General features: G+C 36.5%; 1 protein-coding gene and 1 long non-coding RNA gene across 7 annotated transcripts; both read right to left on the reverse strand.

The window, feature by feature from the left end:
• Positions 1–7,566: 7,566 nt before the first annotated feature.
• TRAPPC8 (trafficking protein particle complex subunit 8) lies at positions 7,567–90,475 on the reverse strand. 6 transcript variants are annotated; one of them, XM_008538885.2, is made up of 30 exons: positions 89,715–90,387; positions 83,402–83,596; positions 73,843–73,932; positions 72,364–72,538; positions 70,150–70,303; positions 67,404–67,497; positions 66,501–66,757; positions 66,043–66,158; positions 65,193–65,343; positions 60,888–60,988; positions 57,781–57,886; positions 51,452–51,472; positions 50,432–50,563; positions 46,394–46,618; positions 45,333–45,441; positions 43,073–43,267; positions 42,520–42,650; positions 40,262–40,336; positions 39,644–39,770; positions 37,450–37,604; positions 31,390–31,832; positions 29,615–29,762; positions 28,332–28,428; positions 25,873–25,941; positions 25,724–25,782; positions 23,653–23,826; positions 20,420–20,521; positions 16,665–16,810; positions 9,543–9,632; positions 7,567–8,614 (listed from the first exon to the last, which is right to left on the reverse strand). In XM_008538885.2, the coding sequence occupies exons 1-30, from the start codon at positions 89,869–89,871 to the stop codon at positions 8,380–8,382; spliced, it is 4,329 nt and encodes a 1,442-aa protein (XP_008537107.2). In that variant the 5' UTR covers positions 89,872–90,387; the 3' UTR covers positions 7,567–8,379. The 6 variants fall into 6 exon arrangements, with proteins under 6 accessions (XP_008537107.2, XP_070485940.1, XP_008537106.2 ...); XM_070629839.1 differs by having other exon boundaries at positions 51,452–51,469; positions 66,501–66,760; positions 89,715–90,382; XM_008538884.2 differs by having other exon boundaries at positions 66,501–66,760; positions 89,715–90,382.
• Positions 90,476–106,393: 15,918 nt separating this feature from the next.
• LOC139084530 (uncharacterized) lies at positions 106,394–114,367 on the reverse strand. Its single transcript, XR_011541976.1, has 3 exons — positions 114,151–114,367; positions 112,106–112,242; positions 106,394–107,234 (listed from the first exon to the last, which is right to left on the reverse strand). It is a non-coding gene; the product is annotated as an uncharacterized lncRNA (long non-coding RNA).
• Positions 114,368–137,824: the final 23,457 nt, after the last annotated feature.

Genomic DNA, 137,824 nt, shown 5'->3' on the forward strand with positions numbered 1-137,824 from the left:
GTTTTAGTTTATAATACCATAACTTCTGCTGTAAAGTTTAAAAGATTATTTATGACTTTTTATAAATAATCCCAGATTTTTATTTATTTATTTATTTTTTGGTGAGGAAGATTGGCCCTGAGTTAACACCTGTGCTAATCTTCCTCTATCTTGTATGTGAGATGCTACCACAGCATGGCTTGATGAGTGATGTGTAGGTCTGCCCCTGGGATCTGAACCCATGAACCCTGGGCCACTGAAGTGGATCAAGCGAATTTAACCACTAGGTCACCAGCCCAGCACCTAAACTCTCTCAGATTTTGACTTTTGGATAATTATGAGATACTTTAGAAAGCTGCCCCAAGGACTGAATCAAGTTGGTAAGTTTTCCTGTTCTCCACAAGAGCCTGAAGGCTTTCTGGTTTCAGTCGTCTTGCCCTATAATGTCGTATCCCACTAGGAGAGCTTCGCAGGTACATTGAAACTCCAACGTGTGGCTCACCAACACATCTTAACCAGTACATAGTGTACACCAACTCTGTCCCAAGCGCTTTAAAACCCATTATCTCACTTAAATAGACCATAAAAGAATCTTGTGTTATAAGGAAACAAAGAGGTTAAAGAGGTTTGCCCACAGCCAACAAGTGAGAATGGAGGAATTCTAACCCATATCTTTTATCAAAAGTTTTATTAACAATTTTCCATTTTAGCCTCCATTTTAGATTGCACCATGACAAATTAAAAGAATTCTCAATCAATAAAACTTTACAGTGTCTTAAAATATTAAAAGTTTGAAGAAAGCCGCTCCATCTTGATTCTCTGTATGAGGTAAAGCCAGCAAGTTTTAATTATGAAGTATTTCCTGGCTTAATCCTGTGAATACTTTAGATTGGTAAATTATCATTAACTTGCCTGATTCTAATCCTCTGTAGCAGAAGGAAAAAACGTTGAATGCTAACCCCAACTCCATTAACTGCTCCCTCCTAAAATGCTAATTTCAACATTTTTAAGGCAAATGGTAAGGATGGCCATGATGCAAAATTGCAGTCCTTGTGCCCTCTAGTGGATACAGTTGGTTTCAGGACTCCTTCGCTAGGTTTTAGTGTTTAAACCTCCTTAGAAAGGAAGGAGGCACGCCTTCACCCCATGCTCTGTGCTCTCTCCTTTCTCTTCCTTTAGTCCAGGTTCCCAAGACATGCTGACAATGTCACACAGTGTTAAAGCTAGTAAAACTTTTGCAGAAACAGGTGTTTATTTACAAAAATAGCCACACCACTGTTCGTTCACGTATTGCGTTTGGCAGCTTTTGTGCTACAACGGAAGAGTTGAGCAGTTAGAGTAGAGACTGTATGACCCGCAAGGCCTAAAAGGCTTACAATCTACTACTATACAGAGAAAGGTTGCCCATCTCTAGCCTCTGAGAAAATCACTAGTTCTGAAAAATGCTTTGGCTAAGACGGGCTGGTCCCTGTCAAATATGTTTGGGAAACTCCCCATGAATGCACATGAGCAATAAAGAAAACTCTTTAGTTTTGTTTAATTCTGCATTTCCCTAGTTTGTATAGTCAGGGAACTCTTTTTTCATCTAATACCTATTAACACCCTATTCAATGTTAAGACATTTTGGGAAATACTATTTTATAATATTGTCCTTAAAAGACAAGTCTTATTACAGTTCTTATCAATCTCAGAGGAAATACTCTGTCTTGGAACACCTGTACTCATCTACTCACATTGTGATCAAATGTTATACTGAGTATAATTTACTTTAAAATATTTCATCAAGGATAGTGTGATACATATGTAAGTTAAGTTAGTTTTAACCACATAGGAGTAGTTAGAAACATTTGAGCTACCTAATCCAGGGGTGGTTATCTAGCCTTTGAAAAACTGGTCAGTGCATAATCCAGAAGTGGCTACCAAAAGCCTTTCAAATACCAGCTGTCTCAATTAGCACTAGTTAGCTCATTAATCAACATAAAGGAGATATAAGTGGCGTTCAAGACATGTGTATTGGCTAGAAATATGGCACAAGCTCCTCCACACTTGCAAGAAGAGGGTTTAAGGATCGTATTAGGCCAGTAGCCTATACCCGTTGGAGTGGCATTATTGGCCAAGAGCTAAAATTCACTCCTGGCTCCAGCCACTAAATTACCGGAGGATTCTGTCACATGATTGCAATCCGAAGGTTAACTGAATCTTGCCACCCATCATTACACTTGCATTGAGTGAACATTTCTGCCAAAATGGCAGGGAACTAGGACGCCCTTAAGCATCTAAGAATAAGCCATCTGATTGCTTTGTCAACGTGCCGTATTTGTATGTGCAGAACTCATTTTGACATGCCAATAGGCGGACAGCCTGAGAGGGAAGAGAGCTGGGGCTAACATGAATACACATCCCCATGTGCCTGGAACATGCTCAGTTTATGCCTGTTGTCCCACTGTAATTGTTAATAGTGCCCCCTTTCGCTCTCAAAATGTCTCATTTTGGATGAAAACTTAAGTGGTCCTCCTATCTATAGCTCTGATCCACCTATACCCAGTAGAGACTACACTACTTGCCCAAAAGAACTTACTAGTAACCTAATACCCGGACACCTCCAAAGTTGGTAAGAGTTAATAGTTATTTATGATCAATGGCTGAGAAATAATAAAATTGACAGGCAAATTGGGATGAATGTCAACCCCAGCCTTATTGTTTACTTTAACTAATTGAGCAAATGAGCTATTGTAAACTCAATTTTTATTTCAATATCCTTAAGTAGAAAATTAATCTTTGAACAGTTGGCCACATCTTAGGGGCATATGTTTAAAACATTGGCCTAGCCACCTAGAACTTTTAAAGAAGAATATTTCCATGATGTGGAACTTGAAACAAACTTTATAAAAATGTGCAGCTGGATACAAGTGCTTCTCAGCTGGGGCAGTGTTTCCCAAAGTGTGGCGTGCAGGTCCCCTCTTGTTAAAACTCCAAGATTTAAAAACAATAAACAAAAACAAGAGTCCATACTCAAACCAGACCAACAAAGTTGGTCTAGGAGGTAGACCAAATTGCTGGGAGGCAGACTCTGGAATTACATTTTTAGTAGCTGCCCCAATGATTATGCTCACACATTTTGAGAACCACTGCCCTACGGAGTCCTAAAGGCAGGGAGATTCCATAAGACACCTCAGCTCTTGCCTAACTGCGATGTGGATGTCAGAACACTAACGTTTTCATGGTCTATGCTCATGCCCAGGGGTGTGCTGATCCATGTTTATCAAATTACTCCCCAGGAAAAAAAGTTTGTAAACTGATCTAAAGTCTATGTTGCACACAATTTACAAATAATAATAAAATATGCAGTACTCTTTATCGTAAATTCCACGTAGCCCATTGATTCTCACAGAGCGCCTTTGTTGTTTTGTCAAGTTCTTGTACAACCAACGTATGTTGCAATTAACAAATGAGAGGAATTCCAGTATGAATGTTGGCTGATATTTTCGTTTATGTTAAGGAGGAAGAGGAGCGTGAGAAGACACATGCCAGATAGATCTTCACTGCTCATTGATGACGTGAACAACTTCTTTGCTGAGCTGCATAACAGTTTTCGGATATTAGAGGAATATTTCCTGAACTATGTGTGCTACTCATAATGTAGCAGCACAGGCACGCCACACTTGTAAATTTAAGCTGAATTATTAACATTTTTCTCCATGACTTTCTTAGGTCTAGAGTAAAGAGCAAAAATCAGCAAATCTAGCCCTTATGTGTAGCATTTGCTGATTCCCCTGGGGCAAATATTCCCACTCTGGCCAATTTCAAGCTACCAGAGCAAGATTTCATTGAATGCAGAGCTAGGAAGAGATGAGCAGAAGCACACCGTTATGGTCAACCCTCGGTATCCACAGGGGATTGGTTCCAGGAACCCCTGTAGATACCAAAATCCATAGATGCTCAAGTGCCTTATCCAAAATGGTGTAGTACAATGAATACAGTCAGCCCTCCCTATCTGTAGCTCAGAATCCAGACTGAACCAACTCCAGATGGAAAGGCCTACAATGGTTGTGTCTGTAATGTACATGTACAGACTTTTCTTGTCATTATTCCCCAAACGATGCAGTATAACAACTATCTACATAGCTTTCATAGTGCATTAGGTATCATAAGTAATCTAGAGATGATTTAAAGTATATGGGAGGATGTGCATAGGTTATACGCAGACTATAGACATTTTATATAAGGGACTTAAGCATCCTCAGATTTTGGTATCCACAGGGGTCCTGGAATCAACCCCCGGTGGATACTGAGGGATGACTGTATAGTATTTTCACCATACAAATACAATAGTCATAAAATAACCTCAGAAATATAGGTAATAGTAAAATAATTAGGAAGTGATGAATTTTGAGTATTTATTATCTTTATTTTTAATATAATTATTCATTCAGATGTAGGTTTATAAAATTTAATTTTTCATTAGTGGCTGTGTTTAACAATTGGTTCACAGAAATACTGAAAATTTAATAATCGGCTCTGGGCAGTGCTGCAAACATGCTCCAGGACACCACTGACTACAGCCTCTCTCACTCTATTTTCTCTTCCTAAACTTTTTTGCAAATCCATGGACCTAACTTCCAAGAAAGAAATGTGTCCCTAGATGTGACCTTCCTCTCCACCTTGCCCCATACACATCAAAATCCAGTGCAGAGGGAAGAAGCCCAGGGACTCAAGTAAAATCCAGAAGCCCAGAGCACCTTCCAGCAGCCCCGCACGAAAAGTTGCTGTGTGTCAAGGTTTTCTTTAGAATCTTTTTGAACCTGGAGAGTCTTCTGATCTCTTCTCACTGTTGTGCAGATCCCTAGAAGGATGCTGGGACTCAGACTGGAAGAAACAGTGGCAGCTGCCAATGGCACAGGGGCTGGGGCCCCACCTCGTCCAGCCTTGGCTGAGCGTGGGTCCCAAAGACCCTCCTGTCCATGGGACAGCCTGTCCTCTCCCTTGGAAACACTCTCCTGCCCTTCCTCCAGCGGCATCAGGGCTTTGCGTCGACATTTCAGAGTTCCCTCTCGCAACCAAACGCCCCTTCATTAAAAGTTATTTTGAAACCAGACTTTCTAACCAACAGATTTCAGATTTCTTCAAAAGATTTCAGATTTTTTAATATACTGCATCCTAGTGGAATGTTTATTGAATTAAGACATACCATTCAAATGCAAAAAAGAACTCATTTTTGCTATTCACAGAAACATCCAGTTCTCAGATGTGTCCTTTCCTGCCACCAAGTACAGTAATTAATTCAAGTAGGTAAGGAATTGCAGAGAACTGTTGGAGTTAGTAAAGCTGACTTCCATCACAGCTTAAAAATCAAGAGAGAAACGGGGAGGGGGGCACCATGACATGCAAACTTCTCCTGAGGTAATAAACTATAGTCCACCAATCCTGGGAACAAGCAATGGAATATCATCAAACTGGGTTGACCCTAGGCAAAATGGTGGAATGGGTCAAGTTTTTGTTTAGCATCTTGTCACTTACTCCTTCAGACCCCGTCCCCATGCCTGCTCCTCCCACCAGCACTCCTCACCTCCCTTCCAGGCACTGTTCTGGTATCCCGTTCCATTTAAAGCCTTGCTCTTACAAGCCACCTGCCAAACCTCACATTTTAAAGATCAATTAGGGTATGCTCTTAGGGTACCTACAGGCATTTGCATTTTAATGGAGTCTTCTGGAAGTCAGGCCTAAGGGCATGAATCTTTACTGGAAGAACTTCAGTTGAGATTGAAAATTGTTTGGGCTGCAAAAGACTCAAAATACTCAATACCCTTCTAAGTAGCCAATTTCTGAGGGAATTCCTGTTAGGAGGCATTTCCTCAGCTGTGTGATGAGTGGACCCTGTTCCTTGCAACTGCTTCAGGCCCCAGTGCAAAGCCTCAAGTGCCTGGCCCGTCATCAGACCTCTGACCTACCATATCTCTTGTTGAGTACTTTTATAGTTAGGGTAGCCTTTCTCTTTGTTCAGTGATTTCAGCTCACTGTTAGCCCTCTGTTCTCTTATCACCTTTCCACATGCCTTTCTGGATTCCTGTCTTCCCATCTCCACTCTCTTACAAAGGCTCGCAGTAGATGCTTGAGATAGCTTGTTGGAATTTAGTGCTAAACTTGCCATTTACAGATAATTTGAAGTTAGTCGTATTCTCTGTCTTGTTACGCTAAAAATATGAGTTAGGTGTGGTTTCACTTGCTCTTCTTGTTGATTCATATACTTATTCGGAAAATGAACGGAAAGGTTTAGATTTAGGAAGACACCATTGTCCCAAGGGCCACCTGGAAGTGAACTCTCTGGTTTTATTTGTCTGAAATATCTTTGTTTCATCTCCATTCTTGAAATGCATTCTTCTGAGTTTAGAATTCTGGCTTAGCAGTTAGTTTCTTTCAATCCTTTGAAGATACCTTCTGCTTCCATTATTTTTGTTGAGAAGTCTGCTATCAGTTAAATTATTGCTACTATTCCAGTAAGTTTTGTTTTCAAGATTGTTTCCTCCTCGGGACGGGCCCTGTAGCGTAGTGCTTAGGTTTGACATGCTCCACTTTGGCAGCCCAGGTTTGCACATTCGGATCCCACATGCAGACCTACGCCACTCACTGGCCATGCCATGGAGGCGACCCACATACAACATGGAGGAAGACTGGCACAGATGTTAGCTCAGGGCAAATCTTCCTCAGAAAAAAAAATTGCTTCCTCTTTCATCTTTATTTTCTGGAAGTTTCACTATGATGAATCTGGATATCCATTTCTTTTTATTTATGTTGTTTGGGATTTACTGAACTACTTGAATCTGTAACTTGATGTCCATCCTAGAAAATTCTCAGATTCTCTTCAAATACTGCTTCTGTCCTATTATCTCTCTCCTCTTTCTAGGACTCCAAATAATCATACTTTCTCACGGAATCCAGTAGGTCTCTTACAGTTTTGCCTATTTCCCACCCTTTTTCTCCCCTTGCTTCAGTTTAGATTATTTCTCCTGACCGACACTTCTTGTCTTAAAGTCTGTCAAAGGTGAGGCTCTGCCTCTTAGCTGCTTCTTCCTAAGTGGAGAAGTCTCCCAAGGCAAAGTAGCTCCAAATGATGGCCTCCTCTCCCTGGACTCTCTTCTCCTGGATTTTGGCCAACTAAAATTGACTATACTGGTAACACTTTGTTTTTAGTAAGATATTTTTCTATTTTGTTGAGACCTTTTGCTTTTCTTCAGCAGGAAGACTAAATTATCTAGTCTGCCAAAACCAGCATCAGAGTCTGCTATGTGGTTATTAACAACAGGTTCAATGAACATTTATCTTCCTTTCTTCCAGGATATAAAAGGAGTATCCAAATTTGTAACTGGGCATCAGACATGACACATTTAAAGATAAAACTCATTTGCTCATGTATAACAAGGCCACCAAGGACTGTAGGACAAAGACTGTACTTCACTTTGGGAAAGAAAGATGATAAAGCTTTCACAGGAAATTAATCTGGTACTTGCTATAATAATATGATTAGCATTCACTTTAAATTAAGAATATATTAAGTCCTCAAAATTAAAAAAACAGCATCCAATAAAGCTATACAGTGAATAGCATGTCTTTATTCTATTTACAGTACATTTGTTATAAATATAATACATTTTTGAAAAGCTTATTTTTAATTAACTTGAGTAGATTTATATTTTAAACAGATCAACTCAATTGTTAAAGTTACATAATAAAGAATATGATAATTTAAATGACAAAAATCTCATATTGTGAAATAGTGCACTCTATGCTGAGATGACTGAAGGGAAAAAAAGGTCAAACTCCTTTCAAAACTATATTCAAAGCATCAGAAAAAAATTTTTTCTTTTTACAAAGTTATATATAAGTAATAGGACATCAGATACTGAAGTATGAAGACTCTATAACCAAAGTTCAAAACTGATTTCAGAGAATTGTGTGGAGCAAGACAGAAAAGTTTGTATTTAACACTCTATAGAACTTCACAGTAAAGCTGGAATTTAGAGACTAATGGCTTAACAGGAGTATTGCCAGCAAGGCCTTTCCTTCCTCAGAATTATCTAATTTTCATATAGCATCAGTAAGCTGTAACAGCAGACTCAGACACTGGTTTTAAGGTGGGACTTAATAAGGTGCGTGGACATGTTGAAATTCTGTAGTATGACATGTAAATTATTACCAGGGTTTAAAGAAATACAAAAAAAGAACATAAGTATTCTCAGTCCAACATGCTTTGTTTGCATCATCAACAAACTGACCAGTCAAAAATATTTTGCAGTGATCCGACACCAACCTCCATAACAAGTTAGGTATTTCAAATACTGCTGTAAAACCCAATCCGCAAAATAAAACTGATTCCTGTGGATTTCAGTACAAATTTGCAAGTGGTCACACATTAGTGATGATGATCAGGGCAGGCATGGAGTTCTGCTGACTTGTTTCAAACACTCTAACTTGGTCCGATAACTTGGCAAATACTCTAGGAGTTCCAAGGTTATAAACACCTGTATGGACAAAGCATGCTTTGAGCTGCAAACTGTGAATCTCCTGGCTTTTAAGCTGCAGTTTATATTGTGTTTGTCCAAGCCATGTAAATGATCCATGGATTTCCAATGCTTCTGGACTAAGGGAGAAGAAAAATGGTAAGTTGGAGGGTTTTTTCTTTGTAATTTTTTTCCCCAAGGTCCCTTAACAACATATCCCTTTCATCTAGTAATTCTATTTCTAGAAATTATTTTATCAAGCTCACTGTTTACTACTAATAATAATAATGGCAATAACTATTATTACTACTGCTTTAATAGCTAACATTTATTAACAGTTACTATGTTCTAGGCACAATGCTATGAGTGAATTCTCTCCTTTAATGCTCACAACAGCAGTTAGTAAATGATGAAACCTGATTTCAAACCTGAGCTTTTAGCCACTTGGTTACCCATACATAAAAATAAATGTGGATACAAGAATGCTTATAATATTGAAACTGTTTATAAGATTAAGAAATGGAAAGCAACCCAGTATCTATCAGTGAGGCATTAGTTAGTTAATTTATGATACACACAATCAAACAGAATGTGTCTGGATTTCAGAGAGCTGCCCCAGATTCTGTGTGGGGTGTTATACAGTAATAATTAGTATACAGTTCATACTACTTTTCTAAAAATCCCAAAATTTCTGAATTCCAAAAAGCATTTGGCTCTTACAGTATCAGATATGGGAGTAGAGACCTGCATTTTTTTGGTAAAGTATTACTTTATAATCAGGAAAAAAACTTAAAAAAAATACTTCTATCACAAACTTTTATAAAACTTTTTGTCTCTCGTCAAAATAATTTGCTGCTTTTGGAAACTGCTTTCCATTTTGTCACTATTATAATGCTAAGACAATCCTTTGTAACTCTTAAATTTCTATAATACCAAACAAAAAATTAGGCGTGCCTGAGTAAATTTCCTCCATCCATGCTTGGTAATGATTTGCATTATTTCAAAATATTAATTGCTCTCAAATCAATCCTAAACTATGACATAATCTTGCACTAAATAAATCTTTACCTCGTTGTTTTATGCCGAAGATCAACTATTACATCAACATCAGCCTTAGAACAATTGGAAAGTAAAAGAGTGACTGGTACTAAACAAAGGCTATGGAAGAAAAACAAACAAAAGAGGTTAGCTGTGTGTTTAAAAAAAAATTGTTGAAAATAACACTTAAGAATACCTAACAGAGCACAGGCTCTTTAAAAACAATAGATTTAAGTAAGGAAAAAAAACTGAGTTCTAAAATCACTCAAGACAAATTATTTGTGTAAATAAGAAGTAAAACATATTAATACAATGCCTGAATACCAAATATCAGAATATACACACCCACAAAGCCATTTTATTTCCATTTATTATAACTAATCTTAAAAAATAACTAAAGTGTTTCCAGGTGGTTACTTTACAAAATGAAAAACAAAATAATCTCAACTAAGAAAGATCAATGGATAAAAAAATCATGACTTATTTTTAACAACAATTAACCTTGTTCTCTGTATGTTACTTGAAAATTGTTTAATTTTGAGAACTTGGCCTAGATTGACATTTGCATTTCTATCAAATTTGCATAAAAGTCATCATGTTTTAGAGAATATGAGAATTATTTCTATACAAGAAGTGATGAGGAAAGCCCTTTCAAGTAGACACATTTGTTCAGGTAACCTAGTTGCTGATATCACTTTATAAGTAATAAATTACTAAAGCACAGGAGAAACAACAGGCAATGACAGAAGAGGACATACGAACAGACTGGTGCAGATTGCAAATCAAGAACATAATAAATAACCTATAGACAAATGAAGCCTCATTACCTACTTTATTTATATTTTGCTCCATAAACACAAAGAACAAAGAGAGTAAAAAAGGAAAAATAATAACTTGATAAGCTTACACAAAATAACTTTAAAATTCTGCTCAGATAATATATTTTATGCTTTCAGAAATTTTATATACTCTTACTGAGAAATACTTTCTAAACAATACTGCAAATAACAGATTTCCCTAAACAAAAACTAAGATAATTTCAAAAACATAACCTCAGATTTTGCTGGTGTAATGCCCTTACCTCCCCCACAAACTTCTCACAAGGAAAGGAGGGCAACAAAGACTACTGAGTGAGTTTCCACTCCGAAGCACCTCATTAAGTTACATTCTGTAACCCAAGGCAAAACCTCAGGAACTTTCGCTATTCTGTTCCCACTGGATCCTCAAATGTCAAATTCTCCACGCCTTATCTAAATGCTTCTAGTAAAAGAAGAAATGTGAACACCTGAATGTTTCCTAGCCCAAACCAAACTCATTATCTTCATTCCTTCTCTTCTTCCACTCACTGTTTCAGCGAATAGCACCCCATCACCCCCAGTACACCTTAGGCACCATACTCTGTGATTTTTAATTGGGAATAGAGGCTACTGTCTCACTAGCCCCCATTCCCAATTTTCCGTTATTCTTCACAAATTCCTGTCAATTCTTTCTCCCACACATCTCTGGAACCTGGTTACTTCCCTCAATCTTCATTTTCCTTCTGCGTTCAAGTCATCAGGTTTACTCTAATAGCCTCTGAATTTGTGCCCCGATGCAATCCATTCCTTACACTGGGTGTTTCTCAGACCTGATCTGTTTCTCACATTTAAGCATGCACTAGAATCACTCGGAGGGCTGGTTTAAAAGGACTGCTGGCCCCACTCCCAAAGTTTCTGATTCAGTAGGTCTGGGGTGTGGTCCAAGACTTCACATTTCTAACAAGTTCTCAGATGACGCCAATGCTTCTGGTCTGGGACCACATTTTGAAAACCACTGCTTTATACAACAGTCTTTCTAAAATGCTAATCTGATGAGCCACAAACAGCCTAAAGACCAAACTGCTGACAACTCTTCCCCTACAACCAAAATTTGGCATTATTAAAGGCATAGGTTCTAGAGTCAGGCTGCTAGGGTTCCAACATCAGCTTAACAACTCTGTGCCTCAGTTTTCTCAACCGTAAACCAGGAACAATAATTGTACCTACCTCGGGTTTGTTGTGGTGATTAGGTAAGATCAAATATTCTAAGTGCTGAGAATGATGCCCAGCACATGTTCAAAACCTCCATAAACATTATCTAATATGACTTCTCATTTTGAAAAGCTACGACAGCTAAACCCCATCTATTTCACATGTTTGTCATCTCTGGTCACATACTCTTTCTCATATTCTCATTCCTCTACTGCTCTGTGTTCCACTGCCGTGACCAAACCTCCTACTGTCCCACTCCCCCCCCCGCCATTTCCACATTACATTAAGAACACTCTTCTAGATCCTCAGTGTCTTCTCTTTAGATTTCTACATCTTACTTTAACTGAAATTTGGCTGAGCATACAGCTTCCTCTATAGCCCTCTCAACAACAGATGCTGCTTTTCTTCCCACATCTTCCACATGTCGATCAGAATGTATCGTTAATGTAGTCCTCAGTGCCACTTCTTGATGATTTCTTCCTCCTACCTCTTCTGTAAAGACACCCGTTTTTGTCATAAACTACTCCAAAGATTTTAATCGTTTTTTCTGTCCCCATACTGACAAACTAAAACCAGTGACAATAACTCAGTATAGCAGAGATTCTTTGGGTGTGGGGAAGGGATGGGTAATTTGAATTCTCTGAGGTAAAGATGAGGGAAACATCTGTTTCACCTCCCACCCCGCATTCATCTATCACATCTGTCAAGCAGAGGCATACCAGCTAGATGAGAAACACTAGGCTTCTCTTCCATATCATCTATTGGCTTAATTTATTAAAAGCTTTAGCATGAGTTTGCTTTCTTCCTTTCAATCCCGAGCCTTGTCATCATTCTGGACAACTTCACTGTCTAGGTAGACGACTCACTCCATACCTCAAATTCTTGACCTATCACCTCCATAACCACCAGTACTACTCAAAACTCAGCCATCTAATTTCCATAACCATACCGTGAATTTTTTTTAGTCACCTAAAATAGCTGCCTCTGTAATAATACTCAGTTACTCCATTCTCTGACCACTATCTCCCATCTCTCCAGCTCTCTCATTCAATTACGCTTCTGTTCTTTAGTTTCACAAGGATGCCCAATCACCTCTATTTCAGTGATTCTCAATCTTGGTTACCGTGGTCACTGTAATTATTGTTTAGCAGTTATTCACTCCCTTACCTTCCCATTGTGAGATTATGGACTGCCTTTGTTGATTATGAAGGTGAGGCTATTTGGCTAAGAAATATTAATATCTTCAAAGCAAACAAACCCTTAAATGTGCTACTGCAATAAGGCTCACTTTTTGTATCCAGAGATCTGCCATGAGAAGAACACATTCCAAGTAGCTGCTGCCCATTTGGACTGAGCCCAAAATATATGTGGTGCAGACATGAACCCAACCAACCCACAGCCTGGAGCAGAGCTTCAGCCAGATCGTGGTTGACCTAGAGATTCAGGAGCGTGAGATTAAATGCCTTGTAAACTACTAAATTCTGGAGTGGTTTCTTATGAAGCATTATTGTGGCAACAATGACTGATACAAATACACTCTGGTCCTCACATGCACATCTGAGGACATTTAAAAAATACAGATGCTTGGGTCCTACTTCCAGAGATTCTGATTTAATTGGCCTGAGTATCAGACAGAGCAATTTTCAAATTTTCCCAGGTGATTCCGATGTGCAGCCACAGTTGGAAAAAAGTACCTCATTTTATCCTTATCTAACCTGCTTATTTTCACATACTTCCATGCACAGTTTTGATGTGGTGATGCTTTACTTTAACCCACTACTCTAACTTGAGTTTGATCAAACCTGTCCTGCTCCACATCCTTCCCTGCACTGCCTAGGTTCTATGATGCTTTTTAACCCCAAAAGAATCACATGGAGAACTCCTAAATATCCTAGCTTCTAAGTACAGCCAACGTTTTGCCTGCTAAGATTAAAAAGAAGCACCATGGAATGTAAGATATTCAGGAAGTACATGAAGCAGGACAGGTTTGATAAACAGAGACAAAGTAGACTGTGGGTTAAAATGAAACATTATGGAATCAAAACTATGTAAAGTATGCGAAGTCAAGACAGGTTCAGTAGGGATAAAACATAAATTTTTTTCTCTCAACTTCGGCTGCACATTAGAAGCACCCGGAGAACTTTAGGAACTCAGGATGTCCACCCCCTGCCAATCAAATCAAAATCTCTGGCAGAAGGACTAAAGCATCTATATTTCTTAAATTTCCCCAGGTGATCCCCCTGTGCCCCTGTGTCTTGATGCCAGTTAAAGGCACACAGAATGAGTACTGAGCAACATTAAGACCTAGGCAAAGATTTAAAAACAAAAGTATTTAAAAAATAACTTAAAGGCTAAAATTTTAAAAAATCCGAAAACAGTAAGTGTTGACAAAGGTATAGAGCACAGGGAACTCCCATATACTGCCAGTGGGATGTACAAATTGACAAAACTACTTTGGAATACACACACAAAAAAGGCAAGCACACACATACTGAGATATATATATATATATAAATAAGAATATTCACAGTAGAATTCCAAATAGTTCAAATATGAAAATAATCCAAAAGTCCATCAACAGTGGAGTAGATAACCTAATTCTGGTACGTTCAAACATACTCATATGGCAATGAAAATTAATTCTACAGCTTCATGAAATGGTTGATGATTACTAACATAATATTAAACAAAAGAAGCCGGACATAAGAATAATATACTCTGTATAATTCCACTTATATAAAAAAAGTTCAAAAAAACCTCACATGAAAATCAAAATAGAAAGATGTATACTTAGTTGGAAAAATAATAAAGAGAACCACAGAAGTGATTACCAATATTGGGGGTGGACAGGGTAGTGACTGGGAGGGAGTACACACAGAGCTTCTGAGATGCTAGCAATATTCTACTTCTTGAAGAGAGGTGATTATCTGGGTGTTAGCTTTGTGAAAAAAATCACTGTAACCATACATTTTTGTTTTTGAGCACTTTGTGTTCTATTTCACAATGAAAGGGTTTAAAAATGGTTGGCACCATTTAAGTTACCTTTTAAATATTTCTTTTATTTTCTTATTTTTTTTTAAAGATTTTATTTTTTCCTTTTTCTCCCCAAAGCCCCCCAGTACATAGTTGTATATTCTTCATTGTGGGTCCTTCTAGTTGTGGCATGTGGGACGCTGCCTCAGCGTGGCTTGATGAGCAGTACCATGTCTGCACCCAGGATTCGAACCAATGAAACACTGGGCCACCTGCAGCGGAGCACGCGAACTTAACTACTCGGCCATGGGGCCAGCCCCACCTTTTAAATATTTCTGACGCTAAGTCTCTGGGAAGGTCTTAATTTTGCCCAGCACTCTTTCTGTGTCCTTAGCCAGCTTCTTCTCACTCCTCTCAGTAGTTACTCTCAGATTTCACTTTTAAAAAATCCTCTACCTTTTATTCTCTTATCTCCTAGATGACTTTGAGGAGCTATAGGTTAGCTCCTACAGAACTCCCTAAAATGGAGGCACCCCATTTTAATGTGTAAACTTGTTAAAATTTCTCCCTACTTTCTTCTCTTCCTGTTTCAATAGTGAGGAGGCCCCTTCTTCATTTCAAAGCTAATCCTGTCACTGTTTGGTCTGTGTATCTTTCCATCTATTAAGGATTCTGTTACTCTCTACCTGAAGATTTCCTTCAAGACCATAATCATATCTACATCTTACCTAGTAAGAAAACAATAATATCAAACAGATATTCCCTGATGCCTGTTCATAGCCCAGCTTCTTGAAAGTGAGTTCTACACTAGTTCTCTCTTTTTTGGTGAGGAAGATTGGCACTGAGCTAACATCTATTTTGTATGGGGGACACTGCCACTGCATGGCTTGATGAGCGGTGTATAGGTCAGCACCCAGGATCTGAACCTGTGAATCCCAGGCCACTGAAGCAGAGCATGTGAACTTAACCACTATGCCACCGGCCCAGCCCTTAAACTAGTATCTTTACTTTCTTGCCTCCCTCTCCTCAACCTACTATGTGATGCTTCCACCCCCACTATATAGTAACATTCTTCTCAAAAATCATGAATGGCCTCTTTATTATCAGATCCAATGAATGCCTTTTTGGTCCATTTATTATTTGACCTTTCTGCAGCATTTTAAACTGTCAACTACTTCTCTCTCCTTGTACTGTTCTCACTCAACCTTTGAGATACCACTTTCTCCTCATTGTTCTCTTCTCCCTAATTCTTTGATTGCTATTTCTCAACCAGTCTTCTTCATGGACTCCTTTTGCCTTAGCTCTCTCTCAGACACCACTGTTCTGCAGGTCATTGCTCTCTTTTTGTTCTATGCCCCTACCCAGGATGCCTTCACCAAAACTTGTACCTTCAATTATCACTTACAGACTAGTTCTAAGAGACTTCTCTCCATCTTTTTTCTTTTTTTTCTTCTTCTCCCCAAAGTCCCCCAGTACATACTTGTATATTCTACTTGTAGGTCCTTCCAGTTCTACTAGGTGGGACACCACCTCAGCAAAGCTTGATGAGCGGCACTAGGTCTGTGCCTAGAATGTGAACTGGCAAAACCCTGGGCCACCGAAGCAGAGCATGCGAAATTAACCACACAGCCACGGGGCCAGCCTCTCCATCTTTTCTTATATTTGCAACCAGCAACTTTTTGAAGTGTCATCTGATTTAAGACTTCTTATTTTTAGAACCATAAGTTTATACAATCAAGCTATTTACCAAAATTATAAATATATCATTCCCCAGGAATTTTATCACTTAATAAATATTAAGTAAATGGTGCCATCTAAATTTGAACTGTGTGATGAGTCTATGTTGTAGTCATGGCTTAGGTTTAATTTCTATGTCTAAAACAAAAACAAAATGATATAATATTTTTTCCTTGTTTTTGACTTGATGATAAACTTGCTCATCACAAGGAAACTTTTGGCAACTGAGGTGGCTGAGACAACATCCAACTCTGACCACAGCAGTAACACATAGTAATTGTAGTAAAGGGTAAATTACTTAAGAGCAAATCTATAGACTCAATATTATTCTAAAGTTCTTCTTCAACATTTGAGTTAATCCCATCAGCAAAATAAATAAATACGTAAGTGTGTGTGTTTGGTAGAAAAATTTTAACAAAAATAAACCTCAAACCTTTTTTGATGAAATGGATGATTAAATGATTCTGGATAGTGAAGACTCGTTTTAATAAGATTAGAAAGCTGCTCTACTGATGGTCTTGAGGAAACTGTAGTGTTTTCTGGCCTGAAAAATTTTAATAGTTCCATTTCTGGTGGCTCCTGAGAAGAGAAAAGGAAAAATATATGACAATGAAAACCTGTCTTGTTAAAATAAAGTATAGCCTACACAAACAAAAGAAGTTAAAACCAGCAGAGATAAACTAAAGCATGAACAACAGTTTTTCTGCTCTTATTTTAAACTAACAGTTGGCATCATATGCAATACAATCTAGGATAAAGAAACTAGAATCTGGAATCATTTATTCATTCCCTATTTTTTATGTTCTGGGATTAGACTTGAATTCCAGCAACTTCACATATTAGCTCTGTGATCTTGGATAAGTTATTTAACACTTAATTTAAGACTTAATTTCCTCATTCGTAAAAGGGGTTTATATGATTCCAAAAGTTGTTGTGGTTCTCACCTAGTAAAACCGCTTAGTATATACAGACATTCAATGGTAGAGCATCTGTTTTAATAGTTGAAGAACTAAAATGGCCTTAAAGTTTCCTTTTGAAAATAGATTGCTGAGTTTTATAGATTACAGTCCTTCAACTATATTAACTGAAGGTTAACAAGTATGTAAAAGTCTTAATATAGCTTAGTGTCAGGCACACCGTAAACATTTCAATAAATATCATTATGATCTAAATAAAAACAAAGAATAATGTCCCATTTCTATTATTATCTTCTTTCAAAGTTATCTTTTCTCCATCTTCCTTCACTATCCAGGAAAATTTTGGTTTTCAATTTCCTGCTAGCCTAGCTGGATTCCAATCTATACCAGAAATTGGCAACCTACAACCCATGGACCGAATCCAGCCTGCCTCCTGTTTTTGTAAAGAAAGTTTTATTGAAACATAGCCACACCCATTTGTTTACATACTGTCTATGGCTGCTTTTGGACTCCAACAAGAGAGATGAGTAATTACGACAAAGACCTTCTGGCCAGCAAAGCCTAAAATATTCACTACCTGGCTTTTCTCAGAAAAAGTTTGTTGACCCCTGATTTTACAGCTGCGAAAGCAAAAACTAAATTTTTAGGTTTTGACTTACAAATCAGAGAAAAGTGTCTAGAGGTTTACCCTGGAGGAGGGAAGACTTATGACTGGAAGAGAACTTCTGGGGTGCTTATTATGTTCTATTTCTTCATCTGGGTCCTGGTCGTATTGGAGTGTTCTTCAATTTGTGAAATTCAATGAACTACTCACTATTCTGTATTTATGTGACAAATAATAAAAAGCTCAAAAAATGTATTATTGTTTAAAACAGTCATGCACCACATAACAATGTTTTAGTCAACGAGAGACCGCATATACAATGGTGGTCCCATAAGATTAGTATCATAGAGCTGAAGTATGTAGTAGGTTATACCATCTAGGGTTGTGTAAGTATACTCTATGATGCTTGCACAACGATGAAATCACCTATAGACGCAGTTATCAGAATGTATCCCCTTCGTTAAGCAATGCAAGACTGCATATTCTAATCATCAAAGAAAACAAGTTATTGTTTGAGACTTCTAAATTATACCAAATAAATTTCTATATACCACCTATCAAGAGGAAAACACATGAACAATGCCACAAAAAGGATACCAAAAACCTGAAGCTAATTTACTGAGAGAATATTTAGAAGAGATTCCCTCTCTCTCAGCTTGAGAGTAGCAACAAGTATTTTCACAATCAGTGCTAGACAATTTGTACAGTAGTTTCACAATAAGGATTTGACTGTATCTTATGACAGTTCTGCTACAAGAGAGGTGGAGAGAGTGTAAAGTACCATTATCCTTGTTTTATAAGTGAGTAGTAGTAAGCCAAGGTCTGTCGTTATGCAAGTAGTTTGCACTACATCATCAATTTGAAAGTCTTTGGGCTCCGAATACATTATTCACAGTATGATGAAATTGCCCTATCTCTCAAGTTCAGCTAATCATATAAAGAGAACATAAAATATTTCAAAGGTGAGTATAGAGAAATAAAAATGATATGCCATACACAGTATGTAAAAAAGGAATATAACAAGAGTAAATTTTATAGAAATCAGCTTCATTTCCTAACTGCTAATCTTGCCATTGTTTGAGATATCTCAAATGATCAAGTTTATGACATTTACAACTAAAACTTGGAATTATTGTATTAGTCAAAGGGAGAAAAACAATTTTTTTAAAATAAGAAATAGATTTGGAGTTAAATTTGATATCTTCATTAAACCTAACAAAATATTACCAGTAGTTATCATCAAAACAAAAATTGATTCAAGTTATAGAATCACCAATGGATGCTAAAACTTGTGGACCTAACTTTGATGAGAAATCAGAGATTTACATAGTCCCAAAATTCTCTCTCCAAAAATTGCTTATTATTGTAAAAGGAAAAATAGTAACTTTCCTATGGAGAAACATGGCAGACACCATCTTAATCAAATAATCCATCACTGGTAATAGGAGAAATTAACATCATGTGCCTTCTGATGTAATAGATGGATATACCATGACTTATGGAGTATTTCTGCCAAAAATGTATAACCTTAATTTAATCATGAGGAAACACAAGAAAAATCCAAAGAGGTATTATTCTACATTAAAATAACTCGTCCATACTCTTCAAAAAGGTTAATGTCATAATTGACAAATAAAGACTCAGAAACTATTACAGATTAAAGGAGACTAAAGAGACATGACAAGTAAATCCAATGGATGATCCTGGACTGTATCTTAGGAAAAAACAGTCATAAGGACATAATTCAGACCTTGATGACATTTGAATATGGACTATATATAAGAGCACTGCATCAATGTTAAACTTCCTGAATTTATAATGGTTTCTGTGATTATTTAAGAGATTGTCTTTATTCTTAGGATACTAAATGAAGTAGAGGGGCAGGATATCTGCAATTTATTTTGGTGTAACTACTTGAGAATGATTAAGAAAAAAATCAGTATGTATGTAAATAGAGAACGAATGATAAAGCAAATAAGGTAAAATGTTAATCACTGGTGAACTTGAGTGAAAGAAATAAGAGTCCTTTATACTATGCCTGCAGCTTTTCTGTAAGTTTGAAAATTACCTTAAAATAAAAGTTGTCAAAAATAATGGGGAAAAGCTTGAAAATTAAGATCTACTATTTATAAACACAATACAGGGTCACTGAATTAGTGGACTAAATATGCTTAGATTTTGCTCATATACACTATGAGAACTTCCTGGTATGATAAATAGTATTTTAGGAAAAACAAGAAAACACATGAAACAGTATACCAGCTGCTGCACAACTCCAGAGGCCATCCTTTGCAGTTTATGACATGCCCCCTAGAGCTCTGCAATCGTGTGGGCCTATCACAACAAAGAAGAAAATAAAGAGAATATGGTTCCCTTCCCCTCAAACAAATCAATTCTTTTTGTAACTATGAATTCTAGATTTAATATAGAATCTATCTTAGGAAACTCCAAGATCACAAATGCATGTTAATACTCTTTTAATGTGCTAATGAATTTCAAAATCAATTTATGTTTATTTCTAATTTTAACGTCTTCTACCACCAACCCTTAACTCAAATCCCAATATGAAAGACTGCACAAACCAGACAGCATCAAAAACGCAAAAACTAACCAAACAAAAAACCCCAGCGGTTCACAGGAAAGCCCCAAACCAAATTAAGTCATTACCTGTTTCTGGGGATATGAAAAGGCTTCTTTTCCTATAGTGCGAAGAATAACATGATGCTGACCTTCCAAAATAAGCTGCTTACTATCTTCCACCACATACGCCTAAGAAATACAAAGCACAAAAACGTTGCCCTGCTTGGAAGTAACCTCAAAAGTAACCAATGCAATATTTGATGGGAGGCATAAATGTTATGGCTAATATCTATAAATTATCAACACTCATGGCTGTGCCAACACTTCTATCTTTAATTATCCATTCAATCAATAAAGTATCTGTCAAAATCTGTTTTGCCTCAATATAACACAGTTGGCCTAGATATTTGAGAGAAACATCTTGAAATCTTTTCCAATTTTCTCTAGGGTTCTTAAGAAACTAGTGCAACAGGAAGAGTACCATAACACAAGATTTTTTCTTTACTGGACTGCCAATATATAGTCAAAGGCTTTTTCTTATATTCTTGCTTCTGAATGCCCCAGTGTTTATCACATAGTAGAGCAAAATCAGTGAGTACAATCATAAATTCTCTAAGTGGAAATGTCATGTCTTTGGAGATCTTAAAATATAAGTACCTATGGTTTTAAAACAAGACTTTTTTCTTCCTATACAGTGAACTGATTTCATCTATATCAAAAAACTTATTCCAACATATAACTCTTCTCCCTCTTGACTGCTTCTGTCCTGAAGAAAAGATAATCTGTAAATAGCTCTCATATACTACTATTGTCATATTATGCAAACACAAAGGCTTAAATTTTTTTTGACAAGCCCAATTTTTTTACTATTAGATTCAACAGACATAAAACTACTCAGTCAAAATGCTATGAAAGTTTTTAAATGTTTATTTTCAATTTCTATACTTATCATGACTACTGACAGTTTGCCATCCACAGATCACACTTGGAGTACCGCCTGCACTAGGCATAGGATAGCCCAGGACCTGCTCAGCATCCATCCATGCACCACCCAGAAACGCAGGAGGAGTTAAACTCCTGATGGGGTGACCTTGAATCAAGAGAGGACGCTAGCTGACAGATAAGGTCCTGAGACACGTCATACATCTTTTTCAATGGTCTCAAGGGATTGAGCAAAAGTCACCCATAGCCAGGCATAATTTTATAAAGCATTCTCCTACCTGCATATAGGCTTAACTTTTTAAAACGAATCTTTATTTTTGGTTAAAATTGGTTAGGAGTTGTACTATGTTCCTTTTTCAACTATTTTTTCATAAAAATATTGTCTGAGCTCTTAGTTTTCTCTGGAATCATGTTTTATTAGCATCCTATGCTTCCTGTGCATCCCACTCCACAACTTAAATGACTTTTCAAGTTTTCTTTCATTCAAGGGGTTCTTTTTGCGTTATCTAGAGCCCTCACTTAAAGAAAAGCTATCAGTCACCTTCTCAAATGAGTAAACGATAAACTTATCCCAGATATTCCCCACTACCAAACTTAATATCCCATTCTGTAATCTATTAGAACTTCTGTTTTCTAGCCAAGGAGGATCACAAGCTCGGACAGTTTTCCTCTTCTTCATGTAATCAGTAATACTAGTAGTGGGCTTTTTGATGAGGGTAATTTTTTAAAAGATATTACTTTCTCCCCCAATGAAGGTCACTGGGCTCAACAATGAGTACAGAATACAGAATACATTACTCAAAATGTTGTCTCAGAAATATTATAAATTGTTACAGGGCAGGAATCTATGGACTGAGAGCCACAAATGCCAAAGGTATATTATACATTTAATTAATGGACGGTTAGTTTACATTAAGAAGCAATGCTACTTAGCCTGAAAATAGGATCCTCTTTATTCTAAGCTTCAAGAACATCTGATTTCAAGCTAATAATGTGTAAGCGATCTTTTTAACATTAAACACCTTCTAGAATCAACAAAACTCTAAGTTTGCTTCAGCGGTTTTACTGGAACTCATGCAAACCCAACTTGGTTTCAAAAAAGTTTATTATAAAAATGCGTGGTTTAGTAAAAAGAACACTCTAGAACATCCAAATCAATTTAAAATATATGTACTGATCATCTACTATGGGCATGTCTCTATGTTAGCTCTTACATACGATAACACAAAATCAAACATTTTCACATAGTTCAGGTGAATATCCTTGGGCAAGATTCTAAATTTCACTGTAGAATCATGTTTTTAAAAAAATAAATGATAAATGCATAAACTATAAAAGGGTGTACTGTGAAAAATAAACCTCCTCTGTATTATAGTTCAGTTAACTTTAGGGAAGACTAAACAATCTCATTCTGGTCTGCCATGTGTGGATCTTATTTGCATCCGACTATAAAAAAATATTAAAATATTTTCAAATAGTCTGGAAAAGCTGAACACAGACCAACAATTAGATAATTATTAAGAATTATTGTTAGGGGCCAGCCCCATGGCCAAGTGGTTAAGTTCACGCGCTCTGCTTCAGCGGCCCACGGTTTCACCAGTTCAGATCCTGGGTGCAGACATGGCACCATTCATCAGGCCATGCTGAGGCAGCATCCCACATAGCACAACCAGAGGCACTCACAACTAGAATATACAACTATGTACTGGGGAGCTTTGGGGACAAGAAGAAAGAAAAAGAAAAAGAAGATTGGCGACAGATGTTAGCTCAGGTGCCAATCTTTAAAAAAAAGAATTATTGTTCATTTGACTGCATGGGATACTAATACTGTGGGGTTATATTAAAGAATATAATATAAATTTCTGCTAGAAGTACTTACAGAAGCATTTACAGAGAAATATTATGTCATTATTAAAAATATACTACAGCAAAAAATAAAGGAAGGTAAAAATAAAACAAAGGAGGGGGCAAATGGAATAAATGAAATATGAATAGAAACAAAATTGTGCCTGTAGGAGCCTGAGTAAAGGGTACCCAGAGGTTCATGGTGCAATTTTTCCTTTTTCAGTACTTGAAACCTCCATAATAAAGAGTTTAATGATAATACCTGCTTTCATGGAGCTTATCATATCTACAATATTCTCAGTACCACTTACAAGTAACAGTAACACAGAGGAAAGTCATCTAATTTGACTGAATTCTTTCTTTGAACAAACAAAAAAAGTCATTATAGAACTGTTTAAAAGGTTATAAAACAATTTGAGTATGGAAATTGGAAAACAAGCAGAAAAAATGTAAACAGCAGCTCACATTTGTTCTTCAGCTTAAGAATCAAGTATCTATAAGCAAGGCTTGCTGAAATAATTAATAACACATACCTTCCATAATACGACAATATTCAAATCCACCTCATTGCACTTCTGAATTAATCTCACGGCATCCTCTACTGACTGTTTTTCTGTATGCAGAGACAGCTGGGCTTGTGGTTTCTTCAATTCAGAGGATAAACTTCGATAAAAGAAGTCTGCACATGGGCTTGCTGAACTTACGATCTGTTAAAAGAAAATTACCTGTCTACATCAATGTTTTCAATTAAATATACCCTACCAAAATTTGTATTTCTATAACTTATATATACCTAAAAGGCTTATTCAATAACTGTGAATTTGGTTTCACACAGGGAGGCCACTCTAAGACTTGAACACCTAAAATATTTGGTACAAATTACCCTGAATCTTAAAGCTTAAAGTGCAAAATCATTAATCTACACTGCCATGACATTAGCTTTGACTTTCCAAGTATCCAGGGAGGATGAATGAGTATCTCTAAGAAAATGAATAAAAAATTACTTGTTGAAAAGAAAGGTTTTTTTTACTATTAAAATAACCTAAGTATTTCTCATTCAAATACTTAGAACACTAGGCAATATCCAATAAAAGACAATGCAAATGGATTTATCATCATTAACATGGCTTTTATATCTAAAAGGAGAGAACAGGAGGAAAGAATTTTAAACACTCAGAACAGTAAGATTCCCCCTTAACTAATGAAACATTGTGTTTCATAGTAAAATCTCCACATTTATGATTTCCTGCATTATAGGCTATATTATATAGATGTTAAGCTTCAAGTTAATTACCAAACATTAACAAATATACACATTTTCCCCCTGAGAAGTGAAGTTTTTCTGATAAACCACTGTCCACATAGTTTTCTCACTAATCTGTAATGCATGATAAGTTCTATTTACTCAACCAGATTCATCAAAAGGGCAAATGTCTGTTTCTGCCTTCTTCGGTGCTCCCATACAAAATTATTAACAAATACAATAAAAATTACAACCTTAATATAATTTAAGGGTCCTGATGATATTTCTAGGGATTTTAAATTTTAAAAAGATATAAACAAAACAAACAACTGAAGTCCTGAAAGCTAAATTAAACCATTTAGGAAGCACAGTGTCTCCAAAAGTCATAACTGTTTTATTATTGGGCTTTTGGCGCTCTGGGAATTTCTAAATAGCTGTTTTGTCAAACGGCCAAAAGACAGTCACAAAGAGTGGGTCTGATGAAGGCAAATGAGGAGAAATACAAAAGTATAAGGATGTTTGGAATTATCAAGAAGAGCACAAAGAAAAAAATAATACCAGTAACAGCATACAACTATATGCAACTGTACACTCTTGGTAAGTATTTTTCAAAGCAGGTCTCCAGATCACTTCTTCAATCACGTGCAGGGCTGGATGAAAACGCATATTCCCAAACTCCGCTCAAGGCTTAACAAACCAGAGCTTTAGAGGTGGGGAGGCAAAGCTTCATCTTTACAAAATTCTCTAGGTCGAAAATAGGATCTGCAGACTGATAGCCTCAAGATCACCTGGAGCTTCAGCAATTTAGAACCTCAGGTCCCACCCAGTCCTACTGATCGAGAATTTGCATTTTAACAAGCTCCCCAGGTATCTCATATGCACACTTTTTGAAAGTTTGAAAATCACTGCTTTAGGTGATTCTCAAGTATAATTAAGTTAGGAGTATCACTGCCTTAGAATACATTTAAAATCCACAAAAGAGCTTATTATTTGGGTCTCAGAACCATACAATATACCAAAATCCAGAGGATTATCATCTCCATGTTCCACTGTGACCATTTTCCTCAAGAAACAGGTCCCCTCATATAATCCTGCTTCTTTTTTAATCCCAAGGACTATACTTATTTCATGTGATACTCTCAAACGAAAGCTAACTTTAAATAACTAATTAAAATGGTATAGTCCAAATAGCATTTTTGGTTAGCTTTGGGGCATGAAGGGAAGTTGCAAAACCCAAAGAAGTTCACATGTTCATCCACCAAAGAATCTGAGGATTACTAAAGCAATAGTTTCATCAAAATAGTCAGATATTCCAGAATTGTGACTTTTAAAATAAAATGCTCTTGTGCTTATTTGCATACCTGTTCATTTCCAAAGATGATATCTGCAAAGGTATATTTTTCTGAGGACTGTGTGGCAACTAAAAAACAGGGCAAAACAAACTAATCATATCACTGGCTTGAAATATAAAATGACCATTTAAGAAAGTAAGAAAGTAAAATGGATTTACCTTCTTTTTCCTTACATCGTATTGCCTTGAAGCAAAACTTTCCCTTCTCCCTACTAGCAAGTTTGGCATCTAGGAAGAAAATTTCAAAGATCTTTCTCAGCTTATGACATGGGAAAACCTAATTCATTATTCAGAATTCCTCAAACAGGAAAATAATTCATAATTATAAATAATGTTTAATGAAAAAATCTTTGCTTTCATCTCAATGAAGCAAATCTCACTCAGCTCTTAAAGAGGATGAAATTCAATTTTCTTGAAATAGATACACACATACATATGAAATTACACATAAAGTTTGAAAGATCAGAACTTGGGAGCCAGGGAGTCCACAAGGCAGCCATTCTATCATTTCTTCATTTCCTTTCAGTATTTTTTCATATGTATGATTATATCAATACTATTACATGCACATACCTTGCTATGAGGCATTTTCCCACAATTGCAGACACTTAATAAATGCTATGATATTTTAATGACCACAAAATAATCAAGTTGTAGCTTAATGTACATTAAAGTTACACTGAATTTTTCCCTATTAAATATAATCTTGCAATAAATTTCTCTGAATATATAGACTTTCCAATATTTTGAATTAATTTCTTTGTATAAATTCCAAAAATAAGGATTCTTGTGAGGCTAAGGTAAGGGTTTAAACACTTTCGTATCTTTTGAAATATACTGTACAATTCTATCCAGAAAGAGCAAATATCATTTTGCCAGCTTCACTCCAAACTTACAAGCACTAGGCACTCTCATATTACTGGCCAGATGATAAATGACAGAAATATTCTGAAAAACAATTTGTCAAAATGTATCACAAAGGTGCACATTCTTTTGTTTGAATTTTATATAGGTATGTAAATAAATGGAAACCAGCCAGTCAGAATGTAGGAATGATTATAAACAGAAAAACCAAAGGAAACAAAATGGCAAAGGAAACAGAGAAACTTCCATATTCTAGTCTGTATGCTGGTATACTGTTTGAAATTTCAAAAGTGATCACATATTCAGGTACAGATTTTACCGGTGAATAAAAAAAGAACAAGAAAATGCAAATAGAAGAGAGATGAACTACAAAAATGGGAAGCAAGGGATTAAGATAGGTAATTTGATTTACAGTCACATAAACTAATGAAAGCACAATTTAATGCTTAAAAAGTTAATTATAAGAAAGGCACCAAATGCTGGGAAAACTGGACAGACACATGCAAAAGAATGAAACTAGACCATTATCTTTCCCCATACACAAAAACAGACTCAAAATGGACCAAAGACTTGAAAGTATGACCTGAAACCATGAAACTTCTGGAAGAGAATATAAGCAGTACACTCTTTGACATCAGACTTCTTTCAAGTACCATGTCTACTCAGACAAGGGAAACAAAAGAAAAAATAAACAAGTGGGAGTTCATCAGACTAAAGTGGTTCTGGAAGGCAAAGGAAACCAAGATCAAAATGAAAAAACAACCCACCAACTGGGAGAAAATTTGCAAATCATATACCCGATAAAGGGTTAGTCTCCAGAATACATAAAGAACTCACACAAATGAACTAGAAAAAAAAAAACAACCCAATCAAAAAGTGGGCAGAAGATATGAACACACATTTTGCCAAAGAAGATATACAGATGGCCAATAGGCACATGAAAAGATGCTCAACATCACTAATTATCAGAGAAATGCAAATCAAAACTACAATGAGATGTCACCTTACACCTGTTAGAATGGCTATAATCACCAAGACAAAAAACAACAAATGTTGGAGAGGTTGTAGAGAAAAGGGAACCCTCATCCACCACTGGTGGGAATGCAAACTGGTGCAGCCACTATGGAAAAGAGTATGGAGATTTCTCAAAAAATTAAAAATAGAAATACCATATGATCCAGCTATCCCATTACTGGGTATGTACCCAAAGAATTTGAAATCAAAAGTTCAAAGAGACTTATACATCCCTATGTTCACTGCAGCATTATTCACAATAGCCAAGACAAAGAAGCAACCCAAGTGCCCATCAACTGATGACTGGATAAAGAAGATGTGGTATATATATAATGGCTCAGCCATAAAAAAAGGACGAAATCGTCCCATTTGCAACCATACAGATGAACCTTGAAGGCATCATGTTAAGCAAAATAAGCAAGACAGAGAAAGACAAACACCATAAGATTTCACTCATGTGTGGAATATAAACAAACTTACGGACAAAGAGAACAAACTAGTGGCTACCCGAGGAAGGGGAGTGGAGGGTGAGCACAAGGGGTGAAGGGGCACACTTACACGGTGTCTCACAAATATTAATGTACAACTGAAATCTCACTATGTTATAAGCTATTATGACCACAATAAAAAAAAAAAGAAAGAAAGAAACCAATAATCTTATGATATTCTGGTACTAATCTGAAAAAAATCATGCAATGAAAATATCAGAATTTATTATCAAGAAGGAAAAAGGCACAAACCTTTGTTTTCAGAAAGATTTACAGATTTCTGTAACTTCCAGTGTTTGCTACTACTTGATACTTGTACTATGTGGAATTCCTTAACACCTGCTTCACTCTATCAAAAAGAAATAAAAGAGTCGTTCAGGATTTAGGAGCACTAACTTGGAATATTCTAATGCAAACAATATTCAGACATTGCTACCAGTCAATACTGATTAACATAAGATGAAATTTTTATTTTGAAATAAGTTAACAATATGCATCTCAGAAAGTTTAAGTTACTTAAATCTCTCTTTAAATATTCTTAAAACAGAGAAGTCAACATTATATCCAAGAATTACGTTTAACTATTATGCACTCCCAGTGGCAAATTTTAAAATACTGAAAGGCATTCAGTATTAGAATCTATCATAATGACCTATTAGTAGTATTTAATAGATCAAAAATTATTTGGTGACAATTTTTAATCAAAACTATAGTATTTTATTTCTTTTAATCTTTCTGAGATATCTCGTTCCCATTAAGGCAAAAAACAGAATTCCAATATACAAACCACACAAAGTTATTTAAATTGCATATAATTTTTTATTCTCCTGAATTAGAGCTAATTTGCAATTATTAAAATTTTCTTACTCTTACAAATATTTTTTTTGCAGAACACCAAAGTATCACTACACTGACCCTAAATATCCTAAAAAGAATTGGTTTTACAAATTTATGAAGCTAAAAGAAAAGGACATTACAGAATAAGTAACACTTCAAATAGGTATCTGAACTGAATAAACCTGAAGCTAAGATCCTACTTTAATTATGAGATCCCATTCCCTTCCTCAAGAATACTCACTTCGATATTTAAGAGCATACAAACACGAATGAGAAAACGTTTGAAATGTCTGTATAAAGGAAATGGTATTGTCAGAAACACAGAAGGGAAGGGTCATCAAGTTAATACTGAATGTGAAAGCCTAACAGAACTTCATAAATTTAATTACATCAATAGATTCTCAATGTTGAGACTGAAAGAACTTTATGAGATCCCTTTTGGGTTGAACTCATGGAGCTATGTATCATATTAATATGCACCATATTAATGCTGCTGGATCCTTTTATTTGACGAGGGACTGAGGGATAAAATTACAAAGCTAATGGAGAATTAAGATGTTTTCACAGTCTATTCTATACGAACATTCTTAAATTCCTAGTTTATGCTGTCTTGTGAAGGACAAAAAAATCCATTACTAAAAACAAAGATGACACTTCAAATATAATTAAAAACAAAATTTAGTTTTAAATCGACTTACAGTATTAGTATTTTCCACATCCACAAAGACTAGCATATTGCCTCCTCTGCCCTCTTCATCTTCAAGAGAATTACTTCTGCAGACAGTGGCTCGTACATTCAAAGATCGGCTGGTACAAATTACTGCAGTGTGTCTTAATATTCTGTGACTAAAGAAGCAAAAACACGCTAATTTAATCTGAGAACCTCTCCCTGTGTTATGACTCTCTAATTCCAAATAAAGCTTTCAAAATCAGATCATTCTCAGGACCACTTATACTCTAAAAAAACAAAGACAAACACAATAAAGTAAAATTATCTAGTTAGCCTAACTTCAGTTCAGTTCTTTCTTCTCAATTTGGACGGAAACTGTTAGTCCCCCCGACTCTGGGCACTCTCCCTGCTCATCAAATTCACCTGCATAACACACAAAAATAATCTTCAGAGTCATGTCCTGATTACACCTCTTCTCTGACAGTAGATCCAAGTTACTGAACGCCTACTAAGTAAGCACCCAACTTCCACCTGGCAATTAAGGCTCTCCACAAAAGAGCTTTACAATTCACTGTTTATTCCCCTTTACTTCTTTTATGCATGTTTTACACTGCGGCCAAACTAACTATATTCAGTTTCTATTTCTTGACTTGTAAATCTTCATTCACATATACAGTTACTCCGTGGAATACCCACTACTCTCTTGCTTATCCCCCTTGATATCCAAATTCTGAAATCTTTGCTTTCCTTGGAAGTTCATTTCACCACTACTACATTCCACAAAGCCTTCCCTGATTGCCTCGGCCAGAGTACTCTCCATCATCTTCTTAAGGAGAATTAACACTTATTGAGGACCAAAAAAGATTATAGGTCCTGTGCTTAGAAATATTAAATCATTTTGTCCTCACACTAAGTCTGACAAGATATTTTAAATATTCCATCAAATTTTAAAATGTAGCACAAGCACTCCTAATTTTATAAAAATAACAATGGCATTATCACATAAAATATTCTGTCACATAATACATAGGCTACAGATCCTTGTGTGAGTCAGTTAGGACTGATTTCTTCAGTGATCCGCATTGTAACACCACCCTAATCATCTGTTCTGCAAATACATACATTTTGGGGGGACAGGGGAGGGCACCAGGGAAAAGGAAAAGTAAAACAAAATAATTTTCTTTAAAAAGGATGATTTAGGGCTGGTCTCGTGGTGGCTAAGTTTGCATGCCCAATTCGGTGGCCCAGGGTTCATGGGTTTGGATCTCAGGTGCAGACCTACAAACTACTCATCAAGCCACACTGTGGCAGCATCCCACATACAAAACAGAGGAAGACTGGCACAGATGTTAGCTCAGCAACAATCTTCCTCAAGCTAAAAGAGAAAGATTGGCAACAGATGTTAGCTCAGGGCCATTCTTCCTCACCAAAAAGAGAAAAAAAAGGGATGACTGTAGGCAAGCTGTCTTCATAAACAAATGACACCCTGTTTTAATACATAGTACCTGTGAATTTCATTATTATGTGATGCCTTTGGCCACAGTACTTAGTTGTATCAAAGAATCATGAAGTTTATAGATAGAAGCACTAAAAAGATTAATGTAGCTTAATTTTTTCCAGTTTCGGCTACTTAGAACTTAGATTAGGGTCAACCTCAGACATAAATATCATACATCATACATAATTTGGAAGGGGGTAATTTTTTAATAAACAATGACATATGTTAATATCAAAATGTTTATTTGAATTTGTGCACATATATTAAACACAGAAGTTAAATCAAAAAAGTTTTATTACACTTACCGTATTTTAGGCTGCTTCTTAACACTTTCATAGTAAAACAAAAAATTAATTTCATGGACACCTTCTTCATCTGGTCCACGTAACCACATTGGTAGCTGAACTGAAGCTCCAGGGAGAAGCACAGTGTCAGGAAGGGGAACAGGAATCACCTCTGGCTGACTTCCTATGCCAATGCCAAAGTCTACAGAAGAAGCTGATGATATGAGTGCTGTACATACAGAGGTAGAATCTGTCACAACAGTCTTGTAAGCACTACAGTTCTCAGATGCTGAGGGACTTAGTGGTGTTAGAACAGCCGTGTTACCACCAAAAGTAAAGAACTCTGGACGTTTAGAAACAACCTTCAATCCAGTAAGAGGACATTTGCTGACATTGACAAATTCTACATATGCTTTTCGGATTTCTCCACAGAGGAGCCCTGTAGGAAAATGTATAAAGAACACCTGCATTGGAGGGAAAAAATATTATTATATTGTCTGTTAAAAATGCTGAAGTTCTAATCAATAACACTTTAAGATGCTGTATTTCTTTACTACAGGTTTGTAAGTTATTTTATTAATTCTCTCTGATATTGCCCTGAGTATGTGGCAATCAACAACTCCATTTTAAAAAAGAGGGGCAGGCCCAGTGGCATAGTGGTTAAGTTCACGTGCTCTGCTTTGGTGGGCCGGGGTTCACATGTTTGGATCCTGGGCGTGGACCTAGCACTGCTCATCAAGTCACGCTGTGGCAGCATCCCACAGAAAACAGAGGAAGACTGGCACAGATGTTAGCTCAGTGACAATCTTCCTCAAGCAAAAGAGCAGATTGGCAAGACATGTTAGCTCAGGGCCAATCTTCCTCACAAAAAAAAAAAAGAGAGAGAGAATGAGACAGAAACCAACGTTATTCTAACAGATTACAGTCAAGAATTAAAGGTAAAATGTCAATAACAAGAAGGCGGGGGCTGGTCCAGTGGAAAAGTGGTTAAGTTCGCGCACACTGCTTTGGCGGCCCGTAGTTCACTGGTTCAGATCCTGGGTGTGGACTTAATGCAGCACTCATCGAGCCATGCTCTGGCAGCATCCCACAAAGAACCAAAAGCACTTACAAGTAGAATATACAGCTATGCAATGGGGCTTTGAGAAGAAGAAGAAGAAAAAAGAAACGAAGATGGGCAACACAAGTTAGCTGAGGCCCAGTTGTCCCCACCCCCCCAAAAAAAAGCATAAAAAAAAATAAATAGAGGCTGGCCCAGCGGCATAGAGGTTAAGTTCACAGACTCTGCTTCAGCAGCCTGGGGTTCGTGGGTTTGAATTCTGGGCGTGGACCTACACACCACCCATCAAGGCATGCTGTGGCAGCGTCCCATATACAAAGTAGAGGAAGACGGCACAAATGTTAGCTCAGGGGCCATCTTCCTCAAGCAAAAAGAGGAAGATTAGTAACAGATGTTAGCTCAGGGCCAATCTTCCTCACCAAAAAATAAATACACAAGTAAATAAATAACAAGAGGGCTATCGGCAAACTTTCACAACTGTGTAGATATGGACAAGAGAAATTACAAGTAATTTAACATGGCTCTATGAATTAAATGATTATCAACCAAAAAGCTCTTATTGTCAACTTAAAAAGTAGGTCAACTATTTATTTATACATTATTAAAACGAAAAGATATACCATAGGTCTTAAAAGGTAAGAACATAGAGATCCATGATTCCATATCCATAATTTTTTTTCATATCCATAATTTTAAAACCCCCAAAACTCTAAACATCCTCAGGCTTTTAGTAACAAACACAGGAGCAAAACCTGACTTGATTAATGGAGGCTTTTTATAAGCATTCGCATTTAGTGTGATATTCATATGGTTCACTCAAGCAATATTAATGTGTTTGATTATCAGGTGCTGCAAAACCCAACAGGAGGTACATAAACATTAGATACACACACATATATCTGCACAACCAATTTCTAAAAATTGACTTCCAACACACATCTGGCCTCAGGATTTCAGATAAGGGATTGTACTATGGGACCCACTACTTTAGTACAGTGGGACCTGTACTGCAGAAATATGGGCTAACAAAATCATCCAGTAACTTACTTGCATTTAAAAGATACTCAAGTGTAAATGTCAGAAGTACACTGACAGAATCTAAGAAAGGAGGACTATAAAGGTAACAAGAATGAGGAAAAATGTTCTAATAAAGTTACAGCTGGCAATCCCAAAGGAGTTATGAAAATCCAGTGGAAATACCTGTGTCTTTTAATCTAAGTTTGAATTGGACTTCAATATGGCCATGTTCTTAAGGAATCAGATAAAATTTGGGGACATCAGAAGCTTTAAAAATGGATATGAGAAAACAAGGGATTAATGTAGAAATCTCTTGTAATGTAGAAATAGATTAAGAAGATAGGAAAAAATAAACTAGGCATAGCATTCTACTATGCCCACCTTCTTCTTATCAAGAGTAACTATTTGCTCCCAAACTTGTTTAAATAAATTAAGTATTATATAAACTACTTCCATCTATACCTGAAAGTATAGCTTTCATATGTAAATACAATCTAGACCTATATTGTACTTAGACTACTTGACAATTTTCTTTAGATTCTCACTCAGAAGAAACCAAAACTGGAAACTTAAAATGAAAATTTATGTATGTGGTTGAATGCATGAAAGACATTATGAAACTCACATGAGAAAACCCATACCAACACAAAGAACTCACAGAAAAAGCCTCTGACCTAAATCATCCCCCTAAAATAGTGAATAAATGTACATTTGTATGTTTTAAACTAAAATTAAACTCAATTGTCTAGGGTATGGATCTATTGTGTTTTTTTGTTATTCACTTCACAAGCTTTTTTATCTAATCAACCAAATACCAGTTATTATTATTATGTAGAATAAGGTGTCTTCTGCTCTGAAATACTCTCTTCAAGGAGTACTACATCTATAATAATATAATTAAAAAAAACACTAAGCTATGCAAGAAGCAAAGTTAAGTACAGAACTAAGAATATCAAAACCAAGATGAACGTAAATTGAAGGACCGTTGAGTTAAATGAAATCTAAAGTCAAATATCATCTGGTTCAACTTTCCTCATTTTGTAAGTGAAGAAACTTTCCCAGGTCAGATAATTAGAGAGCGGTCTTAGACAGAAGCCTAAAAGTAAAGCTCTATCCCTAATGACTTGTGACTTGAGAAGCACTGCACTTGAAAACCACAGGGATACTTAGCAGTCTTAATAACTGAAGAACACTTACATGATGTGGTACAATGAAACTTATAAGCTAGCAGAATCTATAAAAACTGAGTATTTTGCTGTCCTCTGATTTATCTCAACAATTTTAACCAGAGGATCAGAATCTTTCCTTTTGCAAGTAAGTTCTAGCAAATTGTTACATATTTAATTCCAAGCAAAGTGTTTATTAGGTAGTGACTTCTAAACTACAATGGTAAATAGCCTTAAAGTAACATTTGGATCTCAACTCATTTCAATTCATCTTCAGACTTAGAACTCCTAGCTATAGGAACACAATCCTAATAAAAATCCAATGCATTATTGTGGGAACTTGCGAAATTTGGACAAAAAATGGTGTAAGTATAAGAAGGGAAAAAAAATTTAAAATTATGAGAACTTGGCTTGCCAGATAAAAAAAGATGATATAAAGCAAGAGCACAGTATTGGCACAGAAAGAGATGAGGAAATATTATCAAGCAGAATAAGTGTCACCCAGAAAACAAAACAGGGGTATGGGTACTTTCAGGATATGGGTCTATTAGAAAGATGGCATAATGAGTTGCCAATATTCAATTAACAGTGACTGGGACTAGAAACAAATAAGAGTTTGATCCCTATCCCTTGACATTCAGAAGAGCACACTCCCTTGGATTTACAAAAAAAAACAAGAGACAGTAAAAAATAAAACTATGGCAGCCAGGCCCATGGCCGAGTGGTTAAGTTCGCACGCTCCGCTTCAGCGGCCCCGGGTTTCGCCGGTTCAGATCCTGGTCGCGGACATGGCACCACTCGTCAGGCCATGCTGAGGCAGTGTCCCACATAGGACAACCAGAGGCACTCACAACTAGAATATGCAACTATGTACTGGGGGGCTTTGGGGAGAAGAAGAAAGGAAAAAAACAAAAGAAGACTGGCAACAGATGTTAGCTCAGGTGCCAATCTTTAAAAAAATAAAAAATAAAACTGAAAGTTTTAACTAGGGAAGTCTCTGTAAGTAAACATAAAATGTAGAAGCAACAAAGTAAAGGACTATCAGATATGACTTCATAAACGTTAGAAACCTTAACATGGTGAAAGACACCAAGTTGAAGTTAAAATATATGCAAAATACTTATCAAGCAGAAACTAGCACTGAAGTCAGTCTATGTCTAAGTCTTTTAATTGCCCCCCACAACCCTTTAAATGCAACATAATTAAGCAAGTGTAAAACTTGGACAGAACATATGCAGCTCAGCAATACCCTCCCCTTACACACACATCACTATTTTCATGAGCATGTTACCTACCCCACCACTATAGGATTAGTACCCATCAAAAGTATCCAATGAGAAAAGGCGAAATAACACCCCATTAAAAGTGTATCAATAGGCAATCATATGGACATATGTGGAAAAAAAATCACATGGACCAAAAAAAAATATGAAGACTGGCCAATCTTATCGATCATCAGAGAAATGTTATTTTTCACCAATCTCATTTGCAAAAGTTCAAAAAAAATAAAACCATATAATATCCAGTCTGGCACAGGTGTGAGGTAAGGGGCACATTCACTCTGAAAAAGAGTGCAACTACTACAGCCTTGCTGATGGTAATTCAGTAGTATATTGCAAAACTTTAAATTTATATATCCTTTGACCCAGCAATTCCATTTCTAAAATCTATTCTAAACTAGAACATGGATAAAATACACAAGGATATTTACTGCAGAACTGTCAGTAATGATGAAAAACTAGAACCACACTCTTCAATACATAAATAATTAAAATACATTACAGTCTATCTAAATAAAGAAATACCACATATAGCTGTTAAAAAAGAATTTTTACCAAATGAAAACAAAGACCAAGTTATGTTGTTAAAGACAAAAAGCAAGTCACAGTATAAAATGTGCAGTATGATCCCATTTATAATTACTAAAACTATACATAAGTATACAATGAAAGGTCTGAAAAGAGAAGCATCAATTTGGTATCACTGGCACTTTTTGAAGGTAAATGGTTAAGCTTATGTAACTCCTCTACGAGAGAAACTTGAGGATGCAGGAGAAAGGAACTCCTTCCAGTGTTCACGCTTATACTACATGACTCTGCCATTGGTCCGCCTCTCAGGTAGACACCTGATCCAAGGCAGGCCAGATGTCTCTCCCAGAAACTTAAAATTTGTACTCAAGTGACACAAAGAGTGGAAGTTGCTAGACTAAGATCATAGCAAAAACAATGCTTTCTAAAGGCTTATAAGCATTTGCTGCTAAATTCCCTGGAGTGCCAAGTCCTTATTCTTCTTTGACACTTACTACTCTATAAAATTTTAGTTTCCATAAGATATTCCAATATCCTTCAACTAATTTTCTCTTTTTTGACTCACACTACCTAGCATCAGTTTCTATCTTTTTCAACTAAAAGACATTTAACTCATATGGCATCAAAGTAGGATGGGGCGGGAAATAAAGAAGGTGAAGGGAGTATTGCTTTTTACTCATATACTTATCTATATTGCTTAAATTTTTCACAAGCATTAATTCTCCTATCATTTTTATATCTTACCAAAAAAGAGCCACTGATTTTAAGGATAACCAAAGTATTCTTTTAGAAGTGTTCTCCTAATTTCCATTAATATTTTGAGAGTTATATTTTCTAACATGGCTGTGACTTAATGCCAATTTGCATGATTACCTTATGTTTCTCAATTAGACCTACCTAATCCTAGCTTAATAATAATTTAAAAGTGTGGTTCAGTGTAGTATCAATAACCTCAAAGTCTAAAATTAACTTAAAATATCATCTGACCTTATAAATTATTACATCCATGAAATTTTAAAAAGTGAAATACCTCCAATAGTGGCATTTCCTCAGTGATTATGGGATCTAAACGTCGATCTGGACCATATTTAATAGATGTTTTCTCTTCTTTTGTGTTGTTAAGCCGAGGACCTTGAATTTCTAAATCCTGTCTCCCTCGGACTGACATACTCAAGAAATGTTTTCCTGGAATAAAAAACAATCAGTGCCCTAAAATAATTTGGTATGTTAATTGACATCAATTTAGCTTGAATATATGCACACTATACATTTCAGATTATTTCTAAAAAATTCTAGACTATTGATTAGCATGGGTAATCAAAGAATTAAGCATATTTTATTTTCATGTTTAACCACATCTGCTGTATGCTGCTTAATTTCTCATTTTATCAGGATTTACTTACTTTACAGAAAGACTACACATCACTAAATAGGAAGTTCTTTGAAACCTATATTTAAGCATAATGACTATTAACCAAAAAGATCTATCTGAGAGAACATCTATGTTGGGACCAACGATTTGATTCAGGCTACAAGAAAAGATCTACTTTCAAAGGAAAAAAAACAAAACATTGAACAGATCAATTTTTCATTTTTACTCATATTCAAATATATATACTAATTCGAATTATTTCTGGATTATAAATAACTACATCTTCTCAATAGATTGCACAAAGAAAAATATAGTATAGGCAGCTTTTCAAAATTAAACTCATTTAAAATTCATGTGAGATTTTTCCTAAAAGCTTCCATGCAGTGCATGTAGGTGTGAAAAAAGCTAGAGTACATAACTCTCTTTTCTGCAGGACTGCTTAGAATTTAATGTGCTGAAGTTAACTGTGATACTCCCAGACCAGAAATAGAACGTAGTAGTTCCCATACTTCGTTTGACCTAGATCCCTATTAGCATTTTACATAATAAACTACAGTAAAACTTGATGAAAATTCTGTTTACAAGATGCAATTTATTTTAGTAGTTAATTCAGAGTCTCCTCCTACTAACATCATAAAATAACATATAAATTATTATATTAATACATATATGTGGTACCTTAAATGAAGCAGTTAGCTATATTTTATTGACAACCATAACTTTGTGGTCCTAAGATTAAGATCCTAAGTATGTACAAGTGGAACAGGAAAGGCGCTTCAGAAAGTTTTTAAAGCCCAGTTAACTTACTTAAAATAAGCAATAAATTAGCAAGATTATTTATAAATGAACCTTGTCTGGTACTTGTCAACCAAGAATTACAAATATTGTACTAAAATGCAGAATATCATATTTAATTTCAGTATAAATTTTTCAGTTATAATTTTTGAATTCTTATGGATTCATCCTACTTCTATTTACTTTTAAAAAAAAATTTGTATTGAATCATGCTAGATACGCAGGCAACTACAAATATTCAACTGAAGGTTAAAAGGACCAAAAAACTTTCCAAGTGTTCCCAAAAGATTTCCCAATATTAATAATCAGCTTTTGTAAATGCTAAATTCAAGTGTGTCAATGACTATTAGTTAGAAAAATAAGACATCTACTAAAATGAACAGGTGGAAGCAAGAGAGTAAACTCTCTCCTTAGCAGCTTGTCAACTTAAATAACTACATATAACAATCACAAGATAATAGTAGATCTAGAAGGGTTCCATGAACTTAAAGAAAAAAAAAGTAAGCTATGTTAAACATATATCTTGTAGTTTTACTCTTCAAAAGTTTGTAAAATGTATCAAGTAGGGTACCAAGAAGAGCAGCTTCACACTAAAATCCTACTCTCTTTACAGAATACATGACAGAATTCAAGAGGCTTAATATCCAATGATGTGAAAACACTGGTCTTTAATTTCCTCTATGTCTATAAAAAGACAATAGTCAAAAAATAGAATAGCCTAAGATGGTTTCTGTACTGGCATCAGACATAATCACTGGTTAGAATATATTTGGTTAGAATTTAATAAATTTGAATCAATAAGAGTAAAGAAAAATACACAGGGTACAACCTAAGAATTATCAAAAGAAAACACATTAGAAGGGAACAAAGTTGTTTATTTTTGAAGGAATGGCAGAATTTAAAATAATCCAAATTATTCGTCCTTCCATCTGACTAAATGCCTTTACTAAAGATATATTAAACCTATTTTAAAAATACCTCATTTTCATTCATTTTATTCTACAGAGATTTAATTAAGTATTAGTTTTCTAACTGTTTATCAGTGCTATAGCTTTACCTGTGTGACATCCAGGAAGAGCACCAATGCCATCTACTGCCATGGAGCCCTGAATAGTGCCAAGATTATAAACAACTCCCAGAATATGCAGCTCCCCTATGTGATGGGGAAAGAGCTTTAGTCTTGCCTGTGGAGACATTTAAGTCACTCTTATTATCTGCTTTCACAGTATCTTAAATAGTGCAATACCTAAACTCTGTAATGTTGCAGATACATAAACTCATGACCTAAACTTTTTAATTGTTAATTAATTTCTCTTATTGGAAAGCATTTTCTTCAAAAGAAAATCTCTAAATTCAACAATTATAGGCCTGGGTCCTTACCAATAATTTTAATAAAAATAAAACTATTCTGGTCAACCAAATATAGTATGAAATTACCACACTGACTCCAAGAAAAAAGCAAAAACTTTTCACCAGGCTTCTTAGGAAATTAACAAACCAAACACCACTGCAAAACCTACTTTTCCCATCAATTTCCTCCTGTGCAATTCCAGTTTCCTAATCTTCCCAATCTTAATTTTTAAGAAAATTAGAATATAAAACAAATTGAATAAACTGATTTTCAAATTTGTTTTCATCTTACTTTTAGAAAGGCTTAAGACAGAAAAATAATTACCACTTTCGATTCTTCACTATTAATTACGAATTCTGAAATAACTTCAGTTCCAATCTTTTCTGGTTCATCTGTTACCTGAAAAATAAATTACTTTGTAAATTACAGATTCTAATAAATAATGTATCAGATTATTAATATTCTTATATATCAATACTTATGAACAATAACAATAATTATAGTTAGTACTTACACGGCTCTTACTATATGCTAAGCAATATGCAAAGTGTTTTATTTTCACCCCTGGAGTAGAGCCATGCAGTAGTAGGCACTTGATATATTTTCATTTCATTTAGTCTTAACTCAATTGAGGAGGATAAGTGACCTACTCAAAGTTGTAGCCACCAAAAGGATAAAACCTCAGGAAATAAAGTTTAGCTGCTGACTGTCAACAATGGCCAAAACGGGCCATCTAATTTAATCTTGCACTAAGAACAAATTTCTCCATCTTTTACTCTGACCAGCCTCTTTTCCCAAATTGGCTAATTACACATAGAAACAGTAATGGTAGCCTAAGAAGGATGCATAAAAGACTGGTGGACAAAGGCAGTGGGAGAGAGCAAAAAAGGCCTTCTTTCCTCCAAATCAACGCCATCTGTAAAAGACTACAGTCTTTGGTCATCAAAGCCAAGCTAACTGGCTCACACTGGGGGTAAACTTGATCCTCTAAACACTTTTTTACTTTTACCATAAAATTAGTTATTTGACACAAGAAATAAAAATTACATTTCCCTAAATTCCAGTTCAGCATCTTAGTCCATTACCAATAGAAGCTCATGAAGAAATCCAAAGAGTTTGAGATTTTTAGAAAAAATTTCATCATACACAATGAAAATTTTCACTTAACTTTAATAAACCTCCTTTAAAATCTAATATATTGAAGAAATATACTTAAAAAACTAGCAAATCTTTAAAAACTTTTCCAAAAGTGAATGATTCATATTCTTCTAATTTGTATTCCAGGCATCCAAAAATCATTGGAAAAATTACCAAGGTTGCTAAAACTCAAGTCAGAATAGAGCCTAGGGAATCTCAATCTTTCAAATTATTCACAATGAGTATAAATAATTACAAAATGTTCTCAATGGATTTAACCAGCAAGATTTTAAATAAGGCAATCTTTAAAAAATCAAAACACTTCAAGAGAAATAGTTTAAAGTTAGTACAACAGACATCTTTCAAGTTCACAGATCAGCACAAAAATATTGGGATAGTTCCCAGTTCAAAAATAATTTTTACCACATTATTAAAGTATACAGCAAGGTAGTATAAAGAACTAAAAGTTATATAATAGATATTGGTGAATAAACTAATAACTAACTAGGCAAAAAAATGTACTTGTCTAAGATATTTGTTACAATCAGCTGGGGAACAAAAATTAGTTGTTCAAGTCATTCCTGCTTCAAAAATAATAGTCTTAGATCTTACTATAGACATGGATAAGAAAAGAAAAAAAGTACGTATGAAGAATATGAACAGACAATTCACAAAAGAAATACAAATACAAGAACTTAAACTTCACTAGAAATCAATGAGATGGAAAAGAAAATGCATTTTTTTGAACCCATCAAATGAACAAGATTTTTTTAATAAATAAGAATGCTTAATCTTGCAAAGATGAGATACTCAACCCCATATGCTGCCAGGGAAAAGCTACTAGTATACACTTTTGGGAAACCAATAAAGTATTAAAATATTTATTCCCTAGAATGTTGTAACTTCATGCCTAGGAATCTTTCCTACAGAAATAATCAGAATAAAAAACTACACACCCAAATTTTCACCACTGACTTATCATGATAGTAAACAAATAGAAACTTCCAAAACAACTACCAATGGAAAGACAGTAGAATAGCTTATAGATCATCCATATGATGTAATATTATGCAAAAATGAAATATGAAGATACTTTAATATCAAAATACACATATAAACACAGAATAAAAAAAGCAAGATACACAATTGAGAGAATCCCATATATGAGGAAAAGCATACAAATGGAAATGACTGGAAAAACATACAGAAAGTGTTAAAGTGGTTATTTCTAAATACCGAGAAGACAGTTTTACTTTTATTCCTTATGTTCTTCTGTATTCTCAATTTTTCAACAATAAGTATGTATCATACTGTTTATAATTAGGGAAAATAAGCATAAAAAGAGTAAGGATAGCTCACTGAACAGAAGAAGTTGAAATGTTATTATAGCATCTGTTAGGCTATTACCGAAACATGCTTATTACAAATACCTTTTAATAACTTACTAGTTCTTTAACTTCTTCATTATCCTTTCCACTGAAATCTTTAGGTTGAAACTTCCAGAGCAATGACAAATCAGTCAACAAAAGTGGAACCTTCAAAGGGTTTCTAAAAGCCACTTCTACTGTTATGGGTTCTATAAAAGAAAGGCCTAAATTAGTAACTTTAATAAACCCTGAACATCATCCTACACTTCAATTCCTTGAACACACCTTGCTTTCATAGCTCTGCATTTCTGCCTAGACGATCTTTTACCACCTTGTAAATGTCCATTTATTCAGGATTCAGTTTTAAAATTAACTTCTCTAGAGATTTTCCCAATTTCTCTGTAGTAAAGAATGTCATTCTCTCTTCTATATTCTAAGAGCACATTGCATATACCTGTATTAGAGCCCCCATTGCTTGGTTTTATAAATGCAGCTCATTAAATTATGAGTTCCTAATTTACTTTTGTATCCTCAGCTTTCAGTGATTTCTGGCACACAGAAATTTATCTTGAATCTGCTGTAAGTAAAACAAATAAAAGAAAAAACATGAACAAAAAGTCAAGTATTTCACCTTCTACAACTGCAAGGGGAAATCTTGAATTATCTGAATAACTGTTCAAACAGTATTGCGTGGGATGGAAATTGGATGGAATTACTCCTTTGTTAACCACGGCTACAACTTGTTCCTCAAGTTCTCGCCACTGCTGAGAGGATTCAGAGTCATATTCTTGATCAAGACTTATATGAGTAGCTGCTTGCTTTTCACCTAAAAACAGGTGTCAAAATTAAATACACATTTATTAATACCTGACCTCAAATGAAACATATTTTAAATAAAAATCTAAAGTATCCAAATATATATACATATACACTTGCTCTTGCCTATTTCCAATTATATGAGAGAAAAAGATCATCTTATTAACCCTTGTCTAACTGGAAGTTGCTTATAATATTGATGCTCTTTTCCTCCTCATTCTGAAAGAATGTATTTTCCCCAGTCTTCCACAATTTTATATGAAATACTGCAAACATATGGAAAAAGCACGGAGAATAACAAATACTTGTGTATTTAAATTTAATGTTAACTTTTGCTAAATGATCCCAAATATTTTTTTTTAAAGATTTTATTTTTTTCCTTTTTCTCCCCAAAGCCCCCCGGTACACAGTTGTATATTCTTCGTTGTGGGTCCTTCTAGTTGTGGCATGTGGGACACTGCCTCAGCATGGTTTACATGAGCAGTGCCATGTCCACACCCAGGATTCGAACCAACGAAACACTGAGCCACCTGCACCGGAGTGCACGAACTTAACCACTCGGCCACGGGGCCAGCCCCCCAAATATTTTTTATAAAATAAATGTCACAGTTGGTATCCTCTATGTAACCCTCCCCAATCCTACTGCTCTCCTTCATCTCCACTGGCACCACTTCTCCCCAGAGCTATTCCGAAGTTAAAGTATAGTGTTCTCATCCGTATTTTTTTTACTTTACCACATAGGAATGTACACATACAATGCACAGAATTAGTTTGTATGTTTGAAATTTATATAAATGAAATTATATTTGACGTATCATTCTGTAACTTTCTTCATTCAACATTATGAGTATTATCCATAGTGAAACATGCAGAACTAGTTCACTCATGTCCTATAGCAGAAATCCATTACATGAATATACAAAAATTTATCAATTCATTCCCTCCTATGGTTTCACTTTTTTTGCTATTAAAAATAATACTGCTATAAACATTCTGATATTTTTTTTTTTTTTTGACTGAGGAAGATTCACCCTGAACTAACATCTGTGTCAATCTTCCTCTTTTTTGTATGTGGGTCACCACCACAGCATGGCCACCAAGTGGTGTAGGTCTGCACCTGGGAACTGAACCTGGGCTGCAGGAGCAGAGTGCGCCAAACTTAACCACTAGGCCACAGGGCCAGCCTTAAGTATTTTTAATAAAATACTAAATTAGATCTCAAGGAGAAACACATTAAGCTCAAATATAAAAGTGCTTAGAATTACAAAGTTTACTTTAACATGCATCAAGAGCCTTAAAATAGTTATACTTTTGGCCCAGTACTGTCATTCTAAGGCTCAATCCTAAGGAAATAATCCTTTTAAAAAGTCTTACAGTAAGAACAGTAGAATATTGGCAATACTTCTCTGCTTCTGTGTACATGTGAAATTTCAGTAATAAAAAGACAACAAATTTTATCCACAAAGACGTCCATCACAACATAATTTTATATAAGCAAAAAGATGGAAAACAGTCTAACTGTATAACCAGTTAATATTAAAATACTTTATATGCACTGAATGAAATATCTTACAGCCATTAAAAATGCTTAACAGGGGGGCCAGCCCCGTAGCCGAGTGGTTAAGTTCTCACACTCCGCTTTGGTAGCCCAGGGTTTCACTGGTTCGGATCCTGGGTGCAGACATGGCACCACTCATCAAGCCATGCTGAGGCAGTGTCCCACTTGCCACAACTAGAAGGACCCACAACTAAAAATATACAACTATGTACCAGGGGGCTTTGGAGAGAACAAGGGAAAATAAAATTAAAAAAAAAAAATGTTTATCAAGATTCTGTAATAACATGAACATTCTTTATATTATGAGAGAAAAGACATTATAATTACAGCTAGTTTGTTGTTATTGTTTTTGGTCTTTAAGGTTGGAAGGAAAAACACTGAAGTAGTGGTTATCTTCAGGTGACATGGTATAAAGTTGCTTATTTTCAAATTTTCTTTAATAACCAAACATTATTTTTTAAATGGAGAAAGAAAAACAAAGTAAAAAAAATAGTCACTAGGTAACAACTTTACTAACCATCTGCTGGTCGTCTGTCGTGGCCAAAGAAAACCCGTGTTGCTGAACTGTTAATATATGGTAAAGGAAGCTGCGGTAAAGGACCATCTGGTGATAGCTGACTTACATTCTAGGAGAAACACAGAAGTAAAAGAAGAATTTTTGAGAAAACTCCATTTTTTGCCTATTTGCTTCTTCATTTTTTAATACACAAGGTATCAAAAAACGTTAAGCTAGAATATTAAGATAAAGAATTACTAAGTTTTACTTAATACATCAGAGTATAAAATTTCACAACTGGGAAGAACTTTACATCTCCTTTATTCTGGCCCAAGAGAATCTTCCTAAGCATACTCTGCTACTTAGCTCTCTTTGAATGCTAAACTTCAAACATCACTTTGGAGTGCATTTTGCTTCCTGTGACTCACTACAGCACCTGATCTGCCAAAATTCTAACACATACGATTTCAAATCAATACAGTTATAAAAGGGTACTTATTTTCTGCATGACAGATACAATAGTCACTATTCATAGGCTTTGAGGAAAAAATGACTTTTCATTTTTCCATAAAACAATGCTTTTTATTTTCTATCCTCTTGATTAATGAAATATTTTTTCCTTCCATTAATTTTTCTGGGTTACACTAGAATAATCTGTCTATTTCCCCCAGATCTGTACCTCCTTACCTTTCAAAGGGAAAAGAGAGAATGTACTTTTTCCAAAGGATGGTAAAAGGACTCTATATGTTATAAAATCAGTTATGATTCAAAAAAAACATAATGAAGAAACAGTCCAGAAAGCTTGTGGCATCTTTTCTTTTTTTAAGATTCCAAGAACAAACCACAAACCAAGTATTTATTAGAATATTAAAATTCTCTTTTAAAGAACTGTGGAAGGGCAATGCAAATCAGATCAATGACCAAAAAGCCTAGCCGGCCACATTTTATTATGACAGATAATTACATATATTCCAACAAAACCATTTTATTAGACTCCTACTAGATAGTACTCAACATGCTTTTTGCTGAAAATGCTGATTTAAATATAATTTTAGTATCTACTCCTGAAAATAAGTATTTACCTTGTAAACATAAAGATATTCTCTGAGAAAGGCCCCTTGTTGAGCAGCAGATTGTTTACTTTCATTGATTAATATATGCCTAAAAGCAGACACAGCATTGTCCAGCTGCCTAAGAGTATAGGACTGGCGCCCAATAGTGAAGTTGATGTGATCCTCTGCAAGAGACCAGCCTTTTCCTTTGTAAACTTGCATGGCTTGACAATAGCAGCGTAAAGCATGCTTTTTCTGTAAGAAAATAAAACAGTATTACAATCCACATTTCTCTTGGACTGGAAAAAATAAATATACACACACACAAGTAACTTGTACCTAGTTTTTCCTCTAGCAGAAACTAGAATGATGAGGAAAATGAAATTAACGTTTACGAAAACTCCTTTGCAAGTATTACTAAAAATCAAGAAGTCCTAAAGAAAGGCAAGCAGCTGCTTTATAATAATGACTTCTCGAAAAACCATCTGGGAGATTCCAAAGCAGTAGTATACGGAGTCATGGACTACTCAGAGGCTTGGTTGTTACTTGTAACTAAGAGCTATCTTATGAAGTCTCAATTTTGTTGTGGTCATCCCTCTTTATATCACTGCATTAGGCTGAATGGAAATACTCTGTATGTGCTAAAACCGCATATGTGAGTGTACAGTGTATGTGTGTATATATATTTATATTATGTATACACATTTTTAAACTACTATTTTGTTCGGTAGTGACAGAGTTTGGAATTCTTTTCTTTTGCCCATTCCTGCATCCTGCCACACTCATGAGTCGACTTTTGGCATTAATTACATAACACTGCCACCCCCTGAACCCAGACAACCTCCATTTCAAAAATGGGATTTGGAGGGGCCAGCCCCATGGAGTAGCAGTTAAGGTCACAACCTCCACTTTGGCAGCCTCGGGTTTGCCGGTTCAGGTCCTGGGCATGGACCTATGCATCACTCATCAAGCCATGCTGTGGCAGGTGTCCTACATTTCAAGTAAAGGAAGACGGGCAAGGATGTTAACTCAGGGTCAATCTTCTTCAGCAAAAAGAGGAGGATTGGTGGTGGATGTTAGTTCAGGGCTATTCCTCCTCACCAAAAAAAAACAAAGGGCGGAGGAATTTGGTACCAAGGACGAGGCTTCTCTTCATTAAACCTTTTGCTTCAGAGTATACTCTTGTACCCCCTTCCCTCTCCAGGCCAGATTACACACTTTGTATCATGTATAGCCAAAATTGTTCGTTTTTTTAAGAAATGTTTTCTTAATAAAGATATAATGAAAGCAAATCAAAATCATGTGCCACCTGACAGCACGCAATAAGAACAACACACAGGTTCCCTTTTGTGATAATCCTACAAAGATACCTGATTTGAATCTCATCATGAGAAAACATCAGACAAACCTAAATTGAGGGACACTTTATAAAATAAAGGTCTGTAATCCTCAAAAGTGTCCAGGTCATAAAAGTGAAAGAATCCTTCTGAACAGATTCTTCTGCTATAAAGGACATTTATGGGACAACTGTCCAAACCTCAATGGGGTCTGAGGATTGGATAGTAGTACCGTATTAGTACTAAGTTCTTTATTCTCATTGTTGTATAATGGTTATACAGGAGAAAAGTTCTTGTTTCTATGAACTAGGAAATACGTCCTAGGTATTTGGGGGTAATGGGGCACGGGGTGACAAATTAACTCTCAAATAACTCAGGTAAGCAAAAGTTTCTGAACCGTACTTGTAACTTTTCTGTAAGTGTGAGATTGTTTTGAAATAATTTTTAAGTGATGTTCCTTTAAAAAAAAAAACCCTAATCTTCATATTGCATTTAGTAAGGGAACATAGATACTGAGTTAAAAACTGAGAGATACAGAAAAACAAGTGAATGTGTCTAAGTATCGAGTTCAAGTGAATTTTTGAGCATTTCTTAGAAAAGCATCTAAAGAGATTTAAAAGGCAACAAAGATTTAAAGTTTGTCCTTTAAAGAAATAATAGAAAGACTATCCAGGATATACTGGACACAAACACATATACCTTCTCCAGCACTTCCTTAAATTTTTTTTTACTTATTTTAATCTTTTATAATGCTAGTTCTCTTTTTTAAATGCCTTTTACTTACTGATATTTTTAATGAAAAAAATTGAACTATAAAAATTTCTGGGGACTAGATAAGCAATTCAGCATGAATTCTCAATCAATGAGGACTGAGAAATGGCAGTACTATACATGTAATCTACTCTATTGTCCTCACTCATCCCTGCCAATACATGCACCTGGTTTTTAATGGAAATGTCATGAAATAAGTTGGTGCTTCTCAGAAACAACTTGGCCTCAATCAGAATTGTGTGAGCTCCAAGTGCCCTACTCTTCCAAGGAAGATAGATATTCTTGACCAGCTTCAACAGGACATGTATTTGCTTTTCTAATCTGCATTTCTAGTCATGTTTTCAGGATTCTACATACTGTCTGAGAAAGACTTCCTGAGCTCAGGGAATATAGAGAGTGTGCAAGAAATAGCAAAACCAGCTATACTGGAATCATTAACTCTATGAGATAACCACATTTAAAGGGATGATAATTAGGCCAGCTAGCAAATGTACCTCAACCTACCAGAAATGTAGCATTTTTAACTTGCTATGCATTTCCTAGAAGCAATATGCCCTATAATTTCAGAAGGTAAATACAAGCAGCTGTTTCCAGTTCCCATGACATCATCATTCTCACAAATGAAACCATTCACAAAAGTGGACAAAGCTGTGGGGAAAGGATGACATTTTTAATAAGAGACAATAGACCATTCCTAATGGGGTATATAATTTTCCTTCTAAGCAAAGGAAACCAAATGCTTAAAACATTTTGTAAATTTTTTAATAGAACACTTTTAAGCAAAGATAAAAATGGGACATGTTTCAGATGCATCTGCACTTACTATGAAGAAGGGCTGTGAAAAATGATGGCTACAGTTTTTAATTTTTTTCCCCACTTTAGAGCCTGCGAAATTCTAATTCATGGGTACATCAGTTATTATAAAAACATTTAATTTTATAAATATTTTTATAGCTTTATATTTAATATAAAGCAAGTTCACATATTTTGTAACTTGCCAGTTTCCAGAAACAGAGAGAGGAACTCAATCTTGAAATGTTAGTTTTTAAAATTATAGCATTTTTACATGAAATTGAGAGTAATTTTTGGACACTTTATTTCTTTGTACCTTTGAAATAACACATAATTTAAAACACTGGCAAGATTTGGTTAGCACAGACTTTGAGAAATTTAAATATGTTCATAAAAATTCATATTAACTGAATAAAAAAAATACTCCCCCTACTAGTAGACAAAAAGCTCCTTTAGAGATAGGACATGTTGGTTTTATGAGTGCATGCTCAGCTCCTAGCACAGCCCCTGGAATACAGAGATGACTGTTCAATCCACACTTCTGTGTGCACATAGAGTAAACCACCATCTCACTGCTGCTACCACTCTGCCTCCAGCAAAGCGCCAACTAACGTTTAAAGGGACAGCCAGGGCTGGAGAAATCTCTCTAAATTAATAAACATCTCTCAAACCAACTGATTCCAGGAACAAGAGACAGAAGACCTCTACTCATTAAATAATAAGTACATAGCATCATAAGACACTCTGAGAGACCAGAGAAGACCAGAGCTGAAAGAGCAAGAGTTCAACCACTGTCAAGAATAGTTAAAATTGCATTCAGTGTATCTGGCCTTTCATATATATGATTTGGTTTAACCGGACAAAAATTTGGGCAAAATTCCAAATTTTATAAATAAAAAAACTGAGGCTCAGAGAAGTAACCTGTCCAAAGTCAAGCTGTGGGTAAAAGATCAAGATTTGAACTCAGATTTGTCTAAATCCAAATCTCATGCCCTTACCAAAATAACACTTTATCTGGGAAGAAAATTTATTCCCATTTTTAGGATTAACTGTAAATCATAAAAAATTGACAAATGACATACATTTATAAAATAAATAAATTATAAGAAATAAAAATTAAATAATTTGTTATAACAAATTATTTTCTTTTTAAAGAAAATGCACTCACCTGCCCTGCTTTACTAAACCGATGGCCTGCCAGTATCATATGAAATGCATATTTTCTAACCATGGGACTCTTCATGTTTATAAAGCAATGTGCCGCCTGTTCCAAAAGAAGTGCACTTCGAAGATCAGAATCCTATTGAAGGTTTAAAAGAAAAGAAGGTTAGTTTCACAAAATTTAAAGTGAAAAGATAATTGGTGGAAAAACATCTACTTTCTTAAAATAATACATAATCATAGTCAAGGTTTAACTTAAGAGAATCTGAGGATAGAGATCAAGAGGCAAGCCAATCCTGATGATTCTTTCTTCCAATAAGAACAAATTTTTTTTAAATCCTTCAAAAAATTCTCTAGCATGAAATATTTACTTTTGCTTTTCATAAAGCCAAACATCTGCTTATGATACGCACCATGTAATAAATCTCTGAAGAAATGTAATCTGTTTTCAAATGGCAAAAAAGTACAAAAACTGGGAATTTAATACAGGTATACTTATTAAAGATAAACCAGAAAATAGAGCACCAAAAAAAAATAAGATTTACACCAATCTAATTGCTTCTGGAAATTGATCTGTGACATCCAATAACATATTTCCATCCATCCAAGACAAAAGGAAAGATAAAACAAACTGTGTAGAGTATGAAATAATCCAATCTACTACTTTATCCTCTATAAAGCTTTATTGTATTTAAAAAGAATTCTCAATTTTTGCTATAATTTAAGAGGGCCAAAATAACTGCTCTTCATTAACAAGTTCAGAAGGCTTCCCTTTCAAGGATTATAACCTGCTATTAGTAAATGGTAGAACTCAAATTAGTTTCCACTTCAACCAACTCTTACAACAGTGTCTACAAAAAACACATACTGCATTTACATCCTCATCCATAAGGACAACCTTTCAACTGAAAGAGCCACCATCATTTTACAAATAACTGAGAAAGTACTGAAGGTTGCTGATCAAGTATCAACAACATTTTCACCAAAACTTTCTCTAGGTTTTCAGCTATTCTCAAGCTGAACTTACCATGCCCTTCCATGTGTTCTGCTGCCATTATTTTCCCCACGGAAAGTTGAAAACAGAAAACATTGACTTTAAATGCAATAATTTCAACAAATTATAGTTACATCAAAAACCGTTCATAGACCACTGATTATTATAACTATCTCTACAGCAATCATAAAATTCTATTAGAGCGGAAAAGGATCTGACGAAACAATCTAGAAAGCATTCAGTAAATGGCAGGTATTATTACCTATTTCAACCCCCTCATGACAAAAACTAAATGATCAAATGATTTTCCTAGTAAGATCCAAAAGCTGGTTAGTGGAAAAATCAGGAACATATAATTGGCAAGTGGTTCTTAACCAAGGGTTTGTATAAGAATTACTTGGGAGAGTTAGGGAGCTTATTTTTTATTTTATAGAAAATGTTTTGTTTTTAAAAAATTACTAATATAGATTCTTTTCTTTTTCAAGAATAAATGCTTGAAGGAAAAAAGTGAACATCCGGCGCCAGCCGGGTGGCATAGTAAAGTTCACACACTCCACTTCGGCAGCGTGGGGTTCACAGGTTCGGATCCCAGGCACAGACCTACACATTACTTGTCAAGCCACACTGTGGCTGCATCCCACAAAAAATAGAGGAAGACTAGCACAGATGTTAGCTCACCAACAATCTTCCTCAGGAGGGGCCGGCCCGGTGGCGCAGCTGTTAAGTTCACATGTTCCACTTCTTGGCCGCCCGGGATTTGCCAGTTCGGATCCTGGGTGCGGACATGGCACCGCTTGGTAAAAGCCATGCTGTGGTAGGCCTCCCACATATAAAGTAGAGGAAGACGGGCACGAATGTTAGCTCAGGGCCAGGCTTCCTCAGCAAAAAAGAGGAGGACTTGCAGTAGTTAGCTCAGGGCTAATTTTCCTCAAAAAAAAAAAAAAACCAATCTTCCTCAAGCAAAAAGAGGTACACTGGCAACAGATGTTAGCTCAGGGCCAATCTTCCTCACACAAAAAAACTGAACATCTTTCTTTCTCATTCCATGTCTCATATGATTTGCAAGAAGTAACTATTGTTACAAGCTTAGTATTAGTGTGTGTCATTTCTGTCTCTCCATATTTTATATATATGTCATATTTGTGCTTATATACTAAATACATTTTTAAAAAATACACATACTTTTTCATACACAAATTGTATCATATAGAGCATTCTTTACCTTGCTTTTTTAACTTAATATCATGGACATCTTTCCAAGGCATCTACATCTCTCATTTCTTTTGAAGCTACAGTGTATTCTTAAAATAATTTATTAAGAGTCTCCAATTGATTAATTCTGCTTCATACTTTTGTGACTACAAAAAAAGTTTCAATAAACACCTTTGTAAAAACATTTTGAGTAATTATACAAAGATTTATATTAGACACATTTCTGGAAGTAGAATCACTTCTACTTCCAGAGTTAATGAAAGCTATGCATATACTTCAAATTCTAATCAATATAGCCAAACTACTACAAAAAAAGTAGTAGCAATACAAATTGTCATCAACAGGGAATGAAAGTGGATGTTTTCCACTTTACTCAGCCAAAAATCATTTTCAAGAATTTTTACCTCTTTAATGAAAAAAAAATGACATTTTGTTCCTCAACATACATTTCCTTAATAGTAAGGCTGTTAAACTTTCATACGTTTAAGGGTCTTTGTACTTTTTCTGTGAATTGCCTGTTTATATCCTTTTGTGAATGGGTTTTTGTGATTATCTGGTTTGTAAGAGCCCTTTGTACACTTAATCAATATTAGGCCTTTGTCATACATTTGCAAATAGTATTTCCCAGTTTTTGACATGAAAGAGTTTATTCTTTAGTCCTCAAGCATACCATCTTAGCCCTTATGGCTTCAAGATATTGCATCAAACTAAAAAAGGATGTTATCATTCCTAGATTTTAAAAAACCCTACATTTCTTCTAGGTTTTTTGGGGTTTGTTTTTTCATATTATAACTTAATCAAGCTATAATTATATTATCATGTAATGAATAAGATAAGGAATCCAACCCCAAACAACTAGTTAGATGTCACATATCATTCAGCAAATAACGTAACACTCCCCATGAATTTTAAAGGACATCTAATCATATGTAGTAGTTAAATTCTCATTCTATTTCACTAGTCTGTCTATTCTTATCACCGTAAACAGTTTTAATTTCTGTAGCCTTATGATACATTTCAATATCAAGAGCAGGTAATTATAATTACTTCTATTTTGGAATTTTATTTGGGCTTCTCAATAGAGTTTCAGTTTTTTTCTTTAAGTCCTATAAATTTCTTAAGTTTATTGCTAGCACACACATGCACATATATACAGTATAAAAACATATTTATTTCTTTAATTACCTATGAAACGTCATTAAACTGCAACACTTGGACAGGCATCAATCCTGGACATTCTCTCTCCCTCTCTCTCTCTTTTTTTTTTTTGGTGAGGAAGATTGGCCCTGGGCTAACATCTGTTGCCAATCCTCCTCTTTTTGCTTGAGGAAGATTGTCACTGAGGTAATATCTGTGCCAATCTTCCTATATTTTGTACGTGGGATGCCACCAGAGCATATCTTGATAAGCAGTGCAAAGGTCCACGCCCGGGATCTGAACCCGTGAACTCCACGTCACCAAAGTGGAGCACACGAACTTAACCAATATGCCACTGGGCCAGCCCCAATCCAGGACATTCTTATTAAGATAAGGAATATAGCCTGGATATCTTTGATGGTGCATAAATGATTCTAATGTACAATCCAGCTGAGAAGCAGCAGAGCAAACCCTCAGCATTCTCAAAGTTAACACTCAAGGACTGAATAATTCAGGAGAGATCTGGAAGTCCATGGCATATATTAATTTAGCTGAAGCAAAATTCGACTCTTGCATCCAGCTGTTTGAGAAAGCATCAATTTGCAGAGCTGAACACCCTACATTCATATCTCACTGCAACTTTGCTCTTCATTAGTCCCTGTCTCTTATAGTGACACCTAAAGTAGAAAAAGCATTGCTTTGAAACAAAAAAATGGCCCTGAAAAGAAGACTGACAACTCCCATCAGTGTTGATGGAAGAAAAATGAAAGAATTTCACAAAGTGATAGTTTTATCCAGAAAGCAGAGGCTTTGAATGAGTTGAAGAATAAAATTTTATTTTAGTGGTAGTTCATATCTATGATACGATAAGCCTATTATATATGCTCTGTATGGAACTAAGGAAAAAAACCTGTGATACCACTTCAACAAGAACTCTAGCCTATGAACTTTGCCCACAACCAAGATATAATTTTAACAAAAGCTGAAAAGGCAACATTAACTTAAAATATGAGGATAAAAATAGGGGGAAAAAATCATCTGAAGAAAGGGCTTCAATAAACACTCCCATAAAAACACAGTTGCACAAGCTTAACTGAATCAAAGCTCAAGGACAGCTCCAAGAGTTTTTCTTTGCATAATTGTGAAGTTAACAGGAAAGGTGCTATCAGCTGATCAATTTACCACAGAAACAGTTCCTCCCAAGCTGGAGAAACGTACAAAAACTGCTACTATTACTATCCTTGAGAAACTGATTTATTGTATTGAAATGCAGTAACAGACAAAATGGGCTACAAGACGAGAATAAATGTCCAACACAGAAACACAGACACAGGTACAGGAAAAGCATCATGTCTTAAGCACCAAAGGCAAACATACTATAATGTGGTGGGAAATGTGGCACTTTTTTTTTTTTTAAGATTTTATTTTTTCCCTTTTTCTCCCCAAAGCCCCCCAGTACATAGTTGTATATTCTTCGTTGTGGGTCCTTCTAGTTGTGGCATGTGGGACGCTGCCTCAGCATGGTTTGATGAGCAGTGCCATGTCCGCACCCAGGATTCAAACCAACGAAACACTGGGCCGCCTGAGCGGAGTGTGCGAACTTAACCACTCAGCCATGGGGCAAGCCCCCAATGTGGCATGTTTTATCGTTAAGCTAGGTTTGCTCTGTCATGTTGAGAACCCCAGGGGCTAACACAAGAATAAGATCCACTCGCTCATAAACTTGCAGTCCAAAAAATAAAGTCAAAGCACAACTCTATTTCCTCAGGCCTCACAGGTGTCTTTTGCTATGAGACAGGAAAACCTAGGAAAAACAATTCATGAATGCCAACAGTATGTAACTCAGTTCCCTATCCTCAAGATGAGTGCATTTTTCACAATATTACACAGCCTTTCTAGTTAACAAAATACATAAATATAATCATTCGTTAAAATTTAACATAGATTTATACACATTATGCCTAGTAGTCTTAGCTTTCACGTTATCTCAAAGAAATATCTGAAAGGTACAGCAGAAAAGGCCATTTCTTGGGAAATGTACCACCACTAGCCCCTGCCGTCTCACCCCAAAGCAACAAACGATAATAAGTTTCCTAGAATTTCATGATAAAATAAATCATCCAGGTTCGGGGGGAAAAAAGTGAAAACAAAGAGTTGTAATGAAAGAGAACAATGACAGAAAATAACAAGGTTACAATGCAGACAGAAGAATTTGCTCTAAAGAAATTCTATTCAAGCTCCTAAACCATAAATTCCTTTTATATTCACTGATAATCTCTAGGTGGAAAAACAGAGCAATATATTCAAACCCAAGTTAAGATTATTTATTATAATACAGAACATCAACATACTCAGGAGCCTATATTCATCTATACCAAATAGTTTATGTCTGGCAATTGCTCATACTGGTCAGTGCCGAGGCAGTATGCATTATAAAACATTTTTCAAACCATCCCTTAGCTTAGTTAACTATCTCCTACAGAAGCCTTTTTAGAATAATCAATGGTTCAGATCAAAAAACATTTATAAATCATATACCATGTGCCAAGCCTAGCATTAGGCTTGTTAAGACTTGTCACGTCTTACAGCATATAAGAGAGGGCAGGACAGAGACACTTAGGACAACCTAGGGTACTGCAGATGACTACCTGAAGGATATGACTGACACCAGGATCAGTAAATTAACTGAAGAAAGAGGAAAAAGGGCCACAGTCCAGGAAAAGAACATGAAAAACGTGAAGCAGGACAGAAGGAGGGGTTTAAAAAAAAAAAGAGAGAGATAAGTAAAAAGTTGGAGATATAAAAAGAAAACTGTTTAAGAAGTTAAAAAAAATCCCCCTACTTGTGTTACTGACCGGATAGGAAAATATGGGAGCATCTCAAGCAGTTTCTGCCTTGAGCAAATGAGCAGCTAGCTGATTACAACATAATTTAAGATCACATTCAGATCTCATAATGTAAGAAAGTTTGTTACTTGTTTTTTTCTTTCTTTCTCCCCAAAGACCCCCAGTACATGGTTGTATACTCTAATTGTAGGTCCTTCTGGCTCTATGTGGGATGCCGCCTCAGCATGGCTTGATGAGCAGTGCTGGGTCCATGCCCAGGATCTGAATGGGCAAAACCCCAGGCTGCCCAAGTGCAGCAAGCAAACTTAACTAGCAGGCCACGCAGCCAGCCCCCATGTAAGTTAGCTATTGATATGTGGATTAAAGGTGCACTGGAAACACCGAAGTAGATAAATCTAAGACAGTTGGCTATACAAACCTAAAGCTCAGGAGAAGTTAAGGCTGGAGACAATTTGAGAGTGAAAATCATGACTGTGAACAGATGACCCAAAATAATGTGTACAGTAAAAAAGTACAGTGACCAAAGCATTAAAACCTTAGGGTACAGTAACATTTAAGGGGCAAACAAAGGAGACGTTTGATTTTGTTCTTTTGTTCTTGAGCATTCATCTAAAAAAATTTGTCTTTAACCATACTTACAAAATTACTACCATTCTTTACAAGTCTGAGTCAATGCAACTTAATAATGTCTGTTGTAAACCTTCAAGGGCAACTATAAGTGAATTACTTTTTCTCCCTTTTGAAATATTCATAATACAGATTTTTTAAATGCTTAAGATGATTTTTTTAATAAGTTCAAACTAGTGAAAATAAGATTAAAACTTCCTGAGTGATTACTCTTTAAGTATCAATTTTATATAAGGAATGATGCACATGCATGTTGCTTTAAATATTGTTATGCTTAAGTCAAAACCTAATCCACAGAAGATGCACAATACATGTTTGTGGTTAATAATAATATAGGCTTAAAATCTGTAAATAAAATAAATTCAGTTTATAAAATACTGCATTTAAAATTAATTCAACAAATTACTAAAATAGCCATGTTATAAATTTCCAAAGGGAAATTCTCCTCTAATTTTATGTTTTGAACACTCAAGAAAAAAGAAATTCTTAAAAAATTATGAAACAATACTAGTTAAGGCAAATACTACACAGTTTCAGTACCTCACTGGTCAACCGTATTAGGAGAGCTGCAGCCTCTGAGTATTTGCCTTGGCTTTTTAATATTTCAGCACTAAGCAATACACATCTTTCAGCCAATACCATATTCCTAAAGAAAAAAGAGTGTAATTAGCACTACAATAATATCTTAGTACGTCATAGTAACCATGCATTCAACCAAAGTTTCCAATTCTAGTTTTCGAGTAAAAAGAAATCCATGTCCTTATTTTCCACTTAATAAAAGGTTAAATAAAAAAACTCCAAAGAATTCTCATAACTCATCAAAACTTTTATCATAATTTTGCAGTAAAAATACAAAGCAAAGTTACATTTCCTGTATGTAAAAAGCTAGAACCTAACTGGTATCTCTAAACCAGCAGCTAGTTAACAAATAAAACTTGCTTTCAACAGGAAGGGATATAAACATTTCACCCATATTTCTTTCTCCTTCCTCACTACAAACTCTGTGTTTCATACTGGCTACTTTTAGAACTATTTGGGTGTTTTCCCTCTGGTACTATCACTGAGGTGTTTCAGCCGGATATGGCATGGGGCCAGTATTGCCGGATTCATTCCTGAGCAAAATCCTCTTTGTAAAAACACACAATTAGTTGATTTTTCTTTGTAGACTACTACCATCAATAATCTAGAATTGAATTATTCATTCTTAAAAATAATAAAAATAAATGAAAACATTCTTACTGTGAAATTACAAGCTGGAATCCTTTTTGGGAAATAGCAGCCAAGTTTTTCTTTTTACCGTGTATCCTTATATCAAAAAAATACCACTTGATTTTAAAATTACAACAAAAGACTACTAACTTGAAGGCCATTCTAAACAGTGCTATTTTTAAAATACAATTTACTACTTTCAAAAATTATTGCAGTAATCTGCCATAAACTTTCTATAAGTTACGATTGTTCTTAGAGGGTTAGTATTTACGAATTTCTAAGAATGTCTGATGAACACAAAAGATTAACTCCTAGTTGCCAGAACCTACTCACATATACTCAGTTCTTAAAGTTTTCTTTAGTAAACTTTATAAACTCTCTTAAATCTTAACACTATTGTTTTACTTATTTATGTTTGATTCCTCACCTATTTCCCCATGGGTCAGTCATTAAATCACAAGGCTACCAAGCCCAGGATGTTATTAACTTGTTTATTCAAGCAACATTTAAAAAACTCATTTGTGCCAGGCAGTGAAGTGCTAAGGATCCAAGTATTTCTATGACACAATCCCTACCTAAAAGGAGAAACTGATATGAAACAGAAAATGACCAGGGTATGACTGACCTTCACTATGATCTGGGGAGAGACAGGAGGGAAGGGATAGATTCATAAAAGAAAAGAAATTTAACAAAATCTTTTAAGGATAAATAGGATCCCCTCAGTTAAAAAGTGGAGCCTGGCATTCTAAGAGGGCATTGCAAAAGTAATATTTATTTCCTGTATTTTAAGAAAATTTATTTATATTTTAGTACTTCTGAGATCAGGGAGCTTCTTAAAATTGATATGGATAAGTAATGTTTCTACTTTATCCCAAAATATCTATTAAATTGATGGTACATCTTACCAACTTAGAATGAAGATTATAAGGTAAATGCATGACAGTAAGTGTGTATTTAGAAAAAGCACATAGTCTGTTTTGGACAGGAGGACAAAGACGGATTGCCAAGGCTTATTTGGCTACCTGGGTCACTAGGTGTCATCCCTTTTCTTTTGCATCATTCTATGTGCATCTCTCCCAAAACTCTTTGAGTTTCATGAAAACAAGGAAAATCTTCTCAAAGACAGAATGCTCAAACTTCTTAAAACTCCTTTACTACTCTGGCTTCCTTGATACCCCACGCACATAGTTTTTACAGTTTTTCCAGCTTTCAAATCTCTCCTTTTCAGAATCCTTCAAGGGTTCCTCTTTCACAGGAGGCTGTTATCTCCTGCCAGAATCTCCAAATACATTCTCAAGTAGATTATATAAAGTAGAAGAGGTAGGATTTGACACTGGCTCCCCCATTTATTAGCTGCATGCCTTTGGGCAAGTTAAACTCTGAAGTTTCCATCTCCTCATCTGTAAAATGGGGATAATAATAGTATCCACCATTTCATAGGCCTATGGTAAAGATTAAGTGAGTTTGTGAAATACTTTCGCACAGTCGTAAATGCTGAGCACTCAATAAATGTTAATTATTAACATCAGTGTTGTGTTGTAAACACATTGCTACGACTGCTATTTCTACTTCAAGAATACTATGAGACAAATTGCCTGTATATCTGTCTTCCAACCCATCCATTCTACACAGAAAAGTCAGATTAATCTTTCTGAAAAGTAACTTTCATTACGTCAAGGCTCTACTCAAATATTCAGTAACTCCCCATTTACCACTACATAAATCTTAACCACAAATTAAAAATACAGTAGTGAGAGTTAGGTTCCCCACACTGATTTTTCTCAAAACACCTTTCCATATACATAAACCCTCTAACCTAGCCAGGACTCTATTCCCTTTCACCAGTAATGCTACATCCAAAATATTATTCCTGCCAAATCATCATTCCCGAAACATTTTCACAGCTATGAAATTCCAGCCACCTTTCTTTCAAGGTCTGTCCTCAAACACTCCATGACGCCTGCTTGGACCGCTTCTGGACCAGACCACAGTCTCCTCACAGGTGCTGAGTTCTAACTCCCAGGAGTTCCACCAGAACTCACTGTGTGTACAAAAGACTTCTCCTTTGCTTCCCTGGACTACGATTTAGCCCCTTGTGTTTTGCCTATTTCACAAGGAAAGTTCAAAATTACTAACTCTTGGCTTAACAGTAGTTAAGGTTAGAGATGGCCCCAAAATAAAAACCACCCTCAATATAACATATAACCTCAACCTTACCTAAAACAAATTCCTAACCACAAACCCAAACACAATAGGAAAGGAAAGGAGGACATAAAAAGACTAATTTTGTAAGATCACCTCACCTTGTCTCTGACTATATTAACTTGATTTGCGAGCTTATCTAAAGTATGAAAAACATAGAACCATTTAATCTAATAACAATATGAATGTCAAATGTACCTCTAAATGGACAGGACATAAATATTCTAGTCACCTACTTGCAGATATCCCTGTATGTCTGGATTGCTGTATCCATGTAATGTGCAGGATACGGCCTAGGTGCTCCTGGCTGAAGAAAAGCTGATACTGCTGCCATTTCCTAGAGGAAAAGACATTATTTATACGATTTCAAAAGGAGAAATATTCTTGTAGTTTAGCACTCAGAAGCCTAAAAACTGGAATGAAGTTTGCTGGGGTATTTTATATAAGCACATGTATAAAAATGCATGTATAGCCTAATGTGGACTTGAAACATACATTTACAGGCTTTTAGTTTTAAAATTCTCTAGTTAAATTCCAAAGTCCATCATTCAATATTTAAATGAGATTTTCAAGAAGACCTAGTAAACACTTTCAGTTACAGTATATAACTACCAAGTGAGCCTGGCTTAAGATTTCTGCTACCATCTCCTCCCTGTTCTTCCATATTCCTCAATGAGTAGAGAATAAAACAATGATAGGATCATACAGAGAGAGACAAAATAAAGTACATCTCTTTCCAATTTATTGGCTTCCAAATTTGAAAACAAAGGTCACAACAGCTTGCAGTATAAATATTTTCAGCTATTTACACACTCTACAGTTTATATCCTATATCATACAGAGGGCACAAAGACCATTTCTTAGATCTATATTACAGTCAATTTTCTAGGCCTTCTAATTTCATTTTAAAACCCATTCTATTGTTAATAATTCAAATAATATACAATGGTGTTAAAGGATTTAGAAATGAAGATGAAAATACAGGTTTTGGCTTCTTAGTAAAATATCCTATTATATCCATACTTGTAGTCTCACTTAGACAAAGTTTTAATAAAAATTTAACTAGAAATAGTTGAAACTTTCATAAATGGGGGTGGGGGAATTGTTAACGCCAATCCACTTTCAGGACGAATAAACATATTTCTCTGCAACATTTTTTAAAATAGAAAAAAAAAATACAGAAATAATTCTAATTATGTAAAAACTGGGATACTACCTGACAGACTAAAAGTTCCATGATAATATAAACCATATGTTTCAGAATACTTCTGCATCCTGAGTACTCAGCACAGTGTCTGCTCCAAAATTTATTGAATAAACTGAATGAAAATACATCATATTCACGTAATGAAATATTCTACAGCTCTGAAACATCATGTATTCTTAACTATTCATATTTTAAGTAATACACATAATGAATATATATAGGTTCTATATTGTACAAAAAGTATCTAATGTACATTGAATTACTGAATAATATTGTACAAAAAATACATTATATTTACTAAATGTATATACAATCAATAAAAGTGAACTAGGAAAAAATCCTGTAAGAAAAATATGCCCCAAATTCCAAGTTATTTTCCAATTTAACTCTACAAGAAATATCAATATACACATAAATTGACAATTTCTACACATACAGTAAGAACGTTCAGAATGATCACCCCAAGTGACTGCACAATCTTCGGTAATCATTAAATCATTTCTTACAGTCTACAATGGATTACTACATTTTACGAAGATTTTCATTAAGAACTGGAGTAATCTACCTAATCTTCAGTTAGTGTGCTGTTGAGTCTATTACAACTCCTAGCAACCTTGTGTACGGCAGAGAGGAATCCTTCTTAGTCTTTTTGTGCCATCCTCTCATCTTCCGGCACTCTATCAGACAATGGAAGTTCCACTGAAACCTGTCCACGATGGGTGACCCTGCTAGTATCTGAAATACTAGTGGCATAGCTTTCAGCATTATAGCAACATACACTCACCACAGTATGACAAGTGACAGACAGGTGGTGTGGTTCCCTGACTGGGAAACGAACCCCAGCTGCAGCTGCAGCAGTGAGAGCACCAAATCTTAACCGCTAGACCACCAGAGCAAATTAAACTACAAAAAAATTTGTATTTCTCCAAAAGTCCCTATTACTGGTTTTTCTATGACATATATTTTAACTTTCTAGTTATCAGAACTAAATATCTTCTATAATTTTCATCTAAAAAGGCAGACAATATAGTCTGTTCTACAACACATTTTGACCGTATTAATTAGCTAATATGTGAATGGTACATAGGAAAGTGGTATCAGTACAAATAAATCTGTATTCATTTATAAACAATTTTTCTTAGGCAAGGGCATCAAAAATAGCAGAAACAGAATTATAACCTTCAGCAGGAAAGGAAAAAGCCCTGAGCTTAGTCAGCTGTTGTACAAGCAGGAACTTTTTTCACCTGTATGTTAAGAAAATAAAAAATGAATGCCTACACTTTGGTGTGTGTAGACTCTCTCTCCAGAGAAGTGCACCTCCAGCCTTGCACAGCTCTTGGCTCAAGGCAGGTTGCACTTCCTTCCACACTCACCTCCATGGTAACTCCACTCGTTAAGAGCTCCTCCTGCCCATGCCTATCCCCAGCCAGTATTTACATACTGGCTTTATGTATTTTTTTATTCCTTGAGGTAAATACTAGTCATGCTGAGCTGCCTCACTAGACTATACAGATCATCTCCCAAGGTACAGAAACTTTTATGCTCTGGTTACAAAGATACATAGGTTTTAAGAGGACTATCCCAACTCTATTTTTCTCCAATGCCTATCATTTTTAGGGCTGCTTTTATAGACTACAAGGATTTTCAGGTATGCATATATTATGTTATAGTAGATAAGCCCTTCTTCTCAGTGCTAAACTACTTTCTCTCATATAGCTGCTACTAATGCCTCCACCTAAATGGTTTAAATGCAGTATTTATCAGACTGTATATAAAAATGAAAAAGCTTAAGTAACATAAAATCAGAAATGCTTTGCTATACATTTATAAGATTTCACCTATTTGCAAATTTTCAATTTGCAGGCACACTGTGTAATTTTTTTTTTTTTTTAAAGACTGGCACCTAAGCTAACAACTGTCGTCAATCTTTTTTTTTTCTTCTTCTTCTTCTCCCCAAAGCCCCCCAGTACACAGTTGTATATTCTAGTTGTGAGTGCCTCTGGTTGTGCTATGTGGGACGCCACCTCAGCATGGCCCAATGAGCGGTGCCATATCCGCACCAGGGATCCGAACTGGCAAAATCCTGGGCAGCTGAAGCATAACACGTGAACTTAACCACTTGGCCACGGGGCCAGCCCCTATGTATAATTTTATAATTATAAATTTATACCTATGTTATAAGGTATTAATGAAATAACATTAAGCACTTGTAGTTTCACATTAACTTATATTAGATGACTATAATAAAAGACCAGAGAATGTCTAGCCAAGGACAATTCATATAATTTTTCAAACACTTCTACTCATGAAGATAACATATTTTCAGTTCCTGAACAAAGTTTTTTAAAAGTTAGCTGACTTTTTTCATTAAAAATATTATAGAAATAAAAAGGAACAGTAATATAATTTTCCTATTTTAGCTTTACATTTTTAAGTTAACTATTTTAGTTTTATATATACACACTATTAAAATAAATGAAAACAGATGAGTTTAAACAAGTGTCTACATGATAATTAGCAATAAAGTATCTAGAGTTCTTATATATTTTATTCTTTACACTTGTTTATATGCATACATGTTTTTAAAAGGACTAAGAAGAAAGTAACAGTGCTAGTTTTACTCTCTTCTAAGTAGAGACAGCACATTACAAATATATTTATGACAACTTTTCAAACACATTAAAAGGTTATAAGGCAGTAAAGTACAGAAAATCCTTCTGAAACACCTAGGTTTACCTATTAATTACAAAAACTAACATAGCCAATGCCTACCGATAGCGTACATACATATACAAGGCAGTGTGCTAGGCACTTTAAATGCCTATACCTTATACAATCCTACTGCCATTAGGATTCACATTTTACAGATAAGAAAACTGAGGACTAGAGATGTTCAATAACTTGCTGAAGACGACAGTCTGTCTCACACCAAAGTACATCTTCTTAACCAACAACAGTCTTCCAACAGAAGAAACATTTCAAGCAACCTAAAATCATTTTTCAAGAGGTCTAAAAGCATCTTCTAAAGAAAAAAACTTTATACTGTGAATATAATAAAGAGTGAAATTCAAATTAAATTTTGAAAATGGACACAGAAATTAGAAGGTACTAATCAAAACTAAGAAATCAACCCTCATACATGACCATGTTTGAATGCACTAGTTTAAGAAAAATCCATCAGCTCAACATAAACTAATTCAAAACCTATAAAGCATTGTATGGTATTTGAGTACCACTTTATCCCTAAGTATTTTGTTCACCATTTCATAAACAGACATTTCTAAATCATTTACAGTAGCAAAAATAAGAAATTATAATACTGTAGAATACCAACCAAGGCACCAGCTGCATAAAGCATTGCTTGATCATTAAGAAAATCTTTCTTTGCAGTATGATAGCAACTGTAAGCCAAATCATAATGCTGCACCAAAAAACATAAGTCAGCCATTTTCCTGATTTGAAGCTCTGGTGCCTCTGGTGGATACCTGTAAATACAAAATAAGGAAGTAATTTATAACTTATAACCCCTAAACCATTAAATATTATGAAATGTCTAACAAGCTGTTCGGCTGTCCAGAACATGAGGAAAACTGATCCTGTTTTACAAGAATTCTACCTCCAAGGAGAGAGTATCATTTCTCAAAGATATCTGGGAACAGTTACATCTTATTTACATAATTTATAGCCCTGTACTGAGAACTTCTCAACAGTAGGCAAGCATTTTCTCCATGGTCAAATTATGAAGGAAATAGTTAATTCCAGGTGACTCACTTTTATATACAACCAGGAAAAAAAAATCCAAAATGAATTTTATTTTCCCTTAAAATAGGATTTTATATTAAACAAAATTTTCTAAACATATGCCATGTCTTAGAATCACTAGACCACACTATTTTAATGGAGAAGAGTTATTAACAAATACTTAATCTAACTCTTATCTTTTGACAAACAGACTCAAAGTAAAGTGATTTTCCCACTTATCTTGCTCATTTTTAGATATCCAATTACTTACAGGGTTTTTTAATTTAATATAATTTGCTTACAGTCATTGTTTTTATCTACCTGAGTTTTGACCAATATAAAATTAAGAAACTAAAGAAATAGTCATTTTCTGCAGAACATCATAGGGTCAAACACTAATCAGAGTTAAACACAGAAAAAAAAAACGAAAATATTTTACTCACAACAATCCAGATGTATTTTTCAGCTCATTAATGCTCTTTTCTGGAACTTTACTGCCACTAAACCATTTTTTAGTTGCAGAAAATAGAGATCGACTCAAACCTTTTCTTGATATTAGCTACGAAAAAAGATTAAATATGTGGACAAATATGAGAATATTTTTTTCTTACATAAAAAAATTCTAAACAGCTAAAAAGCTTTAAGAGTGAGCAAATGTTCATGTTAACAACATTGATTTAAAGAAAACTGTCCAACACACTGACAAAATCTCTAGTGAAAATATAAGCCTCTTCTAGCATTTAGCAGAATTTCATCACTGAGAGTAGTGTCAATAAATCCTAATATTGGTCTATTATAAAAAGAAAAACTCCAAATACTTTAAATAACTTATACTACTATACTCTCAAGTTTACTATTTATTGAAATTTTAAAAATAGTAATCCAAAAGATTAAATCTTACCTGATCATTTAATTGCCGAATTGTTTTCTCTATATGTGGTAAAAGGCCTCGAAATGTGAACTCTTGTATAAACTGTCGAATTCTATCATGATCAGTAAGGGTTAAACATGCACCATGAATAATTCCAGTATTTGCTTTCTTTGTTTCATGTAACGATGAAGCAGATTTTACATGATCTGGGCCATCAATGCTGTTAGAAGGGTCACCGGATGGGTCCAATTGAAGTGGGTGAGCTCTAAAGTTATTTGGTAAGCCATCTACTGAAAAACAGATCTTTCTTTTACTCTCAGAATGCAACAGAAAATTGTGATATTACTACCATACTGCTAAAGAAAAAGGGAAGAAATATTGGAACCTTTAACTTTCTGTGTATCCTAGAAGTATAAGATATAATAACACTAACAGCTTCCCCCCGAAAATCACAGGGCTTGGGTTAATACTTGTTACACATAACAGAAATTTATAAATTCATGTAAACAAATGAAGAAAAATACAGTGTTAAAATAATATAAAGAATTACTTTTAAATAGCACAACTAAGCAACAAGAAAAATTACAACAAAAAAATTTTAGAGCTATCACTACCAAAACTATAATTTAAAATACAGAAATAAAGCTCTCAAAAGCATGTGAATTTGGGGAATAATTAATGTGGCACATCATATCTTCCCTTGCTTTCCACAAAAATTTAAGGAAATCTGATTTATTACTCATAAATTTTTAAATGTCAAAAAACATCAGACTCAAATGACTCAAATAAAATCTTCAGAGGAAAAGCTAACCTGCCCACTATCTTTTTTCATTATGAAAATTTCCCCCATCTTTTATCTATAAAGATTAGCATGCTTTCACAACAGTGCACATTTCCAATCAAAAGAGAAACTTAGAGAAAATATATCAAGACCTTTGACTTCGTTATCTAATCCATCCAATGAAAGCAAGTTACTATCAGAATTCTTATTTGAAGTTATAGTACAATGGCCATCTTCATATGATTCCTATCAAAATAAAATAAAAGAGCATTAACAGTTATATTTAATCATGTTTAAGACACCACCAAATCCATCAACAACTATGGTTGCTCTGCTAACTGTAAGCCTCATTTATTTGCTACGACTCCTCTCTCCCATTTCTCCAAATTCTTAAATTCTTCCATGTACCTTTTCTATCACTCCAATCCACACCTATTATATTCTTAAATCCCCTTTCACATTCAATCTACTATCCTAATTCTTCTGAATTCAAATGATCTCTTTTACAGTTTATCTGTTTATATGTGATCTGTATATGTCTATGTGAATACTTGTATATGCACCTAAGAAAGGAATAATAGCAAGAGAGATGGACTATTAGACTCAAGCAGGGGAAAACGAGGGATGGTATGGAATCTCCTGGGTCATGGACACAGTGTTAATAGGCTGGAGTCATTCTGAATACATAAAAGTGTTTTGGAAAAATATCCAATGCAATGTTTATTTGTACAAAAGTACTGGTTTCTCAGCCAACAAGAAAAACTTAAAATAAAAATACTCAGACTAATATCGGTAAACATGAGGTATTATTTGGAGAGCCATACTTTGAGAGAAATACATAAACTAGAACTTAATAAGAGGAAAGCAATCAGGACAAGAAACAGTCTGAAACCACCATTTAAGGAAAAGTTGATGGGACCAGCCTGGTGGCGCAGCGGTTAAGTGCACACATTCCACTTCTCAGTGGCCCGGGGTTCGCTGGTTCGGATCCGAGGTGCAGACATGGCACCACTTGGCAAAAACCCATGCTGTGGTAGGCGTCCCACATATAAAATAGAGGAAGATGGGCAAGGATGTTAGCTTAGAGGCCAGTCTTCCTCAGCAAAAAGAGGAGGATTGGCAGTAGTTAGCTCAGGGCTAATCTTCCCCCCCCCAAAAAAAAAAAAAAGAAAAGAAAAAATTGGAAAAACTGAGTATATTTAGCCTGGAAAAACATCAAAGGGGACAGGGGAGCTAACCTTCTGTATTTTGAAAGCTATCTTAAATGGAAAACTGATATGATCCCCACAGGACTGATCAACTTGGGTTGTTCAGACATGGAATGGGTCACCTGAGAAAATAGTGAGCACTGTCACTAGATGAGGTCATTCAGAGGTTTAAAGGAAATTAAACCATTAAAAGAGAGGCTTAATTTGATAACCTTTAACCTATCCTCCAATCCTAGGTTTCCAGGATTCTAAGCTATAGAATTTCTGATACCTCTGTCTTCTGTTAAAAGTCCTCAAACTGGACAATCTGACTTACGTGGCCCTTCCCAACCTTAGATGGCTGGACTCTAAACTGAATACATCAATACCATTCCTATTCTAAGTGTGACTCTGAAAGACCATTTTAAAAAATAGAGTTCCTTCACATCCAGCTGGTTCTTTTTTTCTCAGACACTTTTCTCTAGCATTATCTTTAAAAAGGTCAGCAATTATCTCAGTATTAAAATGAGTAAAATATCAGTATACCACTGTATCTGGACAGTATTAAAATGAGTAAAATATCAGTATACCACTGTATCTGGATAAAAATTCCATATATGACAGAAATAAAGCAACTAAATTATTAAACAATATTTATATTAGAATATCAAATATTACATAAACTTTATTATAATTGACATTTTTTTTAAAAATCACATAAAGAGTACATAATGTAGTTTAATTGTACAAAATATAAATAAATTTTCTATTTACTTAAGAAGTCCTCCTTCTAAGATCTGATCGGTGGTTACCAGGGAAAAGGGGGGGTGGGGGGAGGGTACGGAGGGGGAAGTGGTGTACCCACAACATGACTAACAAAAAAGTACAACTGAAATCTCACAAGGTTGTAATCTATCATAACATTAATAAAAAAAAAAAAATAGACTAACTAAACTCTCCAAAAAAAAAAAAAAAAAAAAAAAGAAGTCCTCCTTCTAAACAAGAAACAGTCAACTCTTAATTATCTGAACTAAGCATAGGAACTTGGCATTCAGGTACTACCAAGTCACATACAATTCTATCTTAAAAATTTGACAGTGTGAAACCTTACATTCACCCACTTCGGCCAACAGACAACAATTAACAGTCGTCTAGAATTCCAGATTAAGAAAAGAGTAGATTAGGAAGAAATACTACTTCCTCAAAATTCAGAAGGAAAAGAAATCAGAGGAAAGTTAGGGAAAAAAGCCCACCCACCTAAAAAGTATGAGCTCCAAAAGGTGGCCATAAGAACAGCATGGTGAAAATGAAGGAAGGCAACCCCAGAGCATGTGGATAATAAAGAATTGACTGTAAGCATTCATAACAAATATACAAGTCAAAAGTCCTATTCTCTACATGTCTACCCAATCTAATTCAATTCTTCTTGTGTAATTTACTTTTCTTTCATCTTTTAAGAAAAAGATAATTAACAGTGATATTATATACGTGAAAGGAATATACATAAGGGATTAACTTAGAAACAGCTTTTGCACCACTGATTTAAGAGCTCACATCCTGACGGATCAAAACTAGCCAGATACCACAAAATAAATATTAGTAATTTTACTAGTTAAACCAAGACATAAAAAATTCTACAGTGACACCATTATGTCATAAAACTGAAACACAGCTTTTGCGGTTTGCTTCATTGTTTTTTTTTTACATATACCTGGTTTTGAATACTATTTTTCTGGAGATACTGACTCCAAGGATCTGGTATCTGTTCATCTGATGCTCGATTAGATGTTCGAGAATTAATTTTAAGTAAATAGCAACCCTGAGTTCCATATTTCTGTTTCATTTCTTCATAAATTGACTCAGCTCTAAAAAAAATGGAAAAAAGTTTGTAATAAATGAGGAGATCTTAGAAAATGATAAATATTAAAATAACACAAAAACAATGCAAAAATAGTCCCCAAAAGGCAGAACAGAAAATTAGAGAGAGAATAATAAAAAAATTAAAGATCGTGATCCTAACTGAACTTTAGCTAGCTTAGATATCACCTTAAAGCAGTTACCAAAGTATGCTTCCTGGAATAAAATGTGGAAGGTACTCCTATGTTATTCAAAGAGAAAGTTCTGAGGGTCAGACTAGTTTGGGGAACTACAGTAAACAAAGCCAAACAGTTTCTTTGCGGCAGACCATCAGGAAGCCTTCCATTCGCTGACGTGCACTATGAATTTCTAAAGAGTTGTTTCAAACTTAGAGATCAGGAACTCCTTCAACTATGAGAACTAGTCTTCAGGAAATACGACTTTGGGAAATACTGTCTTAGAGAACAGACACTTATCGAAAAACGTTAACTGCTAAAACAGAATGCACCCCAAAACTTACAAAACATCTTTCATTGCCATAGTTTACCGTTCCCTTAGCTGTCTCCAAAGGAATACAGTTCAAAGGAATAACAGGAGGGAGAAAACTCAAGAAAAGCAGCCAAGGTATTCATTACATAAAAATCCACCCGTTTTTCTTGCAAAATTTATAATAGCTAGATCCATGAGCTATATCTCAGATGCAACAAGAAGCATATTGATTTCCTTTAAGTTAACTCAACTTGCTAGTTGGTGGAAGATAAGCTAATTCCAATAATAAGACAACATTCTAATGAAAAATGAAATTTTGATACATAAGCTAACCCAGTTTAAAAAACAGGTAGTTTTTTAGTCAATCAGCCATCTGGTGCCAAAAAACACATGGAAAATCTTATATCATATTCAAATGTACATGCAAATATTACACAACTAACAAGCCTAGCAAACAAATCATATTACACACTATAAAATTAAGGTTGGATATGTAAAATAGTTATAAATTTGTATAAACACAGATATAAGTATATATATATGTATATATACTCTAGAATAATAAACTAAACTGCTCACTTTACCAATGTTTCTGCTAAACATAAGAACCACTGATCTAATACTTGAATTACCACTTAAATATCCCAGTTACAACCATTCAATACGGAAAATATACACAAAATTTAACTGATAGAAACTAAGTTTAATAGCTAGTTCAAATTATTTCTATTTATATAGTACACTTTATCCAACAGGGTGCAGACTGTTTATGATTTCAAAAAATCCTAAAGATAGTAATCCTCAGAATAATTCTTTGGTTTTATAGAGGAGAATGTATTAAAAAATGATGATCTGTGCTCAGAACAAGAGTAAGAAATGATTACTTAATTGCACACCCTAAATAGCATTATCAAAACAAGAGTTTGAAACAAAAGATTAATTTGATCCACATCTTGAAGCAAAATTCAAAATAAACTCCAAAGCCATAAACATAAAATTGCTTTTAATGTTATCTTATTTTTCAAAAACTTATTCTATTTTTAAATATAAGTAATTCACTTATCCCAAAGATAAGAGGTCTACAGCAAATCACTAATAAGAAATATTAAAGGGTTGAACATAAAGAAATGTTTGGATGTTTTCTGAGAATGTGAAAAATATCAAGGCTAAAAATAAAAAGTGACAAGAGAGCGAAGAGTGAAAAAGAAGTGCCTACGAGCAACAGCCAGGAAGTGAAAAGTTAGAGAAAAACTAGGAAGAAGAAAAGACAAAAAATGAGAAATAATTTTATATAAAGTGAGAAATAACAGCTAAGGCCTAGAGGTGTAAAATAGTAAGCACTTTTGTACAAAAATTGTAGTAATAAAGATATATATTTAAAGGAAAGTTTGGGGAAGCATATGAAATCTAATATAAAATGACTTAGGTGTTGAATATAACTGGAATAAAAAATACAGTTAAACGTTTTATTAATAAATTTTTACACTCTTGGATGAAAAATATATCTAAAATTTAAACAAGCCATGTCCAAATTAATGTTAAATCATTTAATGGGAAACCATTTTAAAATAAAGCTTACCTCTGTTCATCTCCTGCACTTACATCATGTAAAAGTACATAATATTTAAGTGTATTTGGGATAAACCACTTGGGGTAAGAATAGTCACTGTTGTGCTGAATTCGATGCTGTTCTTGCGACAACTTTGAAAACTGTTCCACAGGTTCAGCTTCACTAGAGGATGCTACCAACATACCTTGTAAACCGTATTATTAAGGTAATTACCACTTATCACTCAATGATAAATACTATCCTATTAAAACAAACTTTAGGAAGATATTTTCTGAGCTAAAAAAAAATCTGATTGCATAGGTTTTCACCACAAGCACAAAATACTATCTCCAACACATCTAAGTAATTCAAGGTTTTAAATCTTAAAGATTTTTTGCTGACAGTTTTTCAGGTCATTTACATATACAATAAGGAAATCCATAAAAATAAAAATGGACAATACCAAAATTGTACAATTATCAACATAATGAACAATTCTGCTGAGTACTGCTCCTCTCCATTCTATCTCACTGCAGTTTCATACTCTATCTTATCTCTTAACTTTTCTCTGCAACCTCATTAAGAAAACTAAAAAACCACAACTGTCAAAGAAGGTTAATAGCTATAAAACAGGTTACTAAAAAGATAGAAAACTGTCTTTAAATATGAGCTTTTGCATAAGCAATCAATTTTGACTGCAATCAGCAAAAGCAGTTAAAAGTGACAGTTTACATTTTCTCTTTCTAAAATGGCTTAAAAACTTATTAAGCATGAAATCTCTAAGGTGGGGGATAAAGAAAAACAATAAGCAAACCCTCAGTATTCCTATTTTCTCTTTTTTTTTAAAAGGTTTTTTTTTCTTTCTGCTTTTTCTCCCCCAACTCTCCCAGTATGCAGTATTATATTTTAGTTGTGGGTCCTTCTAGTTGTGGCATGTGGGACGCCATCTCAGTGTGGCGTGACGAAATGGTGCCACGTCTGCGCCCAGGATCCAAACCAGCAAAACCCTGGGCCGCCACAGCTGAGCGCAGGAACTTAACCACTCCGCCATGGGGCCAGCCCCAGTATTCTTATTTTCTAATCAAAATTAATTTATTACATCAGTCCTGTATCTGAGACACCATTTAACAAAAATAATAACAAAAACTTGAAATAGCAACAATAAAAAATAATTTTTCCATTCTCTACATCCTCTCAACAATTTTGCCTTTATATAACTATTTCTGAGATTAATAATTTCCAAAACATTTGATTTTTTTCATTGTGGTCATAATAGTTCACAACATTGTGAAATTTCAGTTGTATATTATTCATCAGACTCCATATAAATGTGCTCCTTCACCCCTTGTGTCCACTCCCCAACCCCTGATAACCACTAAGCTCTTCTCTTTGTCCATAAGTTTATCTTCCACAAATGAGTGAAATGAAAAGGTGTTTGTCCTTCTCTGTCTGGCTTATTTTCCTTACCAAAGCATTTGATTTTAAGAGAACATTAAGGTCAAAGGATACATGCTAAATAGTGGTTCAGAAATTCATGATCTGATGCTGGCATTGACTGAAGAAAGGTCTCTCTATAGGACTCAAACCATGGAGTAGTAGCTAAAATTAACAACATAAAAAAACAGTTAAAATTCCTCAATAGAATCAGTTTACAACAGACAAAATTTCAAGTCCGTATTCCTAAAAGTCTTAAAAAATAATTTCTAGCTACAAACAAGCATTTTTCACTCATGCTTAAAGATATGTAACAAGCATGTTTCACCTGTGCTTTAATATATATATGTGATACGTGTGACACATAAAGCCATACGAATACATTCATACACAGGAGTATATATATTTGCAAAAGTAGAATTGACATTCTCAAACCTACACAATGATCCCACAACTTACTCATTAATGCTTTAAGTATTAATTACGTGAGCGAAAGGATTTTAGAACTGAAGTTTTGTGCCCCTGCCACTAGTCATGTCGTCATAACTAGCTCCTTTTCATAAATGATATCATTTCAGAACAGTGGTTCTCAACTAAGAGTGATTCTGACCCCCAGGAAACAGCTGGCAATGTCTGGAGATACTTTGGGTTGTCACAACTAGAGGTGGGGAGGAGGGTCCTACTGACATCTAGGAAAAGATGTCAGGAATGATGCAAAACATCCCACAAGGAACAGAACAAGACAGCCTCCCACAACAAATTATCTGGCTCAATGTCAGTAGTGCTGAGGCTGACAAACCCTACTTCATAACTTGATTACTTGAATATGACAGTAACAAAACCTCTTTAAATAGAACTTCAAAGCATACTTACCTTATAATCAAATACACAGAACTGTATTTTCACTTCTTGTATACAGGTATATAAAGTGATTCTTAAAATGTCAAATCTCTCTTGCTCCATGCTAAGTATTTTACATTACAACTATTCTAACTTTTTTTTATTTGGACTTAGTCATTTCACTAGGTGTAAGCAGAGTACCTAATTCAGTTTTACTAAAAGAACACTACATTCTTAGTGACCTATGCTGATTATGAAACTTTATGTACTTTTTGTTTTCATCTTAATCACTGAAAACAGAGCAAATATATTTTCTGTTTACATTATATTACTACATTAAACGACTGGGAAAGTTGAAGAAAAAAAGCTATTCATCTTGACCAATAGTGTATCTAACCTGTTGCCATATATACAAAAAATTTTAATTCCAACAAATGTCTTATGAGAATAACCCATATATCATTTACGAGGGATACCACCGTAACAATTTCACATTCATTGTTACAGAATAGGAAACACACTCCCACAAATATCATCTTTATGAAAAATGGCAAAAATTGAAGGATGAATGACACAGACTAGACTGTTAGAATAACAAAATCAATTTTCTTACCAACCATTAAATATATCCCCCCAAATCAGTTAAAATTGGTCTCTGCCTAGAAAATTAATGTATATTTTCATTTAGTACAATGACAAGAAAAGAAAGATAACGAAAAAAAGATAGATAATGAAAACTTTGGTTAAATAGGAAGGAACCTCCACAGATATGGGGAAATGACTTTGTCAACTTTAATTATTTTTCTATTTACTTCATTGCTTCCATGCTGCTTAAATTTAACAAATAACAGCTAAGTTGTAGACATATGAAAAGGGGTTTGTTTCACGGTGGGCTGGAGAGTTCTGAATAAATAAATTAGATCTTCCAAAACAGCTATTCACTGCAACACTATCTTTAATAAAAGACTAGGAAACCCACATGTCCATCAGGAGGGGACTAGTTAAATAAACTATGGTACATCTATTAAATGGTTGCACCATGCAGCTCTAAGAGAAAGGGGGAACTCTCCATATATTACTATGAAGTGCTCTCCGGGATTTGTTGTTAAGTGAAAAAAGGCAACAACAGAAAAGTATGCATTTTTGTATAAGAAAGGGAAGAAAATATGAAGAGGCACATCTGTATTTGTGTATGGTGTCAAAGAGAAACAATAGAAGGATAAATCTAATAAATTTCATTATATATAAGGGAGAGAAGGGAGGTGAAAGGGGAGGGGGAATGGACAGAAGCTAGACCTCTGTGAATGTACCTTGTTCTATAGCTTTGACTTTGGAACTAAATAAATGTCTGCATAACTAAAAATAAAATTAAATCAAAAGGAAAAAGCAAGTACACACACGTACAAGTTCTTAAAGTGAAATAATACTTTCTAAATACTGGTGCAAGAAGACCCTGGGTACTGAACTAAGGATACATATGAGGAGCCAAGGAAAGATTTAAAAACATACTATATGGCAGAAGTGGGTTTTATCCTTCAGGTAGGTCACATTTAGGTTGACAGGGTAAGTTTTCCCTGCAGCCACCTGTTTTCCTTGAGAGGTTAATTAAGAACTCCTCTTTCAGTTTTTTTATATGCCAATAAATCAAGGGCATCCTTCTACTTTTTTGCTTTTTCAAATGACACTTTTGCAGAAAGTGGAAAAAGTGATAGTTTTTAAATTTTTTATGTGAACAAAGACTTTAACATTTATTAACAACTCTCGCCCCTTAAAATCCTCTTATACTGGGACCGGCCTGGTGGCACAGAGGTTAAGTTCACATGTTCCACTTTTTGGTGGCCCGAGGTTCACCCATTCAGATCCCGGGTGTGGACATGGCACCACTTGGCAAAAGCCATGCTGTGGTAGGCATCCCACATATAAAGTAGAGGAAGATGGGCACTGATGTTAGCTCAGGGTCAGTCTTCCTCAGCAAAAAGAAGAGGATTGGCAGTAGTAAGCTCAGGGCTAATCTTCCTCAAAAAAAAAAAAACCTCATACTTACTTTGGGATGAAATCAGTATTTTGCTCATACCGCTTTCCATCTCTACAGGTTCTCTGTTCAGAATTGAAACTGGAACCATGTTACCCTACCAGTTAAAGCTTCTCTAGGCAGAATGTACTTTGTCTTGGTTACGAAGGGTAAGGAAGGCAGCTAAAAGCTGAAAAATGACATAATGCTCTATCCTCCACTCACACTCACAAAATGCAGCATTCTTTCCCCGTCTCTTCTTTGTTTCCTTCTCAGTGCCAGTAACTTGGGACACAGAGTTATTAGTGTTCCCAATCCACATCTCACAAGGGCTGCCAGTAGTGAGCTAGACCTCAAGCAACTCTGATCCTCATCCTATTGAAACTAAATATATTTAGTAACTCCAAATCTGCAAGTTAAAAAGACTGAATATCCTAAACATAGACATCACCTGTAAATCACATATTTTCCCTTCTTAATCATTCATAAAAGGCGAAAGTGCCAGAAAATCACTATTCAGACTAAACAAAAAAGCACTAAGAAATACTAACAAATTCTACATAATGTTGGCACTTATGACTATGTAACTTTAGATAAACAGGAATAGATATACCAAAACTTAATATATTTTCAAAATGTAAATATTGCAGTAAGGGAAAAGAACTAAATAATTAAATGTTGTATAATTATTTAATTCAGAAAATGCATAGCCTCAAGGTAAAAAATATTTACCAATAAACACTGTGATTATCAGAAAATATGGTTTAATTTAGAGGATCTTAGAATACAAAAACTACAACAAACTAAAACCAGAACTCTTATATGAAATATACGAGCATTTTGCAAATTATAAAAGATCTTAAATAATATTAAGAGCTAAGAAATATTAACCTTGTATTTTAACAATACCTTTGAGAACTATTATTAAGGAAACTCTTTTTCTTCAAGATTGGCACCTGAGCTAACATCTGTTGCTAATCTTCTTTTGTTTTTTCTTCTGCCCCCCAAAAATATATTCTAGTTGTAGGTCCTTCTGGTTGTGCTATGTGGGACACCGCCTCAGCATGGCCTGATGCCATATCTGCACCTGGGATATGAACAACCCAAACTACAGGCCACCGAAGAGGAGCGTGCAAACTTAACCACTCGGCCAGGGGCCAGCCCAGGAAACTATTTCTCATCAAATGTTTTCAGAAAAATCAGCAAAAATCAAAGTATTCTAAAGAGATGAGAATCATGATTACTTATTCCCAATTTTTTAATTTCTCAGACACCAGAGTGGAAGATATTTAAAAAAATAAATTGTTCTCTTTTGAAACTATATTCCTTTTAACCCTCAGTATATCAGGAAAAAAGTCATGGTCACTTACCATCTGAATCTAACCGACCCTTAATATTTCACTGTATTTTTAATTCACTTTACAAATTATTTACAGAATTAGGAATAAAGGCATAGTAAAAACCTTTTTAGAAATTTTAGTAAGAATTTAAACAGAGCAAACTTAAATTGTATTCCACATTTTCCTGGTTTTAAAGATACTTGCCTCAATTAGGCAACACTCCTTGAGTGAAACTAACTGTTCATCAACTGTCATGAATGAACCTGGAACACATCTGTCATGTAAATACTGACTCCAGATTCAAATATATCTCTAGTAAGTTCTAGTTTATCATTACTTCTGGTTCTTCTTGCACTTGCATACTCAAGGTACATTTCAGAAAAATTTGATGGTTCAGAATTTTTCTAGAAAGAAAAAGGTCATCTTATTTGCTCCATCATTGCAAAACACTTTGATTTTTTTAGACTTCTAAATAGCAAATAGAATGATTAATCCTATGAATTTTTCATTTCTACATCATCTAATTCCTTCTAATCATCTTCATACACATATCTGCCTTTAGCATTTGCCCACTTACAAACTGTATCAAGCAAATTTTGTTACAAAAATATCATAAAGGATGAAAGAGTACTGTCACATGTCCTTTAACCAAATGGGATGGTCTAACTTCTTGTCTCAAAATATTGTGTGAAGTCCCTCCTGTTAAATTACTAATCAGCTGGACGAAAATTCTATATTTCCTTTTTGTTCTCAGAAATACACTGCTCACTCAACAATTCTTGAGAGTGAGAAAATTCATATTGGATACTGTCACCTGAAGACTCTCAGGCTGGGACTTCTGTATATGATCAATTTCACCACTGTCATAGAGTCTCGAGCTAAGCCGTCCAATAAGGTAGGTAGCCCATTAGAGTCTAGAGCTAAGCTGTCCAATAAGGTAGGTAGCCACCAGCCATATGTTGGCATTTGAAATGTGGTTGTCTGAATTGAGATGTGCTGTAAGCGTAAAACACACATAAGATTTCAAAGACAGTACAAAAAAAAAGAATAAAATTTTCCATTGATTACATGTTGAAATGACAATATTTTGTAAACACTAAGTTAAATAAAGAATAGTATTAAAATTAATTTTACCTGTTTCTTTTAACATTCTTTACTGTAGCTACAGAAGACTGAAAAATTATTTTAAGTAGCTCACATATTCCTACCAGACAGTGCTAGTCTAGAATGCTGTTTCACTGCATTCATCTTCTGATTTGTCTAACAATTGTGAAAATTTGTGTCTTTCATGGACAATTTTCTTTTCTTTGCCAATATGAAATAAAAATGAAAAATTCTTGTGGCTGGCCTCGTGGAGCAGCGGTTAAGTTCACACGTTCCACTTTGGGAGCCTGGGGTCCGTCAGTTCGGATCCCGGGTGTGGACAAGGCACCACTTGTCAAGCCATGTTGTGGTAGGAGTCCCACATATAAAGTAGAGGAAGATGGGCACGGATGTTAGCTCAGGGCCAGTCTTCCTCAGCAAAAAGAGGAGGATTGGCAGCAGATGTTAGCTCAGGGCTAATCATCCTCAAAAGAAAAAAAAAGAAAAATTCTCAATTTTCAACCATGTTCAATGAAAGAAAAAAATGAAGACAAAGGTGATGACTACAAAGATGGTGTCTCGAGACTTCTTTTATACCTTCTTGAAAGAAGATGCAATAATTTGGGCAATACAAAATTGAAAATTTAAGGATGATGTGATAGTGATGACTTAGTTCACTACTGCATCATCCTTCTAGACAACTTCATCATGCTTCCACTTTCTTATACGTAGTTCAGAGTAATTGACAATTGATAAATAATTCCTAGGACGATGACAAACAGCAAAATACTTCAAAAACCTGGAAAAATAAGAACACTAAGTTCCTATCTTGCACTACCACATTTTGAAGAATCGTCACTCTTTTTTAAGTGATGATGTTAGAAAAAAGATAAGAACATTAGAGGAACAACTCAGGAAGTTCCACATCCAACTGACAGTATTTCCAGGGAAAACATTAACAAAGAAACAATACAAGAAAATTTCCCAGGACTAAAGAGGGTGTGTGACCAGATAATCCAAAGAGGCGGCTCAATACGAGTGAAAAAGGAGTCAAATCAGGCCCAACATGAAATTTCAAAATAGCAGGGATAAAGAGCTTCTAAAAGTTTCCAATGGTTGGAGGAAATGAGAGGATATGTAACTTAATGGCATCTAGCTTCTTTATAGCAATACTAGAAGCTGGAAGAAAGTGGAACAATTCTTAGGGAAATTATTTCTAATAATAATACATATAGTCAAACCATCAATCAAATAGAAAAGATAAGAACATTTTCAGATATTCATTTCTCCAAAATTTTACCTGCCAAGTAACCTCTCTCAGGAAGCTACCGGAAATGTCCTTCATCAAATCAAGGAAATACACAAAAAAAGATATGAATGAGAGGGTACAGATAAGGGAAGGAAATCCCCTGAATGAGGGCTGTCGAGCAGTCGTTGGAGAGTAACTCCAGTGATGCTCACCATAACTACTCCAGTCCACGATGAAATAGAACAATGTTTTGCAACTTTTATTCCTTATTTCTCTCACGAGCCTTTTTAGGCATTTCTTTTCTAATTGGTCCTCCTCCCCTAAAAATACTTTTAAGATCAGAGATATACTGTTTATTTTTTTATGTACCATGGTCCTTTGGAGAGCCACAAACCATTGTAATAACTAAGAATTTTGCACTGTCCCAAGAACCAAATTCTCTCCCCACTGAGGGATGATATTGAGAATGCATGGAGTAGAAAGAGAAGATTGCAGGAAGGAGATCCTGATAAACGGATTATCTCATAAATTTATGCCAAGTGGAAAATCTTACTGAGAGGCTACTGGATGTTTGAGAGACCAGCCAAAGATACAAAGAACTCTAGCAAGTTGGGTTTTTTTTGCAAAGGAAGATTCACCCTGAGCTAAGAGCCAGTGCCAATCTTCCTCTTTTTTTCTTTTTTTATGTGAGCTGCCACCACAACATGGCCACTAACAGATGAGTGGTGTAGGCCGGCACCCAGGATCCACACCCAGCTGCCAAAGTAGAGCAGGCCAAATTTAATCAGTGATCCACCACGGCTGGCCCTCAACAAGTCATTCTAAAAAGGCAATTACTAAATCCTGAAAAAACAAAACGCTGTATAAAAAAGAACTCAAAGCCCAATATTTGGCTCAGCAGTGAAGAAGTGAACAATATTTAGCCATAACACTGTAAACAGTGAATATTAACCTAAAATTATGAAAACTACATTAGGGAAATGGGGAAAGGAGGAAAGGGAGCAATTAAGCTAAATCTCCATCAATTATAATGAGAAATCAATAAAAAAAATTTTAAGTCCATTAAGCCACATACAGACATATAAAAATATTACTTAGAAACACAAAATAAATACCAGAGGAAACCACTAAAAGAACTGCTCCCTGGTGGGGCAGCAGTGCAGGGAAGAGATTACTGTTGTTTTTTCCTTGAAGTCTTTTTAGCATCACGTCTCTGTGCACATATCATTTTGATAAATTAAATCCTTTTAGAGTAAAAGGTATTATGGGTTTTGGAGGTTAGAAAGATATTCACAGCATAAAGATAGATATTTTTATTTGTTGGTTTTTTTTTTTTGAGGAAGATTAGGCCTGAGCTAACATCTGTTGCCAATCCTCCTCTTTTTGCTGAGGAAGACTGGCCCTGAGCTAACATCCGTGCCCATCTTCCTCTACTTTATATGTGGGATGCCTATCACAGCATTTCCCAAGTGATGCCATGTCCACACCCAGGATCCAAACCGGCAAACCCCAGGCCGCCAAAGCAGAACATGCAAACTTAATCACTGCACCACTGGGCCAGACCTGTGTTTTTTAAATATAATACTTAATCCCTGTCTGTATTCCCTTAGCATTTTGGCATATCAGATATGCCATATCTCTATTACAATGTATTGTAATTATAAGGTATTGTCTCCCCATCAGATTATGAACTTATATAGCATGTCTTATTCATCTCTACATCTCAATGCAAAGCATACAGTAGGAAATCAGTAAATATTTTTTGCATGAATAACAAAAATGTTAAAGACCCTATAAAATAGAATCACAAGATTAAAAGTATAGAAGAGGGCTTAAGAAAGAATTTAGCCAAATTCTGTTGTTTTAAGAGAACAAAACTGAGTCTGAATAAGTAACTTATTCAAGTTATTCAATTAACTAATGGCTATGACTGTAGAAAAACTTGGAGGCTTTGGTATTTGATTCATTGTCCTTCACATTTAAACACGAATTTTCTATTGATGACAGTAGTAGTTCAAATTTCATCACTTTCTCCCAGAAAGATCTCAATTTTGCCTCTTGTTGACAATATCTTATGCCTAGAACTGCACAAAATATGAATCCTGAAATTCAGATTCTTTTGATTCATAAAGACAATCATAATATTTGAAACTTAAAATCATCAAGTTATCTTATCTTGCTGGAATTAAAATTAATCACACACAAAGAAAAAAATTATGAACATTTAAACAAAATAAATCTACAAATATTTCTAACTACACAATTACAAACAACTAACTTTGTGACCTAAAACATACCAGTTAAGTCCTCTTTGTATGTTTAGGAAAATGTTTAAATATGCAATTAGGTGGTGTTACAATAACAGATTATAAATTACACTGACCTAAAAAGATTATTTTATTAGGCTGCTGAAACATCCTAACCAGATGATGTACTTTTATTCTTTCCCCTCTAAAAATATATACCATATCCCTCCATTAATTAAGTCTTTTTTCATATTGGAAAAGAGTCACACCAAATACTACTAACTCACTTTACATATTAATATATAATTTCACCCACCAATCTATGAAAACATTTACCATTCAAATCAGAAGCACTCAGAAAACAGCAAATATTTATTCATATATTATAAACATTTCCTCCACTTAACACTAAGACGAGATAAAAAAATACAATAAACGTAATGCTTTTTATAATATTACTTATGTCACAAAATAATGTTTTTTTATCTACTGTTAGTTCTCTCATTCAAGAAATATTTATCATGCATATGTTGTAGGCATTACTTTAGGTACTGGGAATAAAATAAAGAGCCAAAGTTCTGCCCTCATGGAGCTTGTACTAACTTTATAATTAGAACTACAAAAACATTTTCATTATGAAAAAATAAAATGAAATCATGTAATTCATAGTTATTTGAATGGCTGCCTACTTACTTGATTGTAAAAGTCCTCAAAAGCAAGAACTATTTGTTTCAACATCATATTCCCAGGTTCTAGCACTCAGCAAGCACTTAAGTGTTTGTTGAGTGACTTCCAAGTTACAGATTTATTTTTCCTAACAAAAGAAAACTTCATTTAAAAGATAATAATAAACCTCATTACATACCACTGATGTTGAGGTCATAATCTCCCGCCGTAATCACATTAGCTACTAATCCTTCTGCAGGCTGACTGCCAGAAACAACATCATTCAAAAGCTTCCGAATGGCTCCAGGCTGAGGTGGTTGGGTGATAATGTTGCTTACTGCTATCTTCAAATTTTTAATTACGTGAAGCTGATTATTAGGATCTCTCATATGAACTTTAACAAAAAAAAGGAAAAAAACTGGAAATTAATTCACAATACATAACTCAACTATAACAACAACAATTAAAAAATGGCTTAATAGATTACAAACAAAAAGGATGCTCAAATCAGAAACCAGAAATTCCAAGTGGAACAGTCTTCCAGAAATACAACTGACTGACATTACCTTATACACCAAAAGGGCTAGCTAGAAAATCTAACCTCCCATAATGCTTACTGCTCACAACTTCCCTATGTAAGTTCTTTTCTTCCTCCTGTGTTTGAAGTTGCCAGGGACCAACCATCATCCATATCAAATCTCTAATTTTCACCTCACCCCAAGGTTGGTCCAGGGCAGCGTGAAGTATGTGGTATCGACAGTGAAAATAGTAAAAAGGAAGAAAGAGGAATTAAACGCCGCATGCTCGCTTCCTCTGCTTCCCCTACAGCGCTGCCTGCATTCTCAGTCCCTCCCTATACCACTACCATAAAAATCAACACTCAGGGGCCAGCCCTGTGGCAGAATGGTTAAGTTTGCGCGCTCCGCTTTGGCAGCCCAGGGTTTCACCAGTTCGGACCCTGAGCATGGATATGGCACCGCTCCTTAGGCCATGCGAGGCAGCATCTCACATAGCACAACCAGAGGCACACACAACTAGAATGTACAACTACGTACTAGGGGGCTTTGGGGATAAGAAGAAGAAAAAAAGAAGATTTGCAACAGATGTTAGCTCAGATGCCAATCTTTAAAAAAAAATTAAAAAATCAATGCCCACTCTGGTGTAGGATGTTGGTAGTGCGGGAGGCTGTGTGCATGTTGGAATAGAAAGTATAGGAGAACTCTCTGTACTTTCTGCTCAATGTTGTTGTGAACCTAAAAGTGCTCTAAAAATTAAAGTCAATTAAAAAAAGATCACTGCCCAGATCCCTTCTCCCAACCCAATACCTCCTACCTTCATCCTGCCATAGGCCTTGCCTCAGCGTATGGGATTCATAACCAGTGATTCAGAGCTTCAGGCCAGGGAATAGGTTCTCAGGCAATGGTAGCAAGAAGACAGTGCCCACAGCGCATATTTTTTCATATAAATATAATCATAAGAAATGCAAGCATATTTTATCATATAATCAGACAGGATGATTAGTTTTCATAGTAGTATTAGAAGCAGTCCATTATATTGATTAAGGACCCAACTTCTGGAGTCAGACTTTATTTTAAATCCCAACCTGCCACTTATTAACTGGGTTATCCTCAACAACTTTTAAACTTCTTTGTGCTTCAATTTCCTCATCTATAACATGTCATTAATACCTATTTCACAGGGTTATTTTAAGGATTTAGGTGAGACGTTAGATGACACAGTAAGTGTAAAGCACAGAGCACCATGCCTGACACATACATAACTATTTAGTTAAGAGCTTGAGAAGTGGTGGAGGCAGCAGAGGCAACATACTCTGCTTCAAGTACATCATGGATCATCGTATACAAGAGGAAACTTTGGAAAACTGGCTTTGGGTACCTAGTCATAAAAAAATGACACTTTTTTCCCAATGGAAAATACTTTATTCCAAACTTTTAAGTTCAGGCCTGCCCATATTTTAAATAAAGTTACATCCGTAAAAATGGTCTTACTAAATTTTCTGTGAGTTCTCTGTTGATTTCTAAATTTTTAATTAAAAAACATAAGACAAAAATCTTTCTAAAATACTAAGGGCCAGCCCAGTGACACAGCAGTTAAGTTTGCGCGCTCCGCTTTGGTAACCTGGGGTTCACTGGTTCAGATCCTGGGCACAGACCTACCAACCGCTTATCAACCCATGCTGTGGCAGGCGTCCCACATATAAAGTAGAGGAAGATGGGCACAGATGTTAGCTCACGGCCAATCTTCCTCAGCAAAAAGAGGAGGATTGGTGGTGGATGTTAGCTCAGGGATAATCTTCCTCCAAAAATTAAAAAAAAAAAACTTTTTAAAGTAGTACATATGACATGAATATGTGCACTTGTAATATAAATATCTGTACAGAAAGTATACACGCAAATTCCATTATAATGGTTGTCTATGATAAAGGAAGGAAATGGGACTAAGAAAGGTAGAAAGGTGATTTCAACTGTACCTATATTTGATTTCTTTTTAAAGAAAAGGAAAAGATACCAAAGCAAATATGACAAGAAGGGTAATATTTGTTGGTTCTGGGTAGTGGGGAGATAGATATTTCTTGTATTCTGTGCATTCTTCTGTAATTGTTTGTTTTCTAACTTAAATAAACACACACAGGCCTCTCCCTAATTAAATTTTCCAGCTGGTCTAACTATGAAACCAAAAAACATGAAAATACTACGGTGCATTTCTGTTATTTTTAGGAACACTGTACAAGTATTTTCCTTAAAGTTGATCCACAATTGTCAAATAACGTAAATACCCATGTGTGTAATAAACTTCTCTCAAAATTTTAAATTGGCTAATTACCTTTAGGTATTCATAAGTGTTAACAAGAAAAAAAATTCTGGTTTTGCCCTATATTCAGAGTGGGTTTATCAGTTATTAGGTAGTCCTACTAATAATTCAGAAATAAGTTAATAGGTGTTAATAGGTGTAGCAGGAAGCCTCTGAAATGGCCCCCTATAATCCCAATACTTCCCAGTAGAGATACTCTTGTGTAGGTCCCTCCCACATCCCAGGGTTGGTACACGTGACCAAGAGAACACAGCAAAAGCAATGGTATTTCACTTCTGAGATAAGGTTATAAAACGTACAGCTTTCATCTTGGGTTGTCACTCTGATCACTCCCTCCAGGAGAAGGTAAGTGCCATGCCATGGGGATACTCGGGGAGCCTGTGGAGATGCCCACATGGCACAGAACTGAGGTCCCAGGCTAACATCCAGCGAGGATTTGAGACTTGCCAACAACTATATGAGTGAGCCTGGAAGCGGTTCCTCCAGCCCCAGATGACTGGAGCCCCTGCTGACAGCTCCACTAAAACCTCAAGAAAGACCTGAGCCAGAACCATCCAGCTAAGCCACTCCCAGATTCCTCAGAAACTGAGAGATAATAAATGCTTCTGTTTTAAGGTGCTAAGTTTTGGGGTAATTTATTAAACAACAATATCTAATAATACACTGGAGTATCACAAAACCAACCCAAAAAAGAGGAATGCAAGAGCTAAGAACGATTAAAAGAAACGCTCTGAAATCACACAAAAAAAATTCAAAAGCTTCATAACTAATTATATTAAGATTTCATTAAGATTACAGCATCACAAAAGGTGACTCCATATATCATATAACATCTCAATTTCAAAATAAAATTCAGCTCTACCATCTTACTTTTATAAATACTTTTTTAAAATAATTATATATATATACACACACACACCCCATCTAAACATTATCTCCTGAATACTGTATTATGAAGTAACATTTCCCTGTATGTGCTGCTCCATGTAATACTGGTTCCTCAAGATAGTTAACAGTTATTTCTGAAAAATCGATCCCATGTTCAAATAAACTGGGGAAATATGGATTAAGTTTTTAATAGGTCTCTTTATAACCAGTCCTCCCACAGCCTTTAATGTGCTAAAGGACACTGTAATTCTCACAAACACATGCTATATTAAGCAAACGTATTTGACCACAAATTCTTTTTTTTTTTTTCCTGCTTTATGTCCCCAAATCCCCCCTGGTACATAGTTGTATATCCTAGTTGCAGGTCCTTCTAGTTGTGGCATATGGGATGCCGCCTCAACGAGGCCTGACGAGCGGTGCCATGTCCATGCCCAGGATCCGAACCCTGGGCCGCCGCAGCGGAGTGCGTGAACTTAACCACTCGGCCATGGGGCCGGCCCCCAAAAATTCTTTTTTAGGGAGCATATAACACATCTGATGTTCTATGGTATATATTTTGAAAAATAAAATAATGGTATCTTATATTTTTACCTAAAAGACAAAACTTCATTGTATAAAGAAAACCTCAATTGCTTATAACCTGCACAACTCTAATCTCCCAAAATTCTATACCCATGCTCAAGAATCTATGACTGCCATACATTTACCATTAGATATGAAATCCAAAAATCCCTTTCCTAGAATTCAAGATCCTTCCTTATCGAGGCATCTTCTCTCTCTATCCTGTACTCCGATAGCAATAGTTTCCTCACTGTTCCCCAACCTCAATCATAATTTATACCTGTTGCTCATACCTTTCTAACTTCATCCCCCTCCTCAACAGAGAACTCTTGTCCTCATCCTTTCCACCAACTCTTTATCCATGAAAGCCCAATTCAGTATACTCCTTCCCTAAATCTTCCACAGTCTACAAAAGGAAATCAGAATTCTGATTCGAGCTTCTATTCACTGCACTGTCCAATACTAGAGGCAGCCACGTGTCTATTGAGCACGTGAAGTATGTCTAGTCCAAATGGAGAGGTAATCTAAGCGTAAAATGCACACCAAATTTCAGACTTAGCAATAAAAAAATGTGAAATCTCTCATTAAGATTTTTTATATAGATTAGATGTTGAAATGATAACTTTTTGGAAATACTTGTTAAATAAGATATATGAAAACTAATTTCATCTATTTTTTACTTTTTCATTAAAATGTGACTACTAAATAATTTAAAATTATATATGTGACACATTATATTTCTACCCAATAGCACAGCTCTCTAGCGTGAATAAGTAACTCTAAATATCGCCAAGAGATAAGACGACTTGATTAAGAACACCCTGTCTTGAGTCACATTGCCCATTTTTAAATCTTTCCCACATGTAAACTGTGGACAGTGAACATCACTATGCATCAATGTTCTCAGATTTAAAATGGTGTTAACTATCTCTATTTCACAGGATTCAATGAGGACTAAAAAAGAAAAGCTACATAAAGCAGGTATCAGGTATTAGCATTATTATTATTAACACAGCAGGGAAGAACACAGATCAAAATCAAACTGGCTCTCAAGTGTTTTTTTTTTTTAAAGTTTTAAGAATGGAAGGCCTTTTGTTGTTCCTCTTAACGAACCACAATACCAGAGGAGCTGAGACTGATGGCTAAGATACAGGCTGAAGAAAATCCAAGAGTTCCCAAACTTTGTTTTTTTGGACAGCTCCCTCTCTCCTTTAAACACAAAAGTGTAATGGAGCTAATTCTCCCCCAAAGAATACACACCTGTGGCATATAAATACATAAATTTATGGCACAGCACTATTTTTTTGTGGAGAAATCATCATAACCAAATAAAGATCAGTCATTCGCTTGACACAGCTTTACTATAGAACTTTTCATTTTATACAGAACTTAAGAACATTACCTATTCTTCACTATGTGGTGTTTGCAAAGTAGGTAAAGATACTGCTTAAACCACACTTGGAGTTTTACTACGCTTATTTTTCCGTAATAAAGAACATAAAGCTGGAGAAGACAGGCAGCTCCTCAACAAAAGACACATTTCTCCCGTTGATTAAACTTTTACCTGAAAAACCAAATTTTAGGACTTTTCTATGCCTATAAATCTAACTTCAACTATCTAGATGAACCACAACTTGTCCTTCCCTGTCCATCAGCCAAAAGGCTGTTGCAAGTTTTATTATTTTATAATACTTTTTATCTTCTTGAGAGGTTAAGTAAAACACTGTATACCTAAGAAAACAGTTACATTTTCATAAAATAACTAAACAGAAACTTAGAAATGGATGGGCTTCACTGCTAGAATGTAATATTCGAGACAATTTTGAAAGCCCAGTTTAACACCCGAGGAAGATGATCCGTCTTCTTTACTAAGACCTCATCGGTCCAAGAGGCAGCATCTTCCTAATTCCCTCCCTATGGCTATTCAGAACATTCCCAACACCCTTCTCTGGGGCTCACGTTTTTCGTTACACTAATTACCTAGTGGCCCGGCTTGTCCGGAGAATAAAAGTACCTAGAGAAACTGGAGGTAGGACCGCGCTGTCTTGACAACCTCACTCAAGGCCCCTCGTCCAGACGCCACCGTAGACACCGTGGGGCCCTAACCCCAGACGCCACTCCACCGGCTCCGGGATGTAAACATCGCCCTTCCCTTCCCTGCCCGCCCCCCAACTTCCTTCTCCCGGCCCGGCTTTGCGGGAGCTCAGTGAAAAAGGGAGGAGACCACATACCCTCGGAAGTGAGGCGAGAGAAGGGCTTAAGCAACTCCGCGAAGCTAAGGTGATTGAGACGAGTGAGCCGCTCGGCTTCGTCGCTGCACAGCGCAGCGACACAGGGGACGAAGGAGTCCGGGATTAGCTCCTGCACTGATTGTACACACTGGGCCATCGCCGCGGCAAGGCGGCGGCGGCGCCCGCCCTCCGGCCCACTCTCAGAGGCCGAGCCCGCGGCTGCAGCAGCTACTGCCGCCGCCCGCCGGCCTGGCCCGGCCGGGCGGGGCCCCGCGCTGAAGCCTCGAGACCAATAGAAGGAACAGACGCCGCCGCCTCGGCTCCCGGAGCACACACCGCTGACCCCTCCCCGTCACCGCAGCTCCTCAGCGCTCGCCCCGGCGTCCTCGCATGCCACCCTGATAGGTGGAGGCGCCGACAATCGCCAGTTAATCCTCTCGGCGGCAAAACCTTGGTCACTGCCTGACCGGAACCGCCATATTGAGGCCGAACCCTGACCCACCGGCAGTACCAGTCCCGGCAGCCCCCGCGCTCGCCCCTCACGTGACCGTGTTTAAGGAGGCGATAGGGGCGGGGGAAAGAGAGCCGAGGACAGGGAAGCCAGAAGCGACGGTGGCCGGTCAGGAGGCAGACGCCGGAAGTGGTGCGCGGGTGGGCCCCTACTGGGCGGGGCGGGGGGGAGGGGGCAGGGCTACGAGCTTGGTGGGCGGAGCCAAGCGGAGAGGCACGCGACTTGAGGCGTGGTTCTCACGCACGTATTTGGCAAAGCCTCGCGAGGTGCGAAGCGCTATGGGGCAGGCGCGCTTTCGTGATGGGTGCTGTCACAGTGGTGGAGGTGTACGCTCGCCTTCCACGCCTACGCGGCTTGTTTGGAGCCCTAGAGGCTCTCCTTGGAAACGCTGGGCAAATGAGGTGGCTGTTCGCGCGGCTTCCTGCCCGCTCGGCCCGCCCTTCCCACAACGCTCGCAGTGGAGCGGCCAAGGCCACCTGCTCACCGGAGAGTGTGCGGCCCTGCCGGTGCTTGGAGGTTTCGCTGGAGCTGGCCTGAACAGGCCGTGTGTCATTTGAACACAACCACGCTTTTAGAAACAGACTGCCACGAATGTGGATTCAACCAGTGAGCAGAAATGTGTGCTGTTGTGGGTGCTGCCACTACCATGAGTGCAAGGGAAAACTCCTCCGCTACTGCATTCTTTCTTGGTCGCAGGGAAAGGGTGTGTGCAAACGTCCGAGTCGTTTGTCCGCAGCCGCTTCCTTTTCTACATTCTGATAGGGTGTTTACTTCATAGTGATGGATGTGCGGAGAAGCCAGTAATTATGTACCGAACTGGCTTTCTTTCCTAGCTTTCATTTACATACCTTTTTCCTCTAAATGAGTAGAACTGAATGAAAGGAACTTTACTGTATTCTCACTCAATTGTTTGAATTCCTTCTGAATTACATGTCAAAAATATAAGACAAGTAAAAATGCAACGCTGGTGGTTGCATTTTTCGTGGTTTTATGGTGCCTTGATTTGGAAGAAACTTCCCCAACATCAGTATTCCAAATTGTCGGGTAGTTTGGCATCCTGAGGTTTCTACCATGGTAAGAGTTTATGACAGGTGAGAGGTATGCCTTTCTCCTGCAAATTGAGAAATGGGAGGTAGGAAAGGACTCTAGGACATAATGACATGACGGCTTAGACACAGATCAATTTAGAAAAGATAACACGTGTAAGCTGGGGACCTGGAAATTTATTTCCTTAAAACCATGTGTGCCTGAGTATCCCTTGGAAATTCTTCTTGTATCGCCTTTTGAATTCCTCTGATCTCAATCCCTTACCCATTATAATGTGAGAATCTCATACAACTGAGTATGACTCAAGTTATAAGATATATTCTTTGATACAGGACTTGTACTCCTCAATGCAAGCATACTATTTTATCTAGTACTGAACTCAAAATAAAAGTTTTAAAAGGCTATTTTTTACACTGAAGGTAAAACCAGCTGTATTAGACTCTTTGAAAAGGACTTTGAAGAGTAATTTAGCCTAAATGGATTTTTTGAGATATAATGCACATACCATAAAATTCACCCCTTTAAAGTGTACATTTGGGTGGTTTTCAGTATATTCAGAGGTTGCACAACCATTACTCCTATCTAATTCCAGAATATTTTCATCACCCCCAAAAGAAGCCTGGGACCCATTAGCAGTCACTCTCCACTCCTAGGCCCCTCTAGGCCCTGGAAATCACTAATTTACTTTCTGTCTTTATAGATTTACCTATTCCTGACATTTCATGTAAATGGAATCATACAGTATGTGATCTTTTGTGTCTGACTTCTTTAACTTAGAATAATGTGTTCAAGGTTCATTCATGTAGCATGAATCAGTACTTCATTCCTTTTTGTGGCTGAGCCTAAATGGATTTTTGTCTAATGCATTGAATTTAGAGTCTAACACTACAACCACACACAGTGTTTCCAGTGCGTGGCTTCACTGAAAAAAAATCTATTTCTTGCTAATCTCGTCTACCTAAGGGATTCATCTGGGATAGGTTGTCCTCACCTAAAGGTTAAAGTTGAGTCACTGCCACATTTGCTTTCCAGGCTGCAGGAGTGGGAAGAAGAGAATGTAAATGCACATGACTAATGGTTTAAGATCAAACTGTAGAAATGACATTCAACAATTTCACTCACATCCCTCTGGTGCCAATGAGTCTTGTGGTGACACCTCACTCCAAAGGAGACTGGAAAACATAGGCTCAAGGGTTCTGTTGCTAAATGAAGAGGAGGAGAATGAGTATGAGATGACAGTCAAAGGTCTCTACCACACTTTATTAGGAATATGGTACCCATATATTTGCATGGAGTCTAAATATCACAATTCTTTCATTTCTCTGACTCCTCTGGACACTGGTCCTTTTTGCATCACATGCCCTCTGAACCAGGCACTGTGTCCAGGAAAAATGAGGTGCTATGATTGGCCAGGCCTTGGCCATATGCCCACCCTCAAGGCCAAGAGGACAGAGTCTATCACTAGAAGAGAGGAAGCTTGTTGGACAAAATAATAACAATAACACAAGCAACTCAGGACCTCTTTTCCAAGCACTAAAGATGAGACCCACCTTCCTTCTCTCTCCCAAATCAAAGAATCCCATAAAACTTATGCTATGCCAATAGGCTTTATATTTTGATATGCTGGGTTATCAAACACTTATGGATTGTTTTATTTTGTATGTATGATATTGCCCGTCTCTTCTGATGGCTGGTGTGGTCAAGTTTAAAGAACACAGACACTGAAGTCAGAGAGGCCTGGGTTCAGAGGCAGTTCTACCACTTGTGAATAAAAATAATATCACCATTGCTGTTCACCAGCTATCAAGCACAGCTATCAAGCTTTACATACATTGTCTACTACATCTGCTTGTCATGCAAACCCTGAGAAGCACGTGTCACCAATTTGCAGATGTAGAAGCTGAAGCACGAAGCAGTTAATTAACTTACCCAAAGACAGTCAGCACTGGAGCCAGAAACAGAACGAGCTCAGTTTTTAACCCTACAGACTTGATCACTAGGATAAATTACTTTTCCGTATGTTTTCTTGCTTGGAAAGGACCTACAGAAATTTTAGTGTGCAATAGTATATACCGTTTTAGCAAGAAATCTGTGACCTTTGACGAGTTATCTTTTCTGAGCCTTGAATTCTTTATCTGTAAGCTTAGAAAGTTGGGAGTAGGTTCCTTGTATTAAATCCAAGGTGAAGATCTGAGAGTCTATTATTCTTTCCACTATTATTAAATTTCACTGTGTTAACAATAGATGGTGCTATTGAGTATTGGCTTTAAAAATCAATAAAAACAGTTCTAATTCCTGAGTACAGACATAGTCCTCACAGAGGAGATAAATCTATAAATCAAAGCATTGGAGGTCAGGGAATGCTCAGAAAATCTGTACGTTAAAAGTTTCTTAAGCTTAAAGTTTTATGTTGTGCTACTTTAAAACACTAAAAAAAAAGAGAAAGATTTAAATATATTATCCACGTTGGCCCACACTTTTTATTTTATTTACTGTACTAGATGTTTTAAAACGATTTATTAGCATTAAATTTCTGACTAAAACAGATGGTGTCTATTTATCAATTATTTTAAGGATGATTTGTAACCACAATTTTGCACTCTAAGGCTCATAATTCTATTTTATACTTATTATAGGTATTTATGCTCCATATAAATCCTCCTCTAATTTAATCTGAAGCAAGTAAAAATCCTCTATAAATATTCTTCTCCTTTATGCTTCTAAGATGGGGATAAAATTAGCGTTTGGTTTTAAATTATACATAAATACTTCTAAAAACTGGATTTGGATATGAAAAATGTAGACATTGGGGGAGAGGGATATTGAACATCTCAACTCAAAACAATTCTATAGAGGTTTAATCCTTAAGCTAAAAATAAACACACAGTTACCTGCCATATAGTAGATTGATAGCACAGACCCATGATTTTCTATTTAGGAAAAACTACAGTATCATTTTACATGTGAGGAAACAGTCATAGAGAGGTAATATAATTTTCCCAAGGTTATATGCCTAGTTAGGTACACAGCTAGTAAAAGCTTCCCAGTTTCCTGACTTCCACTTTTCATTATACTTCTTAAGTTCACATATTAACTAAAATTTTTTTTTATTTATTTGTCCCTCTTTATTTCAGAAATGATTTAGGTCAACAGATATTGTTTTAATGAGTACTTTTTAATAAATGCTTTTAATTTCTAACACATCAAAATGATTTGTTTACATAAAAATTAAAGGAATAGTTACAGCTACTAAGCAGTCCCCAAAAGCTGTGTACTTTTTTAGCTAACTTGCTATGCAAGTTAAAGAATATATGCAGTTTGAAAGAGGTTAAAGAAGACCTAAACATATGGAATGATATCTTATGTTCATGGATCAGAAGACTTAATATTATTAAGATGGCAATACTCTCCAAATTGATCTACAAATTCATATCAAAATTCCAGCAGACTTCTCGGTAGAAATTAACAAGCTGATCTTAAATATATCTCAAAGTTCAAGGGACCCAAAATAGCCAAAACAATCTTTAAAAAGAACAAAGTTGGATACTCACACTAATTACAAACTTACTACAGAGCCACCATAACCAAGACAGTGTGGTGCTGCCATAAGGACAGATGTATAGTTCAATGGAATAGAACTGAGAGTTGCAAAATAAACCATCACGTTTAAGGGCAATTGATTTTTGGAAGGGTGCCAAGACAATTAGAGGAGGAAAAAGATTCTTTTCAACAAATGGTGCTGGATCAACAGGTTATCTACATGCAAAAGAGTGAAGTTGGGCTCCTACCTCACACCATATATAAAAATTAGCTCAGATTTAGTCAAAGACCTAAATGTAAGAGCAAAAACTATAAAACTCTTAGAAGAAAACATAGGCATAAATCTTTATGACTTGGAATCAGGAGATGGTTTCTCAGATATATCAGCAAAAGCACAAGCAACAGTAACAATAAGAGATAAAGTGAACATCATCAAATTTTAAAAACTGGACTTCAAAAGTCACCATTAAGAAAATGAAAACACAATCCACAAGATGGAAGATGGGAGAAAATTTTTGCAAATTATATATGATCTGATAAAAATCTAATGAGTGTAAATACTGCCAAAAACTGCATTTGGATATCAAAAATGTATATCTATAAGGGTAAATAATCAAGTATTTATAAAGAACTATTATGACTCAATAATGAAAAAGACAACTGAATCAAAAATGGGCAAAGTTTAGTTAACATTTGTCACCATACAGTTACAAATTTTTTGATGTGTTTGATGAGAACTTTTAAGATCTACTCTCTTAGAAACTTAGACTTTGTGGTGATCATTTCACAACATATACAGATAACAAATCATTATCTTGTACACCTGAAACTAACATTCTTATAGGTCAATTATGCCTCAATTTAAAAATAAACAAAAACAAAAAAATTCTTAACTAGATGAAGATTATGTAACAAAAATCCATAATATTATACGTAATGGTGAAAAGTAAGAATTTCTCCTTTTAAAGTTGGAATGAAACAAGAATGTCCATTATCACTACATCTATTCAATACTTTAGCTTCCTACAAAAACATCTAGAGAAGAAAAAGAAAATTTATAGGATTTGGAAAGGAAGAAACACAACTATACTTATTTAGAAATGATATAATGGGCTAAATATACAATGTACCTTCATCATATTTATGTGGGTGTACATCTTCTCTTCAATTGTCCCCCCCAAAAGCAGAAGGCAGAACTCATATTTCAGCTTCTCTTACAGCTAAGACATCATCATTGGACTAGGGTTTTGTCAGCTAGACATATACGTGGAAGAATCCTATCTGAAAGTGAATTATGTGAGGAGACATGTTTTTGGAGAGCTTTAATTTATGCTCTCATTGGTAGTGGCAGAGGCACCATAAAGATGTCAATTCCACCAAAATTAATCCAGAGGTTCAGTGCAATTCCAATCAAAATACCCACAAAAGTTTTATGGAATTTGACAAACTGATCCTAAAATCCATGTTTAAGAGCAAAATTCTAAAAAGTGTTAAGATAATTTTGAAGATCAATAAAAAGATAGATTGACACTACTAGCAAGCAAGACGTACTAAAGTTACAATACAGTTCTTAAAAGACAGGGGTAGATAAATAGGCCGATAGAATAACTAGAGAGCTGTGGGATAGGCAAACTTGAAATATGAACAAAGCAATGCAGAAAGGACAGATTACTCAATAAACGGTGCTTTAATAATTGGTTGTCTCTATGGAATATAAATCCAATTAGTTTTCTATGTCACAACATACAAAAACTCAGGTAAGGTAGAATAAAGATACAAATCATAGTAGCAAACACTTACTTGATGTTTATTATGTACCTGGTACGGTTTTAATCAGTTTACACATGCGAATTCATTCAGTCCTCATAACAGTCCCTGTGAAGTAGGCACTATTAATATCATTCCCATTTTATAGATGAGGCGACTGAGGTGAAAAAGATGAATTAAATTGCCCCAGGCCACAGAGTCAGTAAGTAGAAAAGCTGTGATCTGAACTCATGTCATCTGCCTCTTGAGTCCCTGTTTTAAATTACTACACTATATTACCTCCCTTTCACAAAGAAAGTAGGTATAGATTCCCTAAACAAGATTCAAAACGTGCAAACCATAACAGAAAAGACTGATAATTGGACTTTGTTAAATTTAAAATCTTCTTTTCACCAAAAGACCACAGAGACAGTGAAAATACATGCTACAAACGTAAAGATATATATCTACACTAAAGAACTCCAGTAATTGATAAGAAAAAAACCAAACAATGCAGTTGAAAAATAAGCAGATGACAAAAGTCATTTCACAAAAGAGGAAACTTGAATGGCCAATAAACATTTAAATATTCTCAAAGTCAAAAACAATGGGCAAAGGATATGAAAAGATGATTCTCCAAAAAAAGATGTACAAATAGGCAATAAACACGTGAAAAAGTGTTCAACATCATTAACCATAAGGGAAATGCAAATCAAAACTGTAATAAAATACCGCTTCACACCCACTAGGATGGCTATAATCAAAAAGCTAAAGAATAACAAATGTGACAAGGATGTGGAGAAATTTAAACCTTCATCTTCTGCTGGCAGGAATGTAAAGTGGTGCAGCTGGTTTGGAAAACAGCTTGTTTAAAGAGAGTACCTCAAACTGTTAAACGTAGAGTCACCATATGATCCAGCAATTTTACTCCTAAGAGAAACAAAAATATGTCCACCCAAAAACTTGTACATGAATGTTCATAACAGTGTTATTCACAATAGCCAAAAAGTGGAAACAATCCAAACGTTCATCAGCTAATGAATGAATACATAACATGTGGCACATCCACCCAATAGAATATTCTTTGCAATAACAAGAACTGAAGTATTGATATAGGCTACAACAGAGATGAACCTTGAAAACATGCTAAGTGAAAGAAGCCAGTCACAAAGAACCACATGTGATTCCATTTATATGAAATATCCAGCATAGGTACATCAATAGAGACAGGAAATAGATACGTGGTTGCCCTGAGCTGGGGGGCAGTGGGAGGCCAGGAGGAGTGGGAGAGTTGGAGGTTATGGCTAAGGGGTCCTAGATTTCTTTTTACGGTAATGAAAATATTCTAAAATGATTGTGATGATGATGCACAACTCTGTGAATGTGTTAAATCCATTGAATTGTATAATTTAAATGGGTGAATTGTACAGTATGTGAATTATATCTCAATAAAGCTATTACCAAAAAAATTACAACTGCAATGTTTTGTAATTTAAAAAAAAATCAGAGATGAGGAAAACCATTATGATTCGTGTTATAATGTTTGATAACCGCAAAACAATAAGTGGCGAGAAAACCTAGTCATGGTTCTTCCACTGCCTGGTTGTAAGACCTTGAAACTAGTCATTTAACCTTTCTGATCTCAAGAATAACCATCTGTAGATGAAGGATTGTATGAATGCTAATAACTCAGGATTCTAAACAATGGTTCTTAACTTTCAGGATCACAGATCTCTTTGAAAAGTTGATAAACATCAGAGACATTCTGGTGAAAATCAGGAGCAGGACAATGTTAATTACTATTAATATTTAATTTTATCCTGAAAATTTGGGATAATGAAATAAAAATAAGAAGTATAAATATCAGAAAAGAAAAAACAGATTTTTTTTTTTTTGAGGAAGATTAGCCCTGAGCTAACATCCACCACCAATCCTCCTCTCTTTGCTGAGGAAGAGTGATCCTGAGCTAACATCCATGCCCATCCTCCTCTACTCTATGTGTGGGACACTTGCCACAGCATGGCTTGATAAGCAGTGCATAGGTCCACCCCGGGACCCAAACCAGTGAACACCGGGCCACTAAAGTGGAGGATGAGAATTTAGCTGCTACACAACCAGGCCAGCCCAATAGATTATTATGTACTCAGAAATTTATTGAAAAAACTATAAGAATTAATAAAAGTGTTCAATAAAGGATCCTAAATTCATAAAATCAATAGCAACAAACAAGAATAACACAATTAAAAAATATGTTAAACAAATATCACATGCAAATCCATACTCCTGGATTAGAAGATTATATGAATCAATGAAAATTTCAACAACCATGTATGACTAAATCAAAACAAAACAAACAAAACCCCTCAAATATCCCTGATAAAATGCTGTGATAGCAGATAGGATCACAGCTAATGGTCACTTAATTCCATCTAAGCGTGACTTTAGATGCATCTTACAAAAATGGATATGTTTGGTTTTCGTTTTCATTCAGTTTAAAATACTTTCCAATTTCCCTTTACTATTTCTTTTTGTACCTATAGGTTATTTAGAAGTGTGTTATTTATATTTCAAATATCTTATATTTTTCAGATGTTTCTATTAATTTATAATTTAACTTTGTTGTGGTCAGAACATACTTCATATGATTGAATACTTTTAAATTTATTGAGAGTTGGTTTAAGGCTCAGAATATGGTCTATCTTGGTAAATGTTCTGTGCACACTTGAAAAAAAGGATGTATTCTGCTATTATTGGAAGGACGTTCTCTAGATGTTTAATTGGGTTATATCAGTTGATAGTGTTCTTCGAGTCCTCCGTATCTTTATCTTGTATCCTTGTGTCTATCTCTATTTGTTTCTTAAGACTTCTGTAACAAAACTGGCACAAACTGAGTGGCTTAAAACAACAGAAATTTCTCTCTCACAGTCTGGAGTCTAAAAGTCGAAAATCACAGTGTCCTCAGGGCCATGGTCCCTCAGAAGGCTCTCGGGAGAACCCTCCTCCCTCTTCTAGCTCGTGGGGGATATCGACCATCCTTGGTGTTCCTTGGTTTGTGGCAACTCCAGTCTCTGCCTCTGTGTTCACATGGCCTTCTTTCCTGTGTCTCTGTGTCTTCAAATCTCTCTCCTTGTGTGGACATCAGTAATTGGATTTAGGGCCCACCCTAATCTAATATGATCTGATCTTAACTTGATTACATCTGCAAAGACTCTATTTCTAAATAAGGTCACATTCACAGGTCTGGAGGCTAGGATTCAGTATATTTCTTTGGTGGACACAATTCAACCCGCAACACTATCTTTATATATATTTTTATATCTATCCTCTCAGAAGGATAAATCTTTCCATATGTTTAGACTTAAAGTGGATTTTTGGTGTACTTCTTCTATTAGTTAATGAGAGCGAAGTATAAAAACCACTGACTAATGTACAACTGAAATTTCACAAGGATGTAAACTATCATAATCTTAATAAAAAGTGAAAAAAAACCTCTGACTATAATTGTAGATTTATCTTTTTCTCATTTCAGTTCTGTCAGTTTTTGCTTCATGTAATTCGATGCTCTTTATCAGGTACATTAACATTTATTACCATTAAGTCCTCTTGATAAACTGACTCCTTTAGTTAAAAATGCCCACTATAACTGCTCCTATTCAGCATAACACTGGAGGCCCTACCTAGCATAAATAATGCAAGACAAAGAAATTTAGAGTTTATGGATCAGAAAGAAAAAGAAAGAAATCTCTCATTATTGTCAGATGATATTCTACATAGAACATTTCTTTTGTTTTATTGTCACGGAAAAATTATTTACAACAACAGAAAAAGAATTCTACAAGTTTGCTATATAAAAGATCAATATACAAAAAATCTATTGTGCTATTACATGTCAGCAGCAGATAATTAGAAAACGGATATTTTAAAAGATACATTTTTCAATAGCAGTAAAATATTTGAGATTACCGAAATATATATACATATATTTATATATGTATATAAGTACAAATAACTTTTTAAACTTGAAAGTTTTAAAGAAAGTTTTTTGGAGCTGGCTTGTGGAGAAAACTAAAAAACTTTATTGAACTAAGGAATTTAAAAGAATACTTATATAAATAGAGAAATATACTTTGTTCACAGACTCAACACTATAGAGATGACAGTTCTTCCAAAATTAACCTATAAATTTAATTGTAAGGTTAAGAATATCAGGAATCACAAATGAAGAAATGGGTAAATTTTACTACTTCAAAACTTAAAGCTGTTATTTGGCAAACAAAAAAAAAACCATCATAAAATTCAGAAAACAAACAGAATGAAAGATCTATCATAAATATAACAAAAAGCAAATAGTTTCCCATAGAATGTCTTCAGAGGAAGATTGTCCCTGAGCTATCAGCTGTGCCAATCTTCCTCTATTTTGTATGTGGGATGCTGCCACAGCAAGACTTGAGCAGTGTGTAGGTCCACACCTGGGATCCAAACCTACGAACCCCAGGCTTCTGAAGCAGAGCTTGTGATTCCAGCCACTACACCACTGGGCCAGCCCCTATAGGAACTCTTTATATGAGAAACATATTTGCTTTTTGTTCTGTTTATGATAAATCTTTCCTTCTTTTTGTTCTTAGCCTCACTTTAGAGCTTCATTTTACCTCAGTTAATTGCTCTTTCAACCTCTGGTCTTGCCTAGCTCCAATTCCATTCTCCAGAGTGAACTCTCTAAAATGCATATCAAAACATGTTACTCATAAAAATTCCATGTTCCATAAAAATTTTCAATGATCCCCATAGCCCAAATTCCTAGGATGACGTATTAGGATATATCTTGACTTGGCCCTTGTCCTCCTCCCAGTATCTAGTCCATCAAATGCAAAAATTTAGCCATATTTCTTAAATCTCTCTCTATCAACTCCCCGTAATTAGGATACATTTTCCTTAAGGCTTTAGTTACAGAAAAGTTGAAACTCGCCCAAAATAATTCAAGCACAATGCAGGAGTAAGTAAATTGTTACAGTATAGACTTTTCACAGGCTCCAAGGGCAGGAACTGAAATACAACTGGCCTTGATGCAAACAGAAATAGACATGCTAGAGCCAAAAGTCCTTCCTGGGTGAGCATTCTTATTGTCCTTTTCATCTCAGCCACGTTCCCTTATGAAGTCCATGGTTTTTCCTAAGCTTCTCTTTTTCTCCTTCTCCTTCTCCTTTCTCCTTCCTCCTTCTGCTCATCTTTCTATTCCTCTTCCTCTTCCTTTTCTTCCCTCTTCTTCTTCCTTTTCTTCCTCTTCCTCCTTCTCTCATTTCTCTTCTCCTTCTCCTCCTCCTCCTGCTGCTCCTGCTTCTTCTTCTTCTTTTTCTTCTCCGCCTCCACTTCTTCATCCTTCTCTTTCTTATACACACACACGCACACAACTCACATTTCTCTCTTTATTCATTTTGCACTGTACTTAATATGGTTATCCAAACCCCAATTCTACATGATGTAATAAACTATTCACTTTGTTTCCCTGGTTCAACTTATTAAGACAGATAAAAGGACTAGTTGTTTTTAGGTGTCCTTCCTTGCTGTAATTATGTACTATAAAAAGTATTACAGGAAGGGCAGGCAATGAAACCTATACAAAACTTCCCTTTAATCCCACCACCACTTCTACATCATCTTCTTTTCACCTGGCTAATCCTCATTCTTTCAACATTCAGCTCAAATTCAACCTTCTCAGGAGGTAGAATTCTCTGATCCTCAAGTCTAGCAATAAGATGTCCCTCTACATGTCTCACAGCATACCTTCATATAGTGTCTATCTCACTGTAATATATTCATTTGTTTTCTCATCTGTTCCCCCATCTAAATGTTCAGGTTTTTGAGAGTAGGTGCACAGAAGCACTCATTTCATCACCCACGTAAGATAGATGAGTGAAGGATATTACATAAGAAATCATAGAAATTTTGCTTGGTGCCTCTGTAAGTTAATGTCCCACTTTTGAAAAGCAATTTGGTGGCATGTATCAAGAGCTACGAAAGGGTTCATAGTCTTTCATTAATTGATTCCACTGTGGAGAATTCATTTCATCCAACAAATATTTATTGACTGCTTTTCATATGGTAGGCGCTGCTCTAAAATCTAGGGTTTGGAACAAGGGCAACAAAGACCTGCCGTAGTCATAGCATGACTGTTAGACTTTTGAAACCATGTGGGCTGCTCTCCATGGTTCTGAAACATACTTGCACATCAAGACACATCTAGTTCATAATATCTCCTTGTAATCTTTCCCCAGAGTTGTGAAGCAGAGTAGGGAAGAGAGGGTACTAAGAGAGAAACGTAGAAGACAGAGGAAGAGAGATCATCACAAAGACATAGCCACTTAGAGATTCAGGCAGAAAAAGAAGATTGATTTTGGATTATTTTTAATTAGTTTCAGATACGAAGTTCCACAGCAAAGGAAACAACCAATAGAGTGAAAAGGCAATATATGGGATGAGAGAAAATATCTACAAACCATGTATCTGATAAAGGGTTAATCTCCAAAATATATAAGAAACTTCCACAACTCAATAGCAAAGAAACTAATAACTAATAAAATGGGGGGCCGGCTCCGTGGCCGAGTGGTTAAGTTCACACGCTCCGCTGCAGTGGCCCAGGGCTCGGATCCTGGGTGCGGACATGGCGCTGCTCGTCAGGCCACGTTGAGGCGGCATCCCACATCCCACAACTAGAAGGACCTGCAACTAAGATATACAACTGTGTACGGGGGGGTTGGGGAGATAGAGCAGAAAAAAAAAAAAAAAAGATTGGCAACAGTTGTTAGCCCAGGTGCCAATCTTTAAAAAAAATAAAAATAAAAAAATAACTAATAAAATGGGCTAAGGACTTGAATAGACATTTCTCCAAAAAAACAAAAGTGATCAACAGGCATATGAAAAAAATGCTCAACATCACAAATCATCAGGAAAATGCATTTCAAAACCACAATGAGATAATACCTCATACTTGTCAGGATGGCTATTATCAGAAAAACTGAAGACAATTGTTGGTAAGGATATAAAGAAATTGGAACCCTTGTACATTTTTGGTGGGAATGCAAAATAGTGCAAATACTATAGAAAACAGTATGGAAGTTCCTCAAAAAAAATTGAAAATAGAATACCATATGACCAATAATCCCACTTCTGGGAATTTATTTAAAAGAATTAAAATAAAAATCTCACAGAAATATTAGAACTCCAGTATTCACCACAAAACTATTCACAATAGCCAAGATGTGGAAACAACCTAAATGTCCATTGACAGATGAATAGATAAAGAAAATGTCGCATATACATACAATGGAATATGATTCAGCCTTAAAAAGAAAGAAACTCTGCAATGTGCAAAAATATGGATGAACCTTGAGGGCATCATGCCCAGCGAAACAAGTCAATCACAGAAAGACAAACACTGCGTGATTCCACTTACAGGAGCATCTAAAAATTCATAGAATCAAAGGTAGTTGACAGGCTGAGGGGAGGAGGAAATGGGGAGTTGCTAATCAACGGCATGAAGTTTCAGTCAAGCAAAATGAATACACTTTACAGATAGCTGCACGACATTGTACATATAGTCATCAATAATATATTGTACACTTAAAATTTTAAGAGGTTAGATCTCATGTTGTGTCCTTTAAAACAAAATTTAATTCAACTTAATTTAAAAACAAAATAAAAATAAAGTTATTTGCCTAATAATATAATCTCAAAATATATAAATCTAGAAGTAGATGAATTAAAAGAAAAAATGGACAAACCTTTTTAATAATTGATAAAACAAGCAGAAAAAGATGAAGACAATAAGGATATTTAATATTTGAATAACACAATTAGCAAAATTGACCTAGTTGTTACACAAAATATAGTACATCCAACAACTGCAGGATACACCTTATTTTCAAATGCACGTGGAACCATTATTCAAAAAAATTTTTTTTTAAAGATTGGCACCTGAGCTAACATCTGCTGCCAATATTCTTTCTTTTTTTTCCTTCCTCTTCTCTCCAAAGATCCCCAGTACACAGTTGTATATTCTAGTGGTAGGTCCTTCTGGTTGTGCCATGTGGGACACCACCTCAGCATGGCTTGATGAGTGGTGCCATGTCCGCACCTAGGATCCCAACTGGCAAAACACTGGGCTGCCGAAGCAGAGCGCATGAACTTAACCACTTGGCCATCAGGCCGGCCCTGGAATAATTATTCAAATAAATCATATGGTAGGCCATAATTTAAGACTAACCAAATGTCAAAGATTATAATCACAGAGAATATGTTCTCTGACTACAAAAAAAGTAACTAGAAAATCCACAAATACATGGAAAGTAAGCACCATACTTCTAAATAACTCTTGGCCAAGTAAGAAATCAGAATGAATTTAGAAAAATTCTGAACTGGATACCAGTGAAAATATATTATTTCAAAGTTATGGGACTCAGCTAAGGTAATGCTTAGAGGGAAATTTATGGATTTAAATACATATTTATGAATAAAGATAAAGCTGAAAGTCAACTATTTATGCATCCACCTAAAAAAGCTAAAAGAAAATTAGCAAATTGAATCTAAAGAAAGTAAGAAGAAGATGGGGCCAGCCCGGTGGCGCAGCGGTTAAGTTCGCACATTCTGCTTCAGCGGCCTGGGGGTCGCTGGTTCTGATCCTGGGGGCAGACATGGTGCCGCTTGGCAAAGCCGTGCTGTGATAGGCGTCCAACATATAAAGTAGAGGAAGATGGGCACGGATGTTAGGTCAGGGCCAGTCTTCCTCAGCAAAAAAGAGGAGGATTGGCAGTGGATGTTAGCTCCAGGATAGTCTTCCTCAAAAAAAAAAAAGTAAGAAGAAGGAAATAATACAGATAAAATCAGAAATCAAAGAAACAGAGAACAAATTTACAATAAATAGAGATAATTTAACAAAGCAAAATGTTTATTTGAAATTTTTAATAAAATTAATCTTTAGCAAGATTTAACAAGAAAAAGGTAGAAAGTACAAATACAGGCATAAAAAAAGGACAAAAAGGTGCTGGAGACATTAAAAGAATAAGAGAAGGAACTACTGTATGTCAAAACAGTTGAATATTTAGATGAAGCTAACAAACCCCTTGCAGAATGGAAACCAAAAGAAATAGAATATGTGAATAATACTATACTATTAAAGAAATTTCATCTGGAATTTTAAAAAATTCTTACAAAGCAAACTCTCATCCCAAGTGGCATCATCAGTAAATTCTATAAAAAATGTAAAAAAGAAATGTATCTTAAACTCTTCCAGATATGTGACAAGGAGGGAACACTTCCCAAGTCGTTTTACCTAGCCACCATAACATTCATACCAAAACCTGACAAGTATAATACAAAAACAGGAAAATTATAGTTCACTATAAGCGATGTCCACTATCACAACTTTCATTCAACATTTTACTTGATGTCCTAGCTAGGCAATTAAGCAAGAAAGAGAAATAAAACCCACAAAGAAAAGAAGTCAATAAATAAAATTATCATTATTCACAGATGACATAACTGAGTACACGAAAATTTGAGAGAATCTTGGATCAGCCTCTAGAACCAATAAGTGAATTTAGCAAGGTCACTAGGTGGAAGGTCAATATATAAAAAAATCGCTTGTATTGCCATACACGAGAAAAAAAAATTAGATAATAAAGTGTTAAAGCAATATAACTTCTAATAATAGCAGAAGACATCAAATACTTGAGGAAAAAAAATCAGTGAAAGATATGCAAGACCTATACTCAGAAAACAACAAAACATCACTGAGAAAATTAATCAAATAAATCAAGGTGTGTGTCATCTTCATGGACTTGAGGACTCAATGTTTTAAAGATGACTATTCTTCCCATATCGAAGAAAATTTTTTTGTGGAAATTGAAAATTTAGTGAAATTGATTCTAAAATTTATATCAAAATATAAAGGGCTAAGAATAACAAGTTTAATATTGAAGAAAAAGGACAAAGTTGAGAACTTATACTACTGGATATCAAAACATTTTTAAATAAAGGTATAAAAGCAGTGTGACATTGATTCAAGTGTTGACAAATGGATCAGTGGAAGAGAATACAAAGTTAAAATACAGACACCAAAAATCTATGCCAGGTGCTCATAGACTTAAATGTGAAAGAAAAGAAAGCTTTTTAAGTATAACATAGGAGAACATGCCTAAGACTTTAGGATATGCAAAGATTTCCTAAACATAACACAAGACACATAATGGAAGAGATTGCTAAATTGGACTTGACTAAAATTGAAATTTCTATTTAACGAATATACTATTAAGAGAGGGAAAACGCAAGTCACGGAATAGGAGACAATATTTGCTATATATATATATATATATCACCAAAAAACTTGTATCCAGAATATATTTGGAACTTCTACAAACCAATAAGAAAAAACAGACAATGCAGTTTTTAAACAGTCAAATGATTTGAACTGGTGCTTCACAAAAGAGGACATCCAAATGTCCAATAAGCGTATGAAAGGGTGTTCCACATCATTTGTTACCCACCGTAATGGCTAGAGTTACACCATTGCCAATAGTCGGTGTTGGCAAGGATGTAGAGAAACGGCAACTCTCATATTCTGCTATTGGGAGTTCCAGTTGATTCAGTGCCATTGGCTTCTGCTTCTCTTTACACTTGGAATCCTGAGAATGAAATAAATCCATTACTGGTTTGCTTGCCTAAACCATAACTCTCTCAGAAACATAAACAAGTCACATCTCAGTTATCTAATAGAACTGAACATACTTTTATGGACCCAGCAATTCCACTCGAATATGTATTTAACACATACCCATATATGTCCCAAAAAATTGGTACAAGAAACTTCATAGCAGTTTATTGATACTAGCTCTAAACTGGAAAAACTCAAAATGACTATTGACAATAGAATGGATAAATTGGGGTATATTCATATAATAGGATACTATACAAAAAGAACGAACTAATGCTACATGTACAAAGACATACTATATGTTTCCATGTATATGAAATAAAAGACAAGCAAAACTAAACTATAATGACAGATGCTAAAATAGTGGTTAACTTTGACAGAGAAATATTGACTAGAAAGGGGCATGAGATAGGCTTCTATGGTGTTGGTAATTGTTCTGGGGAGAGAGAACATAAATGTACTCATTTATAAAACTTCAGTGATCAGTAAACCTAAATTTGTATACTTTCTTGGATATTTTATACTTTAATTTTTAAAATTTACTCCGAAAAACCATCTCAAGGTGACACAGATTTTTTTCCTATGTTTTTTTCTTAGAAGTTTTATTATTTTTGGCTTTTGTATTTAGATTTACTATCCATTTCAAGTCAATTTTGTAAGTGGTTCCAAACAGGTCAACATTAATTTTTTTTCATACAAATATCAAGATTACAGCATCATTTCCTAAAAGGAGTTTCCTTTCCATTGAATTGTCTTGTCACCTTTGTAGAAAATCAATGTACCTTATATCTGAAGGTCATTTCTGGATTCTTTATTCTATTCCATTGACCTATGTCTGTCCTTGTGTTAGTACTGTCCCGTCTTGATTACATAGCTTTATACTAAGTCTTGAAATCAGGCCCTTTAAGCCTCCAAGTTTCTTCTTGTTTTAACATTACTTTGTCTCATAGCACCTATCAATAAATATTTCTTTTTTTTTTTCCTTTTTCTCCCCAAAGCCCCCTGGTACATAGTTGTATATTCTTCGTTGTGGGTCCTTCTAGCTGTGGCATGTGGGATGCTGCCTCAGCGTGGTTTGATGAGCAGTGCCATGTCCACGCCCAGGATTCGAACCAACGAAACACTGGGCCGCCTGCAGCGGAGCGCACGAACTTAACCACTCGGCCACGGGGCCAGGCCCAATAAATATCTCTTGAATGAACATAAGAAAAATTATTTGGCTACTCTAGGTCACTTGCATTTTAAAATAAACTTTAGAATCAGCTCATGAATTTCTACAAAAATAACCCGACTACATGATGACTGAGATTGTGTTGCATCTATAGATCATTTTGGGTAGAACTGAGATCCTAACAATATCATTTACAATCTTGTGAAATTTCAGTTGTACATTATTATTTGTCAGTCGTGTTGTAGGTACACCACTTCACCCTTTGTGCCCACCCCCCACGCTCCCCTCTTTCTCCTGGTAGCCACTAATCTGTTCTCTTTGTCTACATGTTTAAATTCCTCGTATGAGTGGAATCATACAGAGATTGTCCTTCTCTACCTGGCTTATTTCACTTAACATAATTCCCTCAAGGTCCATCCATGGTGTTGTGAATGGGACGATTTTGTCTTTTTTTATGGCTGAGTACTATTCCATTGTGTATATATATATATATATGCACCATATCTTCTTTATCCAATCATCAGTTGGTGGGCACTTAGGTTGCTTCCACATCTTGGCTATTGTAAATAATGCTGCAATGAACATAGGGGTGCATGGGACCTTTGGAATTGCTGACTTCAAGCTCTTTGGATAGATTCCCAGTACTGGGATGGCTGGGTCATATGGTATTTCTATTTTTAATTTTTTGAGAAATCTCCATACTATTTTCCATAGTGGCTGCACCAGTTTGCATTCCCACCAGCAGTATATGAGGGTTCCTTTTTCTCCACAACCTCTCCAACAATTGTTGCTTTTTGTTTCGGTTATTTTTGCCATTCTAATGGGTGTAAGGTGATATCTTAGTGTAGTTTTGACTTGCATTTCCCTGATGATCAGTGATGATGAACATCTTTTCATGTGCCTATTGGCCATCTGTATATCTTCTTTGAAGAAATGTCTGTTCATCAGCTATTAATTTTTAGAACAAGGTTTCTGCTCCATTTTCCTTCTCTTCTCTTTCTGGAGTACCTATAATCCTTATGGTGCATTTCCTAATTGATTTGGCTATTTCTCTGACAATGGGGTGGGAGTCGAGGGCTGTGTATTCTGAGCCTGCTACAGTTCCTGGCTTGCTGGCTCATAGCCACTTCTTTTCTATGTGTGCAGGCTATCTGGCTAACTGGCTTAGGTGAAGCACTGCTCAGGGGGAGGGGCACTTTCTCTCGCCTGCATGATCCTGGGGCATTCTTCCTCTGCCTTTGCTGTCTGCTCTCCTGGAGTGTTAGCTTGAGGAAGACACTCCTGCAGTAACTTAGTTAGCTCTCTGTCATGCTTTCCCATGGGCTGTGAGGGAACTTGGAGAGTGAAAGTGTTCCTGTGCAGGGCCACCATTCCCCCTTTTCCTCTCGGAGCTGCTGATGGTCCAGAGCCAAGGGTCCTTGCCGTTGGGGGAAGGAGAGGAGATTCCCTTACCTCCTTCCACTTCCTTTGAGGGGTCCAGCACCTCCACCTTCAAGCATAAGGTTGTGTGAGTCTTTCAGATGTCTTCTGTGTTGTGTGAATGTCTTCTGTTGGTATATAAATATCCTTTGCATTGTATCTTGAGGGGAGAGTCTAAGGGGAGAGCTCACTCCATCATGATTCTGACATCACTCCCTATGCTAACCTTTTTACTAACATAATTAGTGAATAATGTAAAGTCAGCTTTTATATTTATTAATTTCTTCTATTGTTTGATACTTCCTATTACCTTGATTTCTGCTCTTAGCTTTATTTCCTGCTTTCTACATTTTTGGGATTAACTTTGCTCTTCTTTTTCAAAGCTTTTTAAAATGGAACCTTAGATTGTTGATCCTAGACTTCTCTTCTATTTAATACAAGAATTTAAAGCTATAAATCTTTCTCTGAGCACTACCTTAATGTATCACTCAAAATTGATATCTTGTCTTTTCATTGTCATTGAGTTTAAAATATTTTCCAATTGACCCCTGTTATTTCTTATTTGACCTGTGGATTACTTAAAAGTTTGTTGTTTAACTTCTAAACATTTTAGGTTTTTAAAATATTATGGACTGAATGTTTGTGTCCCCCTCCCATTCATGTATTGAAGCCCTAACCTCCCATGTAGCTGTATCTGAAGATGAGGCCTTTAAGGAAAAAATTAAGGTTGAATAAGGTCATAAGGATGGGGACCTGATCCAATAGGATTAGTGTCCTTATAAGAATAAACAGCAGAGAGCATTCTCTCTCTCCTCACACACCCACTGAGGGAGGACAGTGTGAGGATATAGCAAGAAGGTGCCTGTCTGCAGGCCAGGAAGACAACTGTCACCAGAAACCAAATTTGCTGGTACCTTGATGTTAGACTTCCAACCCCAAGAATTGTAAGCATATAAATTTCTGTTACTTAATCCACCTAGTCTGTGGTATTTTGTTGTAGCAAATAAGATTATTTGTGATTTAATTTAATTCTGTTATTGTCAGATAACATATTCTACATGATTATGATTTTTTCATTAGAATTTTTTTGAGGGGGGGGCGGGTGGGTAAGGAAGATTGTCCCTGAGCTAACATCTGTGCCAGTTTTCCTCTATTTTGTATGTGGGATGCCACCACAGTATGACTTGATAAGTGGTGTGTAGGTCCACACCCAGGATCCTAACCTGTGAACTCTGGGCTGCTGAAGTGGAGCACACAAACTTAACCTCTATGCCACTGGGTCAGCTCCTAGATATTTTTTTAATGAGTCAACATTCATGAGTCAACATGAATTTGAAAAGAAACTTAAAATTTGATAGTTGCAATTAGAGAGAACAATTCCGAAGTTGTTAGGAGTCATGTTTTGTCAATATCAATTAAGGTAGTTGGTAGTTTGCTCACATCAACAATGGTGACAAATATTAAGAGGTTTCTAATATTTTTAGGTAGGGGCAAATAATAATTGATTTTGCTCTAGCTATTTCATTTCTATGAATTAAGAACTCACTTAGGGGCCAGCCTGTGGCCGAGTGGTTAAGTTCATGCTCTCCGCTTCAGTGGCTGGATCCTGGGCACAGACATGGCACTGCTTGTCAGGCCATGCTGAGGCAGCATCCCACATATCAAAACTGGAAGGACCCACAACTGGAAATGTACAGCTATGCACTGGGGGGACTTTGGGAAGAAAAAAGGAAAATAAAATCTTAAAAAAAAAAAAAAAAAGAACTCCCTTAATTAGTTTCATATTGATTGGTGATTCTTGTGTTTATATTTTAGGCAAAACCCAAGTCAGGCACATTGGAAAATTAGGTCCTTTCTGACACTTCATGTCTGAACCTTTTTTCTCCTCCTAGACAAGCATTTAGAAATCAATATGCTAGCCCTGCTTTCTGCTGATGGGTAGTAGTGACACTGCAAATATGGGTTTTGGCTAATAGCAGCTTAAAGTAAACATCTTAATAATGGCAATATTTTGTTTTTTAATTGAAGTATAATTGGCATACAATAGCCTATTAGGTTCAGGTATACATCATAGTGATTTGATATTTATATACATTATGAAATGATCACCACAATAAGTCTAGTTACCCTCTGTCAAAATACAAAGTTATTACAATATTATTGACTATAGTCCCTATGCTGGAAGTTTGTACCTCTTAATATCTAATAATGGCAATACTTTTAAAACATAAAAATTAAATAGAAGGGCAGACCCTGTGGCCAAGTGCTTAAGTTTGCATGCTCCACTTCAGTGGCCCAAGGTTTCGCTGGTTTGGATCCTCGGCACAGACGTAGCACAACTCATCAGGCCATGCTGAGGTGGCATCCCACATAGCACAACCAGAAGGACCTACAACAAGAACATACAACTATGTGCCAGGGGGATTTGGGGAGAAGAGGAAGAGAAAAAAGAAAAAAAGAAGATTGGCTACAGATGTTAGCTCAGGAGCCAATCTAAAAAAAAAAATAGAAGTTATGCCATAACCGTGAAATGACAGAAGCTAGGGTTCTTATTTTGGGGCAAAACACTTTCACAGCACTTTCTATTATCTATGTTTAGGATCAACACTGACTATCTCTGGGTAGAAAATTGAGACAATTATTTGGATAATTTAGTCCTTTTCACTCACTTTTCCTGCTGATCCCCAAGTTTCCAAAACAAAGCAAACAAAATAAAACAAAGAACAAGGAATTTAGTCATAGTTATTTGAATAGTTTAGACCAAAAGGGGTCATTTGGTTTGAATTATATGGTTTTCTTTCCCCAGTTAATCATTCTACCTTGCCTATGTATAGACACTGTCTTAAGGTTGCTGGTGTGGAAAAGCAAATGAGTAGATTTTCCAGAAGGTGAGATGACTCAGCTCACTTTATTTAAACTCACCTTGGGCTTTAACTTACCTTGCATTTAAAGCCATGTTTATAAAAACACCAAAGACTGTGAAAGTATTAATAGTACCTGTGATCCAAAATTGGCTCTGGGTATTTATTTACTTTTGTTAAGGATTATGGTTTACATGTTTCAGCAATTCTCTAGGATTATCAGAAGACAAAATCCTTGATATAGTCTTTCTTTTTCACGTCTCAGGCAAGTCCCTTAATCTACACATACCTGAATTCTCTCATTTTTACAGGTACCTAAGGTCTCTCATTTTTTTTAATGAAATTCTTTCATTTAAAATATCTAAACATTATTATATTTGTTTGTCTATTGATATGAAATTCCAAAACAGTAACAAGTATAATTTCTTAAAAGGTGTAGAATCTAAAATTCTTCCCTAATATTCCAAAATATATAAGTTTAAGAAAAATTTTGCTTGAATTCTTAGAACTCCAAGTAGACATCCTTGAAAAATGATAACTACCACTTACAACAACATTTACCAAAGGCTCAGCACTTTTCGGAGTGTTCTACACATATTAGTTCATTGAAAATATACAACAATTCTAAGAAGTGTGTCCTTACTTCACAGCTGAAGAAACCAAGGCACAGAGAAATTAACTGACTCACACAAGAAACCCCACATAGTATGTGGTAGAGTCAGAATTTAAACGCTGATAGTCAGGCTTTGACTCCCTCCTCTTATTTATTGTATGCCGTACCCCTTCTGTTGCCATGACTCTTTATAATGTCATATCTTGTATTTTGACTTTCTCCTCTATAAATACTTGCTAAATGGATCTGAATGGAATTCTTAATACTGTATTTAAGAAATAATAGTATTGGCGTTTTCTGAGAAAGACCACAGGGAATGAAGAATGTTAATTTGAAAAATAATACTCAGCATTTCTACTTTAGTTTGAGGAATCTCTGGCACAAGCCCTAAAACCGTATGGACATAAAGTTTACTAGAATAAACTAGAATAAATGTACAAATTGCAGCCGGGACCTGCCATTCATGCTTTCAAGCAATTGAGTCAATGCCCTGGCCAAATTTTCCTCCAGACAGTATTCTGCACCACAAAACTAACTGTAATCCTCCAAACTACACATTGGGCCAGAATGTGAAGTTGGGGACATGGTCTCTCTATTAGCTGCTGCAAAAACAAAATACAGAGATCATCACTGATACCCACTAAATTCACTGGCCTTACAAAGACATTTGATAGCCTGAATTTGGCAGTCATTAAGCAGGTTTGGGACTCTCAAAATTTCAAGAATATTTTAAAGTTTCTACAATGTTATATTTGGCCCCATAAAATGTGAAAGAACTTTGAAAAATATAAGATAGTATTCAAATATAAAGCAGTATTATTACCATCATCAGAATCTGTAGGCTTCTCTATTCTTCAACACCAGTGGATTGAAATCTGAGAGTATGCAATTCTCCTTTCATCCATCTAAGTGCCCTTCTGGAAAGGAAAGGAGATCCTGCTCTTTCCACAGTCTCCTTGCATGCATCTGTGCACGGTCTCAACTGTTGGGCTGACTGCTGTAACCGCTGCTTGCAGTGGCACCGCCAGTTCTTCCTCTCCCCTTGTACGGGACTCCACCCTCCTATCACGTATTTCCTTCCTCACTCTCCTCACCCTCCTTACCCCACAGGCATTCATTGACTTTGTCCTGTCACCCATACCCCCATCCCTCATTCAAAGCAATGCATCCATGAGTGATACTTTACAGAGTCACTCTACCCACACACAGGACGTTATACACAAGGGGATACGATTTTCATCCTACTTCTGAAAGTCAGACAGCACTTCCCAGGATAATTCTCTGAAAATTGATAACAGGGTTTCTTCCAGAAAATTGCAGGGCGAGTTGAGCTCAATCTATTTTAGGAAAATACTCTTGAAGTTTCAATTTTTAAAAAGTTGAAAGGCTACATTTCTGGCTCTGCAAGTTACATTTATCTTCAAATTATGTCCCTGAGGTCATAATATATTTTATACTACTTATGCTTGGAAATATAGATCAGAAATATGAATGAGATCAGGCAGAACTTTCCAGTCAGTTTAGAACTGTGAGTAACATGGTTCCAAAAAAGACCTAGGTTGGGTATCAAATTGTATCAGCTAAAGCTTTTCAAATGTATTGTAGAATTGTACAATGTGGCCTAATTCCTTCATCGGATTCTGGGTCTCACATTGACCAAAGTGCAAGAAGAAACATACAATCTAATATTCAAAACAGAATTAAAAGCTACAATATTGTAGCCAAGTGATCATCGAGCCTCTACTTGGTTACCTCTGATGACCAAGTACCACAGCAAAGATCTAATTTACAGGTTAGGTTGTGAAATGTATCTCCTCGTGACTTCTACCCTTTGTCTGGGTTTTGCTTTCTAGAGCAATATACAGTAAGAATGCCACCTCCTGTCACATATTTGAAGAGAGCTTGCTAGCTATCGTGTGCCCTTATAATCTGCTCTCCTCTAGTCTAAAAATACACAACCTCTTTAGCAGTTGTTTATGCGCAGTTTTAAGTTCCCTCTCCATTTTTCCCTCACTTCTCTGAGAATACTTTCATTTGTCTATGTTCCTCTAAAAATGCAGTGCTTAGAGTTGAACACAGTGTTCCAGATGTGATCTGACCAGTACAAGCACAATGCAACTATTATCTTCCATCATCTGGAGAGTGTACTTTTCTTTAAGGTCATTTAACAAATAGGAATTTTTTTAAAAACAAGTTTTACGGGGACTGCCATGTATGTAGCAGTCACTCCAAAAGTACATCTGAATGTTGTTAAATGAAAAGTCAGCATGCTCTTCTGGTTTGTTTTTTTCTTTTTCTTTGCATGTATGTGTACTTCTAAGAAAACATGCAGAACATATGTTTAAAGGTTTATAGGACATTCAATTTTGTATCTACCTTCTCAGAGTATTTGATATTTAGTCTTAACACAAATATTCTACCCTTTTTAAGGAATAGTTACATTAGCATCAGTAATCACTTTCATTTGACTCAATTTTTATATCAATCTATCAGCTGCTCAGAAGTCATTCTTGACTGAACAGAATTCCACTGGATAGGACTTATTCAGAGCATGAATATAATACGGACCTTGACCAGCTATTTTCTGTGGTGGTGGCACTTATTGATATCATGGTTCTTCTCCAAAGGGACAAAGCACTATGTTATATTGGAAAGCATCCCAAACAGGAAACTGGCATGATCTATTTTCTAACGTAAATATGAGTCATATTTTTTTTTTTGAGCAGAGTAGATGTTTCTGTGAAATGAAGAAATGTTTTCTGTAGTAATGACAATGAGCGGGTAAAAGAATGCCCTCGTCAAAATGCAATGGGCCAAGACCAGACAGAGTTAGGAATTACCATTTTGTCCAGGTGGTTGCTGGCAACAGGACATAAAAATTATTTGTTCACCATCATAGTTTCAGTAGTTGATACCATGCTTGGCAAAGAGAAGACCCTCAAAAAAACTTGGAAAGTCAAGAAAGGAGGAAGGGAGGAAAAGCTGGAGGGAAGAAGTTTCCAGATTATCGTAAAGAATCAAGAACTCGGGATTAAAGATCCAGATATCGGTGCAGGATGGGATCTCTGAAATCAGTGTCCAAGCTCCTCATTTTAGAGATGGTAACCGGAGACATGGAAGAGTTAAGTAACTAGTCCAAACTTACAATACATATCTCAGTCTAGTTAAATACTGTATCATTCTAGATGTTAAGACTGTTAGCTATTAATTCAGAGCTCCTTATATAATACTAGTGGAGCTGCAGAAAGAATTATCGAGGGAAGGCCCTGAGATCTCACATGCTGGCCCCAAATTAGTTACCTTAGCATGCCCTGATTGGAGGAAGCTTGAGAAGAGGTCTTAACCACAGGCCTGGAAGAAACCCTGAGATTTAAATGAGTGATCAAACGCAAGACATGGTGGAGCAATTTGATCCTGAGTAGTAGACTGAGACTGAGCAAATCGACATACGCTGTTATTTCCTTCCTGTCGGTGGCCTGCACTTCTCTCCATGCACACACCATAGTCCCCTCTTTGTAATAATCTGAAGTAGATCACACTTGGAGACAGGAGTTAGCACTCTCCAAGATGACAACTGCCAGTAGAAATCCGAGGCCAAGACAGCATAGATGAAAGTGTGCTTCACCCAACCCCAGTACTGGAGGATGTTAGTAGATGTTATGTGTGGAATACAGAAAAAATTTCTATAGCCAATCTTTGGAAATGTTTAGTTAAATAAATTTCATCTTTATTTTTTAAAGGTTGGCCCTGAGCTAAAATCTGTTGCCAATCTTTTTTTTTTCCCTTCTTCTTCTCCTCAAAGCCTCCAGTACATGGTTATTTATTCTAGTTGTAGGTCCTTCTAGTTCTGCTATGTGGGATGCCACCTCAGCGTGGCTTGATGAGCGGTGCTAGGTCCACGCCCAGGATCCAAGTTGGGAAAACCCTGGTCCTCTGAAGCAGAGTGCTCAAACTTAACCACTTGGCCACAGGGCCAGTCCCTAAACAGATTTCTTCACTGCAAGACTTTACAGGGCTTTTAGTATACTAACATGAGTTTTGATTCTCCAAAAGGCAAATTGGTTCTCAGACTTTGTCAAACTTATCTGACCATTGTTAAATTGGTTAAACGAGGAGGCCATTAGACTGGTGGCTCTAATGCCACGTTGGCCTACTAAGCAAACCAAAATGTAAGCCTGTAAATGCCTCAAGTTAGGAAATCAAAACCTAAAGATAACCAGTCACAGACAGCGACCTATGCTTTAAGCTATAGCCAATCAAAAATTTCTTTTCTTTGCTTCCATACGTTCTCTATATAGGTCTTTCCTCTGCTCCTGTCCTCTGACTGCTCTTAACCGCTTCCAATTTGGCACCGCTCCATCCACTTGATTTTTTTTCGGTTATTTTATTGAGGTCATGTTTGTTTATAATATTGTATAACTTCAGGTGTACATTATTATGTATCAGTTTCCGCATCGTGCTTACCACCAATAGTCTCTCTTATCCTTTACCATACATATGATCCCCTTCACCTCTTTTGCCCACCCCCGCACCACTTTCCCCTATGGTAATTACTAATCTGTTCTCTTTATCCATGTGTTGTTTATCTTCCACAGATGAGAGAAATCATATGGTGTTTGTCCTTCTCTGTCTGGCTTATTTCACTTAACATAATAACTCAAGGTCCATCTGTGTTGTTGCAAATGTGACGACTTTGTCTTTTTTGTGGCTGAGTAGTATTCCATTGTGTGTGTGTGTGTGTGTGTGTGTGTGTACACGCATCACATCTTCTTTATCCATTCATCAGTTGATGGGCACGTGGGTTGCTTCCACGTCTCAGCTATTGTGGATAATGCTGCAATGAACATTGGGGTGCATAAATCTCTTTGGATTATTGATTTTGTGTTCTTTGGTTAAATACCCAATAGTAGGATAGCTGGATCATATGGTATTTCTATTTTTAGTTTTTTGAGAAATCTCCATACTGTTTTCCATAGTGGCTGCACCAGTTTGCCTTCTCACCAGCAGTGTATGAGGGTTCCCTTTTCTCCACATCCTCTCCAACATTAGCTATATTTTATCTTGGTAATTATAACCTTTCTGAGAGGTGTAAGGTGCTATCTTGTTGTAGTTTTGATTTGCATTTCCCTAACAATTAGTGAAGTTGAACATCTTTTCATGTGCTTTTTGGCCATCTGTATATCTTCTTTGGAAAAATGTCTGTTCATATCTTCTGCCCATTGTTTGATTGGGTTGTTTTGTTGTTGTTGTTGAGTTGTATGAGTTCGTTATATATTTTGAGAAAATATTTTCTTGAGTTGGTGGGTTGTCATTTTGTTTTGTTCCTGGTTTCTTTTGCCTTGCAGAAGCTCTTTGGTCTGATGTAGTCCTATTTGTTTATTTTTTCTTTTGTTCTCCATGCCTGAGTAGACATGGTATTCAAAAAGATGCTGTTAAGACTGATGTTAAAGAGTGTACTGCCTGTATTTTCTTCTGGGAGTTTTATGGTTTCAGGTCTTACATTCAAGTCTTTGGTCCATTTTGAGTTAATTTTTGTGTATGGCGAAAGATCATGGTCTACTTTCATTCTTTTTCATGTGGCTGTCCAGTTTTCCCAACACCATTTATTGAAGAGACTTTCCTTTCTCCATTGTATATTCTTGGCTCCTTTGTGAAAGATTTAGCTGTCTGTAGATCTGTGGTTTTATTTCTGGGGTTTCAGTGCTGTTCCATTGATCTGTGTGTCTGTTTTTGTACCAGTACCATAACCATACTGTTTTGATTACTATAGCTTTGTAGTATATTTTGAAGTCAGGGATTGTGATGTCTCCAGCTTTATTCTTTTTTCTCAGGATTGCTTTGGCTATTCATGGTCTTTTGTTGTTCCATATAAATTTTAGGATTCTTTATTCTATTTCTATGAAAAACATAATTGGGATTCTGATTGGGATTGCATTGAATTTGTAGATCGCTTTAGGTCATATGGGCACTTTAACTATGTTTATTCTTCCAATCCATGAGCATGGAATATCTTTCCATTTCTTTATGTCTTCTTCAGTTTCTTTCAATAATGTCTCGTAGTTTTCAGTATATAGGTCTTTCAACTCCTTGGTTAAATTTATTCCTAGATATTTTATTCTTTTCATTGCAATTGTAGACAGGATTCTACTCTTGACTTCTTTTTCTAATAGTTCGTTATTATAGTATAGAAATGCAACCGATTTTTGTAAGTTGATTTTGTACCCTACAACTTTGCTGTAGTTGTTGATTATTTCTAGTAGTTTTCAGGTGGATACTTTAGGGTTTTCTATATAGAGAGAATCACGTCATCCACAAACAGCAAGAGATTCACTTCTTCCTTGCCAATTTGAATCCCTTTCATTTATTTTTCTTGCCTGATTGCTCTGGCCAAAACCTCCAGTACTGTGTTGAATAGAAGGGCCCCTTGTCTTTTTCCTGTCCTCAGAGGGATGGCTTTCAGTTTTTCACCATTAAGTATGATGTTGGCTGTGGGTTTGTCATATATGGCTTTTATTATATTGAGGTACTTTCCTTCTATACCCATTTTATTGAGAGCCAACTGATTTTTGCTAAAACAAACTCTTCAAATTTTTAATATGCCTCAGTTTATTTTTTAGCACCATAAAGCTCTTACATTTTCTCAAGATTGACAAGACTTATTTTCCCAAGGAATACACTTGGGGACAACAGTTTTCAAATTTATTTTTGCATTGACTTCAGTTAGGGATATATTTCATATTAGAAACCAGTATACATATACTTGTAAATGTAAAACTGAAACAAATGTTTCATAAAACCATATTTATCTTTTCTATGTGTGCTGCACCTGTTTTCTATTCCGCTTTTCTCTCCTTCTAATGTATGCTGGAATTTTAAAACCACTAAATTGATTTCACAATCTACCCATGGGTCACAACCTACATTTGAAAAACACGGCTTTTGCAAACACTGGTGTGTGATTTAGCAATCTCTCCTCCTCAGTATCCCTTTAATCTTCCTTTTACCTGTGAACTGTGCAATATTATTGACTGAACCTAAGATCTGAACCTAAGACTGAACCTAGGATGAATCCAAATAATAGAGTGGAGTTAAATAGTCCTCAGGTATTTTGTTGCTGTTATATTGGAGCATACCTTCATGGAAGCATAGTTGAGAAAGCCTGGAAACAGAGCACTCAAAGTAAGCAAAGAGATCTCAGTATCTTTGCAAGACACTTTTGACTCATGAAGTGAAAGACAGGGAACCACAACTATGTTATATTCCAACATAGTGGATATGCTGTTAACAAGAATGAGGTACTGATTTGCAACAATCTGTAAGATCAATTGTTCAATGAATAAAGCGAGATCTACAATGTTGTGTAAAGTATGCTCCCATTTGTGTACAGAAGGGGGGTTATTTATACATTTCTATACTTGGTATGCGTGGGGTATCTCTGGAGTATAAACTGACCACAGTGTTCTGTCATTGGTTGGGGTTACTGTGAAAGGGACATTTCTTTTTCACCGTGTATCTTTTTACACTGTTTTAATTTTTCACCATAAACATATAGTACTTTTTCAAAAATAATAATATGCTACGGATGGATAAATAAGCATATTTTATGAGAGGTGGGAAAATCTGAAAAACTAAGAGACTTCCAGGGTTTGGTTTTATAAGTCACTGCTAGTGATGATATCATCACAAGTAAAAGAAAAGCTCTAGGCTCAAATCTTGAAGATGTATGTATATGCTGTAATGATTGTTAGACATTTTGCTTCTTTTATTGGACTCTTGACTTTATTAACAAGAATGATCTCTGCCTAGAATGCCCATTCTCTGTTCCACCGCTTCTCCAAATATGGCATTTTGGAAAAAAAAAAAATACAGGAAGAAGGCTCCAAATATGTTTTCTCAGGATGATGCAGGTTTTCCATTTTACCTGCAATGGAGTATAAGCACAAGCGGCAGAGATAAAAGGAGAAATTGAACAAGAGGAATACCCTGAGTAGGGCAGGGCTCCAAAAGGAGAAAGCAAAAAGGAGGCTATTGGCACCTTGGGTAAATCAAGAGGGATAGCTGCAGAGGTTTTCAAATTTAATATCCATAAGAATCGTCAGAGGGGCTGATTAAAAACGTAGCCTCCTGGGTCGTGCAGAGCTTCTGATACAGTGGGTCTTAGGAGTCTTACAATAAATAAATTCTCTTCCCCAAAGCTTCTGGGAGAAGGCTCAAGTAAAGCGAAGAGTGACAATCCCCTTGAGAAACATACACACACAAAAAACAAGAAAAAACCAAGATCATTTCTGCTATACGTATCGCTGACACTAGGACTGCTTCTATAAGGAAAAGATCTGCTCTTCTCCTTAAGTTTTTAACCTCTAAAGCAGATTTCCTTAAGTAAGTTAAAATATGTGAAGAACAATGCCTGGCATAAAATATTGGTTTAGTAAGTGTAAGCTATTATTATGATTTTTTTTTTTTAGAATACACAAAAAAATAGTTCTGTAGCTGAACCAACTGTACAAATGACGCAGGGATGGGTTGAGACATCTAACGTTATGAGAAATATTACTTTATAACTTAGAGTTTGGGGTCTGAGAATGCTAGTTTTCTGGACAGTAAGCCAAGTAAATGCTTGAGAGGCTCTACACTATCCAAAGAGCTTTTTGAACTAATTGTGCAGTCCTCTTTAAAGCAGTTGTGAAAAAAATGTCCAATTGAAACTTGTATCTAAATTGTCATCAATGACACATCACAAACAACAACATTATTAACAGTACAGCTTCACAGACATGTAAATGTACCAGTGACTCCTTTCCTTACTTCGTCTCCACAGATTGTTTTCAATTTTATTTTGTTTTGGTTTGCAAAGTTGATGAATACCCAGGCACTGATCCCAGTTCGGGTTTCAACTTTGTTCTAAATGCTTGAGTAATGTCCCAGATTCTGTCTCTTTTTTAAAGTAACAGCCTTTCAGCCTAAAGTGAGTCACTCCTCCAACAGATGTGAGTTTCTAGGTTGGCAAAGCCTGTGGACCCGTTCAGCAATCCTAGTGTTAATACCTCCTTGAGAGTTTCCAAACTTGGGGAATCACGTAGGTAACATCCTGTTATATCAACCCCCCTCCACTCTCCAGACAAAAGAGTTCATTCAATAAATACTCCACACCTGGTATTTTAGAAGACAGCAAAAAAAAAGGAGGCCTTCAAAGTGTTTAGTGCCATTCAAACTGACCCGGCATCTTTCAGGGTCCTTCTCTTCCTTGAGTGCTGGCCATAGATGACTTGTAAAAAAATGTAGGCATCTTCCTCTTTATAGCACCCCTTTCAAGAGGTTGTCTAGTTTCAGCTTTGTTTAAAGCTAGTGAAGAAGGACTCACTACCTGTCAAGGCAGCCCATTCTATTTTTAAGAAACTTAGTATTTAGAAGGCTTTTGCTTGGGTTCCTTCTAAATGTGTCCATTGGTGCCTACCCAGATTCATGCGCCCTTTGAAGAAAAGCAGAGTGAGCGCACCTCTCACGCAGGTGGCAGCTTCTCAGCTTTATGAAGACAGCCCTGATACCCCATTCTACTCTCTTTGTCTTTTCTCTGGCTCCTGAAAGAGGTGAGAGGGAATTATGCTTTGGGATTTACTATAAATGTGAATCTAGTTGTATTTAAGCTCCTTTATACGTAGAGACTCAACAATAAAAAAAATCTCTAGAAGCCATCGAGAGTTAGAATGTACTTGCAACCTACTGGGAAATTTTCCCTGCAAGAGACATGTATAAAATTTATCCTTTTTCAGTAGGTATACTTGGGTGGTATATCATTTTTAGTGTGATTCTCTTGCTTTTCTAATAATATGTGTGTATAAATATATATATAATTTTTAAATGAAATAAAAACAACTTGTAGAGGCTGAAATTTTGACTGAATGGGGGCAGATAACAAGTTCTGTGGAATTCATAATTCTTTCTTGAGTGGCTCGCCAGGTTTTGAGTTTCTTGAAGGCTAGGACTGTCTTATTCTTGGTATCACCAGTGCCGTATAATCATGCACAAAGTTGGCGTCAAAAAATGCTTGTTCAATTCAGTTTACCTGAATTTCCAGGAGTGGAGAGATCACCAAAGAGAGAGACAGACTAGAGAAAGGGGACTGAACTTGCTTCAAGGAAGATTTTTTTAACTGGAGTTTTCTAATCTTGTCCTCCTACTTACCAGAAATACCCTCAAGGAGAGGAAGTTATACTGATAGCCCTTGGCAAATGATGTCTAGGGGTGCCCTCCCCCTTAAAAGCTCTGCCTTTTGAAGTGTCAGTATTCTGATAACCCAAAAGCAAAAACATCCTATGTGTCATAATTGACATTCTTTCCTTTCAAGTCAACGAGGATCTTTAACACCGCCCTCTAGCAAAAGTGTTTTTAATTAAAGGAGTTATTATATAGATAGGCAGAGATATCTGGGGAAGTGTTTTGTTGTCAAGTGGTGCCTAAAACTAGGAGTCAGAGAAAGTCCATGACTCTGCAGAGAGATTGAGAGACCCCCAGGAGGAAAGCTGGGGTGGGAGGGAAGCTGCTTGGGAGTCACGCCAAGGCGATGCTGTGGTTTGCTGGAACTCCCAAAAGCATTTTGACCCAGTGACCTACTTGGTGCAGGGCTAGGAGTACTGTAGATTACAGACAGTGCTAGTGGAATTGACGGAGTCCTGTACACCCAAGGCACCTGTGTCTGTGGGCCGTTACTTGAGGACTACGGGTACTTTAACCAGATAATTAGATTAACAGCAGCACTTGCCCTATCACAGGAAGCATGGCTATTTTCTCAGAGTAAAACAAGCACTAATCTTGGAACTTGGCCAAACTCACTCCCCTAGGAAGTGGGTAGGAGAGTCAACTCAGCTGACAACAGAAGTCCAGCCAGGAGGGCAAAGGGTAATGCCCTCACGTAAGGCAATCAGCATGTGAGAGATCTGTTGCTTGGTGGCGACCTCCACTCACCAATCAGCCTGGGCTCCAGGGACAGTCTCTTGGTCCTCAAGGAGAGGACAGACAAAATGCAAGGCAAAGCTCTGGTACCAGGAGAAGTATGGATAGTTGGCCTGGAACAGCACTGTGTGTCTTGATATAAGTTTAAATAACATCCCCTTTCATCCGCAACAGGACAATAAATTATGTCATTCTTGGTATAGAATGCTTGGAAGGATACCAATTTTTGCAACAGGAACCAAGGCAGAAGTCATCTTTATAAATTGAGGCAAAAGGGCTTGAAATGGGAACTGTGGCCCGGGACCACTTGGAGGGGGTAAGCAGGCTGCCCTTGAAGTTACTGGGACTCTCAGAGTCAGTACCAGCCACATCCACGTTATAATAGCAACAAGAGTCTGCATCCTTATTCACAATGACCCCGGCATCCTTCAAAATGCGGGGGGGAGATATACTCTTCCTCTCATGTTTCTGCTGTCAGCCTCATAGTTGAGAATGACGGCTATTTACTTTGCATATTAAAGTAGTGTTAACTATGCTTGAAGAAGAGAAAGTTCTGCACTAGCTATTCTTTCCAAATGAGTGGGCAAGACACTGTGCTACCCAATAATCTATTTGGAAAGTTAAACAGTTCTGAGTTTTAAACAGAAGTCTAAGACAGCAGCAGAAGTCTTAGCACTAGTGCTTGGTTAATAGTCAAACCAATTGTGTTAGCTGTGATTTTTATGACAGTTAAGAAAAAGAGTAACCATTTCAAGTTGGGAGGATCACAGAAAATTTATGAAGGAAATGGGATGTTTGGTCCTGAAGGACTTCCCATTTATTAAGTATATATACTTGTCAGACATTTCCATGTATGGAGTCTGCTTTCTCAGAACAACCCTATGAAATGGGAATTAGTATCTACAGTCTACGAACGAGGAAACTGAGGTTCAGAGGTTTAAGTAACTTGTCCTAAGTCACTCAGCCAGGAAGCAGTACAGGGGGCTTGAACACTTATGTATCTGTAAAGGAAAAAACACGCTCCTCCCGCGTGTCTCCCCTACTCTCAAAACTCTGTGACAGTATTACCTCGCTTCTGACGCCAGATGTGTGAGTTTTCCACATACCAAGAAATCCTGGGACACCAGCTGGACGTCCCACAATTTTACTCATTTCTGCCACGATCTACCTGGAGATAGCAGCAGAACCCACAGGTTAAGGGTTGTCAAATGACAAAATAAAACAATTTAGTAATGCACTGTGTTCTTTATTTAAGGGAAGACAATCCATGGATGGGAGAGTCCAGTGCTCACAAGCGGTGGCGCGCTCTTCCTGAGGGACGTCTGGGCAAGAGCGAGTTTTACAGAATGTTAGAAGGGGCAACATGGACACAGGGCATGATTGGCTAGGAGGCTGGGGATTTCCTTGTAAGGCTAGCAGGTCAGTCAGGAAATAAGGAAAAAGTATTTGGCTTAAGTTGATTGGCTGAGGCTGCATATCTGACCTTATTTAGAATGAGAAGTAATTACAGATTCTTGGCGCCTGGGGATTGGCTGGCTGGATATACTGCAATTCCGGTCTAGTGGAGCATTTACAGCAACATGAATGTTATCTAAATTTTGATTTGCTGATGTGACACCCTGGGAGGAACAGCTCCATCTTGGGCCTAGAAATTAATTTCAACAGGGCTCTGTCCCACAAGATGGCCCCCCACCCCCCAATTCATATGCCAATCGCAAGTGCAGGCAGTCACCTGTCCTTCAACTGACCAATTGTAAACTGGATGTTCCCACAACCCCCTTCCTCAGGTTCGATTAATTTGCCAGAGCAGCTCACAGAACTCAGGAAAACAGTTTCCTTACTAGACTACTGGTTTATTATAAAAGGATATAACTCAGGAACTGCCAGAAGGAAGAGATGCATAAGGCAAGGTATGTGGGAAGGGAGACGAAGCCTCCATTCCCTCTCCAGGCACTCCACTCTCCCAGCACTTCCACATGTTGACAAACCCAGAAGCTCTCCGAACCCTGTCCTTTTGGGTTTTTATGAAGGCCTCATTACATAGGCATCACTGATGAAATCATTGGCTATTGGTGATTGAGTCAACTTCCAGCACCTCTTTCCTTCCTGGAGGTAGGGGGAGTAAGACTGAAGGGTCCATTTGCCTAATCCTGGTTGTTTCCCCTGGCAACCAGCCCCCATGCTTAGAGGCTTTCCAAAAGTCACCACAGTAATATCAACTCAGGTGTGTTTGAAAGGGGCTTGTTATGAATGACGACATTCCTGTCATCTTTTAGGCTCTGGAGCTCTTTCAGGAACCAAAAAGACCAAACACTGTAACAGAAGATGCTCTCAGTGTGCTTCTCACTTAGGAAATTCCAACAGTTTTAGGAGCTCTGTGAACAGAAACGGGGAAGAAAACCAAATATATATTTCCTATTATAAACCACAATATCACTGTAGCTTACTTCAAAGTTTCTATTTTTTCCACCAGGAGGATCACAAAATTCAGTCAGAGGCCTCTAGCCAGGTTGAACAGTGTGAACAAGTGCAGAGAGAGCTAACAACGGAAGAGATGTTTGGAGTTCTGCAAGCAGCCCGATTGGACAGGAGTAGAGATACCAGGAAAGTGGAGGAGTGGCATTCCACAAAAGAAGTTCAGTACGGAATACTTAAAAGACCTTTAAAAAGTAAGGATTTGGGGCTGGCCCTGTGGCCAAGTGGTTAAGTTCACACACTCAGCTTCAGTGGCCCAGGGTTTCACTGGTTCGGATCCTGGGCGCACACATGGCACCGCTCATCAGGCCATGCTGAGGTGGCATCCCGCATAGAAGAACCAGAATGACCCACAACTAGAATAAACAACTATGTACTGGGGGACTTTTGGGAGAAGAAGAAAAAAAAGAAGAAGATTGGCAATAGATGTTAGCTCAGGTGCCAATCTTTAAAAAAAAAAAAAAGTAAGGACTTTGTAAAAAGGTCTTAAGTAGCAATCCAAAGAGAAATGGGAACTATTCATGTTTGGGCGTGGCCCTCCATGCCTGGAGCCCAGGATGGGGCATGGAGCTCAGGTCCTACATTGTCTACTCATGTTGCAAGGGCCAGGGCAAGGGATCTGCTATCAAAAGAGAAAACAGCCTAAAACTAGAAGGGACAGATAAACTGCAAACTCAAAAAGCAAACAAGAGACACTAGTGTCATGTGTTGCCAAGAAAAGCGACCTTAGAGTCAGTTGAGTCAAATCTTGGCTCTCCCGCTCATTATATGCACGACCTTTGCTGGTCACTTCACATCTCTCAGATGCCGTTTACTCCTTTGTGAAATGTACCTGCTTTATGGTAGACTTTGTGGTTGACTCCCCCAAGTTCTTTTCACCTCAGCTGATCCATCTAAGCCAAGCACGAGAATCCCATTCTCTTTGCTAACAGTTGGGCCAGGGGTGGCTAAGGAGACATGAAGAAGGATGCTATGCACTTAATGATGTCCCCACAAAATTCATACGTTGAAATGTGATGGTATTTGTATTTGGAGATGGGGCCTTTGGGAGGTAATTAGGATTAGATGAGGTCCTGAGGCAGGGCCCTCGTGATAGGATTAGTGCCCTTATTAGAAGAAACACCAGAGAGCTAGTGCTTGCTCTCTTTCCCTTTCTCTTTCTCTTTCTTTCCTTCTCTGCCACATGAGGACACAGAAAGGAGGAGGTAGCAGCCCACAAGTCAGGAAGAGAGGACTCACCAGAACCTGACCATGGTGGCACTCTGATCTTGGACTTCCAGCCTCCAGACTGTGAGAAAATAGATTTCTTTTGTGTACGCCGCCCAGGTTATGGTGTTTAGTTATGGCAGCCCAAGATGACTGGTACAAAGGACTTAATGGAGGTTTCTGGGAAGGCTTTTCCTTGCTCTGCTAGAGGAACCACAGAAAGTCTCTTTCCCACTTTGTACATCAAAAAGCACATAAATAGCCCCAACTGCCACCAGCATCCATTCCATAGCACCAGGGAAATCAGCTTCAGGACACGGCTGGCATATAGAATTAAACAGAATTGCAGAGAAATGGAACCAGAACCCTGATCAAACCATGCCTGAAGTCAAACTACTTTTGCATTTCCTGTACTGAGCCAGTACAATTTTTTATTGCTTAAACAAGCTTGAGTCAGGTTTCTGTTACTTGCAGATTATAGCAACCTAGTCTTATTATGAGGATAAAATCAAATAACGAAAGTAAAGACCTTACTCCAGTGCATGGTACATATAAATGATAACTATTATTATTTCAGGGAGGCAACTAAGTTGTAAGTGACTCAATGTAGTGGACATGACTGGGAGATCTATCTGGATATAGAAAATTTCCTATCAGTGAGTAAGGGTTATGGTGAGCAGAACAAGTTTCTGAAAAAGAAAAAAAGACTGAAATAATCAGAGGTCGAGAATTGACCTGGGATATGCTCCTGGTGAACCAGATTTAGATTCTGGTTGATAGCAAAGAACTTAGCAGAAGAAACAAAACAGAACAGACCTAACTATTGAGATCTGCAGTCTCCTTCCTCATTTCCATTTTTCAGTCAGTGGTTTTCCTATGGTCCGAGCAAATCAAACAGCCAACGCTGCTTTAGAAACTTCCTTAAGTTCTTTCTTCGCTCTCATCAGAGTTCCCATTATTAGTTTCTCTGGAATGCACTCTCTTATATAATAAACTCACTTCTCCTGTTTAAATGTTTATACTACTTAAGTAAAAAGTAGTAAAATTAAAAGAGCTCATTTAGTTCTTATTCAGTTGTACTTTTCTTTAGACTCGAATGGCTTAATTACATATTTAAAGCAAAGCAATAAAAACATCTGAAAATTATTCTAAAACCACATTGTTTACTTGATGGTGAACAGTTTCTAAACAAAACCGGCGTAGCCAGGAAGATAGTTGCTCTAGGCCACTGGACAGCTTTTCCTTGAATTGTTGTAGCTGGTAATTAAGCTGGTATACATGGTATGATTGTTAGTGTTTTCTATTTTTATCAGTTGCTCTTCTAAATTCTGAAAACTATTCAGTCCTTGAACTACTTAGGGAATCATTTCCCTGTTTTTAAGAAGCATTTAAACAGCTTAAATTAGCTACTATGATCCTAAAGCAAAAATTAAGGAGATGTGCGAAGATATTCATTGCAGCGTTATTTATAATAGTGAAAAAGAAAATAACCAAATGTCCAATAATAGGGGATTGGTTAAATTAATTATGGTATACTGCATAAAATGCCATTAAAATACACAGTAAAATTATATAAATTCTGAGGTGTACAAATACATGACAATATGAGCCAACAAAAATATTTTATATAATCATATTTATTGAGATGGAAAGAGCTCCTATCAGTGGTAGTAGAAGAGACAGTGGTGCCTATGCAAACGATAGGGGTACCAGGTAAACAACTCGGTGTTACGCAGAGAGTCGGGGCAGCCCTGCAGCGGCACCCAGCGCAGTGGGAAGGAATCTGATGGAGGAGTTACCGTGAAGCAGTGATAGTGCCCAATGGGAATAGACTCTTCTGCAAGCACGTGTGGGATCCCTCACGATAACCCCAGAAATACTTACGGGCAAAGTGGAAGGGAGGAGAAGTCCTGCATCTGCGATTGTGGGGCTGAGAACTACTGAAATTTAATTGAGGATTGGTAATACGTTTCCATGTCCTCTAAAACAGAGAAGGCCTTGGAAAACTGGCTCATTTTTACTTTTCCCATAAAGAATAGTTTTCACTATATAAACGTAGATGACATATTTACATACCTTAAGCAAATTGCTTTCAACTACTTTCAAATAACTGAGAAGACTTCGTTTGTTCATAAAGTTATGTTGACATTAATATTAATAATGCAATTTCTCAAGAACTTCCTATATTCCTGCGTTTTATGCTAGGTATGTAGATAGAGATGAGAGAAGTAGAAGTTTCATTTCAGGTAGAGCTCATTTTAAAATTATCAGAAAATGTGGAGTAACTGTGAGTGACTAGTTACAAGGAACTTCCAATTGCCATTTAACAAACTTTCATCGTGTTCCTACAATGTTCGAGAACTTATGCTAGAGGTTAGGTCTACAGTGCTGAATGGGATAGGGTCCCTAACTGGGTAGACAGACAAGACAATCCATTACTGTGTTTTTAGTTAACCGTTGACATTTATGATTTCAAAACCAGAACATCTAAGGTAAAATGAACAATGAACCATCATAATAATAGCAAGACAAGTAAGGCCAAATAAATCGACTTGCTAATTGTTCTTCTCTGCTGCTAACATAACCCCCTCTTAATCCTTCACCTCAACTGTATTCTAGACTAGATCATCTCCCTTAAGCAACTCTTTAGGCTGAAAGTACAATTTGGGATTCTTGAGTGTGATTGGAGGAGATTAGCCTCCAAAATTTTCAAAATCCTTTAGTGCTTTATATATCTTGCCTGTTCAATGAGCTGATCCAGTTGAATTACTATTGGGGCAATGTATGGATCACTCCTCAGCATGAACTACTTCATTTCCCATTGTATAGAACCCAAATGGTTGAGAAACTGATGACATCTATGGGGATATGTCCCAACCTGATAAACGGACCCCCTTCCCCAATTATTACTTCAAGATCCCAGGCCGAAGCTATTTAAACCATTCTTATTTTGAGAATGGATATGACTTAATTCAGGCCAGTAAGGGAAGTTTGTTGAGGATTTTTTGATAGTATCCTCACTTTGAACATCTTATGACCATTCAATCCCCAAGTCATCCCCATGACCTGGAAAGCCTACCATCAAGAAATAGGTTGCTTAACAGATGTAGCCCTTAGGAGAGGATTCTGTGTTGATGCTCACCCCAGATACAGCCCAAGAGGACACTGGATAAAAGAGATCATCCCAGAGGACAGAACTAGGGCTCATAAGCACGATAGAAAGGGGTCCGCTCAGAGGCACAGCCTCAGAACGCCAACATGGTTAACCGAGGACCTCACTCCTCTGCATGGCAGCGAGCTCTTGCTATTCCTGTGCAACACTATATGATATGTGTTTGGAACCATATGTTGTTGCTCAGCCTCCCATTTTCCAATTTTTTAATCAGTTATCTTGTTCATTGCATACCCGGATGCTGGGGGGGAGGTGGTGATTTATCATTCAGACATAGGCCCCTTGAGGAGCTCTAGCTAGAATTGATAAAGATAACAACACAACACACAGATTGCTGAACTTGACACTGATACCACAATTGAGTGACTTTGTGTTGACTCCTGGCTGAATGCAGCTCATATAAGTGGGGTCATGTATGAAGATAGATGTAATGGATGCTGCAGTGCACCACCCAGATCTCCCATCCGTGACCACGGCACTCATCACTCCCGCCAGCTGCCAGGAGTGATGTCTGCTAGTGGCTCACAGCCAAGTCCCACCCTAGAAATCCTCCTGCCTCCGAATCATACCTGTTCTCAGGGGAAGCCTGCATCCAACTTTACTCATGGGGAGGCAGGGATGTGGAGTGAGGGGTGGTATAAAAGCCTCAAGGAAGGACAACTCCCTGCCCACCTCTCCCCATGGCTCTGTTACAACCGCATCACAGTTCACCCTCTCTCTCTGCCCAGTCCCAATCTCACTCGTAGTGGTTGATCCCAAGAGGACCACCCAGTAACCTTCCTGCACCTAAATTCCCATCTCAGAGTCTATTTCCTGGGAATTCAACCTATGATAATGATAATAACGTTAGGAAATGCTTAGAGAAGGCTTATTATGTACCAGCCACTCTTTGAAGTGCTTCACATATATTAGTTCACTTGATTCTCACAACCCTATGTGGTATGTGCCGTTACTAACCCTATCTTATAGATGAAGCAAATGAGGCACAGAGAGGTTGAGAAAGCTATCCAAGTCGCACAGCTGGTAAGTGCCAAAGCTGGGATCTAAGCCTAGGCATTTTGTTTTGAGAGTTCTTGCTCTTAACTGTGCTGCCTCTCAAACATTTGGATAGTACTTACTATGTGCCAACCACCTCCACACCCTGTACCACTGCTGAGAAATTCAAGGCCAAGAAAAATATCAAGTTGCTACAGAAAGCAGATGCAGCCCAGATGGAGCTTCCTGGCTCCTCTCTGGCCTCTCTGGCTGTCTCACAAGGGGCAGTCATCAGCCATATTGAGGTCACTGGGGAGCAAATGCTCCTTGGGGAAAACCAAAGACTCCAGTGCTTTCTTTAAGCAAAAAATATGACAGAGGCAACTGCTTCTGAGGACAAAAAGACTCGGAGGAAAACCAATAATCTGAAAAATCTCAGTCAGTCTGGTTCCACAGCAGCCAGTGCTGTTCATACTCTATCCACTGTTTCTCAGCAAGGAGGAGGAAGGGGCATGTGTAAGGATGCTAGTGAGCCCGAAGCGGGGACTAGAGCAGACTCCATCATCTGTTCCACCCCTGCTCTAGAGGGGCAGCCATGTTCTTCAGGAAAGTGAGCCTGCTGAATCTTTATCCTGCCTTTCAGATGTTAGTTCAGGAACTCAGGCCTCGCCTCAGTACATGACGTTGCTCTGGCCACAGGAATTGTAGCAAGAATTAAGGGCCATGAAAATGCATCGGGCACATTAGGGAAGTTTCCTTGAACCCCTAGATGGCAGTTATCTCACCACTTGGCTAAGAAGGAGGCGGGCATGGAGGAGGCAAGGTAAAAGGAAAAGGTGCTGCTTCTCCTGGCTCAGGCCAGCCCAGGAGCCTGCACTTCCTCTTGGCTTGTAGCTGCACGAGCTAGTAAGTCCGCTCACCAGTTAAGTCGAGGGGATTAAGTTGGATTGTCTTTGCTTGCAGCTGGAGGCAGGGCCATCTCCAGATTTCATTCATACCATCTCCCCTCCAGACCTGTCGACATTCTTATGAGACAGACAATTGGGAAAAAGCTGGAAACATTGATTTTTTATAAATTATTAGTTCAGATTCTTTTGTTTGCAAGTGACAAGAGCCATCTTTAGCTATCTTAAGCAAAACAGAGAACTTTTTTTGAAAATTGAGACATTTCACAGAAATGGAAGACAGAGTCCCAGCTGGGCCTCAGGAACAAGCCGAAGCCTGAAATACTGTTGGGAATCCAAGGTCTTCCTCATTCTCCAGCTCTCTCCAGTGCCTTTGTCTTACTGCTAAAGGCTTTCTCTATTCTGCAGTCCACGGTGAACCACGACTATACACAGCTTCCGAATTTTACATGCTACAGCTAGTGCGGAGAGAAACTGATTCATTTTCTCTCCCTCCCTCCCTTTCTCCCTCCTTCTCTATCTTTTGAAATCTCTCTGCCTAAATTTCAAAATGTCTGTGGCACAGACTTCTCAACCCAGCTTGGGTCGGGTAGCTATCCTTGAACTAACAAACAAAGGCCAGTACTGGGGGAAGGGTTCTGGGTGCAAAGTCACTTCTAGGAAAGTGGTGACTCTTGCTGAACCAAAAGGATAGAGTGGGTGTGGAGAACAATAAACAGAAAAGGATTTCCCAGCAATATTCGTCTGAACGAGCATGAAAGGGAATACAAGAAAATGAAAGCAGTATTACCAGGGTTATGGCATTATTTATGAGGTTATTCTTTTCAATTTTGTACTTTAGAATAGAAAATATAGTGCAACAGTTAAGAACTGAAACTTCGGTGTCGTACAGACCCATGTCAACATTCCAGCTCCACCACTAACAAGCTGCATCGCCTCGTGCCGGTTATTTCACTTCACTGGGGATAATGACACTGGTCCGAGAGCTAAGTATGAAATGAGTTAACCTATGTAAGACACTTCGCACTTTACCAGCACGTAGTAAGTGCTTTATAAGGAGTAGTAATGTTATTTATGAATTTTCTTTAACTGGTTAAAATACCATTTTGATACAAATAAAAAGTGGAAAAGGGGGAAAATTTCTGCTGCTTTGTCTGGACCAAATCGCAATTCACTGGCACCATGAGAAATAGTCTGTGCTAGGGGCTGTGGGTGAGACAGAGCCAGGCGGTTTCCTCTCCCATGGAGGTCAGTGGTTCAGGAGACATTGCTGCTCTGCATCGCTGTATCGATTAACTGAGAAAGAATTTTTCCCACAGAGGATCTGACAATAGCAGAACCATTAGCAGCATCTCGTTGAGAGCCATCTGGCATTGATTTTTCCACTGCTTCCTGAAGGAGGACTCTCCAGAGCCTTAAAGTGAAGGAGTCAATGACTCTTCTCTTACCTCTGCAACTGCTGACCTAGAATCGTCTGATGTTCCTATATTCACTTTACACAGTGTCAAGCTAGAAAGAGGGCACCACAAAGCCCTTGAAAGGCCATTATTTCTGAATTCAGCCTTATATGTAGCAGGGGCATAGTGGTTCAGTTTAAAATTTTTGTTTAGTTTTTAATTCCTGTAAGTTTTATGTTTAGGGTGGAATTAACCCATAATTAACGTTCACTTTATATTACTCTACCATAAAAACTTTTCCATTTAAAGTCTGCTTGTCCTTTGTATTACTGCTACTACACAGATCACTATTAATAACTTCAGTTTATGGTCAACTTTTTGGATATTCATTCTCATTTGGCAATCTAGTTCCGGACGATTCTCTGAAACAAATCTAATAAAGTAGTATTGCCACTAAATTGTTTGAGTGTTAGTTTATGGATTATGATTAGCGATTATAAATATAAAGAAATAATTCTAATTGTAAATATAAGGAATACTTATAAGTATCATACAATATTTAATTATAAATATAAGGAAATAAAAAATAGCAATTGTCAGGGCCGGCCTGGTGGCACAGTGGTTAAGTTAGCATGTTACGCTTCGGCGGCCCGGGGTTCGCCAGTTTGGATCCCGGGTGCGGACATGGCACCACTTGGCAAGCCATGCTGTGGTAGGCGTCCCACATATAAAGTAGAGGAAGATGGGCACGGATGGTAGCTCAGGGCCAGGCTTCTTCAGCAAAAAGAGAAGGATTGGCGGCAGATGTTAGCTCAGGGCTAATCTTCCTCAAAAAAAAAAAAAAAAAAAAACAAAGCAGTTGTAAATATAAGCAAACTTAGAGCACTTGTTTTTCTTCAGGTAGAATCATCTTCAATTAGGCTCATATGTCAAAAAAAATTAATAGCTTCAAATTCAACAAACTATATTTCTGTGTTTCTGATCACAAAGTTGCTCACTACACACATGTTAGCATGCTAATAGTAACCAGTTTAATATAGTGGAAAGGAAGCTGGTTTTATATTGAGATCAATAGAAGAAGAAAACAGGCCAATGGAATTCATTAGAGCTGTATACTTCCACGAAAAACAATTGTGGCATATTCATAACATGCTAGGTCCAATCGCCTGGTGCTTTGAAGAAAGATTTATGGATTTAAGTTAATTCTTTTTGTGTGATCTTTTATATACTCTTGGATATTGTGCTTTTAATAAATTTTTATTGCCAGTGATGATATGTTGTTTTGGCATACTGCACTGAAGTTGGAGAAATGCTATACTTCTAACAATTCCAGTTAAAGTTTTAAAATTAATAAGCTTAATTCCAGTATTCATTGATCCATAACATCTCTTCCTTCAACATCTGTTGCCAGTTGTAAGGGGCCAGAGAGTGACCCACCCAGACATCACCCCACCTAACCTGGCAGGGCACCAGCTGTGAGAAGGCTTTGTGTACCAAGCACGGCATCTGGACTGTTGCCTCACAGCATGTCATCATCTCACCTGGCCCGTGGCTATGCACCTACTTTTGTCCACGGCCCATAATTCCCACACAGACCATGTCTCTCCACCCTGTCCCACTTTTCCTAGGGCTTATACAAAGGATCAAAAGACCAAACATAAAAAGGGGGGAAAAAGAGGAACACAAACACTGCACAAAACATATTTGTTCTAGCACTTTCTTACAGGCAAGTGTTTACTTCAACATCTGAGGATACCACCCTCTTCTACATGATGCAACTGATTTTGATATAATGTCAAAAAATGACACTGACAACTCTTACCTCTATGCTGTTCTTTTAAGAGGAGAAGTTGCTCTTTTAGCCTGAGGCACAGAACAATAGCTCTTACTACTAAGCTTCCTAGAAATTTCTTCATAAAATCCATTCACTCGTTATTGTTGCCACTCCAGATCATTGGAATTTAACCTTTACCATAATTTCTCTGGGTTTATTTTTCAATTGACCTACATTTCATGTTGTGAGGGCATAGGCTAGAAATAAATTGTGTATTAGGCCTATTTATATGCTTGAGTTTTCCATTTGTGAAATTGGAATAATAAAGTTTATATCTGCTTTATTCCAGGGACATCTTTAATACTATAAAGATTTTTGTGTGTGTGTGAGGAAAATTGGCCCTGAGCTAACATTCATTGCCAGTCTTCCTCTTCTTGCTGAGGACGATTAGCCCAGAGCTAACATCTGTGCCCATCTTCCTCTATTTTATTTGGGATGCCTCCACAGCATGGCTTGATGAGCAGTGCTAGGTCTGCGCCCGGGATCCAAACCTGCAAACCCTGGGCCGCCAAAGCAGAGCATGCGAACTTAACCACTACACCACCAGGTTGGCCCCTATAAAGCTATTTTAAGTTACCTACGTTGTGCTTTAAAAAAATCAAGTCTGCCTGTTTTCACCATATCCTATATTATTTTCTGGATGTGGGAATTCAGAGTGCTAAACTTTGAACACACTAAAGGAAACAAGGAGCATAAACAGAACAGACTCAATCCTACATCTATATCTGATGGTATAGTGAAAAAAAATTGGTACTGTGGACCTGTGTGCTTGCATAGTGGTCGGAAGCGTAAACTTAGGAGGCTGAAATATGCGGCATCAAACTCTGGCTCTACCACATAGGAATTGTTTGACTTTGGGCAAGTTATTCTCTGAGTCTAAATTCTGAAAAGGGGATAAGAAAGAAGTGGGCTGTCATAAACATTCAACTATACAAACACAAATGCATGTATATGTAGATATACATGGTTTCATTGTTATAACACTGATACATACACACACCTCCATATACAGCCTTGGCATTAAACATTGTGCATGACCCATAGTAATCAATTAAAATAGTATCTGTTGTTATTTTGATTATTATCTGCTAGCTTAAAGAAGCCTTCCATAATGTGGGCATGTATACATACACTCATATATATCAATAAAATATATTTTCACCCCCCTAGATGAAAAGACATAATTTATCTATATTATTTGCTTATAATAGCAGCACAGAAAGCAATCATACCTTTTTGGAATTAAAGCCTGAAGCATTGACACTCTTCTGTGATAAAAGGTAGCTAGTTGTGTAGGTAATAGAAGAAAGTCCAATTGTGGATGTTGTGCAAAATCACAAAAAGATCTTATATTCGTGTGCAATTAATCATAGACTACTTAGTTACATTGCTTCTAATTTTGTTTTAAACTGCTGTTTAAATCATTTATTGTTACTTATCTTTTCATCATTTGTGGTCCTTTCTTCCCAAATAGATTACATCTCATAAATAGGTCAGCGTTTTTCAAGTTTAGTGACTTAAGTCTTCTTTCAAACGTGTCAATTTAAAATGTTGAAGGATGCAACGTGAATTCTTTCACCTCA

Source organism: Equus przewalskii, chromosome 7, assembly GCF_037783145.1.
Source record: "Equus przewalskii isolate Varuska chromosome 7, EquPr2, whole genome shotgun sequence".
In the NCBI taxonomy this organism is placed as follows: Eukaryota; Metazoa; Chordata; class Mammalia; order Perissodactyla; family Equidae; genus Equus; species Equus przewalskii.

Excerpts from the sequence above, each read along its gene's own strand:
- TRAPPC8 (XM_008538884.2), bottom strand. The coding sequence starts at position 89,871 with ATGGCCCAGTGTGTACAATCAGTGCAGGAGCTAATCCCGGACTCCTTC. Across the intron at positions 83,597-89,714 it reads CTCTCGCCTCACTTCCGAGG|TTCATATGAGAGATCCTAAT; the intron begins GTATGTGGTCTC and ends TTTTTGTTAAAG. Across the intron at positions 66,761-67,403 it reads ATTAGATAACGAAGTCAAAG|TAGATGGCTTACCAAATAAC; the intron begins GTCTTGATATAT and ends TCTGTTTTTCAG.